Source organism: Larus michahellis, chromosome 11 (genome assembly GCF_964199755.1).
Source record: "Larus michahellis chromosome 11, bLarMic1.1, whole genome shotgun sequence".
Taxonomy (NCBI): domain Eukaryota; kingdom Metazoa; phylum Chordata; class Aves; order Charadriiformes; family Laridae; genus Larus; species Larus michahellis.
The window spans coordinates 14,738,289-14,860,184 of NC_133906.1; the positions used below are offsets into that span (position 1 = coordinate 14,738,289).

Below are 121,896 nucleotides of genomic sequence, written 5' to 3' on the forward strand. Positions count from 1 at the left end.
AGGACCACCTCAGTGCCGAGCAGCTGCAGCAGAAGCCTTGTCCCCGCATCAGTTCAGCTGAGTGCAAACACATCTCTATTTTGGAGAAAACTGCTTTCCATAGTGGCCCAAGCTCACCCGTGATAACAGGAGGGCTTCATTATTGTAACCCGCGCCACCAAGATGGCAATTATTTTTCCAGACTTATGAAAAATAAAAAATGATTTAAATATGGCAGCATATAAACAACCTGATTCGCAAGCATGGGCTCATTTATTCCATCCCTAAACAGATATGCAGTGGAAGACGACAAAGGCAAGGAAAGGGACCACCAAACAAATGTTTTCTATGAGCAGAGAATTTATGTTTCATTGAAATAATCTGCTGTATCCCAGCAGTAAACGCTCCGAACTGTCAATGGTTTCCATGTTTCCCCGACTTTCTGGCATGCACAAGGAAATATGTTGTTATAAAACATCAGCAAAAATTTCAGACTAATTAAAGGGGGGATTTTATCTGCTTAAAATCATACATTGTTTTGTTTTTTTTTTAAAGAGACATCTCCTTGCCCGTGTCTTCTAAAGAGCATCTTAGATTATTAAAGCAGAAAGAAGTTTTACAAAGATGATTTACATCACACTGTTTATGGTCGTCATTTTGGTTTTGCATGTCTCCCAGTGCAGTCTAGTCAGTCCCACCTTTCTTCACCAGCGCTTTCTAATCAATGGCGTTTTCCGACTTTCTCGCCCGAAAGCAGGAGACGGGATGGTTCAGTGGTTAGGGCACTAGACAGAAATACAACTCCCTGCTGCCAACATCCCGTGGGATCCTGGGCAAGACGCTCGCCCGCTCTTTGTCTCTGCTCCCCATCTGTAAAACACACCATTTTCCTAACGCGCAGGGCTGTCCCGAAGCGCACGGCGCTTTATTGGAGCGGGGTAATGAGGCACAGACTCAGCTTGCATATGCCTCTGTGAATGCCACCACTGTTTATCAAAAAAAAGCTACAAAACGATTGATGGGAGCTGTACGTTGTAATTGTAGGCAGTAATGAAGCGGTAGGTAAGGCATATGACTTTGAAGAAAGGAGACACATGAAAGTGTGCAAGTCCCTGGGGTGGAATGTAAATACCGGCTTTCCAGGCAAAACACCCGGCTTCAAAATTGGAGTAACTTTATTCAGACATAAATACTCTGCTTTAAATAGCACGGCAGTGCCTTATCTTCCTATCTCGAATATTAAGGAACCCTTTGTTTCTCAGCAGACTGCCACTGGCCCGAGTGATGATCGTGTGGCATGTGACTGCCGTGGCTGAAATCAGCTGAAACAGGATTTGGCACAGCACCAAGGGACGGTCGTTCTTCTCCAGTGAAATCCTTGCCCACTGCAGGCAGCCTGTCCAGGTGTGGCTGGAGCTGCACAGGGGAATGTGTAGGAACAGAAAAGGAATCATAAAATCATAGAATGGTTTGGGTTGGAAGGGACCTTTAAAGACCATCCAGTGCCACCCCCTGCCCTGGGCAGGGACACCTCCCACCAGACCAGGCTGCTCCAAGCCCCATCCAACCTGGCCTTGAACCCCTCCAGGGATGGGGCAGCCACAGCTTCTCTGGGCAACCTGGGCCAGGGGCTCACCACCCTCACAGCAAAGAATTTCTTCCCAATCTCTAACCTAAATCTCCCCTCTTCCAGTTTAAGACCATTCCCCCTCGTCCCATGGCTCCCCTCCCTGATCCAGAGTCCCTCCCCAGCTCTCCTGGAGCCCCTTGAGGGACTGGAAGGGGCTCCAAGGTCTCCCCGGAGCCTTCTCTTCTCCAGGCTGAACCCCCCCAGCTCTCTCAGCCTGTCCTCACAGCAGAGGGGCTCCAGCCCTCCCAGCATCTCCGGGGCCTCCTCTGGCCCCGCTCCAACAGCTCCGTGTCCTTCTGCTGTTGGTGCCCCAGACCTGGACACAGTATTCCAGGTGGGGTAGGCAGGACCATCTTCTCCCCACCACATGCCACCCTGATATCTTAGACCAAGGTTATGGCCTTGAAGACGTGAGGCAGCTCCGCAGCCTCCAAAAAGGACATCCCAATGCAGCCGGCCCAGCATGGGACAGGCTGTGCTTTCCCACCAGTATCTCTCTGCCCTGCTGAGCCAGCGTAAAGCTGGCAGGTACCCGTGCATGGCAGAGGCAAGTCCTTCCCCATGCTGCTGTGAGGGCATGTACCCCATGCTGCCTCAAAACCCAGAGTCTGCCACCTGGGCAAAAAGAAGAACCCGAGCATGCCAGAGCAGAGAGCAGCCGAGCCGCCATGGAGGCAAGGCCACATCTGGAGCACTGTGTCCAGTTCTGGGCTGCCCGGTTCAAGAAGGACAGGGAACTGCTGGAGAGGGGACAGCAAAGGGCTATGAAGATGATCAGGGGATGGGAACACCTCTCTTACGAAGAAAGGTTGAGGGATTTGGGTCTCTTCAGTCTGGAAAAAAGATGACTAAGGGAGGATCTCATAAATACTAAAGGGGGGGTGTCAGGAGGATGGGACCAGGCTCTTTTCAGTGGTGGCCAGTGACGGGACAAGAGGTAACAGGCACAAACTTGAGCACAGGAAGTTCCATCTCAACATGAGGAGGAACTTCTTTCCTTTGAGGGTGGCAGAGCCCTGGCACAGGCTGCCCAGAGAGGTGGGGGAGTCTTCGTCTCTGCAGACATTCCAAACCCGCCTGGACGCGTTCCTGTGCCACCTGCTCTGGGTGACCCTGCTCTGGCAGGGGGTTGGACGAGATGATCTCCAGAGGTCCCTGCCAACCCCTGCCAGTCTGTGATTCTGTGGGTGGCAGCCCCCGAGGAGCTCAGCAGCACTCCCTCCCGAGGGAACCCGCCTGCTGCCACGTGGGCACCAGCCCTGGCCCCATACCGAGCTCCCTCAGGGGTTATGGGGTCCCCAGCAAATCGCCTTCTATTACCCTGCAGAGTCTGAGAAAGAATCTGGAAAACATTAGATTTAATTCAAGCAGCCAGTCTCTTTGCCTTCTGTACCATAAAATACTACAGGTAGCTAAATAAAAGGATATTGGTAGAGAGTTTTCCATTTCAAACAGATAAAATCCAGCCCAGAGTCCAAAAGAATTGTCATCTACATGGCAATCATAGAATGTGTTGGGTTGGAAGGGACCTTTAAAGGTCATCTAGTCCAACCCGCCTGCAGTAAGCAGGGACATCTTTAACTAGACCAGATTGCTCAGAGCCTCATCAAGCCTGGCCTTGAATGTCTGGCAATCTACATGCCAGACCTCCCAGGACTCACCCGTGAGACCATCACCCAGGCAGGGTGGCAATTTACCCTTAATGTGACTCCAGCAAAAGCACGAAGTGTAGTTACAAATAGTCACTTTTTGTGTAACTGCATACCCAGGATTTGCCTGTGCTGGTGGGAGCTGAATTTGGTGGCATCCAAAGCTCGGGGAACACTCCCTGCACATCGCTGGGGTGACCAAGCTGTGCCGCTCTCCAGAGCATCGTGTTACATTCTCCATACGTCTGTTCAATCAGTCTGAAACCCTCCATAAATCCAAATGCGTATGTGCATCACAACTGCTATGGATGCTGGGTTACATGAGCATATGCTCCTAACGCACAGGCTACTCTCCAGCAAGGTGAACCCATTTGTTTTCTAAATATTATGGAGTGATCAGTTCTCTTATTTGTAACAGAAGCCAAGAAAAAGCAACAAAATTATCTGTTTTCTCCCTGATATACAGCTAGTAGCAATAATCTATCATTCAATTACTACTAAGCTTTCATAACTATAAAAATACACACCACTGTATGCATAGAGTAATATCTACAATTACTGGGTAAAGCCCAGTTTGCCCTAAAAGAGTAGTTGACTGTAATTACTTGTATTTACCTAGTTGCAGTTCATCACACCCCTGACTAAGCGGGCATCAGCAGCACTTTCGTGAAGATACCTCTGAATGTGGTGGTGCACACGGAGCATTCAGTTGCCTTCGGGGAACGTGAGCACCAAGAACTAATCCTTTTAATCAGTACCCAGATGACGCCGGCCGGCTCCCAGCGTCAGCCTGTCTCTTGCCACCCTGTGTAATGTCACCCCGCAGCGAGGGAAGCCCAGCCAGCCACATCTGCAGAGCCCATGTTCATGCACCAGCATCCTCAGAGTCAGGCTCAGCCCCTGGGGAGCCACAGTCAGCGGATGAAGATCCTATGGAGAACGTGGGGTGTCAAACGAGTGGATACACGCAGCTATTTTGTAAAGCAGAAGGCAAATAATTAGGACCTTCTAAACACTCTGTAAATGGTTGTCCAGCTCTTGAGCCTCCAGCATAGGAAAGACATGGTCTGGAGCTGGTCCAGAGAAGGCCCCGGAGATGCTGGGAGGGCTGGAGCCCCTCTGCTGTGAGGACAGGCTGAGAGAGCTGGGGGGGTTCAGCCTGGAGAAGAGAAGGCTCCGGGGAGACCTTGGAGCCCCTTCCAGTCCCTCAAGGGGCTCCAGGAAAGCTGGGGAGGGACTCTGGAGCAGGGAGGGGAGCCATAGGAGGAGGGGGAATGGTCTTAAACTGGAAGAGGGGAGATTTAGATGAGATCTCAGGAAGAAATTGTTTGCTGTGAGGGTGGTGAGCCCCTGGCCCAGGTTGCCCAGAGAAGCTGTGGCTGCCCCATCCCTGGAGGTGTTCAAGGCCAGGTTGGACGGGGCTTGGAGCAACCTGGGCTGGTGGGAGGTGTCCCTGCCCAGGGCAGGGGGTGGCACTGGATGGTCTTTAAAGGTCCCTTCCAACCCAAACTATCCTATGATTCTATGCTTTAATACTCATTTCTTATAGGAGCTACTGATCTGAACCACAGGTACTCCCTTATTCAGCAGGATGTTACAGCATGGACTTTAGCCATGTACACTAAGGACAGGTTTCTCTTCTGAATCAGGGTTATAAGTAGCCCATACTAGGAATATTTTTTTTCACTGAAGTTTCATGGAATATTAAGAGCTTGAAAGCAAATTAGAAATGAAAGTTTTCTTTTACTAAATGCAAATAATTCCTTTCTTCTTGCCACTGGCCTACAAGCCTTTAATGCAGAGCTGGGTCGGCGGAGCGAGAGGTGGAGGTCTTTTCCAGTCTGCAGCTGAGCACTGGGAGCACGCTGAAGACCAACACCAAGTCACACAAAGAGCACACATGTCGTTTTCTGGGAGCCTTTATACATCAGAGTTTAAACAACTTGCTTGGTTCCTGAAACGGCTACTGGAAAAAATGCAATGGAATCAAAATAACTTAATCATTTGGGCAGAAACCCTACCGGAAATATAGAAATAAAGAGCAAACAAAGGACGGTACCAGAAGGGCCTGTTTGATTTCGAGGGTGACTCGAAAGGCCGTTCTACCCGCGCAGAGGTACCCACCATCGCACACTCCTCTGCCCCAGCCCACGACCGAGAAACTCTGTGACCTCTCTCTGCCTCTCCACCTTGTGAGTCTGCAACCATCATTTCAGCATGTATCACTCACAGTCAGTATTATTACTAGTCGTAATATTAGCCAGCTGTTTGTTGTTGTTGTTTAAAAAAAAAAAAAAAAAGACGACGATGACAACAATCATATTTAACTTTATGGACATTTTGCTGTAACAAGACTTTACCAGATGTTCTGCCCCTCGGTTGTGCATGCCACAAAAGCATGTTTTATAATGACATAAATACAAAGCAAGATGAAAGTCATGGAAATGCCTGCGTGTTCTTTTCTTAACGCAGCTGTATTTGAGATGGTTTTTGCATCTGTCGAGCATAAATCAAACGGGGGAAAACGATCCTCAGAACTAGCCCGTTCCTTGATAGTGAGTGTTTTGTGTCACACACATTAGTCGATGTCAAGAATTATTCTCCGTTATAAACTTCCACTTCCCACACTCATAAGGAGGTGAAGTTAAATGTTACTAAAGCATTCCCAACCCTGCACTGGAAAGTGCTGAGAGCTTCAGGTTTGCTACATTTATTGATCAGCATTGTGAAAGATAAGTAACAAGGACTGCTTATGAGGGATGTATGGCAGCTGCAATTCCTAATTCCTATTCCCAGCAGTGCCAAAACATACGTGAGTGGCTACAGCCAAATTTCTGACCTGGACATGAGGCTTTGTTCATGCTCTTTGGGGACATGTTAATGAATTAATAGTTGAGACGCTCGGATGAAATTTCCTCATCGGTAAATACGAATATTTATTCTGTTTAAACTTTTCGCATGGCTTGGCCAGGGCACTGGCAAGCAGGATATCATATACATGACAAACAGGCTGAAGCGATAAAAAGTGTTGCCATGTAAGCACAAAATATAGCGGCACCAGGAGAAAGAGAACCCATTTTTTTTCTGACCTTTCCAAAGCAAAGCACTACTTGCGGCGAGCCCTCGGCTGCGCGTTACCTATATCCTGTATGAATGAATTCCTTTTTTGTGTGATTGTTCAAAGCCAATATGTCCGTTTCTATAGAAGCACCCACAGGATCACCGAAAACCACATATTCAGCTCTTGTTAATGTCAGCAATGACGTACCAGAGCAAGTACTTGTTTGTCCTGAAGAAATACAGGACTTCCACCGCTCGAGCACGAGCCTGCTGCCGAACGCCTGTTCAGAAAAAAAAAAAGAAAGAAAGAAAAAAAGTTGTTGACATGAGAGGAAAAACCAGGTTTCCTGTTTGAACTCTGACAGGTACTGGAAGATATGAGTAACATCAAATCTTGGTCTGCTCTAAAGGCAGTCTGTGGTCAGGGGGTTCTCACATTTGTTTGTGTGGAACAGCTTTGAATTGTTTGCAGATACCGCGCAGAAGAAACTCAGAGATCCTTATCGGGGCACAGGGCCTGTTATGAAATATATGCATTTGTGAGCAGGTTACAGGAGATCAAAACGGCTCCAGATGACATGCCTCACATGCTGTAAAATGTGGTAGATGCTCCCGAGATACCTCTGAAAATATCACATGTCGCAGCGTTGTCGAGTACAGGCAGTGGCCACCTTTATTTCCATTTCTCGCTGCGTGGCAGGCGAAAGGAGTTTGGGGGATTTTTTTTTCCAGATCATTCTTCTTTTTTTTGTGTGTGCGTGTCAGTTTGACTGCTCAAATTAAAACTTTCCTTCATTATGATTTGCACTAACAGAACTACCCAAACAATTGCAAAAGAAACTAGATGCTGGAGAAAAATGGCTTTAAGACACCCTGGGTTTGCCCCAGCTGCATGCCACGCTCTCCCCGCGGGTGACACCACCTGGGGAACAGGGGACAATGCCAATGTGCCCATTTGCCGGCTCCTCCAAGCCGCAAACCTCCAACCTGCAGCGAGGAGAGCCAGGAGGGATTCTGCATGAGCAGTAGGGACTGGTTTGTGGCAGAAATAAAACCAAATCGATTTGGGTGGGAATGCTGTAGAACCCTCGGTGACCAGACTAGCCCCTGGATACCCAGCCCAGCCCTAAGAGGTGCTGGGGAGCATTGTCCCATTTGTAAGAGGCTTCCCAAAACAATCGACCAAAATCGCAGCTGAAAGCCTGTCTCCCTCGCCACACAGCCTGCCAGCCAACGGCACGCCGCTTCCTCCTGTCTAAAGATCAACCCCTACAAACTTCTCTTTCCTCATAACTTTGGACAAAGTCTAACCAGTTGACCAAAGACCTTCCAAGGAGCTCACCCTCCAGCCCAGGTCTCCAGGTATGAAGAGCTCAAAGGGCCCTGCTCAGCCCCTTCCTCACCACAAGCAGATCTCCGACTCCAGCACCGCACGTTTGCGATGCCTTCTCCTTTCAACCACCCCTAATGCTGCATTACAGTGCCTTTACATACACAAAACAGCTTCAATTTTCCTTACAGTCTAATGCAAGCCATCGTTTTCAAAAACTATCCGAAGAAGAGGCCTCCCAGAGCTTTGCTCAACCCAAGTCATATTGGGGGATGCAGCTAGGTCATAGCTCCGTGTTACAATTTAATAAGTGAATAACTTAAAGTTGCTGCAGCTCATTCATTGAGGCAAAACTCTCCTCAAAACCGTGGATCCCAAATTCATGCCATCAGCTCTCTTATAGCCCAGACTGAGTCCACACAAAGAGCTTCTACTGAAACCAGAGGCAGTTCCTGCGTACACACCCGATGAAGGAGACACAGTCCTTCAGGAGGAACCCTCTCCTTGGAGAACATCAACACCCTGATCCATTGCCATGAAACCACCAGACCAAGATGCTACCAGGAGATAAACTGAACTCTCCTGGGCCATGTCCTGCACAGCAATGGAGGTCCCCAGCTGATGGTGGTCCCTAGCTGGTGGGGGACAGTGCTCAGCACCACACAGTGTCAGACCTTCAAAACCATCGATTTTAGGGCTCCCTACACATCACTAACCTCAAACCCACAGCTGATGAGACGGTGGCAGTGAGCTCCTCTCAAAAACCCGTGGCACCTCCGAGCTAAATGGTTCACCTCCTTGCAGGCTGCAGAGCCAAGCTCAGGAATGGGTCACGGCTACAGAGACTCACCAACGACAATGCCGTGCAGATCTGTTACTGTTGGATTCTGCCTGTTCTCTTGGATTTTTGTCTTGGTTTTTTTAGTTTTATATTTCCAGCTGATGTGTGTGAGCCTCTTCTACTGCAGTGAACGCTCCCAGAAAGCAAGTTCTCAGCTTACATGCTGTAAGCAAATCGAAAATTAAAACCATTAGATTGAGGAAAAGAACAATTCCCTACAACAGGGCTAGCCAGTTGCAGCTAAATAACAACTCAGATTTCAGATCTGGGCTACTCCTAAACTCACTTAGCTTGCAAAATCCTTCCTCGAGCTACTTGTAGTAAACAGTAAGTTTGAAGCAGAAAACAGAAACTCAGTAAATAATTATCCCCTTAAACTACTGGGTGTCATGTCTTCATTTCTGAGATAGAACCCTTTCAGATAAATTCATGATTTTCCATATTAATTTTTGTAAATTTAGTGAAGGCATTTTTTGTTCCCCCCACAAGACCAGATGGATTTTGCCAGTTGGATTTTAACTGGTTCTTCTGGTGCAGCTCATAAATACAATACAAACAATATCTTCCCAGTGATCTGGTACTGAAATTCCCCTGAAATCACTGGGTTTATTTAATACCCGTGCTTAAGAGCGTTCCTGAATCTGCGCTATAAATCACAAGAAAAAGCTAGAGGAATCCTCCTGTCACTGAAATCATTGCCCAGTCATTTATTTGAGGATAGCAGAATTAAGCCATTAACTTTATTTTTAGTAATTCATACCAATGTCATTAGAAATGAACTTATACAATGAAAAGGTGCATAAGATAAAACCTAACAGTATAAAGAATGAAAAAAAACCAAAACAGTAGATTCATAAATAGAAATAACATCGAATTCATTCAGTATTACATGACAGCAGTGGAAAAAAAATTTTAAAATGGGAACGCTGGTTGTTCATATACAGGACCACAGCATCATAAATCTACAAGAGCGAAGGGTTTGGTTTAACTCAATACTAATCTATGGCCAATTTTTGAATAATTTTTGAAGTGAAACTGCTTAAAATAACACATTACAGATCTTTGTTCCTTTGAGTCTTCAAGTACTGATGTGAATTATTACATCCAAAAGTGCTGTCCCCATCGATTCAGCCTTGTTTTAGCAAATAATAAGACCAGGTGTGCTCATACTCTTTGCAGATTTTGAATATTAATGGACAATCAGGAAGATAATCAAATTTAACCAAGAGATAAGAAAGATTAATTCAATTAGAAATATGATTTCTGCTCATTATGTTCATTCAGCACAATTTCGTTAAGGCATTTTCCCTTTTCATTTAACTCTTCGTGCTTAAGTGCTGCTCCTAAATGTTTGGATTTTTATTTGAAGAAAATAATTACAAGGAACAGTGCTCTTAATCTTATTCAAATTTTTTTCTTTTCAACTTGTCCTTTTAGTTTGGAATTTGAGACAGTTAATAAGATGGAATAGGGCTCTGTGTGCTCTGAGCAAAAGCTTCATTTATTATACCCAGACTTTCCTGGTAACAAACAGGGAATCCAGCCCCGCTCTGCCAACCCCACCGCTTCCCTCTGAAATTCCAGCCATCAGGTGCCACACACTGTACGTGGCTCCGGCTCTGAATTAATATTTATCAGCAATATTACCCAATTTTATGTTATCAAATAGGCTGATAATCAAAATTACATGGTGGCTTATTAAAAGGAAAAAAAAAAAGGCGGGGGGGCATTTTTAAGAAAGCAACTAATTTTCAAAGTCTCTAAATCTTTTTGTCTTTTTCTCTTTTTCTTTTTTTTTTTTAATTCTATACTTTCAGAATATCTAACCACAAGCATTTGAGCAAACTAGAGAAAAGAAACTGTTGGTAATTTTCTGTAAGTTTCAAAAGGCAGCAGGATATACACGCCGTTTTATGTTTCTATCTATAGAGACCTGCAGGCAAACGTACAGTGGAACAAAGATAGACATCTCGACATATTTGTACCTGCCGTTCATGTGCCTATATGGAGATAGATTCTTAATTAGATAAGTAAACAATGGAAAGTTTTAAAATTCGTAGTTTGAGTGTACGGAACTCTTTCTCTCTTTTTCTCTCTTACTTCTTTAGTAATACATTTTTATACGCTTTCCACACGTCACAGCTGATCACAATGCATCCAGCAGTGCTGGCGTGTTCTACAGCAGCTCTGGGCTTTGACCTGCATTGAAGCACAACCAAACATAGAAAAGTGAAATAACTACCTTTGATTCGCATATTTCTTTGGCATTTAGCACGTGATTTTATTATTTTTTTTTTAGCAGAAAAATAATTTCTGAACTACTGAGTGAGGTGATTGCAACATGGAAGACCTTAAGCAGAACTAAAGCAGCAAGCAAAAATTAGACAAATATGGGTTTATCATTTAATGGGCAGGGTCTGTATGGGACCTTCGGTCACGGCTGGAGCTCCCGGAGCAGCCCTGCTCCCTGTTCTCCCCTTCTCCCTGCTGTCAAGTGAATATTCAGTGAAAACAGGACCATTCTCCAACTAATTCTAGGTGAGAAGAGTCAAACGTTTTCCAAACTGGAGAAAACAGACACCTACCAGACTACAAACCAAACCAGTCCTCCTCTTTCTTTCTTTGCCTCTCCCTGTCTTTTATTACCGTGCTGCTGCTGTGATCTAGCCCCAGGCTCCTTGCCAGCAACCGGCAGTAGCCGTTGCTGCTGCAAGATGCTTTGATACAGGACTCGGCTTCTCCACCCTGAAACCAACAGCCAGGGTCGGGTTAGGTGGTGTTACCCGTGCTTTGGCTGGAGGTTGTCCCCCATAGCCTTCACACTTCCCTGCTCGGTCCCCATGGCTCTGGGGACCATGCCCTTGGACACGTGGGGTTTTTACCAAACCTCAGAGCTCAGGTTGAGCCTGCGGTGAAGATGCTCCTTTAACACACCTAGTGCCTCAGTTTATAAAAAACTAAGCATCCATTTTGGGGGGGGGGGGGGGGGGAAAGGACTACATCAGCAGCTAGTGGGGATCAGAAAAGCTCTGGTGAGTTCAGCAGGACTACGCCAACTCACACAAGGTTCAATTTCAGACCACAGGGCTCAATTCAGAAGACACAAGAGAACCATGCACTGGTTTCCCAGCACTGCTGGAAGAGCCATTCAAATGTCCACAGAAATCAATCACTTCTAGCAAACTGAAAGGCAATTTGCTTATTTTTATTAAGCTTTCTTTGTCCCTATACTGGCAAGGATTTAAGGAAGCAAAGATATAAAACAGAAATATTTAAAAGAACATTCATTAATTTGTAATAGCTACAACATGTGTATTTTAAAACCCCATCTCTCTGGGAATCGTGTGTTAAATATCCATCCCAAAACTTAGACAATTCCAAAGAGGATATATATTTCTTTGCAACCAAACTTTAGAAATTAATGAATTGAAATAAATAAATCCAATAAAATCCAGATGATGACTCTGACTAACTTTGCTTTCTTAAAGAAATCTGATGGCTTCAAGAGTCTTTCTCCCTCACAGTCAACAGAGTTCAATTTTAACTATAGTTGGTGGTTTCTCAGTCTTTGTAACAAAGGATTAAAAAGCACAACTTTGATAATAAAACTTGTCTGTGATCTTATTTAGTGATAAGTAAAGTCCAATGAAATCATAGAATGGTTTGGGTTGGAAGGGACCTTTAATGGTCATCTAGTCCAACCCCCCCGGTATGAGCAGGGACATCTTCAACTAGATCTGGTTGCTCAGAGACCCATCCAACCTGTCCTTGAAAATGATAAAATACCATCCAATACTTTGGTACGATGAGATTATTCTGGTACAGAGAGTTTACAACCTGTTTACCTAAGCCTTCCTGGAGGTTTGAAGCAGTACTCTGAAACCTCAATACTGTTTGGACATCTAAAATAGCCTCCAAGTGTAGGACAAAATATACCATGCAACGAGGTGCACAACTAACAAGGTCAGATCCTTTAATATAACATATAATTGTGTTTCACCTTATGCAAAATACGAATTTTGAGTGTTCACTAGAAGTGAAAGTTGGCACTCAGGTGAGGCCAGCTCAGTGTCTCCTGTTTACGTCTTTCTTCAAACTTCGCAAGAGCTATAAAACCTGCAAAGATTTTGTGACAATCCCTCGCTTTATTTTATTCCAGGCTGGAGGGGCAATATAAAGCAAAAAGGAGAAAAATAAAGCAGAAAGATTAATAAAAAAAAAATCCTTACTCTTAAAAGCAAAAGGTTACTCTTAGGTTGCAAATGTCACTTTTCAGTTGATGAATTTCTCATTCCTAGCAAATGTTTCTGTGATTTTCACTTTCAGGGTCTCTGTTGTGTAAATATTTTAATTTTGGCCACAATAGAGGCTGTTTGTAACCCCTTGATGTGTTCCTGGGGCTCCTATTGATGCCATTTCAGGATTCTCTGTCGCATCACATTACTCGCTAATTTTATCACTATCAGTTTTATCCAGTCTATTGTGTGGCTGGTAAAATTGAAAGCAGCACCTGAAATACAATTCTAGGAAATCACCGTGGAATTTCACCTCCAGATTTCAACACTGACTCTCCGGTAGCTGGAAATCCAGGCTAAAAGCAATAATTCTGTTCCTGCAATATAATAAAAGTGTGTAAGTGGTTGTAAGTACTGCTATTTTTAGCCAGTACAAAGCTTCCGCTTCCCCAAACCAAAAAAAAAAAAAAAAAAAAAAGAGGCAGAAATGAATGAGAATCATCTGCAAAGTCTGAGCTTCTACAGTCCTCCAAGTGTGTTCGCTCTAAGTCCTTTTTGAGAGTTGGGTTGATTCCAGTTTTCTGGCTAAAATCCACATCAGCTTCATACCCCAGGGTGGTAAAACATCATTGCTTTTTAGCTTTGTGGCTATGATCCAGCTCCCAGCCACCCGTCTTTCTTGGGTCATCAGAATTTACCTTGACTTTCTGCTTCTAATCCTGGTTCTCACCTGGCCGCAGCACTGAACCCCGTGCCCAAACCCAAATCATGCCTTCCCCAGAAGCTGCTATCTACGGTACAGGATTTCCCAGACAGGATTGTGCAAATGCATATATGCATTGTAAAAAAAAAAAAAAAAAAAAAAAACACACTACTCTGAATGCAAACTTTCCTAAACCCTTTGATGACAGCAATAGAAAGTGGGACTGCAAGCGCTGATGCGATGCTGCTTACTTGCATTTCTCATTATTGTAACAAGCACTCAGTCTACAGGCTCTAGAAACCAAACAGCAGCCAGGGACTAATTCTCCTCTGATTGCTACCCTGCTGCTGATAAAATGTTACAGCACAGACAAATTCTGCCTTCAGACTTTTATATAGACACACGTACGCAAAAGGCACCGACGGCACCGCTTTTCATAGCGATTCACAGGACAAGACAGGAGGCAGAGCGTTTATCTGTTGGAGGAAAATGCTGCACCAAACCAGCACCACCACAGCACCTTTAGCTGAACGGGAGCAGAATGCACAAGCAAAGAGGAGAACAGGAGAGAAGCTGCATGGCATTGGGTCCCAAAGACACACAGAGCCCACGGCTCCATCGTCCCCTGCTGCTGGTGGAGCCCACGGCTCCTGCCCCGCAGAGAACTGGGCAGTTCCCCCTACGGCACCCATGACGTGCTCACTGCCCAGACAGGAGAAAGTCAATTTTCAAAACAGAAACTCTAAAACGTGGAAGGCTGGCACACAACCACTGGCATTTCAGAGAGACAGCAGTTTGTTTGGTTTAGTTTTGCTAAATTTGTTGTATTTCTGTTTTGTTTTTATTCTGCTCCTCCTCCTCTCTCTCTCTCTTTCAGGTCCTGTGTTATAATTATTACCTAACTGGAAAGGGCTTTCTCTAAACATTTCCAAGTAGCCTTTGGAAGGCTATCTTTCCACAGCCCTCAAAGTTTCTACAGAAATCTATTTTCCCCTCCTATCTTGACAATCTTTTTGCTTCAACAGTATATTTTCTTCTTTCTCTGCTCTTCTTTTTTAACAGCCCTTGACATGGCCAGGAGCTACCAGGCAGAGAGTTTCCATTGACTTCATTGTGCTTTGCTTCACACTTTACATTCAAAAGTTTTCTGCCCCTTCTCATCTTCAGATCCCTTTACCGCAATGCTTCCTACCCACACAGAAGCTAGTTTGTATGAGCTGGAAATCTCGTGATACTGTGGCTCTCAGGTTGTTTCCAGTTCCCAAAGAAGGCAATGTTTTTGCCCTCAGGGGGTTTCAGTAACTCCCATTCTGAACTGGCAACAAACATAATTTTTCAGGCACAAAAGAGCCTCAGATTTGGTCAGATTTAGATAGAGCAGACAGGGGTAGTTGGCCACTTCTAGCCCTATCGATTTCATAAGGTTTGAGCAATTCTTCAGCATGGGTGCCAAAGTGGCTACCCCTTCCCAGGAACCTGGGGATCTAGCCATACCCAGAAGGCGAACGTCAACAACTCATTATCAAGTTGATTCATCAAAGTTCTGCAGGAAACTGTCTCGGATCCAATTCTGTTCAACGTTTTCCCCTGAAATCGGGGATGATAAAACAGAAAGGACATGTTTAGATTTGCAGATGATGCGAATGTGGAAGCCACTGCAAACATATCAGAGAACAAGACTGAAGTTCAACTTGATCTTTATGGTAGAAATAAAAACGGATTAAGTTCAATATGGATAAGTATCATAAATGAAAGGAGCAAGCACTATCACCTGCAGATGCACATTGTGAAAGGGTTACAGTGAATAGGAGTCAATAATTGCAGGTTGTTTCAAAAAAAGTGACTATGCAGTATTTCCTGTAGGGCACACGATGAAATGCATTAGCGGTGTTTGGTACCAGTGCAGTCCCAGCTGTGCCAACCAGCCACGTCGGGGTTTCAATTTCAAGGAAGTTATGGAGCAGTTGGAGAGAGTGCCAAAGTCAGAGAGGAATGATCAGGCAACATGAAAAATACGGCCCTTAGAAGAGGACTAAGAAAATCGAGGTTTCTGAGCTCAGCTTGACACTGAGCCCCTGCTCACCAGCAAGGGAACGATACAATCACAGTCGTAAAAGGCATCTAAACAAGAAAATAGTTTATTGGACACATCCATAGATGATATAATGAGGTGGACAGGCAAACTTTCTCAAGAAAAACTTTGATGAGACTTTAAGAATACCCTTTAGGGAGAGAGCAGCACTGGAACAGGCTGATCGGAGAAGCTGTAGAGCTCCCATCATGGGAAGTCTTTAAGAATAGATTAAAAAGTTTTTCACTAGAACGAAAAAAGGCAGTTTTTCCTGGAGTGGTTCAGGGGATGGGTCAGAAAACTTGAGAATTCTTTTCCTTGCTTATTAAACAGGTAGCTACGGTTAGGTTCTCTGGGAAGATCAAAGCAAACACTTAACCAAGCACAATGCAACTGCAGATTCATGGATGTTGTAATGATACAATTTTCTGGATTTTTAAACCCTCAACAACAGTTAGTGGCCAACCTTGCCCAGAAGGTCCACAGAAATGATGCAATACCAGTCTGCTGACAGAGATCTACGGTGGGAACAGGGAAGAGTCCACCTTGATTGCTTTTCACTTCCAAACCCACACGATTCTCCAGGAACTGGCTTGGCTTGAGCCAGAAGGATGGAGCTCCACTGACAAAGTACTTTTCCACAGAAGGATCTCCATGGTGCACTTGGGCTCATATTTTCTGTTTTAGCCTTTGTCTAACAACAACAACAAAAAAACCCAACCATTGACAGATCTCTCAGATCTTATGTCATCCTGTTTCCACTCCCACCCACCATCTGGCTGTCCCTTACCCTCTCCCACCACCTTCAGAAGCTCCTCCAACAATAAAACATCTCAGCATTGACAAGAACATTAAGATTTTGTCAATTATAGAGAGGTCATTTCTGAGACCAGCTTTTCCAAGCACTAAGAGAGAAGAATAAATTACGTAGCAAAAGGATGAGTAACAATAACTGCTAAACAGGGAGCAGAATGAATTCCTTTTCTGCATGTTCTTTGAGTGAAGCGACTGCTGTCCCAGGAGTTCCTGCCTTCCGCCTGTATCCTTCCCTTATTCTTCTCAGCATTGGTCAAAGCAAAGGTAAACAACCAACGGAACATCCCGCGCTTCAACCAGGAGCAAGACATTGTAATCCTAAACCCTGGGCCAAATCCTCACGTTACGCCAATGATTTATCCCAAAGGAGGATCTGGCCACCCGTTTCAGTCACCGTCTGGCGTATTGTTCACACACACTGTGTGCGTGAGGTTCACTCAGGTTTTGCTCCCTTAACTAGCTTGATATTTACTTACACAATTATTTCATGTAAACTTATTGTTCAAGCCTTTTCTTTTGTTCTTGTAAAGACTAACTTTCTAGAAAGACGCTCAGCCGGCAAAACATTTTGAAATATAGTTCTCTGGTGGTCTATTTTCAGAAGTGAAATACTTGGTGGTCACTGTATTTCACTACTAGCATTTAGTGGTTTTAAAAGTTGTTTTCTGTTCTACATATTAACATAATTTGTTTACTATAAAAAGACTCTTAAACATATATTTCTCCAATCTTCCTTGGCCATTACAGAACGAAACCTGAACGTTATATCAAAGAGACTAAGGCAAAGTCAAGTCTCAAAATGTTCTTACCCCAAACCAAGTTGACTTGCAGATTCTAACTGCTTATTTTCCAGATAAGCTTAAAAGCCCTTAAAACACCACCACAGACACATACACCACACCCCATCAGAAATGCATCGCATTCCATTATTGTCGCAAGAAATACCATAATAGCAGGAATCCCAGCACGTAGGAGACAGACACACTGAAAGCACAGACTCTGGTCTTCTGCAGACAATATCGATGGAGAATAAACAGCGATGTTAAAAGTTGTATGACTTATAGCTGTGTCTCAGCAACTGCTCCTGCTCTCTGCTCCTGCCTGCAAAAGAACCAAGCAAGAAAGATCTCAGACACTAGAGGAGTCTTCAGAAAAGGATTTTTAAGCGCTCAGGAAAAAACTCTCCTCTTCCCTCATCAGTCATGTTTGCCACTAATGTTTTATTCTGGGTAAATATTTAACTGCAGGTAGTGTTTGACATGCCACCCTCCCGTTTACAGAGTATCTGGTTACACAGTGGGACACGGTATTTTCCCTCGTCGTGAAAGCTTCCTTAAATAATAGAGGGGGAATCAGCCAGGTCTGTACCCAAAACACGACCTCCGTGGGTTGCGTGTACATGGGCAGGGGAGAGAATAATGTCAGGAAGGCAGCACGAGTGGTTCAGAAGTCATCATAAAATAGTATTGAGAAATGGGAAGCAGCTCAGAGCAGGGCTAGCAAAATAATGAAGAGCCTGAGGGAAGGGATGGTGGAGGAAAGATTAGAGGAATTGCATATGTATATCTTTGACCAAAGGAAACAGTCGAGGGATATCTGACAGGTATCAGCTTTACAGAGAGGAGGGAAGCGTTCAGGATGGGATAGGATGGATAACTGCGAGCGATTATAGGAAAGTGAATAAAAAGAAATTTAGACTCAGTATGAAGAAAGAAAATTAAAGAAGAAAATTAGAATATGAAATAGTTTAGGGGCAAAAGGGTCATTTGTAGAAATTCTCCTTCACTGGAGAATTCAAAAGCAAGAACGATAAAGCCCTAATAAATATTCGGCAAGGAGAATCTTCCTTTGTGAAGTAGGAAAATTGTCTACGTGACCCGCTAGTGCTTTGCCAGCTCTAAGATCTAGTGCTCTATTTATACCTGACCACATTATGGAATACGATGCAGTAAAGTCTAACGCACTCGCTTTTAGGGGAGCCTTTTCTTGATATCTCTGCTTCCACGTGGCCGGTCTCTGACGCAGTTCCGCAGACTCAAGCTTTTGTTGTGCTCCGGGACACTTGACCACTACTGCTGGTGGCAGCAGGAGCCAAGTATAAGCGGCGTTACTCTGAGTAACAACCAAAGAGCAGGGAGAGCCGCCAGATGCTGCCCTCTCCCTGGAAGGCTAAAACACTGGAGCAATGAATGCCACTAGATTATTCTCCTTTTGCCAGAGTTTACATCTAGGACACAAACAACACAATAGTCTCGCCCTGACATTTGTTTCAATAAACACCGGGAGAGCTTCCAAAAAAGCCTGTTGCAAACAGTTATGAAAACTAACCAAGCCATTGAACTGTTATATAAATGATCTCCCAAGCCTTCATTATTATGGTTACTATTGGACAATAACAAGACTTTGAGGGGCTTCCACAATAGCAAAGTCTTGTTTGTGATCCCAGAGGCTTCTGGCTCGTTCTCTTCTATTCAAGCACACCAGAACTTGTCCCGCTCGGTCTGAATTGCAAGACACTGTGGGGTTAAAACCAAGCATTGCATCAAGATTAAATACATCTGTTATGAAAATCTTCTCTGGTTTGCATACATGATTCAATAAAGAGTCTTAGCAGGATAATTGTTTTGCCCAGGTTATTAACCAGAATTTTCTTTACTTTTTTTTTTAATTATTATTACTCCTCAGAATAATGTTTAAGGTAAACAACTCATAATTGTGCAAGAATTGCATTAAGTGGAATGCTCTATCCTGAATGTCCGTTCCCGGATATTATATTCTATTACCAAAAAGTCATCCTTGCGTTAGGAAGTTAATGTTGTGTTTCAAGAAGCTAAAGCAGACAGCGCATGTATGCGAAACATTAAAAAAAAAAACCACTGGAAATTAAGTCCTGAATATCAGAGGCGATGTCAAAGTGCAAATTAGGTTTGTACAAGACCAGAACTCATTGAAGGCATTGCCAGAGAGAAGCAGGGAGATTTGCGCTTTGCTCCTTGATCGCTGGAAGCCGGGGCGGCTCCTGCACCCCCCTGAGCAGAGCTCCCACGCTGCCAGCGGTGTCCCTCAGGCGGGGGCCACCCCGAGCCCTGCCACACGCTCGCCTCGAACACCCGCTGTGGGAAACGGGCCGTGACAAGCGGTAGGATCGCTCCCAAAGGAAGCCGTGGCCACCAACGCGCCTCCCCGGGGTCCTTCAGCCTGATAGCCCAGGTGGGAAAGAGCCCGGCGGCGGGCGGGAGGCAGCGCCCGCCGCCGGCCGCCAGGGGGCGCCGCAATGTCCCCCCCGTCCCCCCCCCCGCAGCCTCTGCCCCGGCGACGAAGGGACAGGGAGGGAGACAAGGGGACCGGGCGGAGGACGGACAAGGGGGGCTCCGGCAACACCTGAAAAGGCAATTAGCAATTAGCCCTCGCATCGGGAGCGGGGTGACTGGCGGCGGCGCCAGCCCGCGGGCCCGTCCCAGCACAGCCCGGGTGGCTCGAGCGTTGACATTCGCTTTTGTAGTTAACTGGGATCATATTTAGGCCTTTAAATAAATAGCTGGATTTTGAGGTTTGTATTTGTATTTTGAGATAAAGGCGTGGGTGGGTTCAGGGTAAGCAGGGTGGAAAATGGGTTTCAGGACGCTCAGATGAACTTTATTCCTATTGCATCAGGCTCTCAAATAGCTGGCACTAGCCTGGCAAGAAGCACACACACAAGCACATACACACATATATGTATATATATACACACATACACAGGATATATATAGCACATGCACACACAAAGAGTAATTTGTGACATTTTCTGGGGGGAAAAAAAAAAAAAAGAGTGAATTGACTTCTTCCCAGGTGATATGGAAGATGTAAAATGCTTGAGAGAAAGAGAAGCTTGAAAATTATGGTCAAAGAAGGAACAAGAGGCATAAAGTGGGACTAATGTAGACTTTAAAAGCCAACAGCCAAAACAGTAATGCTCAAAATTCCCATCCATTTGCAGGTGATGAAATACCCAAAGCCTGTCTGCCTAGGCCAAAAGCATCTCAGAATCTAGTTCAGATCTAAGTCCTCGAAAGCCACATGACACGGATTGTTATTATTTTTTCCTGAAAGGCTGGATCCAGGACAGTTGTTGGAATATTCTTGCCAGATCAGGTAGCGGCAGCATTCTTCTCTTTTCCATAGAAAAGTGCAAAGGTTAGGATACGGGTTCAGGATGCCAGGATGGGGGGGCCGTACCCCTCATCTCCATGGGCAGCATCCCGGGTACCAAACTGCAGGTCTCATGTGCCACGGAATCCTGCTCTTGTTTTTCCCTTACCTAGCGCGGAACATTTCCAGACTGATTGGACTGGAGAAAGGGACTGTGTAGCTCTGGGATAAGACTCTTATTCCTGCTATTCATCTTGGAGCTTTAAAGAAAGAGCATTTCTCCCAACGGAGGATTGCTGCAGAGAGATTTAACCTCTGAACTACTCTGAACTGAAGGGCTCCTGCGCCCTGTCCTGTGTTCAGGGAAAACTGCCAGTTTGCAAAAAAAACAATCCATCACAAGCGTTGCTGGAGAAGTCCTACAAGTTTCAGCCCTTCCGCACAGACAGGCGGAACTTTGCCTACTCGGCAAATCCTGACGGGGCAGAGGTGTTAAACAACTACCCGAAACCCGGTGTCGCAACACTCCCCGTCCTTGCTCAACTGCCACCTGACCTTAGAGGCTTCTGGAGCCAGCTGATGTCTCTCCTGTCAAATTTAGCTTGCCCCAGAACTTGAATGACACAAGAAGGTGTCCTGCAGTGCTCCGGAGAGACCCACTTCCAAACCATGTTTTGTTAAGGGTAATTAGCTGAGTAGCCATAAGGGATGAGATAGATAACTGGGAAAGCCGCAGCCGAAGCTGAGAGTGACCACTAGTCAGCATCGCAGGCTTTCGACAGCAGACGCATTGTTTTCTGCTATGTGGACAAACAGGTTGGACTAATTACCACATATAATCATTATTATTTATGCTCTACAGACATCAGAGTTTTGTCTTTAAATGAATTTGGGGGGGGGTGGGGGGGAAATAATCACAAAGCTGAATAATCCCTTTAATTATACGCTTAAAAATCCTGAATGGAAGAAATTAAGAGACACAAAGGAACAAACATAAACTAATTATTCCTTGTTTTGCAGCTAACGTATTTCTATGGTAACCACTATGGTCTTCGAAGAAATTAAATGATTTTTTTTAAAATCAGTTCATCAGGAAAGTCACCCAGTAAAGCCACAAAACAAAAATCTTTCAAATAAGTTTAGAGATGAAGGAGAAAAGCATGCGTTTTCCCAGCTGTTGATCATTAGGGCTATGAAACTACGTTTTCCTTAAAACCACTGAGCAGATTCTCTCTTACATGCTGTGTGGGGAGCTTGGTGGGTATGTGCATGGGCACACGGGCACAAATATATAGAGAAGCAAGGAGAGAGATTACTTTTATTCTGTATACCATGTGTCACTATGGCAGCGAACAGGAGGCAAGAATGTATGTTTTAATGCACTTTCTGCTCACATACTCTTTTTTTTTTTTTTTTGAGATTGAAAGCTTCCAACCTAATTCTTACACCACCTCAGTTTTCCTGTGCCACTTGAAGTAGATTGTTAAGTATTGATTTAATGTGGAGTGTCCCAGCTCTGTCTCTCCAGTACAAGCAAAAGCGTGTCAGGTAAGCAAAAAAAAAAAGTTATACAATTTTTGTAGGTCAACAACACATGGAAAGTGGTGCAGTACTCAGTAAAGACCAAGTTTACACATTTTTTTGCCCTTGAAACATAGCGAATTAATCAAAACCATGCACTTAAAACCTAAACCAGCCTGTCACCAGCTTTACATTATTAAACTTGAGCTCAGGGGGTGCAATGCCAGAGGAATAATTCAAGCAGAATGGTCCACGAAGCAGGCAGATCCTGCCTCTGTGGGAGGTTCACTTCAGGCTGTGCAGAGCTCGTTCGCCAAAAAGACAGTTCATGCAAACATGCCTTACTCTTCATTTGACCACACCACCAAAACCAATGGTTTCCCCTATCGCATCTGTGGCCATGCTGGCAGCTACAGATAAAGAAGTTAACTGAACAGGCTCATACGAAGGGATCCTCAGGTTTCAGTTAGGAGGAAAGTCCCTGCAGTTGAAGCTGAGGAACACGGTTCAAAGTTTTTTCACAGAATTCAGAATTTTTTCCTCCCTTTGGGCTCTGCATGGCACTTTTACAGTCACACTCTCCATGTCTACCTTCCTTCATTGCTGCGATCAAAACAGGAACTTTACTGCAGAAAACAGTAAATTGAATGCTGGACGTGATCTGTCTCTCTGCGCTGGGATGAATAGTCACAAACAGGGGAAATACCAAGAAAATTCAGTGTCAGCAGAGGCTAAAAGGCTGCCCAGCTCCCCTCTGTATGGCTTTCTACCCAACAGCCATCTTCAGCTTTTCCATTTCTCTTGGATGGTTTTTGCCACAGCTTTGTAAAGGCGTAAAGACAGGTCACACATCCCAGACACCGTCCAGCAAGAGATTCATTACTGCCTTTGGTTAACATAAGATTATTAATATTCTTAATAATAGCAATAACAGCTCCTATTAAGACATCCTGCTGGCTTCGGAGAACAGGTTTCTATTTTCCTCAGGTTCTAATTTTAGAAGCTTCTGGGGACTATGTAAACATGAGAGCCAGCAACAAACGAGAGAACCATATAGATTATTTGCTGAAAGCATGGGGTGGGTGATCAGATCCAAATATCCTGCTACACTGAAGTCGCTGCCCTGGACTCACACAGATCTGCTGAACAGAAAGTGCAGCACAGGACTATCATGGGTCTGATGGGGCTGCTGCTAAAGAGAGGACCTTTCCCACCTATTTCACTGGGAGACAGCAAACTCGGGACAGATAGAAGTGTACTGGGAGCGACCAAGACTATCAGGGGAAAGGCAGAGGGGAATATATCTCTGAAGTCAAGCCTATTCGTGTTCCATTTTTCTTTTTCATTAATCCAGTAAAAATATCAAAAACTACACAAAAATTTGCATCACACGGACAAAAGAGCTGAAAAAACTTTACGAGCCCTTTTTGGCTCTTGATTCTACAAAGCACTTAAGCAGAAGCTTAATTTACTGCAGGTAAGTAGTATGTGGCTCCAGTGGGACTATGTATCTGATTAAAGAATAAATGTAATTGTCTCTCTAGATCAATGTCAGAATTTATTCCTCCTTGAGTATCAGATGGATCCTTGTAGTTTCTTCGATAAACTCATGCAGTGCAAAACATTAAGTGACCCAACCTATGAAACTATACACACGCCCTACTGGAAACCTATACCCAGATACACATTAACATCACTGTTCAAGTATTTCATTTCTATTACATTTCCTGGTTAAATAAACTCCATGCTTTTTTTTCATAAGTCTATATAAAGAGCTCATAAAAGCAACCCCTCTCCTTTTCTAATATCATCTTGACAAATTCCAGACCAAAAGAAAACACACTTATCAGGTCAGATCCCTTCAACAGGACAAGTTTCCAAGACCCTGGAAAATTAACTTAAGGTATTTAGAAGAATACAATAATTTTGTAGACTAGCTATAGGGCATAAAATCAGATAGTGGAGTTGATTGTGTTGATAGCTGCTGCTTTGGACACATGTTTCTTTATCTGCACTTCAAGGACCTTTATTCACTAGAGTCTGAAAGTTAGCGCATCCAGCAGAGGTATGATTTAATGGCCTTCACGGCCAACAGTGACCCTACAGGAAGAATAAATGAGTATGTGTTGTTAGCTGAAGGCGAAGGCATGTTTTGCACACATGATGTCACTCTTGCAACTCAGGAAGAACTAATTGCTCGGCTTGTTGTAAAGTCTCATACTCGTTGGGTTCACTTGCAAATTATAGTCGTCTGGAGAGCTACAGTATGTCATCAGCACACAACAATGTTGTCTGAAGCGTAATTAATATCTGTCTTTCTTTTCAAGTTCCTTATTTACCCTCTTTCCCCCATGACAAATATGTTAATGACCTCTCCAAAACCCACAAGTTGTCATTTTCAAAGAGCCCCCGTCTTTCTGCCTTGAGCTGAACACTTTAGACTAAATCACGGTGAGCCTGTTCTTGCCCCCATTAAAGCTATTGAGGGTTTTGTCAGTGACTTCAGCGTAAGCAAACTCTCACAGGCTGTAATGGCAGCGGGACCACAGACCTATTTTTCTTCGCACCTTCAGCCAGGGGAAAAAAAAAAAAACAAAACCCGACACACCAAACAAACAATAGGCAGGGATTGTCTTACAATTTTGCAGGATTTTGAGTTGAATCAGGTGCCCAGAGCAACATGAGGATCATCAAACCATCCAGTCTTATGGGTTGCAACGTTTGTATTGGATTACAGAGTCCTAAAAGGCAACTACTTTTGCCTTTGGTTTTGATTTTGAGAATGGGGTTTCTATCTTTGAGTTTATTTTCAGTGATATTATCTGCTAACCTGATTCTCTTTTAAGTACTTATCTGCAAAGGGTAAAGTACTGCCCAGAGTTTAATATAGTTGCATGTGAAAATAAACACACAGAACATGTATAACAGCGACAGCAATAACTGTACTGGTAGCCCAGACCATTACCAGTGAACATTTTGATACCAGCGTATAAAATACTGCTCACACTCATACAAGGACTTGGATAATTCTGAATGTATGCCCATTTTTTTGCGTGCGTCTTTACAAATGACTCAGATTTACAAATAATAAATGCATTTACACTAAAACCAGAAATAGCGTCTCCTATATTTAATTACACATATCTGTATTCTACTTTTCCTTTTTTATTTAAAAAAAAAAATCCCCTGATTAAATCATCTGTCATGCAGCAGAAATCTCTGTACAACAACAACAAAAAAAGTACTATTTCCACTACTACATAGCTGCTAGTTTCAGATGTGAATAAAGCATGTCCCTTTCGAAGATTCAAACACATGGCAAGTCCCTATGCTGTATTTATCAAGTTTTCACATGTTTCTATCCTTCCACAATTAGCAAGGTAGATCTTCTGGAATTCTTACTGTATTACTAATATGAATGTACTTGCAGGTAAGAAGCTATAAGATACATTATAGATTTCTTCTTCTTTTGTACATAGCGCTGTATAATAGAGGTTCAGACACCTATTTTTTTTCGAGAACACCTGGCCGTACCTGCTTTCAGTGTTAGCTGATACTTGGTGCACCACTTGCAGACCCTCTTGGGGGTCACGGCTGCAAGCAGATATTCATATCTAATTCCAGCTCTGCCTCAGCAGCATTACAGCCGCATCCATAGCGGTGCATTTGAGGGTGAGCTTGGTATCTGAGAGACACTGGGTACTCCTGTGCTCTCAGCTAAGTAGGGGTAAATTTTACCTTGACTGGAGCACCTTTTTCTAAGCATCTTTTCCCCAGTCAGGAGCATTATACCATCCTATGAGGTTTCCAATGAGAGCACTGGCGCCAGTCTTCCAACAGGGATCTGCAAACCCAGACTATCCTGTAAGTGTAAGACGCACGCAGAGCCCACACCTACCCCTTAGGCTGAAGACCATGATCCAGGGTCTCAGTCCTGCTGACCAGAGGTGGAAGGAAGCTGATGGTCTGCGAGCACTAAGGTACCATATCCTACAAGCCATCTGCCATTTACATTTTTAAAAGGCTTTTATGTTACATAGGTAGAGCAGCATAAAGGGAGCACAGAATATAAACACTGCTGAATAACAGGAAAAATCTGTTCCAGCAGGACAGGATTTCTTTTTTTAATGACTTATATTGATTCTCATTCCACCATGGTTTAGATGTGTTTCTTCAGCATTATGTTAAAACCCTCCTACATTCATCATTTAACAAAGATAACCCGTCTGCATTTAAAAGCATTTATAAGCTTCTAAAGTCTGGCAGACTTAGTAGCAAGTCCAATGGATTCTAATGATCTACTCTTCTAACAATAAATGGACAGTTCTTAGAATAGGGGCTATGATTCAGGATTCTTGGGTTCTGGTCTTTGTTTTGCAATACCATCGCTGCCAAGCTACATTTGACACCTCTGTGCCCCAGCTTGCCTAGTTCATAAATGGGCCCAGCAACACCTCTGTCACATGGTGTTAAAAGGTTTAGTTAATTACTGCTCATAAATCATATTGAGAGCCTTGGAAATGAGAAATATATATATATGCAAAGTAGTTTTGATGTTGTAATAGAATTGCATTGCTGTCAGATGCAGCATTTAAAATTAAATTCGTAGGAGATTCATATTTCTTGTATCGTTTTGCTAATGATTAGCATTAAGGATTACTTCCAGAATATTCAAAACCTAGGTACATTTGTGCAGTTTAAGAGGACGCTACTCATGACAATCACAGAGGAAGATACTGGAATAGGAACAACTTTCTTTCTCTACGCATTTCCCATTGAAGTGGAGTGAGTTTTGCATTCATTTCAAGGGCTGTGGAACCCAAATCTATTCACCATTCCTAATCAACCTTGAAAAGCAACACTGCCACTTTATAAGACACAAATCCTACCTTTAATAGCTCAGTTACAAACAAATGCTTCTCCTCCCTCCTCTTAACAAGCACGTTGGCTGACTGAAGGATTTAAAATTAGGCACCTTCACTTAGTGAAGTGTTTTGAGATCTGCCAAGTACAAAGTAGAGCGTTAAGATTACCGTTTTCACTTTGATTTTTTTTTTTTCCCCCATGAATTACTTGCTATCAACTACAGCTGCTTTGTGGACAAGAAGCAGATAAGGGGTTTAGGAACGAGTGCTGTACCTTACACAGTATCATATGCACAAATGTAGTTTGCAGTAGCATAAATAGGATCAAGCTATGAAGTTCAGATTAGATGAGAAATTCCTTATTTAGACTTCAATGATTTTCAAAGCCTCATTTTTCCTTCTGCCCACTAGAAAGACATGGGAACATTACAAACTTTCAATCCATGGCCAGAATTCAACAGAATCCAGTAAAGCTGTCTTTACTTGGATTTTTGGCTCAATTTCAGCTCTAAGACAGAACCAAAGTAGATAATTTCTGGGACTCTTCCACGTCGCAGTGAAGCAGCATGAAAAGCAATAAAGATTCACCAATGGAGGTGCCTATAGCAACATGACTCCACTCCTACACATTTCTCCCACTGCTCCCGCAGGTTGGACACTCCCTGTGCTCCAGGCAAACGGCATACGCGACCACAAGTGGACCTTCGGAGGAGAGAGGACTTGAATCCCTGCTGAGCTGTTCCATCCTGGTACGATTTCTAACCACACAACTACGACAAAATCCCAGACGATGAGACCTTTTGAGACTCATCCCTCACCCCTACCCGGGGCACCAGGGAACACGAGCTCCATTCCCAGAGCAGCTTACTCAGTCTGTCCTACAACTCATGTCAAACAGGCAGGTGAAAGATTAATCTTTTATTTAACCATTTCGAATTGAACTATTTCTGGTTCTTTCACAGACTGGGTGCGCTTCACCAAGGAAACCTGAGGCTTGCTACGAGGATTTTTTTTTTTTCTTAAATCCTGTATGTGGAAAAATAAAAAAGTGACTAGCGAGCTGGGAAATATTTAGTATGCTTCACAAAATGAACCTGATGTCTTAGTGATAGTATGACAACTTCCCTTTGGTGCTAAATTTCGGCTTAACAGAAAAACAAGTGCATCTTAACATTTTAGTAGCCTCATTTGTTCACCATATGAACAAATCAAGCCACAAGAATAGTTTGCAATTTATTTATTTCTTGCTTGAAACAATGTGCTGGATTGTCCAAATTCCGACCTGAATCTGAAGCAACCAGGTTCTACAAGAAGGGGCCTGGACACTGAGTAGAACCATCTATGTGCTAGAGAATGTAAATAGGGAGACAGGTAACATAAATAATACATGACTGCAGGATCTGGCCCTCATTTGGGGGCAGAACACTGAAACTATAATTGCTCTTGCAATGAATAGCTGATGAATGAAAACAATTAGTCATTTTATTTAAGCTGTTGTTAGTTCTGCCAACGCAAGTTTACAAAAGTCGTTAGTCAGACTCCACACAGAAAAAAAATAGATTTGATTTTTAAAAAAATCATGAGATTCAAAAAAGGCCCAAAACTGATAGAAATGTTCAGGATTTCTCTTCCTTTCTGGTTGAAACATCAGGGTCCTTTTTTTCCCCCCCCACACTTTTCTTTGGAGCCATCAGAACTAGAATTTTTAGGTTGTTTTTTTGTGTGGGTTTTTTTTTTGGTTGTTTGTTTTGTTGTTTTTTTTTTTTTTTAAAACAAGACAGAAAGCAAGTAAAGCCTTGGGTCTGCAGGAGCAAGGATTTTCTAGATTCCACCAAGACCGAGGATAAATTTTGGACGGTAGGAGCCATGCAGGACTGGGCCATGCAGGGGAGCGAGGCGCAGCGCCAGCAGAGGCATGGCCTCCTCCGGGGGTGTGGAAGGAAGCCAAGGTGAGCACCATGGCAGCACAAGGAGGGGGAAAAGCTGGCTCAGCTCATCCCAGAGCAAGACAGAGGGACATGGCTGTCCCTGAGCTGCCTCCTCGGCCGGCCCTGCAGGGACAGGTGGCTCCTCAGCAAGTGCCAGCCTCCCACTGAGCACCCACAGGCCTGCCAGCCAACCCCACAGCGTCAAAACCAGCAAGAAACACTTCTCTTTTCTGCATTTAACCTTCTCTGGTTTGAAGGTTTGGAGAAACAGGGCTGCCAGGAGCCTGTATGTTCTCAGTCTTCCTCCTGCCTGGCCATCAGCCATTTTGTCTTCCCGCTCAGGGAGTGGCAGGAACCAGGCCGGAGGGGAAGGGCAGCCATTTTGCTGGCCTCAGCCCCAAGCACAGGCCTGTAAGGAAGGCATCGACCATCCCAGCTGGATCCAAATGGCTGCGGGCAACCTGTCCGAGGCAGGTTAACGACAGACACCATTGCCTGGCACCACTGGGTACTCAAGCCCCACCACAAGACCCGCCTGGAGATGGCGGAGTGCTGCTGCCACAGCACAGCTACCACCAGCACAAGGCTGACCCCAGGCCCAGTCAGGAATTTCTTGCTCCATTAAGACACAAACACTGACTGCAAAGTGCAGGCAGACATTTTATGACCCAAACACTCAGTGCCTGAGGAGGAGACAGGCGAGAGTGGCTTAGCAAGGGAACAGGACAGCCATGGCTCAGAGCCAGCACAGGTCTTGGGATACCAACGGCCTCGCCATTGCTGAGACGCTTTCAGCATCAGGAACGAGAATCAGGCAGAAACTTTGTGCTTTCCAATACCTATAAACAGAAGCGTTTAAGATACTTTTCCCAGGGACATGAGGTAGCGGCTCCAGGTTTGCCTCACAGCTATTCGTCACATCAGAAGTTCACAAGTTTACAAGCTTATCCTGAGCGACAGCGTAAAGCCAGCTGAAGAAGAGCACGTGCTGCTTTTATTATTACGTCTAAAAAAAAAGCCCAAAATGTACCAACCCAGATATTTTGAATTGCTGAAGTGCCACTGACAGATGGGAAACAAAGTGCATGACCAGATTCTGTTGGAGGTTCAAAGGGACCACATCCCAAACGCCATCTGGATACAGTCATGCATTTGTTTAACCAGGAGGAAGGAAAAATATTTCCTAACAGAAATTTATGTTTCATTGACAAGATGATCTTGATGTAGTCTCTAGATGGTCAGCTCTACATGATCTATCGTCAGTATTGCCCTGGATGTTCCAGTCTCCTTTCTTTTCACCTCTAAACTTAGTATTTGAGAGACATTGTTCTCCTATTTTCCTAAAGCATATGGCTTCTTGATGCAAAATACACCATCATGACTGAACAGTTACTGGCATCCCCAGCAAGACCTGCACAGAACATGAGGATGTCTTCTTGCTCCTCTTCAACAAGGATGCAGCACAACTATCAGGGAGGCATGCAGTGGTTATGGCTGCTGTACTACTTCTGTAACTTCTCTTTGGCCAAACGGCATCTGCATGCCTCAAGGGAAAACAGCCAAAGCTTTTACAAGGGCTAAATTTATATGCACAAAAAAATTTGTGACAAGTTTTTTTTCTAAATTGTCACAGAGACTGATCCAGCCTCTCCTCTTCTCTTTCTTGGCTTGCAGCAGTTCTACTTAAAGCTGCCACAGTGCATGGGCACAATCTACACAAGAAACCACCAAAATCCTGCTGTTCTGCACTCACTAAGGAGAGACCACCCTCACACACAGAGTCCAGAGAAACAGTTAAACAGGGGCACAGCAAATGTTTGAATGTGACAGATGCCAGGCAGAAATGAGACTCACCTGTTTAGCAGATTACAAACTGGACTGATAAGAAACAGATACATGTCAATAATCTGGAAACAAAATGGCCTTTTAAAGGGGAGAGTTTAACCCAAGTTTAGCCCTGTCTTCCTTCAGTTCACAAGTTAGAATTTTATTGCATTTCAAATGCTGCTTCACATGAACAAAAATACATTGTACAGAATCCAGGAAGGTTCACACTGGGCTGAGGAAATGCTGTGCTATTAGTAATGGACAAATTCGACTTCCCCTTGCCCCCTTTATAGTGGTGTGCTCCAGTATCAGTATTGGAAGACAGGCTAAGAAACGTAGCTTCTGACTAACTTTGTACAAGCAACATCTAAGTTTCACTTTTCCAATCTGTAAAATGAAAGTACTTCCATACCATCACTGCAAAGTACCTAAAGAGCAGTGGGTGTAAAGTGCTGGAGTAGAGCTTCACATCATTGATGTGTCATCAAGGGAAAAACCCCAAGACTTAGACTGAAGCCTTATGCACCACCTTGGCATGTGGAGAGGAGCATGTAGTTCATTATAAGAGAGAAAACTGGGATCCAGTTGTTCATTCAGCAATTAAAACTGCTGCTGAGGAAGAGGTATTTCTCCACATCCATGAAAAATTACAGCCTGGATGCCATTTATGTTCAGTATACTATGAGGCATTCATGATCTCCTTGGCCCCCATGCACACATTCTTTTTGTCCTTTTATTCAATGAGCTTCAGACCCTCATTACCTAGATTTTTAATTTTTTTTTAAGAAAAAGTTACAGTTAAGCAGAGATTAGTAAGAGTGGAAAGTTTAATGTGTTCAATGGTCATAAAGAGAAGTCTTTGATAGAGTCTAACCAAGACTAATTTATAGGTAAATGCATTCTTTGCTTCATCTAGACCATCTCAGATATCACAACAAATATCTTCTTTAAAGATGCTTCAGGTTGTTCCATCCACTTTCTATATGGTAGGTACTGCCCAAGAAAGTCACTTTATAGGTTATTCCCCTGGCTGTATTTCCATAAGCTTAGAAGCAGAAAGATGTCTTTCTGCGATCCTTCTGTTTGAGTGAATCCCTGTGAATCTCTTTTGTCTGCCTGGATCTCCAGGAAGTAGCATTGAATCTCCTCAGCAGTGTTTTAATTGGCACTGCAGGAACATGCTGTCATCACTCCCCTTCATTTTCTAATGTATCTTTCCAAAATCACAATGCCTACTTCCCTAATTATTTTATTTGGCAACCTGGAAATAAGGGTAATTGCAGTGTTTGCTATTAACTTTTAAGAAGGACAGAGGATCAGATCATTTGAAGGAAAGAAAAATCAGACCAGTAGGTCCTGGTTATAGTCAAATAGGAGTCTCCAGAGGAAACGTGTGGTTGTCTGTGAAGTATTGCTGGCAACTTTAAGAGCAATTTTCCTTCAGACCAATGCTGAACCAATACTCCAGCATGACAAGAGAGGCACAGTAACTCTGGATATGCTAAATTCCCAAACGAGATGTTGAACAAATGTCTTTACCACATGTGGTCATTAAAGATTTGATGTCGAGATGAAAGGTGCTAACCTTGGAAACCTGGCCAGACTCCAACATGGGTAATTACATTCTGCCTCCCTAAGCAGTTCTCTGTAGAGTTTCAGCTGGACATTTCAGATCTTAAACCGTTATGTAGCCTTGCTGTGAGTGGCTTAAGAAAAGGACTTTGTTTGATCACTGTGACAACTCACTGACATTCTGCATCAACAACTCATATTACGGAGCTGCAAACCTTAGAGCAGTAACAAATCACATCATGGAAAAACTATTCTGGTTACTGTGCATTGCTGCAGGCCTTTTACATGCAAGTAGCCCTAGGAATGCAGTGAAACCTACTGTGCAGATAACTGTTGTGGGATGGACCTTTGGAAAAGGACAAAAAAACAAAACAGAGATTGTGTTTTCACTCATGGTATCTGCTTTGGAAGACACTCACAGGTACAGGCCAGAGTTGCTGTTTTACTGTGGTTAAATGCTAAAGTTTGTATCCTGTAGCAGTTGCTCTTAGAAGCAGTCCTGCTTGGATCTGTGAGTGATGGGAAAGTTTTGCAGAGTCTTGTAACACCATTCCCAAGTGTAAGCATCGCCTTTGCAGCCTGGCCACTGGGTGCTACCAGCACATTAAGCACTGCAACCTGCTCTGCCAGCAGAGCATTTACAATGCCAGACGTTTTTATAAAGGAAGTTTCCCTAGAGGCAGCATCTACCTTGCTGGGCAGATGCTCCCTGCAATACAGCCTGCAATCCTTGTCCCTGCGTACACACCCTCACCCCACACCGTCTCTGTTTCAGGAGGAGATCTGCCTGCACACCCATTTCCTTGGTAAGGAAGTGGGGATGCTCCCAGTCCATGGGGATTGGAGCCAAACTGCATGCTAAGAGGTCCCAGGTTGGTACCACCCGGGCACCAGGGCAGAAATGAGCTGCAGCTGCTGATGCTGCAGCCCCCATTCAAAGAGCAAGCAAAAAGCAGCACTGAGAATATTTTGCACAAGTTTCCCTAAGTGTTGACAAGAATGTTGTTATTACCATCCTCACTATTACCACATGCATCTTTTCCTTAGAAAACGGAATTGTATTTTAGCGAGAGCAGGCGCAATTCCTGCAAGTCCCATGCTGAACAACGTTGGGTCCATGCAAAACCCTGCTGCAGAGGTTTGCTGAAGTCTGTCACTCGACTGATTTAAATGCGAGTGATTTCAAGGACTGCAAACTTAAAACACAGCATAGGAAACTGTTGTAAAACATGCTGACCAGCTTATGAATATAAGAGTACAAGCAAATCCTTATTTATATAAAAATCCTCAGCCTACCCGATCTTGTATTGATTGCCATGCTATCTTAGAGATATTCATTTCAGAAGACACTTAATAATACTATGCAATAAGTAGAGCCAGCGATGATCTCCTTTCAACGTTAGGTTTCTGACACCGCGAAGAATGTGGATCATTTTCAGAATTTTTCCCAGTGCTCAAGATGCAATTTATCAAATTCCCTTCAAGCGTTCATCACACCCATGCAAATAATTTATTCTTCCCCACAGAAGCTTTGTGTTTGATCACAATGACAACTTACTGGTGCTACTCTGTATGAAATACGTTATGGAGCTTCAAACCTCAGAGCAATAGCTAAATCACATCGAGGAGACCTACTGAGGTGAACGGCCATTCCTGCCGTCCTTGCACACAATTACAGCTCATGAACTCAGTAAGATTTAGTTATGTCAGCAAGGCCTGCAGAATCCAGACCACGCTTTTGAAAAATGAGTTGTTAATCCTGCAAAGGATTAGCATGTTGGAAGATAAGCAAATACCTAGCTCAAGATTATTGTTAGAAGAAAGGCACTTTGATTATAAACTACGTTTTTATCATTTAGAAGTCACCTGTCCTGCAAATACACATGCACTAATTTGTCTATGAAATCCCTGGGAAACCACAAACAGGTTTTAGAATCTGCTGATCAGTGTAAGTAGTCTGTCAGAATAGCTTTAGCAAATAAAAGAAATGCAAAATACTGAAATGTACCTAGAGGACAGAGTCTCCTGGCTGAGTAGGATTGCAGGCTGAGACCCAAATAGCTGGTAATTTGGGATGGAACGGCTTCTACAAATCAATCAGTACAGAAAGCCAACATCACACAAGCTACACATTTACCAGTCAGTGTTTGACAGCAAGAAACAAGCTACAGCATAGAAAATTTCTGTGTATTTTAAGCCTCCATCCCAAACGGACTCCTCACACAATTCATCTGCAGGCTGTAATTTACTAAATCCATCTGTTGTTCCTGCAGCTTGCTTTCTGGAAATGCTGCATTTCAAGGGTCTGCTTGTTAGAGAAGGTCAAAGAGTAAAGCAGGCCCTTTCATTTTAAGTGACTTGAAAGAAAAGGAAAGGAAATTTATATTTAGAAATAGCAGTGATTAAGTAGGGGAAATATATTAGAGTATTAAAATAAATGACATAGAATAGCTCTTACTTCCAATTAGGCTGACTTTACTTCAACAAAAATATTTATATACAAATATAAAAAGCTGGAGAATGCTAACCTATACTAAGATGAAAGCATCTCGTAACATAATTCATGTTTAGCCATTAAAACGGGTATCACATTTGTATGTACTTTTTCTTCTTGTCCTTCTAAAGTCTCTGCTTCTGTGCTTTCTTCTCTAGTCATCAAAACTTTAGCAACTTCTAGTTGTCTGTTACCAGGCTGCCTATTGCAACTGCGCACCTTCCACATCTCCATAGCCTTCAGAAACACATCATCTGCTACTACTACATCATCCCTGCATCTGTACATGTCACAAGAAGACAACTAACATATTCACCACGGAATTAAGAAAGTAAACTCCCATAACACACCAGTCCAAAACTGAGGGTCTCAAGAGCTAAAGCCTAGACCAGGATCCACCAAGATGTATCCTGGACTCCTGGTTGTATTCAGGGCTTCTGTTATCAGCCCACTTGTTGGACAAGAGAAGGAACACCAAAGCCACTTAAGAAAAACAGAAGTTTTTCTTCCATTTTCTTCAGTTACCCACAAAAGAGGGCTGTGAGCAACTCCTGAGTGTACCGCATGGTCAGTGGAGCACTAGTGGTACAGCGCAGAGCCACACAAGACAGCACAAGTCAGACCAGAAACCCAAAGGTGTACCTACAGAAGCTTGTTTGAAATGGGTGAACTCACATACCACTGGCACTGTAGCCATCATCAAGGGAAAGGAGAGAGCCCTGAGACCCCTGCCTAAATACTGAGCAGCTGATCAGCAGTTGCCCAGGTGTGTTAGTTGCTTCCAACTAACTAATTAAAGGTGTGTCACAACCAGCTACAGTCATACTTTAGGGCTGTGGTATAGACCATCATCACAGCCTTAAAGGGGGCAAGAATTGACACCATACAAAGCAGTTACTGAAGGAAAACACAACTAATACAGCTGGACTTTGACCAGGAGACTGAAATCACCATCTGTATGAGCGCAAAAGTCTCCCAGGACCCTTACCGGTATGAGTAGTCAGGCTTTCAGTCTAAAAAACGTCCTAAGCTCGGGTGTGCTCACGTCATGCAAGAGCACTGGTTCAGTCCTGACTCAGATGTCACCTACTGAGTCACCAAAACCATCCCTTGCAGCATGGATTTCCTCGGAGTCCCCTTTGTAAGCCTTGCTTAGGCCCAGCCCTGTTTTGCCTATAAGATTTAACATGATGGGAGTCAAAAGTCCTATGATGCAATGAGCTGCGTAGTTTGTTTGCTTTCTTAGGGGCTCTCCCTCCCTCCGACTGCAACCCTACCAAAAGGCCTTTGTCTAAAGAGTAGAATACGGAGTGTAACAGAGTGTTTGCATTTACTTATGGAAGAGCTACTCCAGCAACTCCTCTCGAGCCTCTGAAGTCAGCTCCAGTACAGTTACTTGGCCTAAGTTCATCTAAACTAAATGGGCTGACTTGGTTCAAATATATTGCACAACCAAATGATAAAATTGGAGGGGGGAATGACTAGTGATGACACATGTATTTAACACTGCATGTCTCCTCTTTCCAGATTAGGAGGAGCTGGCAAGCTTCAGTCTGTACACATGCCAACAGCGGATGTCGGCACATATACAACACTTTTCAGAACAACATACTGTTGAAACATGTAGTTCAACTCAAAGGCACCCCTTCTGTTCAGCTAGCCCAGCACAACTATGAGAATTGTCTTGCTTAATATGGTAGGATTTGCAGCAGAGCTTTTAATGCCGCTTTAATCTGGTTTCTCTATAACCACTTCAGAAGTGCAGAGAAGTACAGGAGCAACCAGGCTGTACTTTGCACAAGGTCCCTCACATCCATTTCAACCAGGGGAAGTGATGGAACTGTTGGCAAGAGGGAAATTGCAAGGATAAGGGGGATGGCATAAATGATGCAGGAATAGAAGACTCCCCTTCCGCATTTACCTTTCCTCACTTTTCTTTCATTTTGTAGTCTGAAGTACAGAGAAATGTGACGCTGACAAGCTCACCCTGGCTTGTTGTCAGCATGTCTCGAGAAAGTCATCAGAAAAGATCTGAAAGAAGTAACATCTGCAAAATAAATAAAAATATATTCCAAGTAGTAAATGAAGTGTTCTGCATTCATTAGCAAAAAAGCTCTGCCTTGCTGAATTCAGATTTCTAAATATATTAAATTCTTACCTTCTTTTACTTTCAGTAATTTTGGTGTGAACATTTATAAATTCAGCATTCCCCCCCTAATCCCGTGTTCTTTTCCCCGCTTCATTATCCCCCTCGGTTCTTCTGTTATTTTTTCTTCTTTCCCACAGCAGGCAACAATCATAAACTAAACGCAATGTGGAAAAAAGTCCCTAATAAGTGCAGAGAAAGCCACCTTTTGCCGTTGGAGTGGTGCTGGCAGTAATGGATCAGAAGTGATCAATACACCCCACGTGATGTGGGTGGCTTTTAGACACTGGAAGCATTTTCCTTTGGATTCCAACCTGGCCAACCTATCCCACCATCATAACCCTGACAATTTCCTTTTAGTCTCACTTCCTACCAGCTGTTCTTTCCCCTTTTCTTTTTGCCCAGCTAAGGCACTGGGAAGGAGGGGATCAGGCTGCAGAGGCTCAAGGAGGGCTTCCTGCCACGGGACTCAACTGCACGTTGGTGTAAGGCAGGAGTCTGCCAGAGCCTCCAGCTCTGCTCTGCAGGAGTTTGATGTGCTAATGCGGGGATCACAGAAAAAGCTGCAGCCAAGCTTGTCATAATAATCCTAAACCCTTTTCGCGTTTCCCCAGCAGCACCAGTACCTCCAGGTACCTCTTGGTTTGGGTCTTACTCCTTTCAGTGACCTCCCTGAGCATTCAGGGACAGCAGTTCTCCAGTCAGATGTCCCAGGTCACAACTAAAATAAAGGTAGCAGATTGATCTGCCGCTCAGTTCAGCATTTAATTGCCCAGGTTTTTTGAAATTATTCTTTTTGTCTTTTAGAAGCGGGCTAATTCAGACAGGAGCAGGTTGGGGAATGCCTACACATGAAATTACACAGCCCCGTCTGATGGAGCACAGTCACCTTCGGTGGGAGATGTGCAAGAAGGGAAGCTGGAAGCTGGATCTGGATAACAACCTCTTAACCAGGCTCCGCTACAGCCTGGATAGCATGTCTGACCAGAGCCTGAGCTAAAAGAACAATATTTGGATTTCTCCTGCACTTTGTTCCGTCCGATGTACAAACAGGAATCCCAGGACAAAGTGTACTTTAAGTCCATTGTACCAAAGGCACAGCAAGGGGCTGCTTCTATCGGCTTGTAAGGATTTTGTTAAAATGTAAAGGACACTGTCAGAGAAAAAAGGAACCCAGTACTTTGTTTTGGTAAAAATAAGATTTTATAGACCCCAAAATCAACATACTTTTCCCTATGGTTTAGGGAAAAAACGGTTGTGGAAGCAATGAGTGTGATTCTGCAAATCCGTCTTCATGGGTCCTTTTAATTTAGAGGCATGACTCATCGGAGCAGGGACTACTTGGATGATTGTATGACCACAGGATGCAGCCCTGGAAAAGTGTTTTTGTAAACAAATAAACATGCTCCTTCCTGTTTGAAACTCAGATCTTTCGGCATCAGGCAAGCGCCTGAGAACCTGACAGTGAAAGTAATAAGAAATGTTAAACACGATGCCAGTTGCTTGGGCCGGTTCCAACAGCAAGAGGTGAACAAAACACACAGAGTGAAAAATAGATGAGTCTTATAAAGTCCTTTAATAAGCTGAAGTGTTGTTTGTATCAGGAACAAAGAAAAGACATTTTCAGTGAAAATTGCCCCAAGAGACGGTCTGACAAAAATCGAAATAAGAGGGTATCTTCTAAACAAAGGAAAACCCAAAAACTGTGCTGGGAGATTTGACGGTGGCTTGGGCCATGTCGTGCCGTACGTACAGGGAGTTGTCCCAAGATCATGGTCTCCAAAATGGATTTCACACTATTTGACATCTGATGAAGTCTTTGGAGCGAGATTATCCTTTTTTCCTGGAGAAAGCCGGATGCTGGCCCCAGCCAGCAGACTGCGGTGCCGTCGGTACTTGCCTCCCAAGGGGGGGAAAAGGAATCTCCAGTCCAAAAAGCTGGAAACATTTCCAGAAAATCATGTAGACATTCGAAAGCAACCTAAATATTGCAATGTCAGGGACTCAATTTTCTGTTGGTAATTTAAAAGCCATCTTTTGGCAGCTGCCAGTGAGTCCTTTAAGTACGTTTAGATCAATGCATGAAGTCAAATAAACACTTAAAATCATGCAAGATTAAGATGGGCCGAGTGAAAGTGAATCAAGTAGGGAAACAGCTGAGCGGCTGCTTGACCCTTTTTTTCTGTCGCAGACCAAGAAAATCGGAGGATGTTCCAAACCAACACGAAATCCTGCGGTTCCCGGGCGCACGCGAGCAAAGGAAAGGCATAGGGGAAAGAAGAACGGGAGGTTTTGCGCTTGCCTCAGCTGGGTCGAGATGTTTCAGTTGCAAACGATAGATCTATTTTACCTATTAGAGCTTGTCTAGACTAAGGAAATGTTCCTGCTATGACTATGCCGAGGTAATTACACCAGTGTAAACCCCTTTGGGCAAAACAGAGCTTTCAGTGGCCTGATTTACTCTGGTCACTTGCCAGGATTAGTTCAGCTGGTACCAGCCTGTCCTCCCGCAGCTCCTGCGCCCAGCTGGAACCTCGCACAGGGGTTTGCAGCCATCGCCTCTGAACCAGTCGCGCTGCCAATCTCTCCATCAAGCCATCCTTAGGGGATGACCCTGCAAATGAGTCTCCAAAAGAATGGTAAATATTTAGAAGGTTCCGCTGTTTGTAGAGAATTGATTAATTGGCTACCAAAAAAAAAAAAAAAGCCAAAATAAATCTGTTTTAAAATTAAAACACACTTTGATTTGTGTGTGCGTATCAGGGAAACATATTTGCTGCAAATAGAATGAAAGAGGAAGGCAGATGTAGGATGTTCAACCTGCCAGGGATAGATGTGTCCCTTAGCCACATTAAATAAACTTGTAAGCGAGGATAAAATGTGTCCAAAAAGAGTAAAATGGGAGCTACTCCAAACTGATGCTATTAAATGAATGAAAAAACTGAGCAAAAAAACCCCAAAACTAAATTACATAAATCCAAGTGCTTCGCTCTGAAGCCCCTTTTAAAGACCAGAAGGTGAAACCCCAGCCTAAAAGAAATATCAGTGGCCGCATTTACATTGATTTTAAAGGAGAAGCTTCACTTAATGTAACATGTCTGGTGAAGCCACGTAATGCCGCTGTGCACAGCGCGGCGCAAAAATACACGTGCTGAGTTTCACACACAGCATTGGGAGAGCGTGCTGATAAACGCCAGGAGAGGACCAGACGGACTGACAGCCAGGCCGCCTGGGTTATAATTTAATCTGCTTTACCGTTCTCTGCAGGTGTTACGGTTAAAATGTTCTAAAAAGTGGTTATACACCTTTAATTCTAAACAGTTACTGGAAGGACAGTTAGAAACTCTAATCGGGAAGGAAACACGCTCCTTTAAAGGTCTCCTTATTAAAAAAAAAAGAAAAAAGAAAAAAAGGAGGGGGGGAAAAAGTATGTCTGAAGCACAAAGATGACATCAGAAAAGTTCCTCAATTCACAGATGGCTGCACCTTTCCAAAAAAATTAAAATAGGAACCCTAGATTGATTTAATCACCCATACAAGCGAAAAAACGTAATGAAGATACTTAGTGCCAAATTGGTTTCTTGGGACCTTTTCCATGTAAATAATACAAATCAAACCTTGAAGTTCAGTGCAGATATGATCTGACAAGTAAGCCAGGCTTTTTGTTTTGCTTTGATCCGGCTCCAGAAATATTTTATCCAAGGTAAAGTTGTTTTTAAGTGTTTTCCATTTCAGTTTTTAATTTTGGATATTCATCATATAGGAAACTTGCTTATAATGCTTAAAACATCAGTCTGGCTGAACTGACTCACAGCCCCAAATATAAAGATTTCCTTGTATTTGCTCCTAAGAGTGAAAACATAAAGAGCTCTTGATGTGACGGGATCGATTTCAAATCCCTCTCTTAGTTTTAATGATACAGCGAACTGGGAAAAACCGGAGTTGAATATTCCCAAACATCAAGTCAAGCTGACTACAGTATTTTTAGCGCTGTTCCACTTCTCACAGGTGTGTTGGTGGATAATACTTTGGAAAATAAGAAGATAGGTAGGCCTTTGCTTTCTGAGTGATTCCCCAAATTCCCCACATGCTGCCATTCCCTCAGGATGCCGTCTGGGAGCAACAGTGCCTTATTTTGGGAAGAAACTCTCAGGCTTATTCTGATTTCTTAGTATTTCACTTTTATACTTCTGTTTGTTAAAAATTAAAAAAAAAAAAAAATAAATCTTCTTCTTACTCCATTCTAAAGCCAGGATGAAAATCCTGCGCTTCAGAAAACTACATATTTATAAAAACAACCCAACATTCTTCCAAATTTGCAGCGTTGTGTGCCCAAATACGGATTTAGGCACCTTGCTGTAGGCATGCAGCTATCACAAACTCAGCTCTTGTGAATAATGTAAAATCCTCTGGATTCTCTTACTTCCACAAATTGTTATGTAGTATATTTAGAATTAACAGGGCCCCTTTTCCCTTTTCACTCGAATATGTGGTGTAAGGTTAATGAAAATAAGATGGATCTTTTATTTTGGGTCTTAAATAGAATATTATTAAATGTGCCCACCAGAAATGTAGGATAAAATATTTGCTCTGCTTGAAGATTATGTGATATTTGTATTCTAAGCCTCACCACAGTGGGTTTCTTTAAATAGAAGCTATACTTTACTCCTAAATTGCTTAAGGCAAAGGAAGCAGAGATGATGTTTTTATGAATGTTTAAATGCAAATGGAACTGAGAGTGAATGCTATGCTAGCTAACATCAAAGGCTCACCAAAGTCTCTGCATTAATGAGGCTCTTTGTTTCCTGGATCACAGATTACAACAGGTTTCCAACTCATTGCCAAGGCTTTATCTCCATTTGGGAGGGCTGTAAATCTCAGACGATTTTTTTTTCACATGCAAAACAAGAGGATCATCTGAAAGGGAAAAAAAAAAATCTTAAAGTAGCAAATATTTCATTCAAATGATTATTACTCAAAGTGGCTGCAGCTTATTTTATTTTTGTGATGTTTAAAAGAATGGAAATTTGCAGACGGAGTTTCCTATGGGGTAGCCCGCTCGTTCTTTTGGATGGGAGAGCTGAGCAGGAAAAAAAAGCCAAAAGCATCCTTTCCCTCTCCCATCTCCCGTAGCCCAGCGTAAACTCTGTGTGTGTGTGTGTGTCCCCCAAATCAGAACGATAATTCTATGTCCTGCAAAATCAGCAATTAGCCGAAAGACTAATTTCACTTCATTTCAATATATTCAGTACTTTTCAAAGTGGCTGCAACTAGTTCTTCTCCTCCCCAAAAAGTAATGAGATTATATCCCTGGTAATAATACCCTAATTAACAAGAAAAATAGGGACCGAGATTTTTAGCTTCCTATTCAAGGGCTGAATGTGACAATATGTAGTATATTGGGTCATAAAAAACAATTTACATGGCGTCATTACAGTCTGTAGAAAAGTCTCCAGGACCCAGGGCTATCTTATGCAATCTTAATTAAGGAAAATAAATATCGGTGTGTTGTTTTAAGCTACCGGAGACATGCACAGGACCTGTCGTATGTGATCAGAAGAGATGGGGAGTTTCCTTTTCCATGGGAACTGCTTAAAAAAACCCTCCGACGCCGACACAGAAGTGTCTAGTGCCTTCCAAATTGGCTGCGAAGACGTTAATTTCATGTTTCCTGACCCTCGGGGCCAGTCGGGAAAACTAATAATTTTCTGTGATCCGACGTCCCGCCTGCGCCTCCGAAGGGGCCGGGGCTTGGAGCGATGGCGGGGAGCTGATGGCATCACCCTGGGCCTGGGCACCCTCTGCCCAGCCACCGGCACCCCCGCCTGCCCCCAGGCCCTGCCCGCACCCACCGACACACGTCTCCGTGTGTGCACACACACACACGTGTGTGTGTGCGTGTGTGCACACATAGAGGTGCTGATGTGTTTCTGTGTGCGTACACATACATATCCTGATGTGTCTCTGTGTGCGCACATATACGTTCTGGTGCATGCACGTGCACACACGTATATGTGCTGATGTGTGTCTGTGGGTGCCCACATACATGTCCTGATGTGTCTGTGTGTGTGCACATGGACGTGTCCTGATGTGTGCCTGTGTGTGCACACACGTACGTTCTGATGTGTCTGTGTGTGTACATATACACATGCTGATGTGTGTCTGCGTGTGCACGCGTATACGTGCTGATGTGTGTCTGCGTGTACAGATAGACATGCTGATGTGTGTCTGTGTGTGCGCATGTACATGTTCTGATGTGTGTGTGCACACATATACATGTTGTGTCTCTGTGTGCACATGTATGTGTCCTGATGTGTCCCTGTGTGTGCACATGCAGATGCTGATGTGTCCGTGTGCACACATACGTGTTGATGTGTGTCTGTGTGTGCACACATACACGTCCTAATGTGTCTCTGCGTGCGCACACATATACATCCTGATGTGTGTCTGTGTGTGCACACATATATGTGCTGATGTGTGTCTGTGCGTGCACACATATACACATGTGGATGTGTTGATGCTCCATGTACAGCCTTCTGCGCTCTGTGTTTAGTTGCGTGCTGCCGATCTGCGCTTGTAGATTTGTGGGCAAATGTGAGCGTGCAGCTGTGTTTGTGTGCTGGTGTGTTTGTGTGTGCTGGTGTGTTTGTGTGTGCAGAATCATAGAGTCATAGAATAGTTTGGGTTGGAAGGGACCTTTAAAGGTCACCTAGTCCAATCTCCAAGTGTTCTGTGTGCGCAGATGTGTGCGCAGATGTGTCTGTGCAGATGTGTGCCGTTGCTGCTCACTTCTGCTGATGTGTCTGGGGACATGTGTGGGCCCCACTGGTGTGTGTGTAGGTGTGTGAGTGCTCGCGTGTGTCCAGATGTGTGTGTGGATGTACACAGCTGTAGAGATGTGTGTGTGGCTGCGCAGACGTGGATGTGTGCTGGTGCATGTGTACAGCCCGTGCACACGCAGACGTGTGCACACAGGGAGACGTGTGGGAAGATGTGTGCATGCAGATGTGCATGCAGCTGTGTGTGTGCAAACAGGCCCCGACATATGCAGAGGTGTGTGTGCAGAAGCATGTGTGCGCAGACGTGTGTGTGCACAGAGGTATGTGCAGGCATGCCTGTGTACACGTGTGTGCACAGATGTATATGTAGGCATGCCTGTGTACACGTGTGTGCACAGAGGTATGTGCAGGTGTGCCTGTGTGTACAGCCATGGGAGCAGAGATGCATCTGTGTACAGATGTGCACACACATGTGTGTACAGATGTGCGCAGGTATCCAGGGGCTGCACCGAGCCCCCAGAGCTGCCCACCATCGGGCCACCCCACACCCCAAACCCCCACCGGGCGCCAGGCCGGGCTGGCACCGCAGGGGCCGGCGGGGTCTCCCCTCCCGGTGCCGGGCCACACCGGGGATGGGGGGGGTCACCCCTCTATAGCGCGGCGGCGGGGCTAGCGGTCCCTTTAAGGCAAGCACTGCGCGTCGGAGCGTGTGTGCGGTGTGTGCATGTGTGTCTATGTGTTTGTGTGTGTGTGTGTGTGTATGTGTGTGTGTGTGTGTGCGCCCGCCCCCGGCCCCTCCCCGGAGCTGCCAATCACCCGGCGGCCGCTTTGATGTCGGCAGCCCTTGGCCGCCGCGCCGCCGCGATCGCACACAGGCACCGGGCGCTCCGTGCCTTTGGCTGCCGCCGGCGCCCGCTGCTCCCAGCGAAACTTCCCGGGGATCGAGGCTTGCGGGGGGGGGGGGGGCACGGGGGGCGGGGGGGGTGGGCTGTGGAGCCCCGGCATCCCGCGACGCCTGCCCGCAGCCTGCCGAGCCCCCCGCCAGCCGCCGGGGGAAGGGAGGGAGGGGGGGGAAAGGAAAAGATTTAAGAAGGGGGAAAAAAAAATTATAATTTTTTTTTTTTAAATAAGCGAATTTGAAAAGGGGAAGCAAAGTTGACGGCAAAAAGAAAAAGTTTAAAAGTTAAAAAGGAAAGAGGAGAAAAAACTTTAAAGAGAAAAATTTCAGGAGGGAGTAAATTTGTTGGTTTTTTTCAAGAGGGAAAAAAAAATTTGAGCCAGGAAAAAAAAAAAAAAAAGGATAATAATTGCGAAGGGCTTGATCCGGGCGGCGGAGAACAATACTCGCCGGGAAAGTTGCTGCGCGGCTCGGGAGGGAGCGGCGGGAGGAAAATGCCGCAGCTGGGCAGCGGCGGCGGGGACGACCTGGGGGCCACCGACGAGATGCTGGCCTTCAAGGACGAGGGCGAGCAGGAGGAGAAGATCCCGGAGAACGCCTTCACTGAGCGGGACCTGGCCGACCTCAAGTCCTCGCTGGTGAACGAGTCGGAGGGCAGCGGGAGCCCGGCCGCCGCCGCCGCCGCCGACCCCGAGGTGAGCCGGGGCCCCCCCCGCCGCCCCCGCCCGACCCCGCGCCCCCCGCCCCGCCACCCCCCGTTCTGCCTCTCTCTCTCCTCCCCATGCAGGCCATCAGGCGTGTGCAGGATCCGCAGAGGGTTTATCAGGACAAGCTCCCGGACCACATGGATGATGGTTAGTCCGCAGCGACCCCCCGTCTCTCTGTGTTTGTGTGTGTGTCCCCATCCCCGGTCCCCCCGCTTGCCTCCCCCGGCTCGCCCCGTCCAGCCAAGCACTCACCATCCCTGGGGTGGGTGAGCCCCCCGGTCCCTGAGCCCGCCACCCTGTAACCCCCGGGAGTAAGGGATGCCAGCTTGGCCACCACAGCCCTCCCCGGGAAAGCCGCTCCTGACAGCAGCGAGGCTTCCCAGTACACCTCCTGTGGGACCCCGCAGGCCCAGGGGACCCCGGCAACCCCCCAACACCCTCCCCAAGGAGTACGGGACAAAAAGACTCTCAAAATGCGCTGCGACCCCCTGAAAGGCAGAGGAATTGCCTGTCGTAAGGCGAATCTTGATGGGGAACTTTGATTTTAGCAGGTATGAAGCATCAGGATCCAGGGATGTATAAAGGATCCGCGTATTCTGGCTACCCCTTCCTCATGCTGTCAGACCCGTATCTGCCCAATGGATCCATGTCACCTCTGGTGAGTTCATCCTCTCCTTACGGAGAAGTTTCGTGGCCTCTCTCACTGCTGAAGTCTGTTGCAGGTGTCGCGCAGGCACCTACACGTGCTTTTTTTTTCCTGACAAATTACATCCTCGTTTCTAAAATGGTTGTTCTGCCCAAGCCGAAGGCAGAAGGAGTGGGAAGGGGGAAAGATGCTCGGCAGCAAGCGCCTGCTTGGCTCCGAATTTGCTGGAGGAGCTTCTTTCCCAACCTCCCCATCCTCTAGGTTCGCCTTTCCTCTTCCAGCAATCAAAGGCTAATATCTCATGTAAGAATGGCCCTTCCTTTTTCTGGGTCACAGGCTTTGGAGACGAGCGGCTTCGGGTGTTTGTGTTCGGGGATATGTCCCACAGCTTAACTTGAGTTTGACATTATCTGCTTGTAAAATGGCCAGGTTTGGGCCTGCCTTCGGTAGGGCTCTGTTGTGGATGGTGGCCCAGAAAGTGTATTTTATGCTTTTAAAATGGCAATAGAGGTTTTTAGGAAAAGGTTTTCATGCTGCTGGAGGACTATTCCCATCTTCTTCCTTTAAAGTTTTTCCCTCTCAGGTCAAATCAGCTTTAGTAATTCCGTTTATTCTAATGTTTGTAAATTTTGCCATCTGATTAATTAAACTAAAGGCTTCTCTACAAAAGCTGTCTTTTCCCATCACCATCTCTGTCAGAACTTCAGAAAATAATGTCACAGCGTTGCGATGGATAATCAGTGCTTGTGTCGCTCCTGAGGAGCCGGCATTGCTGCATTCATGTCAGGGGTTATTCTGCATTTACATTTGGTAAATGAGAACAGAACATCCTTTGGTTTATTTCAGCTTTAGTTTTAAACCTGTAAAGGGACAAGGTTTGAAAGAATACATAACATGCTCCTTAATTTCACCCCTTTGTCACTAGAGGGGCAGGTTGTTAAACTGGCGTTATGAAAAATTGATGGATTGCAGGGTATGAAACTCCAGTTAAAGTGTGATAAAATACTATTAACTGGAATCACTGCGTGTCCTCCCACCCGACGCCGCTGGCCTGTGCGGCAGGAGGAGACGGGTCCCCGTCCCCTCTTCATGCCCCAGCACAGCCCTTCTCGGTCACACTGGGAGATGATTTTTCCCTGCTACAGGCTACTGTAACCTTGCTGAAGTTGCTGTGCAGGTATTTAGGATCCGTCCCTAAATTTTGAAGTCTTCCTTCAGTTTACAGCAAGAAAAGCTGTGTTTGCAAGGCAGGGCCAACGTGCATTTGTTGTAATTGAATAAGCATTCCTTCTGTTGCTTCCCACCTTGTGTCGCTTCCTCCAGGTCCCAGGTATCCCCCTCGCCCCTCTAAAATATCAAGTTGCTCTCTTCTTGATACATTTTAAATGATGATACTAAATATATCTTACTTAAATGCATTTAGTTTGCTCCCTGGTATAGAATCTGGCCAAATTCAGAGTTATGTGAGCCCAGCAACTATGTGCTGTAGTAGACTACTTCTTTTAATCTTAAACCCTTAGTAGATGGGCAACAAAGTGCGATAGCCTATTTATTAGCAATTAAGCTAAAAAGTAGATTGTGGTTTGTGAATCGCCTTTCCCCTTGATAATGCAGTGAAAACCCCAGAGGTTACTGTCGGAGCAGCAGACAGGAGTAAGTAAGAGTGTGCAGAACTCGAAGGGGAGAAAACTGAGTCGCAGAGAGGGAACCATCCCGTCCCCTCGAGAGCCACAGAAATCACCCGCTGCCCTGGCCCCTTTACTTAGGCCTGGTCGCGTCCTGCGGCGTTTTGTGTGGTGTGATTTAAAAAGCTGATTTGGTGTTTTCAGCTAAAAATCTGTTACCGAACAGGCAGGGGAAGATTTCTTCCTCAGATCAAGGCTGGTCTTTTGGTTTTTCGACTTGGTACAATAGCTATTCCGATATATCTTTCTGGGCAGTTCTGTCTTGTATTTATATTGACTGTGCAAAGGTTATCATAGTAAATTATGTATTGCTCTCATATAGACTTATTGCTGCTGTGTATATTGCATGAAGCGCGGGCTATAATCTGGTGGCTGCTTCCAATAATTGAGGAGGTCAGATCTGTGACCGAAGATTGCAGATACTTAACCATCCATAAAAGTGTGTTTAATTAACACTTTAGCGCAAGTAGAGTCGGGGAGGAGGGTTGTGTGAGTGAATGGGATTACGTATCGCAGTCATGCGGGCATTTGGTAGTGGAGATTATATTTTGGTTAATGAGGCTTCCTGGAAATGGTTGTTTGCAGCTAGGATTAATTTCAGAATCTTCAAAAAATAAAAATGAAAACATTTAACCCAGGAGGACTTTGGCAAACTGGCCGGGCTTTACATTTCACTGATTGAAAAGTATAATACAGGTCCCTGAAAGACGCAGGGCGGCCGGCGCTGAGGCTGCGGGTTGAACCCCCGCCCTGCGACGCACCATAAAACCACATTTTTTTTTTTTCTGCGGGCTCCCTCCGAACCCCGGCAGGGTGCTGCGAGTGGCGCCAGAGCCAGCCCGGAGTGTCCGCCTGGGTGGGTGTGTCGCTACCGGCATTACCGACCTGCTGTTTTCCTTTTTTTTCTCTCTTATTTTTCTCAGCAGCATCACTTCTGCTTTGTTTCCCTCAAGGTGGTTGGAGCCCGCTAACTGTTACGCTGCTCACCCCAGCATCCTGCCCGCATCTCCCCAGCCAAAATTGGCCCTTTTTACCAAAACACACCCACTTGTGTTATTTACATGCTCTGGTGTCGTTCCTGAGTGATGCATGGAACGTGTCCGGGTACCTGACATCAGCAGCGATACCCAGCCCAGCTGCTGTCCCAGCGAGGTGGCAAGAGCCACCCTGCAGCCCTTGCCTGAGTGGGCCACCTTTGCTGTAGGTGGTAAAGGCCAGTTTGGGGCAGTTGAGCCGGAATGACGCTGGTTTGAGCACGCACAAGTAGCCTGGACTGGCAGGAGAGTTATCAAAGAGAGAAAGGAGGACCAGGGGGTAACCAGGGTGTGCAGGTGAAGGGGCTCCTGGAGCTGGGGACAAGGCTGAGCCTGGGTGTCCCCTGGTTTGGGAGTGTGCTGTGAACCCCCCTCAGCTGGCCGGGATGGGGAGGGCACCTTCCGGGTCAAGCGTGTTAAGAGCATCTCAGCGCAGGCTCCGAAGATTCCAAAATCTCAGAATTTTGCAAGGCACCAGGAGAACCGTTTCTCGCCCGGTGTCGCATCCATATTGGTACATGACTCTGCCAACTCTTGCCAAGTCCAGCTTTTCCTAGACTGCGATATATAGGATTTGCCGGTTAAAAATCTGCAAGAAACTTCCAAAGAATATTAGCAAGTTGAGGAACTGTATTTCTAAATGAAATATAAAATCATAAAACTATATCCTTTTTTAAATAGTACAAATGACTTTAAATCAAATTAAGGTACATCCTTAGTAAGAACATCAGCCTTTTAGGTGGTTACAAACATTAGAGGTCAGACATGGTCAAACATGTTAACACTTTGATCAGATTAAAATATTTTTCTTGCTACAGTTGTATAATTGAGTTTAGACCCGAGGGGGTTTTCTGAACATTGTTATATCTTGTACTATGTGGTAGTTAAATGGTAGAAGGAGCGCTTATAAGTTCCTTTACGTTCCTTTTGTAAATAGGTTTATAAAATAGGGGAATGAGCCGTGCTGTCCCTTATGTAGGGCACAAGCTCTCCCCGCTCTGGTCGGTGGGAGAGCTCTCAGGGGGGCACCTCTGTTGGGTGTAGTGAGCATGTGAGGTGTGTGAAGGCAGAAGTAAAATGTCTTATTTATAAAGCTGGACTTTCTCTGTGTGAGAAACAGAGGTCCAAGGGCCTCTATTTCTTCAGAAAACAGACGCTACCTAATTTTCTTAATTATTAAGTTGTCTAACCAGAGCTCATGGAGGAGCAGAGGGATGGTGGGACCTTCCTGAGCTCTGCACATCTACAGTCCCCAAAAGAGATGGCAGGACTGGGAAATCATGCTGATGTTGAGAGCCAGCTCTCTGTGGTCCGCCGGGCGCCTGGAGCTCGGTTCCCTTGCAGTGGGTTTGAAATGTCCCCTTGGGCAGGGCAAGATGAAAGTGCAGTTACTGCTGGCCTGGGGCCACAAGTCCCAAACTTCTATCATGAGGTCAAAAAAGTCCTGCTGGCCTTGGCCGGACAGAAGCTCAGGGAGCATCAGCTGGGCCCTGGGATGCAGATACTCCTGCTGCAGCCCCTTCCCCCAGGGCTGCTCCATCCCTCAGTGGGGGGCGACTCTTGCCCCCCCAGCAGTTGGCGGAAGGAAATCTGCAGCTCAGCTGCTGTTGTGGAGAAGCCTTTCTGTCCTAGCTTGCACTGTCGGGGCAATAGTTTAGTATTGCTTTTTCCTGTGTTGAGTTCTGAGCCTCTTAAAACCAGTGGGAAAACTCCCTGGAGTCGCCTTGTGATGGGGATCTGTCGCCGCTGCATCCCTCGCCAGATGTTGTGCGCAGGGAGGGAGGGCAGCTGCAAACACCCACCAGCTCCGCGCATTCCCGGCAGCGCCTGCTGCTGCGGGAGGGAAACATCACCAACAGCATCCCAGCCAGGTTCCCTGGCAGCAGGGCTTGTGCCACAGGACCTCACCGGGACGCTGCTCTGTCCCCGTAAATTGCTATATTCCTGGCAGAAAGCGCTAGGAGTGCGGTGGCTGCTGATGGGCGTCCTGGCAGACAGACATGAGTAATTTGTTCCCTCCTGACCGGAGCGAATCCACTTCTTCCGGCTCTTCTACCTGGCTTGAAAGGGGATAATGGTGAAAATAATTTTTTTTTATATGAAAGCATAATGTCGGATAGGTGGATGTACCAAGGCACAGGGCTTCCGAGGTCATTTATTGCATGTCTGATTCAGCCTTGGTTCCCCCCAAGGAAAATTCTTGTGTTAATTTCTGAGTTCATATCACACCCTCAATTTTGAAGCAGAACTTCCCTTTGAAATAAATTAGAGAGTTCTGCTTAAGAAGCAGTGACATGATACAGCACTGCCTGTGTGTGGTCTAATATAACCTTATTTTTAAAATTGTTTGGAACGAAAAAAAGAGAAAGAAAAATGTCACAGGGAAACAAAAGCAAGCTTTATGTAAATCCGTGCATGTGAATAAGCGCGCACGTGATTCGGACGGTTCAACAATATCTGCTCTCCCACTGGGATTCCTTCGCAGGCTACCCTGGAACTGGCTTCCCAGGCATGGGATGCTTTGTCGGTGGGGAGTTGCTATGAGATCATGTATGGTAAAGGCACCATTCCTGCAAGCTTCCAACTGTTGCTGTTTGTGAAATGTTAGTAGCTCAACTGGTTGAGAATTGGGAGAGAAAAGCGAAAACCTAACATCAGCCCGAGCTCCCAGAGCTCATCCATGTTAATGATTAATACTTTTGAAATTTTAACTGTGAAGAACAAAGTGATTTGGGGGTTAGCGGCGCACGACGTGTCCAAGATGAAAGAACAGAGCTGGTCTGGCATCCAAAGCTTTAACTGAGAGAAGGGGGGAGCGGTGGGAGGGCAGCGAGGAGCTCTGCGGCTTATGGTCCCTCTCCTGCCATAAGTCTACAGGCACCATTAAATTCCTGCGTTTGGGTGGAAACTCTGACAAATCTGTACAGTCGGGTGTACTGGCTTTTGCTTTTCCGAGGTACCTGCTCGAGTAACCACGCATGTACTCCTGTGACTAAACAGACACGGCCAACTCCCTAGGGATGACTCTCTTGACTGCTCTCATAGATCATCTGTGAGGGGCCAGATCCTAATCGCAGGCTGAATCCCTCTCTATCTCTAGCGTGATCTGCAAGTGAAGCAGGTTTTGAGGATACGGGTGGTGTGAGCTGCACACCTGAGATTGCAATCTGGTCCGGACTGTGTGTGTCTGGGTGTACATGACACGATGGTTATTGGTAGAGCACAGTCAAGAGCTGAGAAATATCAACAGTTTTGAGGAAACATCTACAGCTTGCCATTAATTTCACACCCGCAGTTCTTTGATGGCCCTTTGGCCATGAGTGATTCAGCAAGACTGAATTTAGTCTTCGTTTCATACGGGTTGGCCTTTGAGCCCCCTCGCTAGTTCACCGTAGAGAAGGTGAAGGAAGGACCTGTGCATCTGTGAGCATCGTGTGTGCTCACGGGGAGGCTGTGCCGGACAGGATGGGTTTGGGTGAACAGCCATCGCGCACATGCTGCCATTCAGTTACTAAAATCTCCTGCACCATATGCGAGTCACAAATTTCCCAAGAAATCCTCAAGGATTGTCTTCTCCCATCTGTTGCATTGATTTGAAGAGACTTGAAGGGACTTGATGGCAGACATCCCCAGCACTGTCCTCTTGGAGAGAGCACTGCCGCCGTGGGGGCTTCTCTCCATCCCACACCTGCGAGGCTTTGGGCTGTCTGCAGCCATCATGTAACGCCTCTCCTTTCCTTTGCTGCTCATGTCCTCAGGTTCCCAGGCCTCTGCCGCTCCAGCTCACCCCTCTTGGTGCCAGGAGATGGCTTACATCAGCATCTTTCCCAGCCTGATGTATATATGCTCTTACCTCATCATTTACCAATGGTGGGTGGAGGGCACAGAAATCGGAGAGTAGGTACAAGTTGGTTCCTGAGCTATTTGCAGAGCCACTGCGTCGGGGAAAACTTCTCAGCCTGACCAAATCCCAGCTTGATGCCAAGCTGGGACACATGAGTCCCCCCCACAGGCTCCTTCATGTGCCTCTCTTTAAAAAATCTCTCTTTAAAAAATAGGCTATAACATGATACTTGCTCATTAATCTCTGTGTCTGGAGGAGGAAACAAAGGTTTGGTAGGACGACGGGTGACTCAAAGGGTTGGTAACAGGATATGGAGCTGGTCATCTCCTAGTTTCCAGTTTTAATCCAACTGAATCAGTAAAGACCGATGGCCTGTTTTGTCTGCTGGCTTGTATGTCAGTCTGTCTGGGAGGGCACAGCCCCCTCCTCCAGACCCCGGGCAGGGCCAGCGTCTCATGGCGTGAATGATGAGGTGTCCTGGGAACCTGCAACGTCTGTACCAGGCCCTCTGCGAGTGTCAGCCCAGGTCTCGGTTCTCCCCGTGGGGCTGCAGGTTCAGCACATGCTGCTGGCTCACAAACCCACCTACTTCATTTCTTAAAAGAAGTGATTGCAACATCACGTGCCTCCCAGGCTTGATTACAGCAGGATCTTTTTCTTGGTACCCTCCCAATGACCTTGGACAAAGAGCTCTCACCTTCACCTTCTTACGGAGCCAACTTGTCACTGCTCTGTCCTGTGGCCCTTTCTCTGATTTTTGCCTTTGGGTCTTTGATTTATGACCATTCCCAAAGTTATGCAGGACTATTCCACCACAGCTGCCTCTGTGAGGTGGCTTCACGGAGCCAGTGGGACATTTGGTCAATCCTGAGCATGAGGAGGGTTAGCAGAAGTAGCGGTACCCATCCTGAGCATCCCCCTGGCTGGAGGCGCTGGGCGAGAGGTCACCAAAGTGGCTTTAAACCACAGCTCCTCTCCCGTCCGCTGCTTCTGTGCTAAACACAGCTCAGCTGCAACGAGAAGAATCTGGTTCATTGTGTTTCACGGGGTCCCAAAATTAGTATTTTGTTAAAGAACACAATAAACTCAACAATGCTGTGGTAAGTTTTCGAAACCAAAGTAAAGCTGGATACTAGAATCTAGAGCACTTTTCCCCTCCGGTTATAACAACTTTACATTTGATTAAATGATAGGCAAAAAAAGTCTCAACAGTATCTCCTTTGTTCCATTGAGAATCTGGAACTATAATATCTGCCTTGAAGAGCTATGCAGTAATCATGGACTGACCAAAAAAAAAGCCTTTTTTTTTTTGTTTTTTTGGGTTTTTTTTAAGTGATTCAACTTGTACGCGGTATGTTGAATTTGTTTTCTGCTGTGGTTTGCTCTGAGGAATAGCACACGCGAGCGTAAACAGAGGTTCTCCTCTGATGGGACTCAGACAAAAGCAAAATGTGAAAGCCCAGGATTGTAAAGTATGTTTGACTCAGCACGAGGGGGATGCAATTATAAACACGCTTGTTGAAGAAGTGCTGGGGAGATTCTCTTCCCAGCAAAATGCTCAGAAAGGGTCAGAAATGTGGGATTTTTATTCCAACGCTGAGGAGATGGCAGTGCAGAGATTGCTTTTGTCTTTAGGAAATAAAGCATCGTAAGATCTACCACATGAAAATGGGTTTTTCTTAGCACAGAGAGGCTGATGAGTTGGTTCTTGTTACGTGCCGCTGCCCTGGAATTAGTGGTGCAGGAGTGGAGATAGCGAGGAGGAGTCATCGTCTTCTACAAACCTGGCTTTGTATGACTTTGCCCTAAAAGAAGAAAAGACGACTCTACCGGGGGAGACCGTGCACAACCCCTGACGCCAGCATAGCCCGGCTCGGAAGTTGGCCTTTGAGCTTTGGCTTCCTGCCATGGCGTGTGCCCGCTGTGGCATTGCCAGCTTTGACATCCCACCGTCCAAAGGGACATAAGGATTCACAAACCGAAGTGACGTTTTGCGGGATCACATCATGCCATGCTGCGTGTTCCTTTGGGACAGCCAGTGCTGTCACATAGGGCAAATTAAAATATGCAGATGAGCCCTAAATCCGAAACAGAAGCAACAATATAAAATAAGAAATAAAATTTAAAAAAAAAACCAAAAACAACCCACCCAAACCTTTTTGTTTAACTTTCTCTGATACAAAGCAATTTCTCCCGGACTGTACACCATATGAAACACATTATAAATGCTCTTGTAAAATCCACATCATTATACCACATGAAAGGCTGGGTCCTAAAAATAGCCATTCAGAGAGGATGCAGGCTAGTAGCAATTTCGGTGATCGTGAAATAGTTGTGTTGACATCTCTATGCATGCACACCCACAGAAAGCTTTGACTTTTGAATATTCTTAGCAACATTTGTTGCTTTATGGAATTTTCCACGTTCTGGTCCTATGAATAGTCTCTTAACCCGGGGTCTTCCTTTCTCATCTTATCCCTGGGGGGATAAGATGAGATGATTGGGGTTTTCAAACCCCAATTTTATTGAGAAAATGGCTAATTTTTTTATTTTACATGAAACTTTCTCCTTGCTATCAGTTTGACACTGGTTGTCGGTGTCAGTTGTATTTCCCTTTTTTCCTATCAACAGAAATATTTTCTTTTCCTTTCAGTAGACACACACATCCCTGATATTTGTGGGGTTAACTGTTGAAATATAAACCTAGAGCTTTAGTTGATAATGTGAGGAGCTGCCACAGCTGCCCGGCCTTTGTATCTGCTGTAATATTCAAAGGCAAGTTAAATGAAATCTGCAGTAATTACCCAGTAATGTATCCACAACAAAAATGTGCTTCCTCGACCCAGCGATCAGAACGTTTTGTTTGGAAATATGAAAGGATGCAGCCTCCTGGCTGGATCCTTTTGCAGCAAAGCCCTGGCTGGGATGAAGTGCCGTAGCTCTGGGACACACAACACGGTCCTGCCAACTGATACCGCCTCCGATCTTTTTGAAGAGCTCATCAGATTTGATTTTATTGCTGTTGTGTTTTGGTTTTAGCTTGTTATTTGTTTGAAAGCATTACTATAGGGATCATTTTCTGCAACAGCTTTTGAATCTCCAGTGCTGATCTCTTGTTTGCGTTTTTCTTTTACAAGGAGAGATGGGGATGTGGAGACATACACCTCCAGACACCGGCCTGTCTGAAGGTTGTGGTTTAAGCCCATCTAGGATTTTAAGTGTGTGGCCCCTCTAAAGCCAGTTGGAAACAGTCTGTTTCCTCAAAAGAAGTTCACTTTTGGAATTGGAGCAAAATCTTTGGAGATAGCAAATGAAATAAGAGGGTGTTGAAGAAAATGACATTGCTTCTTAAATAGCTGGCATGAAAATCATTAAGGCTGGCGTTTCATTCAAATCAGATGTAGCTGTGGTTGTCATGGGGCAGGACACAAACTCTTCCAGCGATGCAACCCAGGGCGATTCACTGCCGGAGCTACAGTCGTTCTCCAGCTGGTTTTAACTGAAAGAGCAGCTCTTGTCCCTTGTCCAGCTTTGGAGTCCTTTGCCAATGAAACGGGCTCTCAGGTTTTCAGATCGATCAGTTGAATTCTTGCAGGCTGTTGGCAACTTTGAAGAATCAAATGCTGTAAAATGACATCACGGAAATGTGTTTGCTGTTGCTAATTTGGCCCCCCCCAACACAGCTGCTCAGGGGGACACAGGAACACCTTGACAAAATGATAATTTTATCTAAACCTCTTAGAGTTTAAATATATTTCCTTGTCCTGGTTTGAACGCGTCTGGCTTGAAGTTAACATCATGTCTAAATCCTTTTGTGTTTTCCATACTTTATTTGATGGCTGAAACCAGGGTTATATCTAGTAATGTAAGTTTTTTACATTCTGGTGAACTCTTGTGCTTTTCCTGCCAGGAGCAGAATTCAGGTAAAAACACTAAATATTTGCTGTCTGGGACTTGTGTCAGCACTCGAACACAAGAGTTGTTGTAGAGAAAATTTAATTTCTTCGCGCTAGAGGACAGAAAACTACTTAATGTGTCAGTGCCAGTTGCTGGGTTATTGTCATTTACTGGAAATAGTATATAACTAGGTGCGTACATTTAAACTGTGCAACATGAAATGTTTGCAAATTATAATATACTATTTGTACTGGTGTAGTACGTGGATCCGCATATACGTGCATAGTGAGGGATGAGGCAGGCTGCAGTGAATCCCTGAAAGATCATCTCCCGTGTCCAAAAGCATCGCTTTTTGTCCAAATTTTCTTGTAAAACCCAGTGCGGGGGTGGACGTCTGTCTGCGGGGCGGGTGCGTGGCTCTTTGCCCTGGGTGGGAGCTGCCTCTCTCCTGCCTGCGCCCTGTTTGATACGGAGCTGAGCGCTCCCCTTCCCCGAGAGCACCAGGTGCCGTGTCAGACGCGTGTAAATAGCCAAATAAACAGACATTAGTTACACCAGTTGTTTATGTGTTAACACAGGATGTTCTCAAAATCAGGTAAGAAGTGAGGCATGTTACCAAGTTTTATAGCAGAGGAACCGGATAGTCTTGTAACTGCCGTGCCGGGCTGCGGCGGAGGAAGCGCGGTTTTATCCTAGCTCCCAGTCCCCCAGGAGCTTGTTTTTACGTGACTCAGTTTCCCCCAGGAGCGTTTTGAAGCTTTATCGTTTCATGTGTAAGCGATGTTTGCAGAGCACTGCAGGGAAAGCCACCTCGATACTGCAAAAAACCCATAAAATCCAACAGAGGCTGCTGCAAGAGGGGATGTTTCAGAAACGATCAGAGAAGGACTAGCCAAAAAAAGTAAGCTGTGCTGCTTATTAGACCATTTACTTCAAGATATTAAACAAATTGCAATTTCATAATCTTTTAGCAAGTTGCAGGTGGCCCTAAAACCACAACTCCTTCAAGGCGGTTGGCATCTTTTCTTGCTTTAAAAACAAATCGCTTTTTCAGCCTAAATGGTAATTTCATAGCGTGGCGTTAGTAGGATGGGAACGATGCCTGGATGGTCCAGCTTGTTGTCTCAAACACACATGCCGTACAAATCCGTGCTATTAAACTGAGGACAAAATGTCATTTCTTATTTACCCGCTTGTAATACGTTGATGAGAACAACCTCCAGGATTGCACGGCGTAGTTTTTCGACACACGTACCAAACCCCTGGATGCATAATTCAAATTCCTTGTCATGAAGAATGAGTCTATTTATCTTGGAACCTTTTTTACTTAAACAGTAATCTCTAGGAAATCATTTGTTAACAGTAGTTAGCTGCCAGTTTGTCAGTTAATGGCTTGAGGCAAAGTCAGAAGTGAGTGAAATCTTTTCCAAGGAGATGCTGCTGTCGCATGTGGTGCAGAAAGGTTTATAACAGCAAGCATTAGAGGAGACGGTCAGATAAGTTCAGTCCAACTTTTAGAAACATGAGGAAACTCAGCACAGTGGGGCAGAGACGGCCGTTTTGCTAGTGCATCCATTTGTGAAATATTAAAGCCATCAGTCGTGCGCATGTCAACTTCTAAGCCTAAGTTTTCCTTACTGGAGGCTCCAGGTGTGAGCCTGTGGAGGCCAAAACCACATGCGTTCGCGGTGGCTGGGGCTCTGCCTTGCATCCTGGGCATCTCTGCACTCCAGGTATCTGCACCCCGGGCATCTCTGCATCCAGGGCACCCCGGGTATCTCTGTGTCCTAGGCATCTCTGCACCCTGGGCATCTCTGCATCCCGGTCATGCCAGGCATCTCTGCTCTCTGGCCATCTCTGCACCCTGGCTATCTCCGCATCCCAGGTATCTCTGCATCCCTGCATCCCAGGCATCTCTGCATCCCAGGTGCGGGGGCAGCCGGGCGGGAGAGCCGGGGCGCAGCCCCCCCCAGCTCAGCCAAGGTGCCGTGGGATGTCTGCCAGGGCAGCAGAGTCCTCCAGCTCTCAGACGTTATCATTTCTCTATAAAAGTCTAGCAGCAAGTTTCAGTTAGGTAATGAGAGTTATCTGATTTCTCTTTAATCTGAGCAGCATCGCTACAGCACGATAACTTCGAATCGGTGTTTATTTCGCGCTCGGTGCTGCAGGGAGAAAAGTGGCGAGAACGGGTGAAAATTGACTGGAAAAGGAGCTGAGAAAAGTTGTCCTAGCCTACACCAAATGCCTCTTTCTTGCAGCAGGAGCGGGTGAGAAATAACTGCCCCGAGTAGAAGCTCTCCCATGAAGCCGCAAAATCCAGGCGAAGTAAATACCACTTCCCTGCAGCATTATCTCCCACTCTGTGCTGTCTACCCACAGAGGATGGTAGGGTGTAGGAACTGGCAGGGGATTAATGGCAGCCTGGTTCATAAAAAGCTCTGCTGCCAGAAGGACGTGGGACCCAGACAGAAGTAAAGAGGGGCTGGTTCTCTCTGCAGATGCCCCCAAGTGCTATTTGTCTGAGAGCAGATTTTCCCACAGATCTTTGGCCTTCATATTATTTGAAGAACCCCCTCTGCAGCTGCAATCCTTCCCTCCCCCGAGGGAAAAACAGGGTGGTAACTTTGTGAACTGAATGGTGTGGAGGTTTAGGAGTACTGCCATGGGAGGGGAAGATTTGGCTCATTAGCGTGGAACATTGTGTTGCCAGGAACAGAGTTTTGGGGCAGAACTAATAACATGGAAGCAGATGCAGTCAGCTTTTATTAAACTGGTTTGTAGATGACTTTAAATAGGCAACAGTTGTATCTGGGGCTCTCCTTGCAAGAGGCAGTGTGGCAGACCTCAGCAGCCGAGCCTGGCTTAGATGCTGGCTAACAAGTACAGAGAAGCCAGCCGAATCTCTGGATGTAAGGAAACATTTCTCCCAAATGTATTTAACAAAAAAAAAAAACCAAGAAGAGACTTTGTGGTTCTGTTATATTCTTTAAACTCTTACAGTCCACACAGCTCACTTGGAGCGAGGAAGAGCTGTGGAGTCATAGAGTTTATAGTCTGAAGGACCCAACATTGTATCACCTCCTCTTTGTCATGGTGTGTCATCTCCTCTATGCTGTGGACTCCTGAATTTCACTCAATTACCCCAATAGCTGGATGTACCATTAACTGCTTGCCAGTGCGTTACAGGTAGGGATGGATAAATTCATCTCCAAGCCAAGTTTTGCAGCGCTTCCCCCTTGAACCACCCTTTCCGTAGCACTAATTAACTCCGTAATGCTTATCTGCATCGGTGATGGTTGGATGCCATTTCCTGACACATAGCATTCCACGGCCACCAGTAACGATGGGTTGAACTCGCTCTTACCCAACTTGCCTTACCCAAGTAGACAGGTTGGAGTGACCATCAGCCAAATAGAAATTGCCCTTCTCAGCTGGCTACCAGAAAATAAAGAAAGGCCATTGATACCTCCGAAAAGTCACCACAACGACCATCCATCCATCCATCCATCCATCCATGCCTCTGCCAGACCTAGCAATGACTGTTGCTGTGTGTCCTTGTGATGTCCTTCTGGTCCTTCACTACCTCCCTGCAGCCTGGACGAACCGTCCGGCTTTCATGAGGGTGCCAGGAATGATCAGCCTCCCATCAATGCAACTGAGCCCACAGAACTCTGTAGAGATGCCCGTTGGATTTCTGACTTCTCCACAGATGTCCTTAAGTGTCACCTCCTTCCACAACTCCAGCCACCATTTCACAGAGCAGAGTCCAGAAAACTCCTTGCTCTCCCCTGCGCATCCGGGAGCATCCTGGCATCCGCACCAGGTCCTCATTGATGTGTTCCTCGCAGCCTCGTCATCCCGGGCTGGCTGAACGAGGCAGGGAGAATCCCATTTGAATGCTGTACTCCAGCCTACCTTTGTTGTGCAATACTTTTTTCTCAGGCAGTTTCTAATCTAGAGATTTTCTGGGATCTGTGCATGGCATGAAGGGAAGTCTCCTCATCACCTCGGGTTCTGTCTTTCAGTACCAAGTGTTTAAGACATAATTCTAGGCGTCCAGGGCTTGCTTTCTCTTTGTGTCTCCTTTGCTGTTGCTTTCATTTACTAACATGTTGAACTTCAAAGTCTATTCTTTCTCCTTCCTAATTTTTATGGAAAAAATGGTCTGAACCCTATTTGCATTTCCTCCCTGAGGATACTGGCAATCCTTAATCCTATATATTAAAGAATCTCAGTTTTCCCAGCAGCCTTTTATTCTGGGACTACTCTTCCACTCTGTTTTCTCCTTGAAATTCTCTCCCGTGGTTCAAAATTGCTCTTCACGGTGCCCCTGACCACTGTCACTTTCTGTTATGAGCCATTTGCACAGACGTTTGATCACTTTTAAGTCCTTTTGCCTTCCCACCCTGTCCGTTGCAGGTAATTTGTTGAGGTTTCATGCCCGTGGCCATAGGTGTGTGTTTACCCTTGGTGGTGGCATCTCAGGGCCATGTGCTCCGCAACCCACCGATCTCCAGGGACCTGCCAGAGTAACTATTGTTAGAGCCAAGAGATAGCAGGGTGAAAGCCATAAAGCCCTAGTTTATTAGGGTAATTTTAATTTTATTAGGGTGATGGGCTCCATATTCTGGTCGAGCCTGCTGGCATTTACCTGCTTGAGAGGCGATTGCCATCCTCCCCCGACTGCACTGCAGGGTGGCACCAGGGGGACCATGCCTGCTTATCCCTTGTCCCTTTCCCTGCTTTCTGTGGCGATTCCCCCTCTCGGGAGCTGTGGGAAGTAAGTAGGGTGCTGGCTGGGCTGTCCATGCGGATCCAGGGATTTAGATCACGCAAACCCCGGTATTGTCTCCTACAAGTCATTCTCAGCGATGTGCTCGGGTAATTAGCATGTGCATAAACACTTTGTAATCTTGTGATCATGGCTTGCAGATTAGCTCTTTTGCCAGCTTTGCGATTTCTTTGCCAGTTTTAGTTTTAATTGCAAATCCATTACTGCCAGCTCCCTTGCATATTGTAGCAATAGGCAAATTAAAACACTTGGACACAGTTGGGCGGGTTTCAGTTAAGAAATTAATTGTTACTGCCAGCCAGTGCTTTTTAATGTGAGGGTGGCATTTGAGCTTGTTTTTGAGGGCATAATCTCTGAGACTTTCTTTTTTCCCTTCTCCTCCCCCCTCCCCAGACTGTGTTGCCCTTGTTGAGCAGCTCCACAGATGGCACGAAGCAAACGCTCGCCTCTTTGATCTCCTAGGCAAGAAATTTGGAAGTCGTTCTGAATTTATGAGAATCCCGTCTGAAATAAATCTGTCTGCGCGCGGGGCCACGCTAAGTCAACCCAGAGCTGCAGGCAGGGCTCACCTGCACCTCCCGGGGAAGCGCAGGATTACATCCCATAAGAGCATCGTGTGATGCTCTAGCGATAAAGAGAAACTTCATGCATATTGTTGAACATGAAAAAGTCTAGACAATCTACAATTTACCAGTCGGGGTAATTGGCTAAAGGCTTAATCCGCCCTGATAATCCAGTAATGGTATTGTTGGCAGGACATTGATGTAAATATCACTCAGCGGCGCTGGCAGCCGCTGTCTCCTGTGATTGCTGCCGTTCTCAATTCCCTTTACACAGTCGTTAGGGCTGACGGGGAATTGTCAGAGTTCTGCAAACTTCTTGTCTTTGGTATTTTTCAAAGACTGCCCGTGCTTGGTTGGTGTTGGCTTTCAACATTGAATAGGTAACATTTTTCACCAGGTCAGAATTTTCACAAAAACATTCATCGAGAATATCTTTTTTTTTTTCCCGATGCCATTTTTTCCCCGATGTATTTTTCACATAGTTCTTTCCAGCCTCCCATCGCCCTTCAACACAAAGAGCATCTGGTTTTGCAGCGGACCCGTGCCAACACCTGCCACCTCGTGTGTCACCTCCAAACCTGGTGGCATTCACTGAGACTTCGGTGGCATTGCTCTGCGCAAGCCTGAGCCTTCAAGTGCAAACGCTGCTGGGGCAACTCTGAGGTCAATGTTTTAAAAATACACAGGTACGCCCCATTTTGCAGGGGTATTTTTAATGCGTGTCCATTTGCCCCATGCGGACGAAGGAGGGGAACTGGGGTGGCAGCAGATGCAGGGACAGATGGACGGACAAGTCCCCCCTCTAAGCATGAATCTCCCACGGCTGCAGCCTTTCATCCCCATGTGCTGCCTTGGATGTCTTCTTTATGGTTGAACACAGGCTGCCTAAAATTATGGTCTAATTGTGCATGAAGCCAGTTAATAGAATCACCTATCCCATTCTTCTTGCTTTATTCCCTTTAACTCATTCCCTCCATTTCCCTTGGAAAAAGGGTTGTATTCAGCTGGATTTACAGCTGAAGGGCTCTGGTCCTATGAGCCCAGTCAGGGCCGAGCACGAATTGAACCCTGCCAGGTCCTGAAGTCTCCAGGACTTCATTTATTATAGAGTCATATTTGCGCACTGAAAAACCACTTGCTTGTTTCTGGTTGCCGGCCTTGTACGTTTAGGCCAGGGACTAAGAGCCAAGTTAGTTTTTTTCTTTCAGTGCCTCCCCACCAAATGACACCCTGAGTATTGTCCATCCAACGCCCCTGCCGTCAGTGGGGTTGTGGACCTGGAATCGATTGGCACTAGGCAAACACCTCCCCTAATGACCAGAGCAGAAACACCCCGGGAATTACTTTCCTGCAGCAGGGTTGACTCTGTGCTGCCAGCAGAAGTGTTAAAAACCCCATATATAATAATATATATAAACTTAGTTTGGTCATGAAGCCAGCTGAGATGGCCGTGAATCCTTCACACCATTTTTAAGGCAGCCTGGAATGGCTTTTTTTGAACATTGTTGTTGGTTTTTTTCTGCTCGGAAGACAATGGAAGAAGCCCAGTTCCGCTGCAAACAAAACCTGAACGTGCTCTAACTTACATGCAAAATATCAAAGAGCGCTTATTCAGTACACATTACCACCCTTCCGTTTTACAGCAAACACCTCGTCACGGCCGAGAGACTTCGGGAAAACTATATATAGTGTATTCGGCCGAATGTCACCCTTGTAATTATCCCGTAGCTCTGGCTCCGCAAAGTTGTGGCTAACAAATCCCACTTTAATTGTTCGTGATCTCTATCGGAGCAGACATCGGGTTTGAGTTCAGCCGGGACAGAGTCGGGAGGAATAAACACGAACCTACAGTAAGATCAAAGCAGCAGCGAGGTGCGCATGTGCTAATAATAATAGCTTATGAAAGCTCATATTTTCCTTCAACAACATCCTGTCATTTGTGTATTAGCTTTGAAAAGGGTAAAAAAAAAAAAAAAAATTCAGTGTAATTTACTTCAGCAAAAAATGAGATAAGGCAGATAGTTGATTGCAGCAGCTCATGTGTGGTTTGCTGCGAGGGTTGTACATGCACCACGTCCTCCAGTGCATGTGTGCATGGAGTGTGCAGGGGCTGAGCTGGCGGTGACCGAAGTACCATTGTTATCTGATTTTTATATACAGTCTGTGACAATGTGAGGCAGAGAAGAGGATGAGGTAAACAGTCTCAAAGTTGGTAACCGCATCCACACCTGGTGCACCTCGATAAAATGTCTGTAAACAGTTTGTGTAGAGGGAGGTTACGGGGAGGCTGAGGACATCTAACGGCTCCCGGCCACCCGGGCAAGCGCAGGGGGAGGGACAGAGGGTCGGGGATGGCGTTTCGGTCGCGATGGCATCACCTCCGGGGGATTAAAATCGGGATTTCACCCTTCTGCAGCTGTACGCTCGTAGGTGGCGTGCACGGCGAGCACGGTCGGGGTGGCCGTGCCCTGGGGGAGGCACTTTGGGCCAACTCAGCGATAGCGGGGTCAGGCAACAGTGATTTCTCCTCCGCACGGTGTGACCTACTTAGGAAGCACTGGTCAACCCTCGAAACTGGGCACAGCGCTGGCCGTTTCCTCTGTCCTCTCACTTCAAATTCTCACTATCAGCTTTTTAATCTGGTGCAACGGCTTTAACCTCCGGTGGGGTTTCGTCCTGCCCGTCACCAGGATGGCCAGCGGGCTGCCGGGGATCGGGACCCGAGAAACCGCAGGAGGAGAGCCCAGATGGGTGATGCCGGCCACCGGGAAGGAGACAGCGTGTGTTTTGAATTTGTCTTTCACGTTGCATGCTGTGGTTGTTGGTATTCAGTTGTGTCTGTAGTTCTCTCTGCGAGCAGGAAAGGGTTTGGGGTTTTGGTGAAGGGGAGGAAGGCTGACAATAAAAGGTGACAAAGTGGCCCACTAAGCACCGAAAATGGGCTGGTCGAGGAAGGAGAAGGTTGTTTAGGAAGAAAAATGAGGGGAAGAGGACAAACAGTCACAAACTTCCGCTCTTTCTGCGCAGGTGCTGCTCTGCCCATAGGTACCGGTGGCTCCCTGGGCAAAGTGTGAGGGTGGCCATAGGGTGACAATGACAGCGAGCCATCGCCGCGCTGGGAAGGTGTTTGTAAGGATTGGGAGGCTGAGCTAGACTCTATCCGAATTCTTGCAGCGTCTGAAGCGCAGCAAACAGGGACTCGTTAAGAAAGTGGAGCAAATAATAATGATCCGTCTTGTTTAATGCAGCTGAAAGGCGTACTTCAAAGATAGTGTTATCCTAAAAAAGCCCAAGTATAGAGGGGAATAGACTTGATCACGGCTTCCAAGTTTTGATGGTAGTGTTGTAAGTAGGTCAGCAAACGGTAATATTTAAATTAACTCCTCTTTCTGGCAACTAGATGGGAATGTAGGTCTGGAAATGGGTAGATGTAGATTCTCTTCCCAGCTCTGCCACTCTGACAAGTCACTTCATCTCCTCCTGCCTAAGGGAAGAATACACCTTTGGGCTCTGCCCAGTAATCATCAGCCAAATGCTTCCCCACCTATCTAAAGGGTTTTAGAATATGTGATTGAAAAGTGCAAAGTGTTATTAACGTTGAATTAATGTCTGCCATTACAATATGTAATGGAGGATTTCTGCACACACCCCATTTCCTCCTGCTCGAATGTTTTGTCAGACAAGTCCAAGTGTTTACCAGCTTTATAGCTGGTCTAAAAAGAGCCGGCAAGCTGGAGAGCTGCCGGGCTCATTTGCCGGACGGGATATTTTGGGACGCGGGAGCTGGCAGACACCGGCACACAGCCCTGGCCCTGGTTTTGGGTGGCAAGTTGGGGGCTGCCCCATGGCCAGGTGCCCCGCAGCTGCCGGGCACATCTCGTGTGAAGCCTGCACGCCAGTAGCACCCTACCGGAAGGCAAGGTGCCTTCGCCGTGGGCTGCACGGTGGGGTGCAGATGTGCCACGCTTCCTGCCGGGGGGTGGAGAGGACCAGGCTGGTTGGAAAGCGGAGCAGGGCGGGGGGGGATGCGCTGCCGGAGCACCCCCTTTCGCCTCCTCTCTGGGAGCCGAGAGTCGCAGCCCTCCCACCGCCCGCGCATCCTCGGCAGCATCCGCGCTCACAACAACACCCTGCGCTAATGGCTTTAATTTCTACCTCCCCTAAATATATTGATTTGCTCGATGCAAATAACAGCAGCATGCTGCTTGACCCACAGCGGTATTTAAGGATGTAAACCCGGGCCTTTCAAGGCAGCGTTCCTCTTTTTCCATCGTCTGCTCATCCCATCAGACAGAAATTCCCTGCCTGCCTGTTGCTCTCACCCGCCAGCTTTCACACATGCTGCCTCGCTTCTCATTATCGCACCCCGCGCAGACTTTTCACTTCTTTTCTAAAATCTCTTAAGCCCATGGTGTGGGTTTGCTGTCTAGACTGCATCACTTGAACCAAATGCCTTCACTAATATAGTATATTATTAGAGCTCACTAAAAGTAACAAACAAAGTACATTTCTTTGTTCGCTCCTTAATTGTTTGTTCATTAGCTTGCTTGCTGATTCATAAAATATGAAAACCTCCAATAGGGTATCTAGTCACTAGTGCAAATTAGCTAGTTTCTAATGTACATAAATAAATTATAACCCTTACATTTACAATTTGCCTTTAGTACAAGCGCTGTGCAGAAGTGCTTTATCTCATCAGGAAGGAATTGGTTCTGCTGCTATGCGCCCAAAATGACAAGTAAAGGCAAAAGCTGGGAGTGCTGTATTCTATGCTTGTAGAACACGTTAGTGGCAGAAATGATGTCTTTGCTGGTGGGCAATCTGTTTTCTTTAGCTCCGAAGCTGCAGTGACATCCTTGGGTACCTACCTGTATAGCTAGGCCTGGATGTTGAGCTGCAGTGAATTGGCGTGGGCATGGTCGGCAGTTGGGAAAGCCCTGAAGCTTTTGTTATCCCGCGGCTCCACGTTTTCCCGTGGTTTGTGTGATCCACTTTTGCTCTTTCTCTCCAGCAGCAGCTCTTCCTACTTTCTGGCTATTCTTATTGCTTATGAATTACTCACGAAAAGAGCCGTGTCCTCAGATTCCTAAGAAACTTACTTCCAGGTCGGATGCGCCCATGTGCAAGACTCCCAGAGGGTCTAAGACCATCTTTTTATGGTGTTTTTTTCCAGCCTACAGATTTCTGTGGCGGGGAGTGTAATTCTCTAATACATTTGAGAGATGTAATTCTTCACTCCTTTCCATACCACGCTTACCATTCTCATCACAAAGGGTATCATTCTCTAAAAAATAGTGTAGGTTTTTAGATAAAGTTCTGAAGGCGGCTGTTTAATGTCTGCGTATTTTACTGGTTTAATCCCTTAATTCTCTCAGATAATGAACACAGGCTATCTGGGATGAGCTTGTGATACAAATTGTGGCTTACATTGCACAACCTGTCTACAAAAGAGGTTCAAACTGGGGCACCTTCACCATCAGTGGATTAGGGTCCCACGGAGAGACCACCAAAGTCCAAGCACCACAACCTGTATATCAGTTATTAAAAACTCAGGCCTCGTCTGATTTGTGTGGACACTAAAGATTTATGGCCACAAATGCCTTGTGTTGCTAAATTGATGGTTATTGCCTCTTCCACAGGCAACGATCCCAAAGCCTTTGCTCTGCGTAAGGCTCGGGCCTGCAGATGCTCACGTAGGTAAATGATTTCACATCTATGGATGGTCTTGTCGAAACCAGCCTGACAATTTATGCATACAATTATCTGTATGTATTTGTGTTTGCAAGTGTTGGATTTATACATTCAAGATCAAGGACTTAGTTTGTAAATTCTTTTGGTTTGATACATAAAAGCTTTACTGAGTGGGTACTCAGAGGCCTCTGCTGCGAAGTCCTGTTGAATCTCAGTAGCAACCACTCATACACCTTTCTTGAGCACACCTAGGTATTCATAAAATTTTAACATTTATGGTAAACTGAAGGATATTCCAACAGGTCAGCTCCCCAGAGGATGCAACATTTCAAATGGTGTGTTGCCAGCAATCTAGACTTAAAAAACCCATGTTTCTGACAGAATGAAGTATACACTTTTTTCTCAGTCTCTTTCAATGTGATTGATTAAACAGAGATTAGGATGATGTGGCATTCGTACCTTTGGTTATTTTACCTCAGTACTATACCATTACTTTAACTGACTTTACCTCAAAGCCTGTCAAACTTCCTTTTCTTCACTAAATTATCTGGTGAGTTCTCCACTTGCTCACATGCCCAACATCTCTGCCTCTGACAGACGTGGAAAAAACCTTCCCCAGGTGCCATCATTGTTTTCTTCATCATTACCTGTCCGAAACGCTCCCAGGGATAACCCTGGTGCTCCTCATCTTCCAGACATTGCAAACTGGGACTTGCTGGGGGGGGACTTCATCCACAGACAGAGTACTGAAAGTTAAATCCCAGTCCCGAAGACGTTTTAGGACCTCGGTGGTATCAAAAGGGATCATTTTTCTTGCCTGTTTTGAATTTGAAAATCCTAAAGCATGATTCATGCGGTTCTGGGAGCTGGCAGGGCTTATGGTGGGCTCTCCAGATTCACCAGGAGCCTGCAAGCTGCTCTGCACTAAGTGTGGGGCGCTTAGATTGTCGGATTAAATCAAATCTTGCCTGGAAAGTCGGAGGCGCCTTTGCCCACCCCCCCGTCCCCAATTTGACTGTCCACATTTCAAATGGGTCTTTCCTTGCTGGATCGATCAGGGATTTTTGTCGTTTTGTCGGTATCGTGCTTGAATTAACTAGAATTAGTTGTAGTTAATTAACCCACAAAGCTGTAATCTCTAGTTTATGAAGGAAAAATACAGAAGTGGTAAAATCTCAAGTCCCGCTGTCGGAGCCAACTGGTACGTGATGCTGCTAAGGCCTGCAAAACGACTCCGAACGGCGTCATTCAGAAATTCTCTTTCATCTTCTCATTCTGCTTGAATTTCTTCATTTAATTGTTGAAATCGCTGGCTGCGCTTGGGTGCTTGTATTTTTGGTTTCCCGTGTGTGTAATGCTATCCAGGTCTCTTTGCAGATGACCAGATTAGGTGAAAGAAAATGAATTATGCTTATTTCTGTGCTTTAGGTGTTTTTTCATGTGCGCTGCCCTATGCAAAACAAGGAGTATGATTCTTTAATGTTTTCTTTAGATCCTAACTCTAATCCAGCCTCCCCAGCTCCACCTGAGTTACATGTGAGCATAACTTTTTTCACTCTACAATTTTTCTACATTGTTGAAGGTCAAGGTTCTTGCTAAAGAGGCAGAAAGCTCTAGATCAACATCTCTTCTTTTAGCTTGCAAACATCATTACTTTTTCTGTCCATTCACTTCTCTGCCTCCCTCTTGGTGTGAGGAGTAGTTGTGGTGCTGAGATTTTCTGTTGGCTGAGTTTTGGTGACCATCAGAAATTGATTTCAAAGGCCACCCCACAGCTCCTTGAAGAAGACAACTTTCATTCGCTGCTGGTCCTATCTGGATTCAGGACAACAACTGTGAGGCAAAATATTTCACTGCACAGATACCAAGAGTTTTAGAGTCCTCAAGCAAGCTTGCATTTAAAAGGAAGAGTTGCTAAATTCAACATACATAATTGACATATAATTTGAAATAATAGCTTTACAGGAGTGTCTGTGTAGAATTTGACCTATATATTCCTTAGAATCAGTGACCGTGTAGAGGAAGGAGAGAGCTTGACCCAGCTTGACATTCAGATCCCAGAGGAAGGTTGCATGACTAACATTAAAAAAACAAGTATTTCATTTCAGTCTTGGAATTGCATCATGAAATCACAAGGTGACAACCATGGAACCCAATATGGGCATTTTTTGGAGCCATTTACTGATGCTTATCCACCTGAATTAAGAACAAAGAGTTGACTACTTTCTTTTGGAAAGCAACTGTAAATGTATCTCCTTTTAACCTCTCCACTTTGTTAAGAGCACCTCTTCTCCAGTTGAAGAGGATTTCAGATGTACCTTTAACTCACGCTATTGCCAGGTGGTGGTGATCCTGCTTTTCCAAAATACCTCTACGGAAAATTATCCCAATCCCACAAACCACTCCATATTATTCCATTGATGTTCCGCTGGCAGAGAGGCCTCTAAGGTTTTGGAGACTGGAATGGAGGCAGGTGCCTTTTCTGTCCTCCAGCCTTCCCAGAAAACCTAGCAATGCTGTGGGATTTCCCCAGTCCTCGGAGGAATTCCCCCCTTGGGGGAAGATACAGGTGAGGGTGGTAGTGGGGGTATTTATTTGCATCTTCCTGGGGCAGAGGACTGTGTCTCCAGCGCATCCTTCTCCCGCATCCCCGTGCCGCGTGGTGCTGAGCCCTCACTCCCTGCCTGCATCCCTGGGCCACTCTGCCCTCTCCCTTCTCCCATTCCTGGCGCGGTGACAGCAGATAGGTCACACATGAAGGGAGGGGTGCAGCACAGTGGTGCTTGCGAAACAGGGATTTAAGCCAGTGACACCAGTATCCTGGGTACCAAACTCCCAGGGGAGCACATGAGGTTGGTGCCTAAGGATGGCAGCATCCTTGGGTACCGTGCTGGGGTCCGGCTCTTTCCGCAGCCCATTGCCTTGCGTTGTAGCATGGCATCTTCTCGATCAGCTTTATGGAGAGGACTGTTTTCTATCAACTGTTTCAAGCTCTCGTGTTTCATACATGTGGAATGTCCCGACTTCCATACGCAGCAGGAATGGCTGTTGGGTTCGTCCCTTCGGCTGTAGGATGTAGCGTGCCAGCTGTGGTGATTCATTGGGCTACATCGCTCTGCCCATTGGTGCCTTTGGTTAAGACATGACACGTTCCGTGAGCATCAGATCAGGAGAGAGCAGAAAAGGAGAAAAATGTTGCTTCTCTGATGTATTTTTTAAAACTCTGCTTCTTAAATGATGAGCAGAGCATGCTGAGAGCTGCTGGTATTGGTCTCCGCTCTCCTGCTCCCTTAAACAACGGGTTCACGGAGATGTGGAAATCCAAGCTGCTGCTGGGTCGCCCAAAAACATGCCCGGAGAGAGGGAGGGGAGAAGCTTGAGCTGCTGTAATCACAGGTAGGAGTGGAAATGCCTGGAAACGATCCATCAGCGAGCAGTGGGCCACTCCTTGGAAACGCCGGGAATAACTCCTGTGCCCTCCTGGCAAATGTGTGCTAACGCGGCCTCGCACAGTACTTTCCTTTTTAGCCTAGCTAATAGTCTAAGCACCGTGTTTAGATAGATATTTATACAAAAATCTCTCTATATGTTTAATTTCCAAGCCACCACGCATGGATTGACTCATGAGTAATGGATGAGTCGTCAGGGTATAATGCTTATTACTCACAGGGAGCGCGCAGGGAGGTACTTGGAGCAATGGTGAGGGCCGGGTGTATCCCAAATTCATCCCGTCTCTGAACGCTGGGCATCGCCGCCCGGAGCTGCTGCGGTGCTGATGCTGCAGGAGCTGGGACGAGGATTTCAGCTCATTTGTCCCCATTTTTTATTCAGTTCTGTCATGGTAGACTGAGCCTCTACCATGTCGTAGAGTGCAAGACAATGATAAAGTCCAATTTCTGCATCTTTTGCCTTCCACTGCTATTTGTGGAAGGGAGGTAACAAATGACGTTGGATAGCCACAAACTCTCTTTTAAATGAGGATTACATTACCTACAAAGAATGTGGGCAAGCCAGATTCAGTGGTGCAACTTTCTGAAGAAAAGACTAGCAGCCGGTGCTAATGAGAGTATCTGGTCATTCACAAATGGATTAATCTTCTTTTCCCTCAGTCAAAAGTTTCTGTTTAAAGCACCTGCTGAAAAGAGAGCAATATAATGAAGTGTCTGGGTGGTAAAGTGTATTTTTAGAGCCCTGGGTTCTCTTCCCATTCTTTAGCCAATGTATAGAGCAAAGAAAAGGCTCCCACAGCATGGGAAGCCAGGAGCAGAGGTGGGGAATTAGGATCTGGGCCCTAGAGCCTGAAATACCCAGCCTGCAAAAATCTCATGCTGTGGGTTGGGTGGAAAACAAGAGCGATAATTGAAGCAGAGAGACTGAATTTAGGAACAGAGCCGAACAAATTAATGTGTGGTCCTGGAGGGTGATTATTCCTGCTCCTGGGCCTGAGAACGCCTGGGCTCATCCCGTATCACAGCAATGCACAGGGGGAGGGAGGTGAAGGATTAACTTCTTCTGTTCAGAATACAGTCTAGACCAACCCTGGCCAGACCAGAAAGACAACATGGCATGGAAATCAAAACACAGGCTCCTATTTCGCTAATGGTGCACAGGATACAGTGGGGCCAGTGAGAGGTTTTTTGCTTGTGGTCGAGAATTTAACTTTCTTTTTTCTGAACATGCTGTAATGTAAGACACTTTGGGGGTGAGGGTTTCAAATGAAACAGGATTCTCTGCATGCAGAAGTTGCTTGTTTGCAAATACAGTGATGTGAATTTAAACCCCTTGTGGTTTACCATGGAAAATACAGACATGGTGTTTTTCACCTGAACTTCGCAACACACGGACTGAAGGCAGAGGAGACCGTGTAGCTCGAGCAGTGAAGAATTTCAGGCGTGAAACTAAAATTAACTTCCTCGGTGTGTGTACAGAGAAATGCAGATACACAAACACTCGCGCGGGCTGCTGTAGGGTGATTTTCTCGCACCATTTTTGTTAGCAGAGCGGTGAGCTTGGTAGTCGGCAGCAGCCTGTGGCCACCTCGGAGCAGTGGGGAGCAGAGCTCTGACCCCCCCGGCCATGGAGGGAAGGTTTTGCACGGTGTGAGCTCACTGCAGCGGTGGGAGGGAGTCAGCGCTCATGGGGCTTACCTTAGCCATCTTCTCTACAAACCTGAACGGACAGTTAGGCTCTACAAATCTTTGTAGACAAGTTCGAGTCTTTGTAAGGCTTTAGTTTATAAGTGCTTTCCCAGAAATTGGGCATTAAAATCTTCCTTGCTTTTGCTCATACAAGACCTATATGCTTCAGCATCCCGCGGGATGGCCATATCTTCCCAGCTTGGACATGGCAAGGGAAAAGCAGGGTATGGCCCTTCTGCAGGAGCTAAGAGAGCCGGGAAGAGTTACTTGTGCACAGGACTCATCTCAGCTGCTTCTGCTCCACTTCCAAACATGCTGAGGATCAAGATACAGGGAGTAAATCCCCAAAATACAAGGAGGGTCAGGCAGGAGTCCTTTTGTGTCTTCTCCCTTGGCAGCTTTTTTTCCAGTGACTTGTGCCTGTGAAAGGAAGGGCAGGATGCGAGTTCAGTGGTGGTATTCCTTGCTCAGAGAGTTGGGAGAAAAGTGTGATTGACCAGATCTACAATGCATCATCTGAAATGGAAAGTTTCCACTTTGGGGCTGGGGGAAAAAAGATATCTCCCAGTATAGACTGTATGCAAAGGACACTTGGACGTAGTTATCATTATACAGTACTGGGGTGGGTGAGAGAATTGGCTTCCACATTCATAATTGCTTTTACTTTTGATTCCTCCTGCAGTGTTGAAGGTTTACAGTCTGTACCACAACACGTGTGGGTTTCGCAGGTCAGTCAACCTGCCCTGGAGGAAACACTTCATGTGTAGTGTCTCATTCCCATTTACTCTCTGTATTCTTCATTGGTGCAGAGACCCACAGTGAGCTGAATACAGAACATCAGCTGCAGTTGGGAGAGCCAAGTTATGGTCATTTTTTCATATGGCAACAATTTTGTGAGGATTTGGCTTGAGTGTACAATTTAGCAAAAAAATAAAGTCTGGTTTTGAGTTAGGATAAGACATGTGTTAGGTTTAAGGTTTGGGCTGGTAGAGACCTGTGAACTAAATGAGCACAAGCTACAGCTGGAAGTGAGCCTGGGGACCAGGACAGAGCACTGACCTGCACGGGGTTAGGGCTGCTAGGAGACACCGGGTAAATTTTAGGATTAAGATGCGGCTGAGAAAAGCCACGAGGCAGTGTAGCTGCTTCAGAATTCCTGTGATACACTATTTAGTTGGCGCTTCCCTGCTGCCTTTGCCTACTGCCTTGAGCCTTGGTCATCAGTGCCTTGCTGGCTGTGGTTGGAAGTGTGGCCCAGGGGCACTCAGCAGTTCTCAGAGTGCTTTAGTGGCCTCCTGTGTAGCGCAATCTCAGTGGTTTCTCCAGAGTACAAGCCCTAATCCTACACCCAGTGTCAGCCCAGCCCTAGGAACATCTCCCCGTTCACAGACTAAATATACTCTGAGATTAATAACAGCTCCAGATGTGGTGCTGCATTCAGAGTCCACCATATAATCTGCTGGACTCAAACTCTAACCCTGACCTCAACCTCAGCCCTTTCACTGCTCCGGTGACTCCTGGTGACCCCAGATGTCAAAGGAGCCACAGATTCACTCAACAGGAGCTTTCAATTTTGGTGCTGTCTCCCCCAGATCCTTTTATTATCCTAGCCCATCAGTTTCTTCTGATAAAACTGTAATTCTGGTGCTTCCCAAACTCATGCAGCCATCGCCAGTCCCAGAAGAAAATGGTCTCGAGGAGCTCCATGTCCTCTCCCATTAGTTTGCTCATCAGCCTCCACTGAGCCTTCTCATGACCTGACTTCGTCTCTTCATCCTGGGTTATAATCTTAATGCCTATGCAAACCTCAAGACCATCGTTTTTCCCTTGTCAAATACTAACCCCAGCCAAAACTCTTACTGGAGCCATAAAGATGCAAGATGTGTTCAACCTGCCTTAAAATGGGATCCAGGTGGAGCTGGTAGAATGCTTTTTTTTGTTAGCAACCACACTAAGATCCAGGGTCCCATGAGTTGAGACTGGGATTGGGGGTTAATATCGTTCTCCAGATGAAGTTTAGAGTTTAGTTTAGGCTCATGTTTCACAGGAGCCATGAGCCAGGAAAAAATGGGATAGTGCTGACGGTGTGGCGTGTCTCTGGTCGCGAGTGCTGCTCTCCCAGCAAGTGGATCGGGAGCGTCCTGTCCCAGATTTCCCTGCCTGCTCTCACGTGGATGAAATAAAAATTGGTACCGTAGGTGCACGGTCTGACAAAAGCCTTCCTTGGAAAAAACAGGCTTCAAGGAAGTGTAGCTGATGTCGTCACTGTGAGATGACTGGGCTAGAACAGTTTCCTTAATTAACCTCCTGTAAATAATGTGCTTTGATGGACTGGAGCTCAGCAGTGGCACAAGGACCTATTTCTGAGGAAATTCTTCTGAGTTCCAGAAGAGATAAAGATGCTTTGACAGAGAAGGTACTGTATCCAATAATAGCTCTAAAGTTTGCAAATACGTCTTTGATCTCTTCTGTTTCATGACTCCACATCGCTTTTGAAAGAGAGCTGAATCTTCAAACCACACAGAAAAATTCAGTGTTCTATTTTTTTCTTATCCTGCCTACAACAAACGCAGGCAGGTGGCACATCCTGGTGGTGCGATGAGTGCGAGGGAATGACCTGCCCTTCTTTACAGCTCGGTGACAAATGCTCAAGAAATAGGGAAGGGATGGGATGGGATAGAATGAATAGAATAGAATAGAATAGAATAGAGTAGAATAGAATAGAATAGAATAGAGTAGAGTAGAATAGAATAGAATAGAATAGAATAGAATAGAATAGAATAGAATAGAATAGAATAGAATAGAATAGAATAGAATAGAATAGAATAGAATAGAATAGAAAAGGACTAGACTATTTTAGTTGGAAGGAGTATGACAGCTACTCCTGTTTTACATATAAAAAGAGGGTTTGGGATTTACGTAATCAACAGTTCAAAAACTATCAGAAGAAGAGCAGCTCCAGGCTGTTTGCATGCTCGTTCACAACTGCCTGCAAAGAAACTTGAGGCCAGAGTCCAGCCCAAACCGCATGTCCCCGTGTTGCAGACCACCCCCATCAAAGCCGCGTGAGGATGAGCTGCTCCATTCCCAAAGCCGTGTTCGGTGACAGTCACCGGGCAGCACGGGGAAGGCCAGCCATCTGCACGCCTCTCCTGGGAGGTGCACACATCTGTGAGCTCATCCTTTCTGATTTGATGCTGTACATACGGAAGGAGGAGGCTCCTATTCAAACTCGTCCCCACTATGCCCGTGGCCACGGGAGAATAAAGCCACCGCGTACCCAGAAGTTAGTTCAGAGCAGCTGTCACAGGTTTTTCCATTGATTTCCATTCAGACTTCCAAAGGTACTTTTTCTTCTCTCTGTGTTTTATAAAGTGCTGCATACACCTACTTTCAGCTATAAATAAAAAATAATCATGTGCATTTAACACTTATTAAAATTCTTTTTAAATTTATATGCAAACGAGGAGCAGCCACAGGCTCCTGGCAGGTTGCCTATAAAGCCCTTTGTTCTGCAAAGATTGTACACCACTGATGAGGCAGATAAATTTGTCTTCAGTGCCATAGTCTTGTCTTTGCTCTGAATCTTTTTTATAACTACTGGAAGGTGTAGGTTGAGAAATGCTGGTTTGATTAGCTGGGCCTTGTGGTTGGTCCCTTTTCATGCCAAAATCATTTAAGTGTTCCAGACATGGCATACACCCATGGAATCTACAAATATATCTCTCCCCAGTGCGTCATAATTCCTGGGGTAGTAAGTGATGAATCATCAGGATCTAATGTGAAGATAAGCTAATTAGCATTAATCAGAGCTCCTGCCCGAGGTGGGAAAATGCTAGGTGAGCAGTCTGTTGGCTGCCATCTGAGTTATTTAATTATTTTATTTTCGTTTCTTTCGATTTTACAAATCGGGCTCTTCAAAGCTCCCAAGCTCCTAGACTACCGTCTTCAGTGCCATGCAAAATTTAACAACCCCTTTTGTGTCCCTCAGTCTCCATCCTGCCCTGAGCTCACCCAGCGTCTCGCTTCTTGCGTCGCCTGGAAGTCCACAGCCCGTGGCCGAGTCACGTTCTGGCACGGGATGGCTGCTGGACTTAAAAGTTTCTCCTTGCAAGAAACCTGCCTGCAGCCCCCTCCCATTAAAATCATTAAGTGACTATCTCCAGAATTTAAATTACTCTTAAGTTATTGCAGTATCACGGAAGAGAGAGCTCCCATCTCGTGTAGTGGTGATGAGAAGTATCAGGCTATGGTCCCTTCTTTCTGCTCTGGGGGCTAACTTTTAATATACATTTATAAAGTCATATTAGAGTGGTTTTCTTCTAGTAATGTACCTTCTAGCAAAAAATCCCAAGCAACAGGGATGACTGTAAATACTTCCTTACGTGTCCTGCCTGGGTGCCAGCTGCCTTACCCTGGTCGGGGCAGGGGTGTTGCAATCGGCGTTCAGGTCTGTGGTGCAGAAGCATGAGGAATCCAGTCTCAGCAAAAAGACGCCATCAAACACCACCCTCCGTGGGTGCTGGCCAATTTGACAGATTGTTTATGACAAATTCCTTTATGTATTGGCATCTGCAGCATGCCTCCGGATTTTGAAATGCATTGGCTTTGGTGGCGTGTCTCCTCCTCTGCATTCCCTGCGCACCTCGGGTTTGGTAGCAGGAATCCTACTGCAAAGGGAGTCAAGATTCAGACTTACCATAGATTCAAAGAATGGTTAGAGTTGGAAGGGACCTTAAAGATCACCCAGTGCCACCCCGTGCCCTGGGCAGGGACACCTCCCACCAGCCCAGGTTGCTCCAAGCCCCGTCCAACCTGGCCTTGAACCCCTCCAGGGATGGGGCAGCCACAGCTTCTCTGGGCAACCTGGGCCAGGGGCTCACCACCCTCACAGTGAAAAATTTCTTCCTAATATCTAATCTAAATCTCCCCTCTTCTAGTTTGAAGCCATTACCCCTTGTCCCATCGCTACATGCCCTCGTAAAAAGTCCCTCTCCAGCTTTCTAGTAGCCCCCCTTCAGATACTGGAAGGCTGCTTATGCTTGGCCATTAGCATAAAGATAATTAACTTTCAGTGAGACCCAAACCCTAGGGACCAATTTTTTTAATGATGCTTGGGCACCCCATCGCAGCGTGGCACCGCAGGGAGCTCAGCGGTGCCTGCGCCCCTCCAGCACCCCCGTACTGATGGGACACTGTCCCACTGCCCCAGTGGCACACGTAATGCCCAGGGCCACCCGACACGGCACAGCCTTGCCCCGCTGGGAGCATCTCCTGGGCTCCTTGGGTGCTCCAGGGCTTTGGGAAGCAACATATTCAGCGCAGTGGGGTTGCTGCAGCCTCACTGGGAGACGAGGATGTGCTTTAGCCAAGCCCCCGAGCAAGAAAAAGGAAAATGTTTTCTAGCTTGTGGGTCAGGGAGTCCTACAAAACTCAAGTGCGTGCGTTCCTTTGCCATTGTGTCCAACGCACGTCTTTGCCACCCAAAGACAGAACTGAGGTTATCTTTCCTTGAAACTGCTGGAGATCTGCCACTGGAAATGCCTTTCTTTGCTCTGGATTTTGCCGTGATCCCCTAACTTATAATTACACTGACTCTCCCATTACGGTGAAACCCGCCCTTCCTTTTTTAACCGTGGCTCATGGGCTTTTTAAAGAAACCACCGAGAAGTTTCAGAGCAGCGCTGGTGGGTCAGTGAGTGCCTGGGTGGGTCAGGGAGCTTTACCTCTTGAGCTTGTTCAGATAGAGCAAAATTCTTCTTTTTCACATAAACACCATTCCATAGCTCTGCAGTGAACTGGGGAAAAAAAACAAACCAACCCAAAAGTGCAGGAGCACATAGCTACTTCTCTCGATTACAATGAATAAAAGTACCTGGGCTGGCTGAGAAGGTTTGTAGCCACCAGCAGATGTCATTGCAGCCAGCGCAGCTTAGGGCACGTTGGGCGAGAATGGACGCACTGCAGGTATTCAGATAATACCCAATGGAAAATGAAAATAAAAAACCAACTCCTGTAATCTCTGATCGCCACGTAGCTCATTCTTAAATCACTGGTAGCTAGTTTGTAGAAGATAGAGTAGATATGAGGGATTAAATTCCGCACTACAATTTGTTTTCTGCTGAATAATTATGATTTATTAGTCTCAAGCACAAATTATAGTAATTTAAAATATTAATACTTTTGTTTAAAAAAGGAGCACACAAGTGGATTGTGTTTAACGGGGATAGTTGGGTCCTGGGAACCTAACGAGCCTGAAGATTCTAGTAGGAAGGCTGGCAGGGGGCTCCCCCTGTGCTTTGCTGTACCGTTGTGTGTGGTGCTGGGGGGCTGGGGGGGTGATGTGCTGGTGGTACCCGCAGCCTGTTTGGGGATGCAGAACACCTCTTCCTCCCTCCCCAACGGGTGCTCCTGGGATGTTCCCGGATGCTGCTCTGTGCCCGATGCTCCGCTGCTCCCCCCCTGCACTGTCCCCTTGGAGGCGAGTGGGGGGCTCGGGGCCAGGGTGTCGATTAGAGCAGTGACTCCGTGACGGTACATTTATCTTGGCTTCCCTCCTTTGTTTTCTCCGCCGGGTCCCCAGGACCTGGCATTCTCCATGTCACAGTTGTGTCGAAGTCGGTGAAGCCTCAGCAGTAATTTGGGCTCGTGGTGAAATCACCCTCCAGCAGCACCATCCCCAGAGCCTGGCCAAATGTGGGGGCTGTGCCCAGCGCCATCACCCAAAAACTGCCTGGGCAATGACGTGCCATCCTTTCCCATGCAGTGCCATCGAGACCTTGTCCTTGTGTCACCCCCTGGCACGGGGTCGGGGTGAGTGTTGTGCTGGAGTTGTGCTGCTGAGGGGTCACCGTGCCTTGTCCAAGCAACTTATTGTCATTTTCTCACTGGTTAAAAATAATTTCATGCCTTCTTGGTGCAGGCATCCTAGAGATACGCTGTGTGCAGCAGCTCTGGGATGGCCGGGGGGGGCGGATTGTGGTTACACCAGCTTCATGTTTTCTGTTAGCGTGGAAAACGCGGTCCCCAGCATGGTTGGAGTGTGATGCTGCAGACGGGCGGAAAGGAGCCCACCGAACGGTTCAGCTGAACGTCTCGCTGCCAGCGTTACGTTTCTGCACACATGGAGGGTGTAAGACCTCTCCTGCGCAAAACCACTGCCTGCAAACTGGGAATGTGCTGCGGCTCCTGCTGGGATGGAGGATGGCGTGCGGGAATGCGCAGGGCAGCCTCGACGTGTGTTTGTGCACGTGTTTGCCTTGGCGTGTGTGTTTGTGCACATATTTATGCTCTTCCTAACCAATTTCTAATCCTCATAAAGTTTTACGCTCATGGCTGTAGAGTGCAGGTCGATACTCCTGTTGAAATCAGTGGCAAAATCCACTGTCATAAAGACAAAATAAGGAAAAATGCTTCCTCAGTGATTTCCCCACTCTTCTCTCTGGGGTCAGCAGACAGACAGAGAGACGCCACCGAGCTGAATGTAAGAGCTTGGTCGGTAACTGGTAGTTATTGTTGCACTAGTGTATAAAATGTATAGAAATATTTTGTATAAAACCTCCTGTTACAAGCCGTATTTACTGTTTGTGTGGTGAAGATCACAACCAGAAGCAAGTGTGCTGCACTCAAGCTTCTTCAGATGCAGGAGATACCAGGACTCCGCCCTAAAAAAAAACACTTTACAGTTAAAAAATGCAATTGCTGTTAAACTCTTGGTCTGAATATAGCCCTGTACGAATACGAAACAGTTGCGCCGAGGCAGATAGATGTGAAGATAAGAGAGATCGACTCAAGGCAGCGTTTTTACGGGCCGTGTCACTGGTCTCCTCGTGAGACACCAAACAAGTATTTATCTTGTGGGAAGCTTCGGGTGACTGGTGGGGCTCTGGCAGGAACCCCGAGCCCCGGAGATAACGGGGGATGCAGCGCGGTGGCCTGTGCTGAGCCCACAGCCCCTCCGAAACCCGGCGCCTTTCATGTGGCGGGGCTGGGAACCAGGATCGGGGCGGCTCCGCAGCCCAGCCGGAGCCGGGAACGTTGGTGGGAGCCCCCGGGTGCCTCCCCGCACCCAGGCGAAGCGGGTTTCTGAAATGAGTAAATTGGAGTCGGAGCAGAGGTGCTAAAACGCCGCAGAGCTCAACAGTCTAAAATTTCCTGCTGCTGTTAAACTCGCAGTTTAAGAGTGATTTTCTTCTCTATATACCGCGCTTGTAGTGTTGCAGAACTGGTGTGCCTCAGAAGCTGAAAGCATCTCGCCTTGTTTATGCACAGTGTTTTCAGAAAGAAAATGTTTTTTAGAAAGAAAATGTTTTTTAGAAAGAAAATGCAGTGGGTGAAACACCTGAGATCTCCCAGGTATAGCGTTTCCCAATTTTGCAGTCTCTCAAAACCTGAATGAACACCTGAAAGTGCTGGGGATAACGGCACATCTTTGGCCTTAGGTGAGATACATCAGCGGAAAAACTGTCGTTGACTTCGTCATGGATTGAACCTTGTTTTCTATCCTATAAATCCAATAATCTCAGTTGTTACGCATCTGCTGAAGCCGTTTGGAGATGTGGGTGCGGGCTGGGGAGCAGCGACCTGAGCCGTCGGAAACGTCGTTCTGCCCCTGGGAGTGTCACCCCAAACACTTCCACCGGGGACTTACGGACCCGCCTCTTCCGAAATGGAATTTCCCTCTAAATCCCATCCACTGGGTCTTGGCTGTGTTTGGGGATTTATTTTTTCAGAAAGTCCCAGGCTGCTTTATGTCCTGAAACAGTGGAGAGAGCCAGCCAAAAAATTAAAGGGAAGATATTCCATTAAGCATGTGTTTTAAGAAGAAATTGCTTTCTCTGTGTAGCACCTCAGTTAAAACCAAGAGAGGTGTAAAAAAGCATAATCCTTTATAATCTATATGTTTTTTACCTTTTGCATTCAAAGGAGCTTAGATGACGGCCATAAAATAGATGGGTTTATTTTTTAATTGCAAACTTTACAGGAAAAGTATAAATCCCAACCCATTAGAAATAGTGTTTTAATTGGATTTTTCAGCAAGTGTGCGATCCACTGGTTATGAAGAGCACTTTTACTTTAAAAAATGAAATACTGGTGTAGGATTTGATCGTGTAGCAATGTCCTGAAGCGAAGATTTTTTTGCCTGTGGATCGTTGCCCTGATAGCGAGAGGAGTTTTTGCATTCCCAGACTTTCAGAAAGCAGATGTGGGACACACAGGCTTCCAGCTCAGGCCCTAAATAATACCTAAGCTAAAAAATTGCACTGTAGGCATCTGGAGGTTGTGTGCATGTAGGTGTGGTAGATATATTTTTTTAGTATAATTGATGTTCTGTGTAACCTCAGTTTCATCATTCAGCAGCTACTGCTGTCAATTATTGTAATAGAACAGAGGACATTACAAAGTTAAGTTTAAAAAGAAAAGCCTGTGTTACAAAATGACCTACAGTTAAATAGCTGATCGCTGGTAGTGGGTTAAATTAGTTAATTATCTGGTTAGGAAAAAAGTCTGTGCAGGAAGCTTAATATATTGATGGTAGCCCGGATTACCATCTGTTCTTCCTTCTTCTTGAATTCTTCTTCCTTTCGTCTGGGTGGGTGTGAATGCTGCGGCGGTTGTAGTGGATCAGTTTGTGTTTCATGGTGACAGCAGGACCCAAATCAGCAATTTCAGCAAACGCCGCCATGGAATCCCCGAGTATTTTCTTGTGTCGAAGCCCGAGGTGAGCGCCAGCTGGAGCTAAGAAACCACCTTCCACTCCCCAGCAAATCCCCCAGAATGAGCTGCCAAAATGAAAACGGTCACCTTGGGGACACTTCTGGTGGCATCTCTGGGGTCCCATGGAGCGGGCAGGTCAGTGCAGGCAGAGGCAGACCCTGCAGAGGGCTGAGCACCAGCCGTGTGTGGGGATGGATGCGCTGGGAGTCCTGGTCCCTGCCAGCCGTCGGACAGGCTGCACAACCCCCTGCTGTTTGCTCAGTTCTGCTTTGTTTAACATTTCTGGAAAACCTTCTTCACGGAGTGCCGTGTCGCAGCTGACCGCAGGGCAGGGCGAGCTCCCAGGGCGAGCTGGTTTGGAAAACAAGTCTGACCTCAGCCAGAAAAGTTGGTATTTTAATGTTTTTCCCCTTCGCCGCCTGGATGAAATTGTGATCTCTCAAATTGCGGTGATGGGAACAGACACACACCACCAGCCGCTGTGCTCGGGCTGCTCTTCCCAGTCAGAGTCGGGCCACCGGGACCTTTTTTGTGGTCAGCCAGTGTGGATCACGTAGAGCATCGCGGTCCAGTAGAAGGTTGCTGTTGCAATCTGATCAGAGCGTGAAGTAAAAAGAAAGATGCAGGATGAACATGGCTTGTCTTCAGGTCTTATGCATTGCCCAGGAGCTGGCTCAAAAGTCTGTCCTAAGTCTGTATCTAAACTTTTCCCAACAAAACTTTGGTGAAGATTCACCCTACAAAGAGTTGTGGTTTCCATGACTGATTTTTCTCACAAAAATAGGTAATTTTGCTTAAAATTCCTGACCCCGTGCAGTCCTGGAACAGGTGGCGAGCTCCCATAGTAAGAAATAGACTATTAAAACTGTACTAAGATTTCAATCCTTGCAGGTTTTGCGCCTGTTGCTTTTTGTGTTTGGGTGAACCCCAAACTCAAAGCAAAACCAAGTTGAAAGAGCAAAGTTTCATCAATTATTTTTCTCATCAAAACCATATGAAATTGGGACTTTCTCGTTTTTTCAACATGAAGCCTTTGATCGGTCCTGCCTTGTGAACTTTTGATCAGCCTGGGTTAAAATGAAATCCAAGACCGGGCACATTTTGTACGGTCTCTGGTTTCGAAGTGACGATTTTTCGTGTCTGTACTAACCATGTTATTCCCGGGCTGTTATTCACAGTCGCTGTGAATTCCCATAACGCTGTATCCGAAAACTTACTGGAGGTCTTGGAAGAAATATGCTGAGAAGCAAACCTAGCCCTAGCAGGATTCATTTCTTATTCATTACTAAGCATAAAGTTTGCCGTGTTTTGTTGCTAGTCCAAGTTATAATCCCCCATTACAGCACCTCCTTGCGCTGTGTTTCAGGGTATTTAGAAAATGAGACTTTCAGCCAAGTCTGAATTCTGGAAACCAGCTCTCTCCAAACTGCTTTCCATACCAAGACTCAAAGATGAAAATAATCTCATGACCATCCACTCTCGTAGTAAAATCTTATGCAATTAAATCTATGAATCTCAATACCTGAAAAACAGGATTTGATGACACATGACAAGAGCCGAGTTAAAATATGTATGACTTAATACCAGCATGGTAGGTAATCTTTAGCATCACGAGTGGAGAGAAGATGAAATCAAGGCACGGGGGATGGCACAGAGATGGAGTCTCCTCCTTTATTCCCATCCCGTACCTTGAGTCCCATCCTGAAAACAAGCCTACTAAGTATTGCTAAGACTACATAATACTGAAAAGAAAACATGGTAAAAGAACTGAAAAGATGCCTCTATGGAGTCAGGGATTGCTGTGGTACTTGGTGCATCCCATCTCTCTTGGCCTGCCATCTCCTTACCTAGCTTGTCGTGGGGAATTAGGAAATTTAGGCAGCAGAGCTGCCTGTTCCCTTTCCGTCTGAGTCTGGCTCACGTGCCAGGATCAGACCACTCAGTCCCAAATCTTGGTGGCCCTTGGACGGGAGGCTCGGGGACCCTTCGCCCCGTGTTGTCCATGGCCACGGCAGCCCCTCACCGCTGTGTGCCGGGATTAGCTGGGAGCCTTTAAACTGCTCCTTGTTTTGCATTTCATTGGAGGTAACATTTGAGGAACTTCTAGAAGTCAAGTGGCAGGACACGATTAATTAGGATTCCTTTCTAATCCTAATTACAATGATATTTGCTTCCCACGATAGGAGGCGTTCATTATCATATGTATAAGTTTGTTTCTTTAGTCTGTCTGCTTCTATCCCCCCAACAAAAAAAGGTTAAATAATATTTAATACATTTTTACAGTCATTAAAAAAAATCAACTCTCTTTAATCTGGTAAAAACATCAGATGGGCAGAGGAGAAAACCATTCAATTCCCTATTAATTTCCCTTGCTCTCTAATTATATGCAAATCCACCGAGCCCAGGTTTTAATTCAGCCATTCGCATTAAGAGATCAGAGGAAGATTCAAAACGGGAAAGCGGAGTTTGACATATCGTCGGGGGCTCGTACGAATTTGACTGGAAGATAAATTCCACATTTTAATTAAAATGTTTATTCCACTCTGCACAATAACGCTCGCTTGCGTTCAGAGGAAAAAAAGGGGTATTAAGCATTAAAGGAACAAATTCCTCCTATCAAGAAAATTAGGATTTCTCCCAGGCAGACACAGGGTATCATCTGGGATTAGCGGCTGTAGCATTCTTTGTAAACATGTCACCCTTGAAAGTGAGCAACAAGGAAAGCTGCTATCGCCTTACGGCTGCAGGGTGTCAATAAAGCATCCCTTCTGCCCGGGGGGGGCGGATTATCTTCCCTCCGCGTCCTCCAGAGAGCCGTTTATCATGGGAACTGGGAAATAAGAGTGAGCGCAGATTAGGATAACGTGGGGGCGGCTCGGGGCTGGGCAGCAGCAGTGCTCCCCGCTCCTGCCCGGGGGTCCCCCATGGGTTTTGGGGAGCCAGGGTAGGGGGGGATGACCCGGCTCCAGCCCCTTGGGCTTCACAGCTGGTTGGAAACGTTAATGCTGGGATGGGAGCGACATCCCGCGCCGCAGCCAGCCGTCCCCATGCCGTCCTGATGCTGCGGAAGGGGCTGGGAGAGACCCCGGAGGAGACCGGGAGCAGCCGCGGTTCATTCGCTCGTGACCACCCGTCTTGGAAACGCGCCTGACACCATATAAATATCAAAGGATTTCGCCGTAGCAGGGAAATGCCTACCCAAGAATGACGATAACTATTACAAATTATCATCACCCGCAGTTGTATCGTTTTATCCCTTAATTAACCAGTGGCATGTGCTCGGGCACGGCTACGTCTGACCAGTTAAAACCTCTTCTCTTGGGGTCGTCCGATGCTGGGCGAGTGCACGGCCTCGGCGGTCGCGTGCGACAGGAGAAAGCTCTCCCTGAACAAGTCAGCAGCATTACGGTATCGTTATTATTGTTGTTAATATTATTACTGTTATCGCTATTATTTTTTCACAGCACAGTCACAGCGTCAGGCATTTACTTTCAGGTGGGGGGAGACACTTCTGATTTGTTGGGGTTTTTTTTTCCCACCAGCGACGTTCTCACATGGTGAGATCCCCCCTGGGGCTGGGCTTTGAGGCTAGCAGATTGCAAAGAAATTTAGAATGGAATGGAATGGAATGGAATGGATGGAATGGATAGAATAGAATAGAATAGAGAAATAAAATAAAATAAAATAAAATAAAATAAAATAAAATAAAATAAAATAAAATAAAATAAAATAAAATAAAATAAAATAAAATAAAATAAAATAAAATAAAATAAAATAAAATAAAATAAAATAGGAAGTATAGTTCCTGCCAGGAGGGGCTGGCAGCCATCCCATCCCATCCCAAGCCTAAAGACAGGGACAGAAGTCCTGTGAGGGGTCTCCTGTCCAGGCCCTGGGGTGGCAGTGGTGACAGCAGCAGGATGGTGTCACCCAGGGTGGCCGTGCACCCCGGCACCACTGCAGCACGAAGGGGCAGGTTTCATCCCCTCTGATGTTGGGAGAATCGAAACGCCTTAAATCACATCAGGGTTTTTTTTGTGTGTTTTGTGTTTTTGTTAACTCCCCTGCGCTCTTTCATGTACGCGGGCTGGTTTTGTTTTTGTTTTAAATGGAAAGAAAAAACCCAGCTGAGCTGCCGGGAGCCTCCTCCTGATGCCCAGGGGATGCGTAAGCATTTGTTTGCCTCCAGAAAACTGATGGCACTGACACCTGGAGGGTTCCTGTTGGGCTGATCCGCCGGGAAATGCACTCAGAAATCAGAAATCTCACGGGATTTTCCATATGCTGCTGCAGCGCGTCCTCGGCGGGGAGGGATGTGACAGCCCAGCATCAAAGCCACCTGGGCTCAGGACCCAGCAAGGGCTGGGGTTTGCAAATGGTTTGTTAAAACTGGTGAAAATCCCCCAAGCTGCCGGTGTCTGAGAGCGGGACGTGGCTTTCCCCGAGCATCCCGAGGTCCAGCTGGTCCCGGTGCTGCCCGTGAGCTGGGTGACGTCTCCAGTCCCTTTGGAAACAGTATCTCGAGCTGTACCGAAGGGCAAGCCTTGGCCCTGTGTCATACCTTTATTTCGCTTTCCTCCCTTGCCCTTTTGGACATTTTCCTGATTAATTCTGGGTATCAGGTCGACCGCTCGCCTTTGAGAAGTGGAGGGAAATAAAGGAGGTCAGATATTATCAGCCTTGGCGGGTCAAGTGAGCGCCTTCTCATTTCAAGTGTTACCGGTAACTCCAGGGTTTGCAGCTTGTGCTTCAAATTCACAGAATTGGGTAGCACGAAGGGGACACAGATATTCTTTTCTCCGTAGCCCAGAACACGAGAGAGGCAATAGCCAGGGATAGATGTTGCAGAACAGGGGAAATAGCTGGGGGGGGGGGGGCTGATGAAGCCCCGCCGTTATATTGCCCCAGCATTTGGGAGAAAATCGCTGGGGTTTGGTGTTGCGGTGCGGCCCCCAGGTTATATTGCTCTGGCATTTGTTTCCATGAAGCCAAATGTCGCCGTCACCCTTTGCGGGACCTTGTGGAGGGGGTGTTTCTGTCCCCTCCCGAGCAGATGCAGCACGGTGAAGCTGCTTTTAGCATCACAGCAGCACCGTTTCCCGAGCACGGCGAGGGTGGCACAAGGGGACTTTCTGCGTGGTTGAGGAGGCTTCTGGAGTGAGGTGGCCCTCCTGCCGAATGGGACTGTAAACACTGGGCCGTGATGCCAAAAGTTCATTTTCCAGGGGTTTTCTCCTCTCTGGTACAGGGTGTACTTGTCTCCGAGTTTGCCCCCTGTCACCGTACGCGAGAAGCCTCTGGGAGGGACTTTTGATCTTTATTTTTCCATGCCTTTTTTTTTCTTTTCTCTCTTTTTTTTTTTTTCCCACAAAGAACCACCTACATCTTTCTCTTAGAAGATAAATACTTGAGAAGTGAAACAGCTCTTCCTGTGCCCGTAAACGGCGAAAAGCTCAGCTATTTCCCCTGCAGAGTTTAACTTAAAAATAATAACCATCACTGCTTAAAAACAGAAACCAGCAGCAGCACAGGAGGTCACTGAGAGCTTTTGAAAGGTTTTTAAGTTCTTTCCCTGAATTTGACCCCATCCTGTCTGGAGCTTGGCCACCTCTCTGAGTGCTGGGGCGTGGAAGGTGTTAAGGGCTGAGGGGCTTGTCGCCTGATAGCCATTGGAGTCCCCTACGCCGCTGTGATGCACATCCGAATCACAGGGGAGAGTCAGCATCACGGGAGCGGAGTTTCGGCACTAAGGCGAGCGCGTCCCCTTCCATGTGTAAAAAAAAAGAGCAGGGCTGCTCAGGTGCCTCGTTGGCATTTTCGAAGCAGAGCTGGGTTTTAAAGAAGCTGAAAGAAATCAGAGGGGAAAGGAAGAGTCGAAAGGAAGAGCTCCATCAACCACAAAATGTAGAGTACAGGGATAAAAACACAAGCAAGGACAATATTTGCCTGTATGTGCAATGTGTATAGAATCATAGAATGATTTGGGCTGGAAGGGACTTTAAAGTCCTCTCATTCCACCCCCTGCCCTGGGCAGGGACACCTCCCACCAGCCCAGGTTGCTCCAAGCCCCGTCCAACCTGGCCTTGAACCCCTCCAGGGATGGGGCAGCCACAGCTTCTCTGGGCAACCTGGACCAGGGGCTCACCACCCTCACAGCAAACAATTCCTTCCTCATATCTCATCAAAATCTCCCTCTTTCAGTTTAAAACCATTCCCTCTCATCCCATGGCTCCCCTCCCTGATCCAGAGTCCCTCCCCAGCTCTCCTGGAGCCCCTTGAGGGACTGGAAGGGGCTCCAAGGTCTCCCCGGAGCCTTCTCTTCTCCAGGCTGAACCCCCCCAACTCTCTCAGCCTGTCCTCACAGCAGAGGGGCTCCAGCCCTCCCAGCATCTCCGGGGCCTCCTCTGGCCCCGCTCCAACAGCTCCGTGTCCTTCTGCTGTTGGTGCCCCAGAGCTGGCGGCAGCACTGCAGGGGGGTCTCCCCAGAGCGGAGCAGAGGGGCAGAATCCCTCCAGCATCCCTTCCCTCCGGTCTGTCGACTGCTCCACCAGCTCGGTGTCATCAGCTGAGGGTGCACTCGATCCCACTGTCCATGTCACCAACAAAGATGTTGAACAGCACCGGTCCCAGCACTGACCCCTGAGGAACGCCACTCATCACTGGTCTCCACTTGGACATCAAGCCATTGACCACACCTCTCTGAGTGCGGCCATCCAGCCAATTCCTTATCCACCATGTGTGGCCATCCAACAAATCCATGTCTCTGCAAATGTAGAGACAAGGATGTCATGCAGGACAGTGTCAAAGGTGTGTATCTTAAACCCGTCAGCCCCTTGCTGCATTTCATGTGCAGAATTAATGCAAGAACTAATAGCTGCAAATTATTGCTTTGACTGCTGCTCCTAAGCACTTCTGGGCCAGCCAGAGATGGGGTGCACAGGGCAGCAGGGCTCTTCTACTCATGGGAGATGTGGTCTTCTGGTCCCTGGAGGAACCTGTGATGGTGCTGAGGGTAATGGCCAGATCCAGCCGCACTGGGTGACCCAGGCCCGAGCAGGGGCCGGGGAGATGCTGCTGCTGCTGCTCAAATTCGGCGTTGCCGGACGGGGTGCTTGGCTGGGCCGGGGCAGCGCCCGAGCGTGGGTGGCTTTAACTTTCCCTGTTTCCTTTCTGCTGTGGCAGCAGTGGGCTGGAGAAATGTGACTGCAGCAAAAGTGAGAAAAGAGAAAAAAAGCATGCTGAGACGAGAAATGAGTCGATGCTGCCGTCGCCCACTTCGGCTGCCGAGGGCTCCGGCCCCAGTGCTTGCAGTCAGCGCCAAAAGCGGTCTGCAGTGGGTATTTAGGGTGATCTTTTATCGCGGCATCTCCTGCTGCAACACCACGGGGAAAGGAGGGGTGAAGGGGTCTGCTGACGCCATTTGGGGTCCCGAGCTGGGAGATCTTATCAGAAGTCGGAGGTGCCCTGAAACTGTGCAGGGCTGGGTTTGAGTCATGGGCTCCGGGTCCCCAAGCGCCCGGAATGACAGTGCTGCTCTGCCAGCCCTCCAGGAGCTGCTCCGGCGCTGCGGGATGTACCCAGTAACATCCCTCATAATTCCCTAATGTGGATTGATTGTTGGATAAAGAGCAAAAGGCACAGTCCCCCTGGTAACCTGCCCCAGCAGCAGTGCATGCTCGGTGCAGCCTGACCTTATACCTTTCTTTCTGTGGCGCGATGACTAATTTTGCAGTGAAAAGGAATTAATTCCTCACTGAATCAGCAGCAGCAAAACTTCATGGGTTTTGTTTTTCATAGCCGGCGCGTCGACTCATCTCGCCTTCTCTGAGAAGTGACGTCGAAGAGAACACTTTTGGGGTGACTTGGGGCCGGACTGTCACCTGCAGCATGTGTGCTGCACCCAGGGCTTTGGTCCCACAGGCACCCCAGCATCCCATCCAGCATCCTGTCCATCCGCCTGCTCGGAGCCGGGACCAGCCCCAGGGGCTGCTCCGTGCAGCCGGACACAGGGCAAAACTGCAGGCCTGGGGCTCCGAGGCTGCCAAACCCCCTCTGCCGTGGCGGTGACAGCCGCCAGCGTGGCACAGCCACCCGCCTGAGCTGCCATCCCTCTGCCAGGCCCCACGGCTGGACACCGCCAGGCTGGCCCACGGCTTTTTCATTTCACTATTTTTGGGGCCGGCGATGTGGGAAAATTTGAAAGTGAGGTGACTAATCTCGCCTCACCGCGGCTCGGCTCCCCGGCGAGGCTGGAAACCACAGCACTCTCCCCGGCTGCCAGCTCCTGCGCCGGGGTGATTCGTGCTGCGGGGGGGGATGGATCCTGCACCCCCCCGGGGGCTGCCAGCCTCCCCTCGCCCGGGTGGCTGCCGCCATGGTCAGCATGGCCCAGGGTGATGGGGATACCCGGCTCCGGGCATTACAGAGGGGTTCTGGGCTTTTTCCTCCGTGCAGACTCCCCTGCATCCATGGAGGAGCTGCCAGGACAGACGGTGGCTCCCACAGTGCTGGGCTTTCTGGCAGGCTCCTCCCTGCTCTGCTTGGTTTTGGGCTGACCAGAGGGATTTTGGCTGTCTGGGGTGTTGGCCGGTGCTTTTGCACCAGCGGGGTGAGTGGGGTGGCTGAGAGCTGAGGTTCGTGCAAGGGGCAGGCAGCACCCCGGTATCTTTCACGGGGAGCGCAGAAACCCCTGTGGTCACAGTCCTGACAGTCTGTCCCTGGTCTGTGGGGTCCCCTCTGTGCAGGGGGGTGCCCTGTGTGCGAGGAGTCCCCTGTGTGCATGCAGTCCCCTGACTGCAGGGGGTCCCCTATGTGCACGGGGTCCTCTATGTGCCTGCAGTGTCCCCTATGTGCATGGGGTCCCCTGTGTTTATGGGACCCACAACGCCTGCAGCCTCCCGTGTGTTTCAGGTCCCTTATGTGTGTAAAGTCCCCTGTGCCTGTAGGGTCCCCTGTGCCCATGAGATCCCCTCTGCCTTTGGGGTCCCCACCAGCGGGAGCCCCCCACCTCCCTGATGCTGACTCTGCAGAACTTGCTCTCAGCTGGAGCCTGAACGCTGAAACCGCTTTCCCTCCACGAAGCCCCAGCTGTCTCGTCTGCAAGCCCGCAGCTCATCATTTCAGAGTAGCTGTTAAAATATCTTGTAAAAAAACCCATACAGAAGTAGCATAGCAGGGTTTAAATGTCCAGAAATCCTCTGGAAAAAAACTTGAGGGGAGTTTTCCCCACTCAGAGCGGGGAGCCGGGTGATGCTGTGAATGATACCCTGGTTTTGCAGGAAGGCGATGGGGCGCATTCAGATTTGGCTGACAGCGCGGTACATCTCCTGGGGGCTTAGGGCTGACTTTTATAAAGTGAGAGCAAATTCTTAAATTCGTTCTATTATTTCAAACATATGGGAAATCTGTAAAACGTAAGTTTCTTTCCTACGAAACAGCGTCGTCTATGTGACTTTGCCTTAAAAACAACTATAAAGAAGCCAGCTTTGCACTTTGGTTGGTTTTGTTCAAAATCGGGGGAAAACGTAAAAACTCTTGAAATACAGTCATCAAAACCAAGAAGGGGTTATTCCTGGGAAGGATGCTTTCTGCCTGTGTGCAACGGGGCGGATCCAAACCAACCTTGTAAGGTGAGCTGCTGTATTTGGCTGGTGCAATCTGAACCGTGGCAGACAGGTTTTCTCTTCTCCTTTAAAGCATTAAACAACTCGCCCTGGTGCAGGTCGGGTGCTCAGCCCCGGTGGCCCCGTGCAAGGACCCATCCTGGGTGCTCGGTGCAGCCCTGATGAAATTCAACAAAACCTTTTTCGCTAAACTGGGCAGCAGGTGTGGTCAGGGGCAGTAGAATTCAGCTGCTTTATTTAAGTTAAGAATTGTCTTCTAGCGGAAAATGAATTAAAAACATTCCCATCCCTAGAAGCAGTGGTGCAGCACCGGCGGGATGCTGGGATCCGGGCAGCGTGGTGTGACCACTGCTGCTTTTAGTGGCTCCTTTCCGTTGGAGCAAGGAATAGTTCTCACAGGTTACAAAACATTCATTTTTTTTTTTTTTCATTTGTTTCTTTTCCTAAATCGGTCCAAGCGGAAAAAAATCTTTACCATTTTTTTTTTCTAATATTTTCACAGAGCTAAAAACCCAAAGAGTTTTGCCAGCCAGGGAGATTTTTTTGGTTTGATCATTTCACTCAAATTTTGACTTTTGACCTTCCGTGGCTACGTTTTGCTAAGATTAGCTTTAAAGCTTAAAAGGAAAATCTGCTGTCAAGCCAGGACGGTAAAACTACTCATTTTTAGTGTGTCACAACTAAATAGATCAGTCTTTAAAAAATGAGTCAAAATACTTGCTAACACGAGGTGCTTTCCAGAAAATGTTTGATTGCAATCTCTCACCATTTTCTAATGAAAAACCCACATTTTGCTTAAAAAAACCTCATTTATTGTTCTGAACACTGTCAGGCTTGGATAACCCCGTGGCTGGACACGCTGCAGCCTTGTACAGCAGAGGGCTACCAAGATGATGCGGGGACTGGAATGTCACTCTCATGAAGAAAGGCTGAGGGATTTGGGTCTTTTTAGTCTGGAAAAAAGATGACTGAGGGGGGATCTTATCAATGCTTATAAATACTGAAAGGGGGGGTATCAGGAGGATGGGGCCAGGCTCTTTTCAGTGGTGGCCAGTGACGGGACAAGAGGTAACAGGCACAAACTTGAGCACAGGAAGTTCCACCTAAACATGAGGAGGAACTTCTTTCCTTTGAGGGTGGCAGAGCCCTGGCACAGGCTGCCCAGAGAGGTGGGGGAGTCTCCGTCTCCGGAGACATTCCAAACCCGCCTGCACGCGTTCCTGTGCCACCTGCTCTGGGTGACCCTGCTCCGGCAGGGGGTTGGACTGGGTGATCTCCAGAGGTCCCTGCCAACCCCTGCCAGTCTGTGATTCTGTGATCTGCAGCCCTTGCTGGGCACGTGGGACGGGAGCAAAGGTGGAGGATGCTCTGCCCGATCGGGCACCCGGGAGCCGAGTTACCGTTGCGGCGGCAATCCAGAGGGGGATCCTCCTGCAAAAGACCTGCTGGGTTTGTGCATGCTCAGCGAAAAGAGAGTTTTCTAGCTAGCCTGGAGCTGATATCGCAATCAGACACCCATGCGGGAGCGGTGAGGTCTCCTAATTTTGCCTTGCCAACAATTAGTCTTTCTTAATAATTAATGCAACTGTGTTTTCTCTTTGCTCATCCAATTACCTCTAGTTATTAAAGTCACTTCTTGGCTTCAGCATGGGAGATTCTTTCCTCACAGTCAGGGTTTTTTTTAATTATTTTCAGCCAGGTTGGTGGGGGCTGATTAACACCGCCGGGGGGTCGGTGCCTGCCCCAGCGCCGAGTGGCACCGGCTGCCGGCACGAGGCACAGTGGCACCCAAGAGGCCACCACTCGCCGGGGAGGTGGGCACTCAGGAGAATTGCAATTCAGCAAATTTGAGAGGGCAAAAGGGCCCTCCAGGGCTTGCAAACCCCATTCTGCTGCTCCGTCCCCTCTGGAAATACCGTTCTGGTGTTGCTGTAAATGCGCCTCTTCATTTCTGGAGCGAGGTCGTGGCTGCGCAGCTCATTCCCCGACCTGCCCTCAAAGGCCTCTGCTGGGGCAGGGGAGACACAGCTGTCCCCAGAGCCCTTTCATGTCCCCCCACGGCTGCCGAAGGACGGGAGGTGACTTGGGGTGGCTCGGGGTTGGCACCAGCAGTGTTATTTGTGGTGGGTGGGTTCCAGCAGCGCCATCACCGCTGCCCTGAGCTGTGTTGATGGGGAGGAGATGCGGGAAGGTGCTTCGCCAAACCACAGCACATCCCCATGATGTCCCCACCAGCACCACCCCGTGTCCTCCCAAGGGGCCTGCGGGGAGGACACCAAACCAACTGCCCTCGTGTTGAATCACTCCGCTTGGCAGAAAACGGGCAGAAATCATTTACATCAGGTTAATTTTATGGCATAAGGCACTGTCAGCTGAAAAGTTCTGGCTTTGAAAAGCCTCTTCAGGGTTCACGTGCTGCAGCTGATTTCAGAAACTAAATCTAAACCTCATAAAAAAAGCAGAATTGATACCACTTCTCTGGCGTATAGATTTCTATAAACGAGGTATGATTTCACAGCAGAGATGCGTGTGGCAGCCACAGCACATCTGGTGAAGACCAGGAGCTGCAGAGATGGCCATGGACTGCGACCATCAGCAGCTGCAGTGTTTAAACTGGGGATCAGCACCGAAGGAGTCATCTCTGTTTCTCCAGATCTGTGTGCAACGTTTTGTTCTTCCCTTGGTTGGTTCCATTTGGGAGACAGGTTCCTGTAACGAACTCGCAAATGGGGGAAGCGGGAGGGGGATGAATAGCCTCTTGCAGAAATTTTTGTCTTACCTCCCTCCTGAGCATCCTTCTCCCCCAGTCTTTATGACTTTAAAAAGCAGGAGAAAAGTTTTTCTGCAAGGCAAGTGCAAATGTAGAAGGGACTCGGGAACGGCCAGCTCTTCTTACTGGTGCAACGTCTTGTTTCCCATCTGAACTGATGGAAAATCTGAGTAATTGAGCTGCAGCCTGTTGTACCACCAAGTTCCCATGTTCTGCTTTGACGGGGAAGACGGGCAGCCCGTGCCTTCGCTGTAACCACACGGGCTCCGTGCCTTTTGCCATTGAGGTATCCTGTGGATCAGCATCAGGACTGTTCACCTGCCTTTGTGTTGGTCTGTGTCTCCTGTCCTTGCTCTGAAAGCTGTTAACAGCCATCAGGCAGCGAGTGCTGTGCTTTGGATCAGGCACGGTGCGAAGGGGAAGGGATCATCTGCCCCACTTTGAACAGCAGAAATGCTTAAGTTGACGTTTTCAAAACAGCTCAGCATCGAGCTCGTTCAGCTCCAGTGTCATGTTAAAATGCACACATAGAACTGCGTATCCCTAATTTAGGCTTTCTGGCTCTTAAATAAGCTAAACCATAGCTAATTTTAGAAATATCACTGAAAAGCTATTCTTCATCTCATTTCATGGGCAAGAATAGTAAAAGCTCAGTGCTCCAAACGTGTTTAACTAAGCAGGAGCCAGCCCAGTGCCTCTTCCCAATGGGAAAACCACATAGCCCCTGGCCCTGCTGCAGGACGGGAACGCCTGTACCACACCAGTTTGTGCTGGGGAAGGGGGTTACATTCCCAGTATCCTGCTGTACGCAGTAAATCTACACCTGGTAAGCATCAGGAATCCGGGTTTTCATTCATTCTGAAATGCAAACCTGCATGCCTCTTGGGTTTTATTTGCATGAGCAAATCTTTGTGGGAAATGCAGATGTAAAGCGGCGTCTCCATCAGTCTGTTTTCCTTTACGCTTCATGGGTTTCCTCCTCGGAGCAGGGATGCAAAACGCAGGACTTGCCCAGGGCTCTTGGTCTGCCATGGATGCAGCTTGGAGCAGCAGGGAGAGGTCCAGGACAGGACCAGGACAGGTCCTTCAGAGCCATCAGCTCTGGCTGCGCCGCCTCCACCAAACCTGGCTGGCGTTTCGTGCTCACTCTGCCTGGGCAAAATCATTACCAAAGTGGAAGGCACCAGTGAATCAAGTCCAGAGAGCGTAAATGACTTGTCAAAAGTCAGGCAGCAAATCATCTGTAGATGTCCTGGTGGGACACGAGAGGTCTGGCTGGCAATTCCCGGCTCCCAGCCCCCGGGGAGCTGCCTTACCTGGTCCCTTCTCATTCTCTCCCCTTTTTGGGGTGCTGTCAGTCCTGTTTCTCCTTCTGGATTCATCTGGGACAAATCCTAACATTCCACCAGCAAGGCGAAGTCAGTTTGGGTTTAAAGGCAACCATGGGCGAAACCGGGCATGTAGGGAGCAGCTTGAGATGCTGGAGGCGAGGAGGCTGGCAGGAGGGAGACGGCAGCGTGTGCGTGTGTGTGTGTGTGTTTTCCTTACAGCCGTGCAGCTCTTTTGAACAGGTTCCCCTCTCTCTGCTCCGACACGCAGAACTACTCCCCGTTGTGTTCACAAAAAAGCGCCTTTTACAAAGATGTTGGTCTCCCATGGCCTCACTGTGCGGAACCAAGAGGAGCTGCAAGAGGAGACGGATTTTTCTTTGTTCAATTTTCCTGGTTTTGTTCCATCCCCAGCACTGTCTCAGCTCCCTCAGGTCCTTGTTCCAGTGCTGGAGCTGGGACCAAGGAGGATTTCAGCCCGAGGGCTGGTGGCCATGTCACCTTTTCAAAGGCATTGCTGTCACGGTGGCTCTCCCTGCTCAAGACCCCCACGTAGAAAAGCCCAAGCCTGGCTTTCAGAGTGAATGTGCAGGATGTGAAAGTCCAGATTTAGACCCTGGTGGTAGCACAAGGCCAAAAACAAAAGTGATGCATTGGGTAACATGCTTGTAGCATTCATCCTGGAATAAAAGATACTGTAAATGAATGAAAAAAAATTTCTTCAGAATTTTCGAACCGTCATGTTGATTTGGACAGTTTTCCACCTACCCATGCAATCGTCTTCGGCTGTTGTCACTGCTTGGCTTACGGATTTTTCTTGCAGGATGCTGCAGTGTTTATTTTAGTAGGCAAGGGCATTTTCTGCCTTGCCCTTGAGAGTCACTGGGGATTTTTAGTAATTCCCAGACTCGCTTGCACTGAAGGGACTGCAAAAGGGCACCGTCCCTCCTTGCTCGCGGAGCCCGATGAGTTCTGAGCCCTCTCCCTCCTTGTCTCTTGCAGTCCAACAAAGTTCCCGTCGTGCAGCCGTCCCACGGAGTCCACCCGCTCACCCCGCTCATCCCTTACAGCAACGACCATTTCAGCCACGGCTCCCACTCGCCCCACTTGCCCGCCGACATCAACCAGAAACAAGGTAAGGGCACCGCTGGGTATCTGCGCAGTGGGACGGGGATGGTGCTGGAGACCACTAGGATCAAGGCTGTCAAGGCCCTGGTCCCAAATCAACGGGGAAAATCAACAGCTTTGGTCAACTGGGGCATTGCTTAGCAGTGGGAGTTTATTTAGCTTATTGGCAATGCTTTGTAATCCTGGTTGAGAGGAGTTTGATATCGAAAGTGCCAACCCTGCTGATGAGGCGTGCTCCATTCTCTCTGCAAGCCGTCCTGTAGCTTGAGACCAGACCCGAGCCTGCGAGGTGATGCGTAAGAGTCAACCAGAAAATGGAAAGTAATCTTTCCTTTGACTCATACCCAGACTGTTGTCAGGTTGTCATTTTGAGAAAATAAATGCTTGAAACAGGAAATATTTTGACTAAATAGGATCGGTGTCTGATAGCTAACTGGATTGTTATGTGTGTGTGTCCGTAGCCACACGTTGTGTGGTTGTCACACGGTTTGGTTCTTTGGGTTCCTGTGTGAGCCCAGGACACGTCAATTAGCTCATGAGGCTCCGGAGGAAAGTACAGTAGGTAGAGGTTAAACCCTGAACTGTACAATATAGGTACGTGCACAGGAATTCACCCCAGCCCATCGTTCTGGGTTACTGGCAAGCTGAGTGTAAAATCAAACTTTTCTCAACCTTACATTAACGCAACAGAATCTTTCAACATCGGTTCAAATTACCCAGGGCTTTGCACAAACCTGGTCTTGATTTCAATGTGAAAGCGAGCAAATTGATGGTTTTGTGCCGCAGCACGTTCGGGACGGGATTCGGGGTCCGTCAGAGCCCAGAAATCAGGGTTTTTGGATGCACAAAATTAACTGTGGTGATCTGGGCTCCACCAGAGTGATCCAAACTGTCCTGGAGACATCAGTTTTGCCGAGCTAACATCATTGCTAAAACAACGGGGTATCGCGGATGCTCTTGGCTGGAGGGCATGATGAATTATCCCTGCTCTGAACCCAGAGACCACATTCTGGATTCATCAGGGATGCTGATGGGGAGAACTTAGGTCCGGTGTAAGAGATACCCAGGCACATCCTGATTTACTTCCAGCCAGCACGTTGCTTGTCAGCAGCCAGAGCTTAATAAACTCAGCAGAAAAATATGAAGAGTTAACAAAATAAACCTCTTAAAAGCTCAGCTAAGGGCAGATTTCCGAATCCCAAGAGGAAGCGTGCAGATTTCTTAAGTCTCCCGGGAAGGCGACCCGACGCACCTTCCTTCACGCTGCCTTTGCCGATGCCTTGCGGAGCACAAAAGCCCCTCGCCATGCGCTGCCCCCGGGGCCTCAGCACGAGCCTGGAGAGCCGTAAGCAATGCGGCAGCCCTGCGCGGAGGCTACGATTGGCACTGCAGTAGTGCCTGTGCGTCCATCTCTGCTGGGTCAGTAGTTCTGCAAGCTGTCCTCTGGCTGCATGCCCACCTGCACCCTCTGTGCAGCCGCTTTCCAGTCTCCCGTTTCCCATTTAGCCCATACATTTATGTCGGAGGCAGGGGGAGTCTGTCCATCCCGGAGACCCCCCCAAGTCCTGTTTGTGGCGAGGTTCAGACCATCATCCTCAGCTGGGACCTGCCTCCGTGGGGCGGCCGTGATCAGCTCTGCATGCCCCGTCCCAACGCTGCTGGGGCGAGGGTTTCCTTCCCTGTTCATTCTGATTGTGTCCCATTTCTGTTTTCATCGCTGAAATATCTCCCATTATCACTGAGCGTAAGCATTTGAGAGTCACCGTCGTACTCATTCTCACAGCACCCCTTTAAAGTATTTCACGGTAGCCCAAGGACACGCAGACAAGGAAATACGAGCAGGATCTTCTGAGTCAGTGGCTGGTGCCCCAACCACCGGGCTAGCGAGAATAACTTGTGCTCTGCCTTACGCAACTTGTATTGTCGGAGGTCCAAATCTCAGGAAATCCTGGCAGCTGCCTAACACAGATGCTGGATTTGTTTGGCCTTCGGGGGGCTGCTGTGTCCCGCGCGAGCACAGCTGTAGGTAAATCTCATACTAAGTTATATATTCCTTTCAGTCCAGGGACAGATTTATTTTAGCTAACTGCTCATAAGATGCTTGGAATCTGTTGGTGTCATTCCTAATTCATCATTTACTATTAATACACCTAGGAGAATAATCCAGACTTCTGAGTTTGCAAACTGCTTGCAACTAATCGCCAATTTATTCAATGTATTTATTGCCCAGGACAGCTGCTGGACAATCTCTGTACATGGATATTTTTTCTCTGAGTCTCGTTCGCAGTCAGCATTACACGATACTGCGGCAGAGCTCAGACCCATTCCCCCCCCGCCCAGTTTTCCAGTCGGGGGGTCAGCCGTAGGCTGCCATTGCCGGCAGCACTGCGGTTGTCTGAGTCCCACCCGGGCTCCGCGGGCCGTTTTCAAGTCCGGATAGAAATGGGGAGATGCTGTGGCTGTCTCCTCCGGCCATGCCGCCCGTGCCAGCGGCTTTGAAGATCTCGCAGGGATTCCCCGTGCAAAGGGTGAATTCCCAGCTGGCACCGTACCCACCCGTGCCGTTCCCTGGCACCCACAGAGCCTGCGAAACTATTCTTTGAACAAGGACTCAAATTGTCTAAAATAGAGATAGAAGTGATGCCAGCCGGAGCGTCCCCGCTGACCGCTCCTAGGGGTCCTGGGGGTGACTGATGGGAAGGGGATGTGGGAATGGCTTTGCCCATCAGTTGTGCACCTGAACGGGCTCTCTGGGAAGGGCAGAGGGATGCCCAGAGTCCATCAAATCCTTCCCAAAGCAAGTTGCTGCTCGTCCCCAAGGGTGGCACAGAGCAGAGATGATGCTTGTGCAGGAGCAAAGTGCCTTCCCCACCCCATGACACGAGTGTTTGGGATTCTGCAGCAATGTGGATGACCCACCACATCCCCACAGAGAGAGCCACAGCAATAAAAAGGGCAATTAAAATCTCAGTTATTTCACAGATGTTCCCTGCTGCCCACGAGTGCCCATCGATGGAGCAGCCGGGGAGGTCAGGAGCGGTGTGGGTCAGACGGGGAGCACGGTGCCGGGTCCAGCTCACCTTCTTCTCCCTTCTCCCAGGAGTGCACCGTCCTTCCCAGACCTCAGACATCCCCGGTTTCTACCCACTCCCTCCCGGTGGAGTCGGACAGATCACGCCGTCGATGGGATGGTGAGTGTGGAGGGCTGGGCGCCGCGCAGCCCCCAGCCCACCGGCTGTTCATTGAACAAACCACCTGCAGCCGTTCTCCGTAACCCCCACGGTGCTTTCGCCCCGGCTTCATCCCTCCTGCGCGCTGTGTGGTGGGGAGGAGGATTTAGCTCTGGTTTAGAGAGGGGGAGCAGATCTGCAGAAGGCTTTGTCCAGGCTGGGGCATCCCTGGAGCGGGGTTACAGCCTGCCTGATTCAGAACTGTCTCCTGCTTTACATCCAGCTGCCTGTATGGATTGGGAAGCCCAAGGAGAGCTTCCTACTCACCTCCCCTAGTCACGAGAAAAGCCTCTCTTTTTGAGTAGGAAGTAATTTTCTCCCTCGCTGGGGTTTTCAGCACAAACAGTGCTTTCCCTGAGTGTGCTGCCAGCGGGGCGTAATCTAATGGGATGCTCCATCTGCTGTGCCACGGTGCTTCTCTGGGTCTGACATGCAAGGAAAAAATACACGGTGGCAGAGTCCTGCCCTGGCAAACGACCCCGGTACCTGCACCCTGGCCACGGTGGCACCCGCTGCCCCAGGGGGAAAAGGGAAGGAGGGGACATGAGCTGGAGAACTCCCAAAAAGTCCCTCCTGCACGAGCCAGCCCCGAGGAGCATCCCGCAAAGCAGAGCCTGTTGGGAAACCTGCCCCAGGGACACGAGTTAAAAATTCAGCGGTCTGTGCTCTGCGGTCAGTGCCGCTGGTTTTTGTCACCATGATCGTAAGCACACGGAGGGAGCGGGTCTGGCAGGCGGTGCCGTGTGGGCATCGTCACTCTTCAGATTAATTTTTAACCCGGGTGGGCGGCGCAGGGACCTTGCAGAGGCTCGCGGGGAGGCCGGTGGCTGCAGGCGGCGGGTCGGGGTGGCCAGGACAGGGGGACAGTGCGGGGAGCGCGATGGTGGGGGTAGGCGGCCAGATCCTCCCTGGTGCCAGCTGATAAAACCCCCGCAAAGCCCGGCCGAGACCGCCGGGTACAAGAACATACTGCAAAAAATAGGAGAGGTGAAGCATATTAGAACACAAAGTAAAATGGGAGCTTTTTGTTTTGTTTATGAATTTCATGTTCCAGATATTTAACCACAAGGAAACAGAGGCTGGGGCCTTTGATACAGGGTTTGGCTTCAAAGAGATTACATTTTGCCTTCTGTGCTAAATCTGCTACTCTTGGGCGATGATTTAACTCCTCATATGATGTGATTCATCCTCAGGAAAAACAAGTACTGGGGTGACTGTGCTGTAACATGAAAGAAATAGTTGGGGGTGAGAAAGGAGCCTGTTTGCCAAATGCGAGGTCCACTCTTGGGGGTGGGATGCTGGTAGGGGCATCCCTGGGTGCGCGGAGGGAAAGAAGCGTGGTTCGCAGAGAGGTTTTGTCTGTCGGTTGGTGGCGGAGGGAGTCTGCATCGCTGAGAGCTGCTCCAGCATCTGCGGGGTTCGGCATCCTCAACCAAGCCTCGTCAGACACGTTCATTAGTGACTAATAGAGCAGATACAGTAAAGCAACAAACGGCCTGACGGAGCAGAGAGCAGCCCTTGGAAGCGTGTGTGTCTAATTGAGCCTTTGCTCATTTAGAATTTACAGAAAGAGCCCCAAAACCTCTCCCGAAGTGCCCAGTCCTCAGCCGAGACTCTGCACCAGGGTGCGGGTGGGTGCGGAAGCGGCGGCACTGACCCCGTGCAGGATGCAGTGGGCAGCAGGGGCTGCCTCCCGGAGATGCTCGTGCCGGGGATGGTCATGCCGGGGATGCTTGTGCCAGGGATGCTCGTGCCAGGGATGCTCACACCAATGCCACCGAGCTGGAGCGGCCACACTCAGGAAGCAGCTTTTCCTCTGTGAGCCATCAGGCAGGAGCTGGGCAGAAATGGGTTTTGTTCTCACCGAGCGCTTCGGGAGGAGGAGCTGCCATCACTCCCTCTGTAATTAGCTGGGATGACAGTGGGATAAAAGCCTCCGAGAGTCCAGTCGAGTGAGTTTTTGCTCACAGGAGCCTGGCAGCAAACATCAGCCGGGAGCCTGCGAACCGTGTTGCTCCCCGGGCCGAGCGGCAGCAGCACCGCGGCGTCCCCTCCACGGCTGTCCCCTGCCTTTTTTCCAGCCGCCCTCCCATCACCGGGTGATACAGGCTGTAACCATGCATTCCCCACCATCAGGGACTGATTCTGCCATGGCATTAATCTGCACGTCAGAATCACTTTGGATGAAGCCGCCAGTGCCGGGCTCCTTTTCTGCCCCAACCCCTCAGCCTCTGCAGGAATGCCTGTCGCTTCTGGATTAGCTCCGAGTCTTTTCTCGGCCCTGGGGCAGCCGCCTTCGAACTTCAAAGGTTGTTTCGGTTTCCCGATGCACGGTAGCACTTGGCTGTTTGTTGGTGTGTTTATACCCGCCGACATCTAAGGGTGGGAGAGGGCTTCTGCCTGGCAGGGTGTAAACAGCCCCGCCGCCTCGCCCGCCTTTCCGACAGACAGATCCTGCAGATTTTGGTCAAGCCGAGACACAGCAGCTCCCGGAGCGGCAGAAACAGAAACCTCCTTCCTCCCCAGCACTGCTCGAGGGCCTGACCGCGCTGTCATTATTCCTCTTCGGGGCAGAAACGGTCTTTAGCCCTGAAAAATCCCTGGCATCCAGGGGCTCGGTCCTTCACAGGGCACCGCGCTTAATGATAATGGGCTTTTTTTTGATTATTAGAGCTGAAAATAGCTGGTGCTGGTCTTAGACACAGCCTGGCCAGAGGAGCATGAGCATCTGCACGGGTTTAAGCACCCCGTCGCGTCCTCCTCAAGCTTCCCGGTTTCCGTGCATAGTTTTAGTCTGTGAGCATCTTCTGGCAGGTTTGCAGAAGAAGCCAAGGTATTTTTGAGCTATCTCCATATGAAAACCGGGGGGGGTTTTCCCTTGCTGGGAACAACAAGGAACTTCCTGCATAGTTATTTTACTATCTCAAAATTAATTTCCAGCTCCAGGTCTGGTACCTGCTCGGTCCCCAGCATGAAATAACTTTCAAAAGAAATGTCAGCCCGAGCTTTTGGCTTGTTTAAAAGTGATGGGCATCGTTTTAGGGATGTGCTGGGGAAACCAGCGCCTTTCTGAAGCATGTACAAGGGCAGAGTAGGTACTTTCTCTCCGGACTCTGGGAGATTCCCGTGTTTGGGCATCCTCCCGCTGCAGCCCGCGACTGCGCAGCATCTTGTGCATCGCACAGAGAGAGGCTCTGACCGGGCTTTAGTTTTCTGGTCAAACTGCGCTCTTTTAAGCAACTTCTTCTGTGCAATAGCAACGTCTCCTAGTTTTTCAGCACCCCTCCACATTTTGCGTTTTAACAGGATGAACTCAAAGCTGCAGCGTTACTGAGCACCGGGGATGGAGGGGGGGGTCAGAGTTGGATCCAACCTTTGCAGGGAGGCCCAGCTCCTCCCAAAATGAAGTCCAAGTCCCTCACAGCCCCTTGAGCCTGGGGAACACCCCGAGCATCCCACCGGGCAGAGCTCTGGGGGCATCAATGCTCTGAGTCCCCTTAGCAAAGGGTATCTTTAGGAAACGCCACGTAGCTGTGGATACTTTATAGACTCTTTCTTCCCGATCCCAGGCAGAGCCAGTCTGTCTATCCGCTCCCGTCATGTGGATTTAGACAGCCGTACTCGTCAGCGCTTTCTCCTGGGGCTTCTTTCTCCAGGTGAGTATGAGCTGTGTGAGACAGGGCAGCGGCTCGGCTGGTCTCGCAGCTTGCAGTCTGTGCGGCAGGAGCTTGCAGCAGACCACGGCCACCCAGGGATGGCCACCAACCCTCCCCGGGGCAGCCGGGGGAAGAGAAGGCGCTTTGAGGCAGTGTCTGGTCCAAAGGGCGGTCAGGGGAATGTCCGGCATCCTGGGAGGATGCACAGCCAGTGGGTTTTAATCAGCAGAAGGCAAAACAAAGCCAGAAACCACTGCCTTCAGCTCAGCACTGGGAAAAGCATCCGTTGCTCAGGATTTTGCTCCTTGTCACTAACCCTAATCCTAAATATATCCCTGCGGCCACCACTGCTGAGTTTTGCTCTGCAGAGACCCGTCTGTTTTACTTGGTCTCAGCCTTACAAGCAGGACAGGCAGCGGGCAGATACTTGCTGTCCCCCCCATGGGCACAGATATTTGCTGTCCCTCCATGGGCACAGCTCAGCCCTCCGAGACGTAGGCACGTAACACAACCCCAAACCATTCCTACTGCAAGTTTATCGTCACCCAGGACTAAATTTTGCCCTCTGTAAATACACCGAGACCCCGGTGATGTCCCGGTGAGCAAAATACACCTCCTGTGGATGGAAATGGCAGAGCCCAGCCCCTCCGGGCATGCTGGGGGGCAAAGCCCCCATGGCTCCAGCAAGATGAGAGATGATCTTTTGAACGAGATGATCTTTAAGGTCCCTTCCAACCTAAACCACTCTATGCCTGTGCACGCTGCGTGTGCTCCCGCACCAGCTTTCGCTTCTGCTTCGTCTTGTCCTGAAGAGCCTTTAGCGGAGGTTTCCCACAGGAAAACCATGCAGACCCTTACCCGTGCTAGCCCGTGGCCATGCAGAGACCTCCGGCCACGCAACCCTCACTCCCGTAGCCCTGCAGCAGAGGCGAGGGAGCGCTGCCAGCCCTCCTTGCTCGCCGAGGCATCGCTTTGCCCGGCCTCAAAGGCGAGAGAGGAGCTAACGGTTCCCCAGCGAGGCCCATCAGCCTCCCCGAGCCCGGCGCAGGAGCTCCCGCTCGCAGGATTTTTGAGGCAGATTTTGCAGGGCTGCTGCAGCCGAGAAAGTACACCTGGTCAGATAAGGATCAGGCTGTGCCGGTGGATTAAATTAAACAGCTTTTTCTTTTCGTGCCAGCATATCTAATGAACAGTTCATCTCCCATGGGCAATTCTGCCATCTCAAGCTGCAGTCATAAAGTGGCAAGCTTGGCAAAGCTGACTGCGCTGGCTTTACCCTCCAAAACTCGGGAGAGAACTAATGAAGCTTGAAAGCGAGCGAGACCTCTGGTGATCTCAGTGCTGTGTTGGTGGAGAGCATTGCTCAGGCAAGGTGCACCTCCTAGAGTCGCAGTTCGGTTCATGTTCAGACTTATGCTGTTTCTGTTAAAAGAAAGGCGCGGGGTGGTCCTAATCTCTCCCATCCAAAGCCTTGGGTTGAGTTTGTTGTTCCTTCCTGCAGCGCTAATAAGATATTGCAATAAGAGAGAGTTGAGCAGCTGGAGCCGCTGGTTGAAGCGCCCTTGATCTTGGTCGGGCTGGCTCCGGCTGCGGGATGGGCTCCTCGCCACCGTGCGGCACCCGGACCCCGTGGCTCGGCCGGCTGTGCCCACTGCCAACACGGTGGGGACAACCTGGGGGCGGCAGTGGGCACTGCCTGCCCTGCGCCTGCCGGAGTTTGCTTTCCGTGTCCTCTGCTTACCGTCTGCTTCTGCCACGTCAGAGTGCCATCTCGTGAGACGCAGTGCTCCGCCTGCATCCCCAGCGTTCCCGGCATGGCTCATCCACTCTCTGTTGCAGGTTCACTCACCCACTGATGCTGGGCTCTGGCATGCACACCACCGGCATCCCGCACCCCGCCATCGTGCCCCACTCCGGCAAGCAAGAGATGGAGCACTATGACCGAAACATGTAAGTTGGAGGTGCCAGCAGGGCCCCTCAGCAGCGTTAGCACCTTAATGCCCATTTTATTTATCCCTATTAATGCTCGCACAGGGGGAGGATGGATGAACACTGAGCTCTGCGTGCATCAGGCAGTGGCACACACCCGAGGTGCAGATCTCGAGTCCTCCCACCTGCTTGTGCCATGGGGTGGGCTTGGCATCGAGTCTTCTGCTGAGCTTGGTGCCACCAGGCAGGAGGGCTGGAGGGTGGCTCTGATGCTGACAGCTCCTCTTTCGGTCCCACCAAGGAAACCTCAACCAGAACCAAAGAGAGAGAAGGAAGCCAAGAAGCCTACTATCAAGAAGCCCCTGAATGCTTTCATGTTGTATATGAAAGAAATGCGGGCGAAAGTCATTGCCGAATGCACCCTGAAGGAGAGTGCCGCCATCAACCAGATCTTGGGAAGGAGGGTAAGAGCACGTGGGGCTCAGCGCCATCGTCCCATCCAGCATCCCCGTCCCTTGCAGCTGCTTTTAAGCATGTAACAACCTGCTTTCAAACCCGGGTGCTCTTAAACACGCGGAGTCAGATATGCCCCGGAGCGGGGCGGCCGCGGTGGGCTGGGCTGGGAGGGGACAGCAGGGCCAGGTCTCACCACCACGCTTGTCCTTGCAGTGGCACGCGCTGTCCCGGGAGGAGCAGGCCAAGTACTACGAACTGGCTCGCAAGGAACGGCAGCTCCACATGCAGCTCTACCCCGGCTGGTCTGCCAGAGACAACTACGTGAGTGGCTTCCGCGGCTCGGACCCCCTCCCCATGGCATGGCCAGAAACATCCCGCCTGTCCCTGGTAATGCCGGTCCTGACGGCACGAGAGCTGTAGAAATGCACATTTCAGGAGTATTCCTCTCGGCTTGTTGCCTGTCCATAGCACAAATGTTACGGGTCCCCAGCTACCAAACTGGTTGTTCGCTTATTGCCGAAGTAAATACCAGTAGAAAGGAAGAAGAGCTTTTAAGTGACGCTTATGATCTTTAGGAGTATAATTTTATGGGAACTCACTGCTTTGTGCATCTTGGGCAGCAGCTGAGACGTCTGCCCAGAGGATGGGGCAGAGATGCAGGGGAAGAAACTGGGGATGGGATGCTCCGGTCGCTTTGCGATAGCACCTTGTTTATCAGCTTTAAATCGCGGGGCTGGGTACCGTGGGCTCCGTAGCCCTGGGCACGTGATGCTGAGCCTGGGCACATGCCGCAGGTTTGGGGGGATTTGCCAAATTGTGGGTTGCCACCTCCACTCTGTGGGTTTAAAACTAGCACAGGGCATCTGCACTAGCTGCACTCACGAGAACGTAATAATAATGGGAGATAATTGTTTAAAAGGAAAAATAGGAAAGTGTAAGCTGCTCTGTATGAGTTGTAGTGCGAAGCTCGGTTTCGCAGGCAGTTCGGGTCTGATTTTGGACTCTCCGTGGGGTTGCATCCCGAGCAGCAGCCCCGTGTATTGCAGGGTGTGGAAGTGGCGCCCGCAGGATGACAGTCCCAGAGTTTCCGTCTGTCCCTCGGGGGCCTTGATCCCACCCCGATCTATCATTATTAGAGGACCCTGACCAAATTAAGCACACCATGTTTGAAGTATTCAAGTGCAATTTGAGCAAATGCAGACAACAGCACGGCTCACTCCACGAGCTCGCGAGCCCAGCCCAGCTTTTTGATGAGCCTGTTTCCCAACCAAGGTTGCTGTTAGGGGGAAAAAAACCCTTTCCAGATTGAAAAAAGGAAAAAACATCCCCCAACTTCAGCAGCGGCTGCTGAGCGGAGCAGCTGAGCCATGCAGCAGAGGGCGGTGGTTCTCAGCAATAAAAAATAATTAGTGCAGCGGGCCCTAAAATGTGCCGAGTGTTGGGATCGTGTGTTCCAGTAGCCAGAAGAGCTCTCCTGGTGTCCAAGGGAAAGAAGGGAAGCTCCAGGCTTCATCTTCCCCGGTTCTGGCTGTAGCGAGGTACGCTGCCGCAGCAATCGATGCCCAACCGATCCCCAAGGCGTGAGCAGAGAAAAACCTGCGCTTTGGTTTTTATAGAGTACAGCTTGTACTCTGTAGAGTACAAGCTTTTATAGAGTACCTTGACTGTACAGCTAAAAAGCTGGTTTTGGAGGGGGCTGCGGTGGACTGGCCGCGCTGGCACAGCCGGGGTGCCCGGAGTTCCCCCACTCCCTGGGGAGATGCAGCAGCAGCTCCTGGGCTGGCCAGAGGGACAAAGCTGCATTGTGGCTTGTGGTGGTAGGGACAACACTTGGGAAGCCTCCGGGCTACTCCATAGAACATTTAAAGGTTACTTTTAAAAAAAATAATTAATTTACTCTTAGCTATATTAATCACTCCAGCAGCACTGTGTTAAACAAGGTTGTATAGGTGTAGCAGTGCCACACTCCGGGTCTTTTCTAGTGGCTTTCTCAACTGTTTTGATCTTACACGCCTAACGAGCTCGTTAGAAACCCGAAGCAAAGCACACGTAAGTCTTCAGATGTCCGTCCATCCACGCGAGGGCTCTGCCCTTTGATCTAAGGCTCCGTCATTTCCCTCGCAGCCGCGTTCTTTCCCCTGGGAGCCGCGCAGCGAGTGTCCATTCAGCCCACCCTGACCACCACTCCTTCCAGACAGCCCAAACTCCACCCAGGGCGAGAAAACACCCTTAAACAGACCTAAAAAAAACCCCAAAAACACATAAAGCAAAAAAAAAACCAAAAAAACAGAGGGCAGAGGTGATGTAGAAAAAGCAGATGCTCCCAGCCCATGTTTCCCTGCAGCAGCACAGACATCCCTGCCTCTTTGGAAGCGCAGACCAGGAGCTCAGCATCCTTATGCAGCTTTGCAGGATCAGTGCTGGATGCTGCCGACCTCCGGAGCCGCCCTTAGAGAAACCGGGGCAGCACCAAAGGTGCTGCCCCGGTTTCTCTAAGGGCGGCTCCGGAGGTCGGCAGCATCTGTGGACACACATCTGGAGAGCATCAGCATCTGGAGGGCATCAGCATCGCTGAGAGCAAGGCACCATCTTCCTCCAAGACCCAAGCGCATCTTCCATGGAAATCTCAATCCTGTAGCATCCTTCATCTTGGCATGGGGTGCTTCCTTGCTCCAGAAGAATTTTCCCTCCGTAGCTAGCGGGCTCCGGAGGCGGACGTTGTATTTCCCGGCATCGGCAAAGAGCTGCTTTTGGGTGTTGTGGTCGTTGCAAGGGATGCTTTTCTCTCTGGAGCGTGAGCAGGGAGGAGGAGGAGGAGGAGGAATGTAGGTCACTTCTGCAGCACGTGATGCGGATATCGGGCAGGAAATACAGTTGGTCCCACACTGAAGAAAAAGCTTACCGCAGCTCGGAGCTTTCCACCTTCACTCAAAACCACAAGAAGTCATATAAAAAGTCACGGGTCGAAGGCAGCCCTGCGAGCCGCCGCTTGCTCCACGCAGGCCAGGTTGGCTCCTGCGCCGCTGTGCCCTCGTGAATAAGCTCGTTAGGAGATGAGGGGAGTTGGCACGTATTGTGAGTCAGAGAGGCAGTCTGGGGACAAAATCAGGTTTTCTTGTTAGTGAGGGAAGAAACAGAAGAACGAGAGATGGGTCCAGAGCTGCAAAAGCGTTGACATAGATAAGATTATAGATAGTGGATTATTTAAAAATAAATTTCTGTGGATTTCCTAGAACTTTCTTTCCCTTTTGAAATGAGGGGTGCTCTTCCTGGTGACACATGATGGAGCAGTTTCTGTTCAGGTATAAGGCACCTCATTAAAGTGCGTATTGGAAACAGGGAGGGTGCTAAAATGGGCCAAGTGCTTTTTAGAAACATAAAGAGGGAGAAGGAGTAAGAATAAGCCAGGAGGATCCGCTGTTGATCAGACTGCCTCTGCTGCATGCAGTAAATCTTGCTTAATTCCACTAATCTAGTTAAATCTATTAATTAAATTATCTATTACTCACGTCAGTGTGGGCCAAGGAGGACTGGCAGGATTTGGCAGAGGTGCTGAGCGGCGCCGGTGCGGGCGCTGGGTTTATTATAGTTGTTCTGCATCCGCTAACGTTTTCTCCGGCGACTTCTTGAGCAGCCTGCAGTGTCAATCAGGGTCTCAGCCGCGTTTGTAGCGTGGCCGTGGGCTCATAAACCAGAGCCGGCAGCAGCGCGTTGGGAAGAAGACAGAGCAGACGCGGCGGGTGGCAGGGACGTGGCCGCCATCTCCCCCGAGTTTCTGTTGCTGTTTCTGCGCACGCGTGGGTCTCGTGCAGAGCGGTTTCGGCATGCTGGGGACGTGTGAAAATGCCTGTGGTGCTGGAGCCGGGGGTACGCACATCTGTGCCGTGTCGAACGCAGCCCTCGGATGTGCGCAGACACCACTGCGGGTGGTCGCTTTGAGAGTTCATAGAGTCATAGAATCAGAGAATGGTTCGGGTTGGAAGGGACCTTAAAGGTCATCTAGTTCCAACCCTCTGCCATGGGCAGGGACACCTCCCACTAGAAGTTCCTCCTGGGTGTCTTTTCTGGAGCACTGGTCGGGGCAGCTGGGGGAAGGACAGGGACGTTCATGGAGATAAACCCGGCAGGTCCCCTTGCCGTGGTTCCCAGCTCATCTCGCCCTGGAATGGGCAGAGCTGGCGGCACCGCGACTGTTCCAGCAGAGCACCCGGCCCCTGGCCAGGGCTTGCCCCTCCAGCCCCAAAACCCCGCACAGCACCCGCTGTCTCCTGGGAGCTGGGACTAACGGCCTTCCCTTTCATTCCCCAGGGGAAAAAGAAGAGACGGACACGGGAAAAGCAGCAAGATTCCAACTCAGGTAAATGCGTGCGGCTCGGTGGCTGTCCCTTCGTTTCTGCTCGGAGGGGATAATCCGAAGCAGTTGTCGTGTTTTATCATGTTTTCTTTTATTCTCTTGAGCTTAACTAAAGAAATACGTTTGTTTTTTTTTTTAAGATGCAGTAAATTAACATTTTTGTGACTTTTTCAGAGACATGTTTGAATTAGAACATAAGTAGGGTGTGAAAACTGAAAAGATGAGGTTTAGGCAAGTGCATAACTTCATATACATTATCACTAAACTTAATCTGTTCAAAACATCCAGGGTGAATGTCCCCATCAGCCCTACAGATAGCATTAATTGAAGAAATCGCTGCTCAAATGCATCAATATTGCATGTGGGACTAAATGCAGTGAAAGGCTTGAAGATCACCCGTGGGACTACCGCAGAGTTGGGTTTCATTTCGAAGTAATGTACAGTTCAAGTCAAGTCATGCTAAAATCCAGTGTCAGTTGCTTCCCTGCACCACCCTGTTTATTAGAAAAGGCCCTTTTGACAGATTTCAGCTGGTGACACACACATTCCCATCATCCGAGGCTATTCCTGTGCTGGTTTCTGAAGTAGTTCTGCCATATCAGGAATAAATGATATCTGTATCATTAAATATTCATTATAAAATAGTGAGAGACTGTCCTTGCCCACCATGGCATCACGTATCCATGCAGTTAGACAGCCTGCTTTTTCCAGTATGTCCGTTCCGTGATTGCCTATGGATTTACAAAGAGCTTTTCCCACTCTCCAGCCTCCCGGTTCGTTACTGCTTGTTGCTCTTATTTACTTCCGCATGAAACGAAGTCAGCCAGATGACAGGCTCTTGGCTTTCTGAGCAGAACGCTCATTCTCTCTCCCTCCAGAAGAGCTCCCTGGGGAGGGCGCCAGGCCAGGCTGGTGCTCTCCCGGCCTCGCACAGCCACGCAAAGACCCGTCACGCCGGAGCTGGGGACCGCAGGGTGCACAGCTGGCTGCCTCTGGGCGGCTCAGGTATTGGTCAGGACATGGGAGCCCAGCTCTGGTGTTACCGCTGTGGATTATGCGTCCGTGCAACCAGAATCCCACAGCCTGCATTAATGCATAAAGTTCACACTATTTCATTAATTTAATTAATTGCTCTTGGGTGACCTCCTTGAATTGTCCATAAAAAGCAATTCTACCACTGTGTCCCAGGATAATCTCCAGTTTAGTTAACACCGTTGATCTCATTCAGTGCCTAAACTGATAAGGGGAATACAAGCTTTTAGGCTGGTACGTAGTGTATGTAGATATTTATATATCGATATGCGTGATAATTTCACCTGTTACGGACTGAAAACCAGCTGCTGGTCGTACGCAACAGGAGACACCGGTGGTGGCTGAAGGAGGGAGTGTGAATCCAGCACAGAAATGTGCTGTTCAAATCCCATTCATAGCACTAGAGAAAAGACATGAGGTGCATGAAAGCAGACAGGGCTTCGCCCCAATGAGTCCCATAATTATACAGCAAAACTGCAACATTTGAGGACAGGCCAGGGAGAACAGCTTTTCCATGGAAACTGGCAGGGGAATGGTGGGGAGCAGAGCAGAATAACCCGGGGCCTGGGTCTCCTTGGTGCTAACTCTGCTTTCAGCCTGCTTCTGCAACGTTTCCTCCTCTTCTTTTCCGGGCGCAGTGCGAGCTCGCCGGCAGCCCCTCTAGTCGCTGCGGGACAGGCAGGGAGCAGGTAAGGATGCAGACACCAGGCGCAGGCAGCGCCTCTGGGATTTGGCATCTTTTCCAGACTTAAGATAATTCAAAGAGCTGTGAATTTCCCTGTAATTGCCCATATTTCCCAGAGCTGAGGCCGCTTCCCAAGCCTCCTTCTTCCCCAGCTGCCAGCAGCGATCACCGATATTTGCCTAATGATCACTTTTTTCCAGGAGAGGTGGTGCCGGCACTGCCCTGTTGCAGGAAAAAAAAAAAAGAAAAAAAAAAAAAATGGGATTTTAGTCTGTTAGTCGTGTGTTCAAGTGGCTAAAATGATGTTGCCTCTTTTCTTCCTCCTGCTCCTCCTCCTCTTTGTGCCTCTGCCTTGCCCATTCTCCGCCGCGCATGCTTCTGTGTTCAGATCCTGCCTCTCCTAAGAAATGCAGAGCTCGCTTTGGCCTCAACCAACAAACGGACTGGTGCGGCCCGTGCAGGTGTGTATCGGCATCTCCTCGCTGCTGGGGTGCTCCTGGGCGAGGGGGTTCGGCTCCCTGCCCCTTCCCAGCGCCGGCGGGGGCTGCTCCGGCCAGGCGCGGATGGGGTTTCTCCCTGGGCATCCTCAGGAGCTGTTGTCCGAGCTGCGAGGGTCAGGCTGTGCCCTGGGGTTGTTATTCCCCCCCCACCCCCCGCCGGGGCAATGGTGATGTGATGCTGGATGGCGTTAAAAGCTTATTTCCAGGGTGGAGACCTCTGTGACCCTGATGCAGGGCTGTCTTCCCCCATTAAAGATTTCCTAGGGCCATATAAATAGACCTCTAATAGCACCCTAGGGCCAGCAGTGAGTGGTTAATGTTTTGGTTTTTTCCTATTTATACTGGGGCTGACCCTGTATTTCAAGATCCAGCTCCTCTTGACCCCGCAGTCTGGCAGTTCCCAGCGTGGGGTGGGAGAGCCGCGGGCAGTGGGACAGTTCGGAAGTGCCCAGAATGGACGTGCCCGGGAGATAATAAACCTCAGTGCGTGAACCGAGCGTTACCTGGCTCAGGGGGGAGTCCGCAGGTTCAAGCAGACAGAAAAAGCTCCTGGGGGGGACTTCTGGACCTGGGCGCTGAAGCCCGAAGAGGGTCCAAGCCTGGACAGAGGATTTCATAGCACTTTTTTAATGCCGGTGCATCGAGGACTCCAGCAAAAGCTGGAAGTAAAGTATTGGTTAATGTGTTTACCACAGCTTAAAGTGACTAAAACCTACCCAAATCTGACCCCCAACGGTGCGTGGCCACTGCGCTTGCTGGCAGCCCGAGCCCAGGTCCCGGTGGCTGAGCCCGAGGTGAGGTCCCCTCCCCGCCACTGAGTCCTGCACCCCGCAGGGCCGGGCAGCAGCAACCCCCCCGGCTCGCTGGGACTGCAGCCAGCACGCGTTTTTAAACTCGTTAAGAATCTGGAAACTAACTAATACTTTACTGGTGTCCAGAGAGGGGTTTTTGTCACCCCCGTCACGCAGACAGCAATGCCACCAAGCTGAGCCCCGCTCCGCAGCGCAGGGCACGACTCCGGATCTCTGGAGTTGTGCTTCCGACTTCCCTCTGCCTTCGTTTGAACGCTTTTAATTCAGCTTCTTTGCACTGCTTCCCAATTAACACAGGCTGCTGGAGTGCTGGGAGACCTTTAGCATGCTTTTGTGTTGTAACCTTTGCCTCTCGAGCCCCGGGTAGTCACGGCCCTTCTGCAATTCCCCGTACTAACGTGCCGCTGCCGGCTCCGCGGCTCCTGTCGTACACGTCTGGTCACCTGCGGAGAGCAACTTCCACTGGAGGGTTCCCACCCCACGGGAGAGGTTAACTGGTTAAAACTGGGGGTTCCTGCTCTAGAGCTTTCACCCTCCTCCCCTCACCCCCGGGCAAACCGCTCCGGGGTGCCGTGGTTCCTAAAGGGAGAGGGATAAACCCCTTTAGCTCTGTAATAGCCACGTTGTCAGCAATCCGTAATACCAGATCTGCTTTTTTCCCCCGTTATTTTAAATCAAATCAGTCAATCGATGGATAGATTGGTATCATCTTAAACAGGGCCTTGGAACTCCCCATCCTGTGGCTACTCCTGAGACATCCATGGGGAAAACAGCTTCTCCTGGGGCTCGTCTGCGCTGGGAAATCACAGCCCCTGTAAAATAACTTCCAAGTTAAATACTCCGTTCAGCGGGGCTGCCGTGTTTCATATCGTGTTAATTGGGTCACCACAGCTAAGGATGACACCGACAGCAGTAATAGCACTTCTCTTGTTCACAGCCAGTGCAAAGTCATGTTTAATACCGGACTAGTTAATACATATTCTAACACTGTCTAGTTTTTCATTAGTAAGATCAAAGAAAGGTGTGTGCCCGCATTAGCGAGTTCTCCATTTGATCTGTTTTCCTCAAATGAGACAGCCGAGGCAGGGAGCCGGGCGGGAGGAAGATGCTCGTTTTGGCTGGTTTAGCTGTAAAGTCATTAATACCATCTCCAGCAGAGGAATTGTTCCCTCGCTACTATTAAGGTGACACCTTGAGAGCTCTGTTGTTTAAAACTACCCTGAGATGCTCGAGGACCCGTAGCAGGTGACGTGAGGGATCTGTCACATGAAGAGAAGGAAAACCAGCTCAGAGTATGTAGAGACAACACGAGACAGCGCGAGGGACCAGCCAGCAGTAGTTAAAGTCGGCTGGGCGTATGAGCCGACACCTGGAAGTCAGGGCAAATATTCCTGGTTTTCATACCACAGAGCAGAATTGTCAAGGGATGTGGAGAAATCGTGCCCAAATCCGGTCACGGCAAGGGTGATGTAGGACTTGTATTTTTGAGAGCCCCAAATCATGACATAGGAACAAGTGGGGAACCTGAATATCTTCTTCAGGGGATGAAGGAGACCGAGCCCTGCTCCTCAGGCACCGCTGTCCTGCTGACCTTCCCAGCCCCAGTGGGCTTCTTACTGGGAAAGCAGGGCTAGGGGAGGAGAGTTGCCACTGATGGGGTACTTTTCTGTAAAAAACCCTTTTTATGAGTAAATCTTCCCCAGCAGACGAGCTCTATTTATCATGCTCCACAGAGAGGGGGCATGGAACCGAGTTTTTCACAGTTGCAGGTCCATTCAGGGCCTTCTTCGGCCTAATGTCTCTCTCCAGTGTCTGTCTACGTTGGGTTTTGTCCTTGTACCCCTGCTTCCTAAGGGAGAGACCTCAGCAAACGTTCCCTGCCCAGCACAGCCACAGCCTGAAGTGTCAGAGCTGGTTTCTCCTTAGCTTCATTAGCAGTTTCGAAGGTGATCTACCCTCCAAAGACCAACAAGTCCTCTGAAGGGCTCAGGACTACTCTAACATCCAAAGCAGGACCTCAGCCAGCCTCAGACCGTGTCTTCCAGCTGGTCCCACACCATTTTCTTCCCGCTTCCTGAATCTGTTGAGCACTTTCACCTCAGCGGAGTCACTGAGTCATGGGTAGAGGTGGGGATGAACGTAAAGTATTTTGCGATGCAGAGGTGGCTGAGATCAGAGGCTTTTGCTGCAGAATGATGTAAGTCGATGATATTGTGCACAAGTCTAGGAAAGTGCTAGGAAATGAGGTCTTCAGACCTTAAGATTTTGCGCTGTCTTGCATTGCCTGAGGGGAGAGGCCAAAAATGGTGCGGAGGGCAGTGTCCTGGCAGTGCACGGCCTGGCACCCCCGACCACAGCGATGCCCTGTGCCCCACGCCCTGTCCGAGCGCCCACAGCCGCTGGCCTCTGGCCCCGCTCCAACAGCTCCGTGTCCTTCTGCTGTTGGTGCCCCAGAGCTGGAGGCAGCACTGCAGGGGGGTCTCCCCAGAGCGGAGCAGAGGGGCAGAATCCCCCCCTCGCCCTGCTGCCCACGCTGCTGGGGATGCAGCCCAGGCTGCGGGGGGTTTCTGGGCTGCCAGCGCATGTTGCTGGCTCATGTTGAGCTTCTCATCAAATGACCCCCTTATTTTGACTTTTATTATTGGTTTGATTTTTGTTATTTTTATATTTGTTATTTTTTTATTATTGTTTGGGGGTTTATTATTTTGATTTTTTATTGCCATTTTTATTGTTTTTATTTTTATTCTTTTCATTTTTATTATTTAGATTTTATTATTATTTTTATTCTTGTTTTTATAACACCCACCCCCCCCCTCCGCCGCACCCCGCCCCCATCCTCCCCTGTCCCGTGGCTGAACCCTTTCCGTTTGGATTCAGCCCACACCGCGCTGTCGCGGCACCAGCACCCCCCGGCCCAGCGCAGCCGCCGGCCGGGCGCGGGGCGGGCACCGCCAGTGCGGGTTGTGCGCGGCCGCGCAGCGCAGCGCCCGCCCTTCCCCGCGGGGCCGCCGTTATGGCGCCGCCTGGCGGTGGCCGCGGAGCCGCGCAGCCCCGGCCCCGGGCCGGGAGGAGGCAGCGCCCGGCCGGCGGCCGCGGTGACCGGGGGGGGCCCGACCGGGGGCTGTGTTGGCCAGGAGAGCCCGGCCGGGGTTCGCAGTGACCAGGAGAGCCCAGATAGGGTCCGCGGTGGGCAGGGGAGCCCGGATGGGGGCCAGAGTGACCAGGGGAGCCCGGCCGCAGGTCACAACGACCGAGGGGACCCTGCCGAGGTCCGCGGTGACCGGGGACCGCAGGTCCCCATCCGGCTGCGCAACCCAGCTTGCGCCGAGCGCTGGTTTACGACTGGTGTGTGACCACGCGCTCACCCTTTATTCACAGATAACTCTCTTCACTGTTCCTAGGAGGAAAAAGAAGTGCATTCGGTACTTACAAGGAGAAGGACGCTGTGCCAGCCCAGTTTCTTCCGATGGAAGTGCTATAGACTCCCCTCCCTCTCCTCCGGACGCACTCCAATGCATCTCCTCTGCTTTTCCTTCAGACAAGCTCGCAGCCCCCGCCGACTCCGCACACAGAGAACAGCCCGACCCCTTCCCCGTCTCCGCTCACCTCCACACCGCCTCCGGCTCCTCCAGACCCATCACCAGGTGCTCCTCTGCGCCCGCAGAGTCCCCGGCGTACAGCGCGGCCTCGGCGGGGACATAGTCCCGCGCGCGCAGCCGCCTTGGCCGGGACACTGGGCACTTGGCGCTCTCCCACCTGATTTCGCTGGAAAGGACCATCCCAATTCCCCATCTCGCTGTAGAACGTGCAAAGTTAGGCAACAAGGATGCTGGAAAACTCATTTGGTGTTTCTTCTGGGGGGGGCGGGGGGTGGCGTTAAGGATAGAAAAGCAATTTCAAAAAAAAAAAAAAAAAAGGTAAAAAATAAGTACTTGCCAAAATTTAAAGTGCTGATGAGTAAACAAGCCTTTTGTCCCTGCCCTGTGCTGCTTTATTTTTTGTTTGTTTGGGGGTTTTCCTGTTGTTTTGGTGTTGTTTTTTTTTTTAACTGCATTACCATCCAGTACAGCAGAAAGCTCCCGGCTTGCTGCAGTAGACGTAGGTGCTGTCAGCCCGACCCTGCCTTCCCCCCCCCCGCCCTCCCAGCTGCTTCAACACCCCCTCACGCCTCTCTCCTGGCCCTCAGACCACCGAGCTGGAAAAGCTGGAATAAGAGCATTTTTTTTAAAAAGCCCTTCTGTCTGAAAATGCAATGTAGCGATGCTGGCTTTCTCATCCCACCAGCTGACGAGAGAAATGAAATATTTAAACCGACAAGGTGAACTTTTTTTCCAACTTCTTGTTTGAGAACAGGAAGAGAACTGTTTACAGGTGCAGGGGCTCTGTGCGGCCGTGTCCCGTCCCGCCGGCGCGCGGAGGAGAAGGGAGCACACACCGGCCCCGCAGAGGAGCCGGCACCGGCCGCTGCAGGTCCCGTTGCCGGGTGCAGGGTCTCCCTCGCCGTTAGGAATTGTGGAGGGTCAGAAACGTCCCCAGCGGGCAGAGGACCGCGCTGGCCCGGCCGCAGAAGGGCACACTACCCCGCTCTCCGCCTCTGGCCTCCATCGTACCCACCCTCGGCAAGATCTGAACCTTTTTTTTTTTCTTCTCTCCATAATTTGGTGTATAACCTTTTAAAAAAACCTTACTCTAGCTTTTTCTAAAAGATCCCTCCGCTCCCGAGATGATGCCAAATGTGTTCTCTCCAGCTTGAAAACGTTTACCGGTTTCTGGTGGTTTATTTATATTTTGAGCTCGATAAACAAAAAACACTGTGGGCAGATCCTGATCTCCCAGAACCGATGTAAATCCCAAATTAATCCAAGTTCGTGATTTACTTCAGGTTTACCGACTTCTCAGAGACCACAATTTAGTCCACTGCAGATTTTTTCCTGCTTGAAAGAAATCTGTTGTAGACTGCTGAAGAGAAAAATAACACCACACAGAGGGAGAGGGGGGGGTCCTATTTTTTTCTACTTTACAGAATAGGTTTTAGAGTACCGAAGACCAATCATGTAGTAATATTATTGTAGAACCGCAAGAAATTTAAGATGACCTTTATAATGTACAAAATATTTTTATATTTTTTTTCTTAACGCAAAACCACAAACCCTAATTTTTTACATCGGGCTAAACATAACTTTTAAAAGAATTTTATGCCTCAAAGATTGAAAATTTAAAAAAAAAAAAACAAATCTGATTAGTCTGTAGAGCAGCTTTGGGTTTATTCCTTTTATTTAGGTACTTTTGCTTATAGTAGTGTAGATTTTTTTAATTCCAGTCTTAGTTTAGAAGATCTAAACCTATTGCTTTATTCCTCTCCTGTGTAAATGCAACTTCAGAAGCACTGAATGAAAGCTACGTGCACAAACCTGGAAAGTTTGAAAAAAAAAAAAAAAAAAAAGAGTCATTTTCAAGTTCGACAGAAACATTTTAACCCTTAGAGAAGCAGCATTACCTGAACCGACTGCCAGCTGGACACTCGGTCGTGTGCGTACTGCGCTCGGAGGGTTAATGACACAGCGCTAGATCAATCCCCGATCTGCTGGGGTTTGAATTATCTCAGCAGGCTTAGACAAGAGCATGCTCCAGTGCCGCCCAGAGGAACCCAGCAGGCTCTTCCCAGATCTGATATAACCTCTCTTTATCACTTGACTTAAAAAAAAAAAAACCAACCAAACAAAAAAATTGCTTAAAAAAAACCCAAAATTAGCTGTGTCTCAGCTCAGCGTTCACCCCTGTGAGAGCCTCTGCTGTAAGGTGCTGCCGAGGTGTCAGCTGCCCCGAACGCCCCAGGTGACAAACTGGCCACAGTGGCCTCGCGTAACTCAAGGCTGGGTGTAAAGCTGGCGTAATTTAATACCCGATCGGTATCTCGGGGTTGGATGAAACGTGTTGACTTCGCAGCAGAGCAAAGGCAGGTATAAATGAAAAAGCAGATGCGTCTAAGTAACACCAGAGGAAATTCAGGGGAGAGTCCTGAGCAGCACCAAACGGCGTATCCCGACCTGGCGCGCGCAGAGCAGCCGTCGCTCATTTCAGAATTCACCGGGATCGTCACCCGTTTATTTCAAGGCTCCTTTGGCCCCTCCATGGTGCTGTGGACGCCCGCCTTGGCGCAGGGCACGCTGACCGGCATCTGTACCACAGCCCCACCGTCGCTCTTCCATCCCATTCCTGCAAAATCCCCCCGTGACCCACCGCCCCCCTGTCCGGGGCCTTTCCTCGTGCACTCACGGCCCAGCAGCGTTGCCGTAACGTACAGGTTCATCGCCAGACCTTACCCTGTGCTTTCAGCTACCGCAGTATAAACTCAGAGTAGCTGCCTGGTAAACCACAACACCTTCAGTTTATACTGGTGTAACTGAAAAAATTTAATCTTTTTTTTTTTTTTTTGTTCCCCGCCCCCAAAACACCAGATAAGAGACCTTTAAGCTGCCCATCTCCAAGACAAAACAGGGAGCACGACCAGCTTCTGTTACACGCCCCATGGCTGATAACCAATGCCAAAACAAAGTTACTTTTATAAATACCAAAAAAGTGTCTTTAGAAATGCTATATGAAGTGTTACTATTTTGTGTTAATACTCTTTTTTTAATAGAAGGAAAACTTTGCCCTTAAGTTTTTATCGCAACAAGATTCTTTTTTTTTTTTTCTTTAGTTTTTGCAGCAATTTCAACTCTTCTTGAAATATGTATTTGAATTCCTGAAATCAGTTTGAATGTAGAAGTCATGGAAGTACCACTTCATTAAACCAAGTAAAACCACTGTATGTATGTAGCAGGGATAAATGTTTTGCAGCTGTACTTTCATTTGTCTCAATGACTATCCCTCATTTGTTGTAATTTTTTTACTTCCTTGAGTTTGTATTTTTTGGCTTTTATGTTCAAAATATGTTTATAGCTTTATAAATAAAGAAATTGCCAGACTGGCTATTCAAAACAGGCCACTGGAAGTTATAATCCTATCGCACTGTCAAATAACTGTTTCTTAGAATTCAAGAGGCTCCTGGTTCTCCCCCCCCCATGGCAGTTGTATGAACAGCTTTTAGAGTAATTCCCAATTATTCTATATTTCAGTTTCCCCAGTCTTCAGTGGGTAAGACTGAAATAGTAAGCCAAGACCAAGAAAAAAATACCTTCTACAATCACTACTGAGGCTTTGCCTTCCCCCTCCCTGCCTCACACTTATCACTTCAGCCAAGAAGAGCTATCTCCGATTAAAAAAAAAAAAAAAAAAAGAAAATTAGGGCAGCACCATACGAGTTAAACAGCACCATGAAGTTTCACAGTGGGAAATTGGACAGTTGCTTCTTGAAGAACTCCCAAGCACACAGCCGGTGTCTGTCACCGCAGGGACAGCCATGGGGTTGAGCTGGAGAAGAGACCCCGTGCAGCAGGCGGGGGGCACGCCGAGCTGTCTCAGCGCCTTCCGAAAGAGGGTTGTTCTCTACAGCCCAGCACTAATATTACTGGAGCAGATGAGACAACTGAGAGGGTGGTACCTCCAGAGATATTTTTTTTTAAAAAAAAAAAAAAAAAAGGAAAAAAGGTGTTTTCCCATACTGACATAGGTGTCAGGCAGCTACAGAATTTGGATGAAATCGGAGACGGCACTACAGGGGAATTTCATTAGAGAAAATAAGTTGGATGGAATTCTAACTAGCAAGACTAATAGCATTAAAAAATCTGTCAAAGCTATATAATGCTTTGAGCACCCAGACTAGCCCTTTCTTCTACACACTACTACGCTATACCTCCACACTTGCACCAACTGGTGCTGCACCAACAGCCAACTGGTAGGACCCTGCAGCTCCAGCAGAAGCTCCACCATTACAGCATTTGACCACCGAGGGCTGTAGTTTAGGCAGGGTGTTCTAATAATGAGCAAGTCTCACCACAGGGTCACAGGTGTGTCTTCGGCAGGTATGACAAACAAAGCAGAAACAAGGTAATAAGGAAGACAAACTACATGTCTTTGTCTCTTCCTCATCCTACAGCCCAGTGAGGCATCACGCAAGGCAGTGGCTCTAACAAACAGGGATCCCAGTCCCATGACAAGCGCCTCAAGGAATGTACGTGGGCTTCCACCACAGAACACCATTACAGTTTAGCCTTCTCTATTCGCAACACAGCGCTCCAAGGACGAAACTAGTGTATTCTGGA

At 47.9% G+C, this 121,896-nt stretch overlaps 1 protein-coding gene and 1 long non-coding RNA gene across 13 annotated transcripts; one reads left to right on the forward strand and one right to left on the reverse strand.

Moving 5' to 3' along the window:
- Window positions 1-4,758: 4,758 nt before the first annotated feature.
- LOC141749966 (uncharacterized) lies at window positions 4,759-17,507 on the reverse strand. Of its 4 annotated transcripts, none has more exons than XR_012589532.1 (5): window positions 17,260-17,507; window positions 13,000-13,101; window positions 8,499-10,688; window positions 6,527-6,599; window positions 4,759-5,522 (listed from the first exon to the last, which is right to left on the reverse strand). It is a non-coding gene; the product is annotated as an uncharacterized LOC141749966 (long non-coding RNA). The 4 variants fall into 4 exon arrangements; XR_012589530.1 differs by having other exon boundaries at window positions 4,759-5,221; window positions 5,383-6,599; XR_012589529.1 differs by having other exon boundaries at window positions 4,759-5,224; window positions 5,383-6,599.
- A 27,071-nt stretch (window positions 17,508-44,578) lies between these two features.
- Window positions 44,579-120,676, forward strand: TCF7 (transcription factor 7). 9 transcript variants are annotated; one of them, XM_074603559.1, is made up of 12 exons: window positions 44,579-45,170; window positions 45,263-45,329; window positions 45,734-45,840; window positions 96,913-97,045; window positions 100,139-100,229; window positions 103,838-103,924; window positions 105,764-105,874; window positions 106,155-106,317; window positions 106,523-106,630; window positions 110,618-110,666; window positions 117,094-117,114; window positions 117,231-120,676. In XM_074603559.1, exons 1-12 carry the CDS (start codon window positions 44,970-44,972, stop codon window positions 117,392-117,394), a joined length of 1,302 nt encoding a protein of 433 aa, XP_074459660.1. In that variant the 5' UTR covers window positions 44,579-44,969; the 3' UTR covers window positions 117,395-120,676. The 9 variants fall into 9 exon arrangements, with proteins under 9 accessions (XP_074459660.1, XP_074459659.1, XP_074459667.1 ...); XM_074603558.1 differs by having other exon boundaries at window positions 44,580-45,170; window positions 45,731-45,840; XM_074603566.1 differs by lacking the exons at window positions 103,838-103,924; window positions 117,094-117,114 and adding exons at window positions 112,769-112,841; window position 113,285 and having other exon boundaries at window positions 44,580-45,170; window positions 45,731-45,840; window positions 120,393-120,676.
- The last annotated feature ends 1,220 nt before the right edge of the window (window positions 120,677-121,896 follow it).

Coding starts and splice junctions, on each gene's coding strand:
- TCF7 (XM_074603565.1), top strand. CDS start 44,970: ATGCCGCAGCTGGGCAGCGGCGGCGGGGACGACCTGGGGGCCACCGAC. Junction 100,230..105,763: donor ATCACGCCGTCGATGGGATG/GTGAGTGTGGAG, acceptor TCTCTGTTGCAG/GTTCACTCACCCACTGATGC. Junction 110,667..112,768: donor GCAGCAAGATTCCAACTCAG/GTAAATGCGTGC, acceptor TTCTGTGTTCAG/ATCCTGCCTCTCCTAAGAAA.